The sequence below is a fragment of the Passer montanus genome, unplaced genomic scaffold (genome assembly GCF_014805655.1).
Source record: "Passer montanus isolate IOZ18808 unplaced genomic scaffold, ASM1480565v1 scaffold5, whole genome shotgun sequence".
Classification (NCBI taxonomy): Eukaryota; Metazoa; Chordata; class Aves; order Passeriformes; family Passeridae; genus Passer; species Passer montanus.
Window position 1 is genome coordinate 14,654,460 of NW_024369929.1, and position 144,179 is coordinate 14,798,638.

The following is a 144,179-nucleotide window of genomic DNA, read 5'->3' on the forward strand; positions in this document are numbered from 1 at the left end:
GCAACCAAAAAAGATGCAACTTTGACCTCGGATTCAAGAAGCAACGACGTCATTGAGGTACCAATCAGTATTGAAAGGCCTGCTCCTGACAAAGGGCCTCAGAGAAATAAAGAAATAAGGGTACAAGGTGTTAAAACTTCCATAGGAAGAGACACAGATGAACATGTAACTCAGTCTGCTGAAACTCGCCAAGTGAGGATTTCAGAAGCAGAGTCCAGTCTGGAAGGTCAAGAGCAAATTAGGGATGGGAGTCACAGAATGCCAACTGAAAACATAGCAGAGAATATTGTTGCTGACATTCTTAAAAGTTTCACACAGTCTTCTAGTTCACAGATGTCAACGGACACCAAAGTGACCTATTTTGATAAGAAAGAGCAAGAAGATGAAGGGAAAATAAAGACTGAGTTCACAGTGCAGTCTCAAGTTCAAGGAGACATAGCTATTTCTGATGAAGGTGACTTAGGGCACCTATCAAACCAGGATGTTAGAAAAGTGATTCGAGAGGGCATTGAGGGAACTCCTTCCAAGGAGGAGATAGAAGATATTGTCCATCACGGCCTGAAAGAAAGCGAGAGCGGAAAGAATGTGTCTGTGAATGTGGAGATTGTAGAGGAGCCACTGGATTACACCACCGATGAAAGGACTGATTTTTCAACTCCTTTCCAAGTAGAAGAAGTGGAGGATTCGTTCCCTGAGAGAGAGAGGCGTTATGGTGAAGAGGAACAAAACATCACCTTCACATATGAAGACGTCAAAAAGAAGAAACCGCGCCATGAGAGCTTCACTCACGTGGAAGAAGTAACAGAGGAAGATGACTCACCTATTGAACAGAAATATTTTGTATCTGTTCCTGATGAGCATCCTATTATTAATGAAAAAGATGATGACTCAATATATGGGCAAATTCATATTGAAGAAGAATCAACTATTAAATATTCTTGGCAAGATGAATTTTTGCAGGGCACACAAAGTAAGAGAGAGGAGGGTGCGAGGTCTCCAGAAGAAACCTATAAAGTGGTGGGGGAGGAAGCAAGTGCCCATATTTTAAAAGAGCATCCTGAAGGTGAAAGATCCCATGTTGAATCCATTGTTATTGAAAAAGAAATTAAAATTCCCCATGAATTTCAGACTTCAATAAAAGGGCTTTTATCCAAGGAAACGAAGGACCCTAAACATCAGTTGAAGGAAGCTTTGGAGCAGCTGGGGGGCAGTCTCCCAGAAAGTGTGAAAGAGGAACTCTCTGCAATAACAAAAGACAACAAAGTGGATGCTAGTAACTTGGCATTTGATATCAAAAAAGTTGATCAGAAGGAGGAGGGGGGCTCAGTGACCATTGTTGCTGAAGTCAATCTGTCCCAGACCCTTAACACTGATGAATTTGATGTAGATCAGCTTGGTGAAGTCATCAAAAGCGAGAAGGAGAAGGCAACAATACACTCCCTGAAGAAAGAGAGCTCAGATAGCAGCAGTGTAGAAGTTTCTTCCCACAGTGACAAATACACTCCTTTTGCTGACCAAGAGATCTACAGCTCATCCACGACGAGGCGGAGTGGTGGCACTGGCTATCACGCCACTGAAAGGGTTGTTTATGACGGTTCAGTTTCAGAAACTGCAGATTATGGAGAGGCCTCTCACTCATCACAATCAGCTGATGAGACCAAGTCCCAGAGGCGTGTCAGAGTTGGCCCAGCAGAAGTCCAGAGATTTGAACAGGTCCTGTATGAAGGGCCTGGTTCTGAAACACTGGAGCTCAGTGCTACAGAAGATCTTGTTCAGAGAGAGGGGCTGTCAGAATTCAGCCAATCTGTGAAGCACTTTAAACTGGGCCCCAATGAAATCCAAACCACAGAGCAAGTAATTTTTACAGGCCCTGTTACTACAGTTGTAGAGGAGATGGATTCTGGAAATCTTTCTCAGAAGGTCTCAACAGACTTCAGCAGGACCACAAGACGTGTCACGGTAGGATCAAGGCAAGTGACTGAAGACGTCTCTTTTGAGGGCTCGGGTTCAGACTCCCTGGCACTCAACAGCTCAGATGGCCTTTCCCAGGCTGAAGGGGCTGTGGATGTCAGCAGATCAATGAGGCACTTCAGGCTGGGCCCAAAAGAGGTTCACACTGAGCACGTTATCTTTGAAGGACCCATCTCTGGTAAAGTGGAGGTCAGCAGCACGAGGGACTTCTCACAGGCAGAAAGTTCAGTCAGACAAATCCAGATGGGTCCCCAGGGATTTATGACAGCTGAAGAGATCATCTACCAGGGACCTGTCTCCGAGCACACAGAAATCACTGAACTGGAAGACCAGACCCTTTCAGGAGGCTCAAGAGCTTTCAGGCATGTTAAAATAACTCCTGCAGGAACTCATGCTGAGGAAGTCATCTTCTCAGGCCCCATTGCTGGAGTGGTGGAAGATCTTTCACAAATAGCAGAGTCGTCTGAGAGCAGCAGCTCTGTGAAGCATATTAAAGTGGGCTCCAGGGAAACAGCTTACACTTTCCAAATGGATGTTTCCAATCTGGGTGGAGTATCTGCAGTGAAGAGTGGAGAACAGCAAGGGGCAACGCTGGTGTCCAGGCAGCAAGAGCAGCCACATGTCATCGTTGAAAGCAACCAGCTTGCAGGAAATGAAAGCACAAGAAGTGGCTACGTTCTCTCCAGTTTTTCCCAAGATCAGGGTGGAAAGGTGGTGGAACAGTCATTTTTTGATCAAACTGTGCAGTTGCAAAGAACAGTCGACCAAAGGTCAGATACTTCTGAAGAGAAGAAAGTCGCCTTTCTCTACCTGGACCATGAGGAGGAAGATGATGAGGAGAATGAGAATGATGGACAGTGGTTCTGAAAGGACTCTGGGATGAAGCCTAACTAGCAGCTTGTTTATACTGTGTTTTTTATTATCCTTTTTTTTAAAGAGAAAAAAAGGGATGGGAAAACACTCAAACTATTTCGATTATTAATGGTGGACTGAGAAGTATTGAATTTAAGCCACTATTCAGCACATTTTATTTTATTGGAAATTTTATTTTTGGGAGAGATCATGCTATTAATATTTTTTCCTCAGAGTTCTGTGTCTAATATTTTCAGATTTTTCCACCCATAGAGACAGAAATTTGCTACTGGGGAATTCAAAGGATTCTGTTTTTTTGTTTGTTTTATAGCACATCAGCTATTGAATGTGTGCTTGAATAGGACTTTTCAAATTATTTTTTTTCTTAATACTGTATTGTACTTGGTTACTACAATATTACTATGCAATTCTATTTGAATCTCAAGCTACTAACCACAAATTTAACAGAATATGAGACTAATGAGTGGTAGTAGCTGATTTTCAGATCCATTTCTGTGTACTTATATGCAATACCTAATGAATACTTTATAAGAGACAGTTACTAAAGCTATAAAATTAAATATGATCCTGTAGGATCAAACTAAGCATAGCAAGAATTGACAAAAGTGACATTATTTGTACAGCTTGAATGCAGTGCAAAAAAGAAAGAGGTAACACTGAGGAAAGAATTTCTCACAGTATTCCAGGTGAGAAATTGTGAAGTGTATGGTTAGACAGTAGTACATTTAATATATCTAAAAAGAAAACAAATTTAAAAACTAGACTGGATAGTGTTCACACTGAGGTAAGGAGAACTCCTTTCAGATTCAGTGGCTGTGTACATTAGTAACCTCAACTTACTTTGCAATTTATGGGTTACCTGATACTAGGTATTGCTAAAGGCAAGTGTGAAGTGTCAAACATGATTACATAGTGCCTAATTTCCTAACAGTGAAATTAGCTGATATGTGTCCTGTTAGAAGGAAACTTTTACAAATGACCTTGATGACACTTATGATCATTGTGTGTCAGCTCATTCCCAGATAATCCTTTGTTTACAAATAAGATGTCCTTTTCAATCACTCCCCTTGCAAACCCAACCTGAGATTTGAATTTCTTTTTCTTCCTTTTTTTTTTTCCTCTGAATGTAACATGTGCCTCAGGCCAAAGTTGCCTTCCACTTAAATTGTTTGCGAATAAGCTAATTTCACTTGGATTGCACATTGGTTGAATGAAGGACATCATTTCACTTTATAATTCAGTGACTTTATAAATTGAGCTTGGAAGCCAGCACAGCACCACTGGCTGGCCTGACCTGGGCGGTGCTGGCAGTAACAAAAATAGCAGCCAAAATATTGTCACTGGGGTAAGAAATACCATACCGGGCACGTATGGGAGTAACAGAGGTGAGAAGCTGCTATTTGTGCACACACACACTCACAAACACAAGCACACCCTCACTCACTGTGCCCACCTCTGCAGAGCAGACACACACCTGGCTCGGGGGCTGAGCAGCGCCGGCCCGGCCGCTGCTGACTCCCAGATTTTTCCCTGTGGTTATGTAAGCCCAGTTTTGTGTGTGCTGATCCATCCTAGAATCCAGTTAGACTATCTTAGTCTGGCATGACTCGTCACTTTTCAGATTCCTTACTATTAACAGAAGTAGATTTCTCAAAGCTGACTGCTGCTTTATACTATGAATGTAAATGCAAAGCTGAGAAGCTCCGTGCTGACTGACATATCCTGCTCTGCCAGATATAGGACAGTTTAATCCGTGTGTGCCTTATTTTACTAAGTTTGAAACTGTACAAAGGTATTAATGTTCCAAAGATTAACTCATTAGGTTTGTCTGCACTGCAAAATTTTCTGAATGTTTTCCTCATTTTGTCTGGAATCGTTTGTTGAAATTGGAAGTTCCACCTACAGCTGGAAAATGAATAGGAAACTGAGTTCTGTAGAAGCACTAAAGGAATGTAATCTAAGCTTATTTATACTGTTCACTGTGTAATAGATAATATATTTTCAAAATTATTCTTATATGCTCAGAAAAGATCTTGTGCTTCCATTTATAAATAGGATGTTAATTATTATAATACTTCTAATCTCATCCTATATTTTTGTTTCCTTAGTTGATTGTATGATTTTAAAGGTGGCAACATCTCTGTGTTTAATAATCATGTATAAACCAGAATTTTCCAGCTAGATGCCATGCTGCCAGTAACCAGATTCTGTACTTCAAGTATCAAATAACTGCATGAAGGAAGAAGTCAGGTCTGTACTAAGCAACCGAGGTAAAAATAATGAGTGTAAGTTTTTTTGAAATTTTATTCAAGATTTACCATTCTCTGTAAAGCACATACAAGAATATCTGCAGAAAATATATTTAGCTACCAACAAAAAGCTATTTACAATGCCAAGCCCATTTATTGAAACATTGTGGAATCTTTGACAGATTCAGGTGCTCCTTAGGAACAGTGATGCCAAAACTGTTCTGTTTATCTTCACCTGCTGAGAGGATTATAATGTAGGGTGAGGGAATAAACCAGTAAGGAGCAAGTGACTCATAAAATGTAGGTGCCCTTAGCATTGAAGGGTTAAAAAAAATTAAATATCAGTATTGCTTCCACTGAGGCAACAACAGCTCTTCAGAAATTCCTTTGCACATCACTGTCAGATGCAGTAGGTTATGCCAAGATACGTTTCTGTTTTGATAGTCTGGAGGAAAAATTTGTTCAGTGAACTTTATTTATATTTAAGAGCAGGATTTTAATCAATTATTGGAAGCTGGCTTATTGTAGAGAACTGGAAATGTGCATTAGCATGACATTAAAAAGATTTTAACATTTCAGGCACAGTTCCTTTGCATTAAAAAAGGCTGTGAAAACAAAGTTGCCTCACACATAAAAGTTTAAGTTTTAAAAAGGTTTTAATATAAGCAAACCATTTTCCACTTAGTTCTTATTAACCTCAGACATTTAGACATAGATAATTCTACCTTTAGACAACAGAGTGTATTTAGGTGGACAGTCATATCCAGCACACCTCATGGCTGCATGTGCAGAACTGGGGCTGTAGGTCCATGAATTACTAATGAGCAAACATAACCTACTCCCTGGTGTACTAACTCACCCAAGGTGATCACTTTCTGCATAGGAATGATATCCTGTGGCTGAGCAGATTGGTGACACACCCTCAGTCAGCATGCACTTCTGAAGCTTACTCATATTATGCTTTTTATTTAATAGAAATATAAAAACTTTACCGCTGAGTTTGGATTAAACAAAACGCTTTTCAAATATAATTAGCATTTTGGGGCGGGTGAAAACTATGTATTTCTATGCTGATATAGATCAGAAGTGGGGCACTGTTTTGTCAAATGTGTAAACCACTGGTCTAGGAAGCAAATGGAGCATAGAAGATAAAGAAGGACGTGTGAGATAGCGAGAGCTCTGTGCTGCTGGTGTTTGTGAACAGCAGGTGTTTCAAAAGACGGTCAGAATGTTGAACCTGGGTTTGTTGATGTCAGCTGTGTGAAACTTTGCAGGCAGCTTGTGTTCTGGTCATCTGCAATGAAACTGCGTTTTTTTGTGGTGGTATAAGCTTTGTGATTTTACACTTTTTCACTCTTGAGTATTAAACAATGAAAATCAATGCAGATGTTTCTCTTTCTTCCTGTCTCATGTTTTTAAGGCTGCACTGTCCAAGATAAAGGACTTAATGTCTGTAAATACCTTGCTCTCAGGCTGGGCTAATTCTGGTTCAAAGAATGAACCTCATTTTTAATTCCAGCAAAGATTCACCTCTTTCAGGCTGATAATAGAAATTATGGCAGAGCATGGCATGTTCCTTATTCCAACTGCACACAGCACCTGGGGACCAGCAGTGGTTGTGGAGAGCCACAGGGAGTGGGAGAGGCAGAGTGTAAAGCAGCACAGAAGGTGGAATTCCCTGAGCTGTCAGCATCATAATTGTCCTTGGAGCCTGGCACTTGACCAAGGTACGTCTTAACTTTTATCCTTTTCTGGTAAAGAAAACTGTTTTACACCCATTTAAATCTTTAATGGAAAATAATTTATATATGTATACACACACACACATAGATATATATATTTAAATGGTACCCCTCAGTGTACTGTGAAGTTCCTTTTTCTCTTTAACCACACAATTGATTTATAATGAAAATGTAATGAAACCCTTTAACCCAGTTTTCTCTTAATTAAAGAAATGGGTCAGAATGAGAGTTTATGTGAAGGAGTGAGACTTTCTGGAGAGATCCTCAATTTTTAATACACTGAGAAAAAAGCACACCTTCTCCATATATTGCAGAACAGGGAAGAAAATATCTGAAAGTGCTGTCTAAATCACAGCATAATCTCAAGATGGTTAAGTGATCAGCAAAATAGTTTCCACTGGAAATGGCCTCTGTCAGAAAAAGTGTGTTTGCAGGCTCTATTAAGTGAATCAGTATTGCTGTTAAAACTCTCAGTGGTGAAGATATGATTTCTCAGAAACTTGAAGTGTTTCTCTGAGCAGTGAGGAATGGAACTCAAAACGGGTTGATTTTCAATACATCAAAATTTTAGTTTGCTGGTTTTGACACACTTGTCAGTTGTAATAACTTTTTAAAGGTGCACTGAAAATATGAGGAGAGTTTAAAGGGAAATAAAAGATGCTTATTCATACTCCAAATTTAAATAGTTTAAAAGGTAAAACTCTTTTTTCCTGATGTATCTCTGCAGCCCACAAAATAACAAGCCACCTGCCTAATGAACAAAGTTTTTCTTCAGCTAGGAAAAACTCTGGGTTTTGAAAGATGTTATCTCCAGCTATGAGGTTATCCCAAACCACTGGTATTGGTTTTGATTTCCATTTCCAATTCATAATGTGAGGTTGGTGTGGCAGGAGTTTACTGCTGGAATCAAACCTGCTTGGTAAAGTTTTTCCAGGTGAGAAAGTTAAGAGATGCTGAACCCTAATGCTAGATAGAATTTGCTTCACATTTTATAAACCTGATAGGAAAAGCAATACACTGTAACCAAAACGCTTCTGACCTGCTGAAATTTCTATTTTCCTCTTCCTTGTATTTGTGGTGATGTGATTTGGGTCAGGAGTCAGAGGGGGACTCGTGGTGGGTTGGTGTTTCAGTGTGTTGGTCTGTGTTGTTTGACCTTTGCTTTGTCAGCCTTTGTGGCCCTGCAGAGCAGGCAGGGAGGTAAAGGCTGTTGATTATTTTCAGCTCAAGGTTGTTTGCCACTTTAGTTTAGCTTTGTAGAGTGCTCCTGTAAGAGACCCAGCTACTTCATACAAATTTTTTAAAAGACAACTTCTCTGCACAATTGAAACTGCTGCTTCAGATTGGTTGAGCTTTCTCTTAATTTTGGCTTTACTTTCACTTAATGCCATTGCTTCATCCTGTGAAAACACAGAGATGCACAATGACCACCTCTGCCACAATTTGTTGTTATCACTTAAGTAGAGGAATTAACCAAGAAGATCAGTGATGGCAATGGTGGCACAAATCATATCTCTTCAGGCAGTGGCTGCTAAATCAGTGACACATCTGACATTTAGTGGAGGAAAAAGCCTGAGGAGTGAGTGAGCAATCTGAGCTGCTGCCCAGGGAACTTTCCAACAGTTTGACTCATCTGTCTTCTCCATCAGGCATTTGTGTGACTCCCTGTGCCTAAATATCTCTGAGAAGAGCAAAGGAATAGGGATTCTAACAGGATGCAAGAAGATGCTCAGCCAAGAAGGGATCTAATTAAAACCTCTCTCTGAATATGTCAGTGGTTTCTTGAGTTGCTGTCAGTCCTTTTTTGCTGTGGGTGCCAAATGAGATTTGGCAGTGAAGGTAATGCAATGTACAATTCTATGATACAGATTTCTTAGACTCTCACTGGAGTAAACTGATAGAGAAAATTCAAATATATCTATTTCCCCCAAGTATATACATATGAAAAATAGTGTTACTGTGAATAACACAACCCTGTAATTGTACAGCAATACCTTGACATCAGTCTTTGCTAAACATCTGTTTCTTTGAAGAGGGGATGGGTTAAAGTTTGGAATCCCTATAACCTAAGAACTGCCTATATTATAAAGATGCTTTAGTGCTAGGTAAGCTGCACCTTTGCAGAATTTATTTATTCCATAAGATCCCATCTCACTGCATGGTGAATAATTTGGTGGGTTGGATAGCTGGCAGTCTATTCTGTCCTTGTGTGAGACAGTAATTACATATAATGTACAGTATTAGCAGGTACTTTTTCTGTATTATGGGTATTAAATAATTTTTCTGAAGCCTTAATGAAATCACTCCCTGCAGATTGTTAGATAATTTGTATACTGGGAGGGAGAAAAAGAAAAACTTGAGAAGGAGGGGTAGGAAGACTTTGCCACATTTTGGTGCCACTCTCCAAGCTGAGCCCTGGGCACCATGGCAGAGTTTCAGAGCAGGGTTTTGGAGCTGGGCACTGCCTGAAGCTCTGCTCAGGCCCCGGGGTGAGCTCCCAGTTTGCTTTTTCCATTGGAGAGCCAGAGCGCTTGGCGTGCTCACACCTACATCTGGAAAAGCTTCCATTGAAACGGTTTCCAAAGAGCTCTGCTGGAAGCTACCCCAGCAGCTGCTGGTACAAAGCAGAATGGGCTGTCAGAGCAGCCACAAAAGCAGCCCATGCTGAGAGACCAGCCTCGCTGTTTGAGTCCTGAATTGGGCAGCTTTCGGGGCGTGGACTCGGCTTTGCAAGTTGGGTCTCTTTGTTAGATGCTGCTGCTCAGCATCAGAGGAGTTATTGCACAATTCTCATTGAAAAATCTCTCTAAAAATTGGTTAGACCAGTAAGAGCACATTATTGTGTAGGATAGTAGAATGTTCCTGCAGAAGGAAAAGATCAGCTCCTGAGCAATATAATAGAGAAAAAAATTAAATTATTGCACTGTTCTGTATTTTAAAAAATGTAGTGAGCCATAACATCTCGTAGACTGCTGTATATGCTTTTATTTTGAAGAGAAAGACTGCACATGCATAAAATCCAGCGAGCTACTTTAATATTTGTAACAAGTGATTGCTACTTTGCACACTGAATTTACCAAACAGAGAGGACTAGCAGGATAATTGCTTTGTTTTAAAGAGAGAATATTACCAAAATATAAAACACGATGGTAATTCTTTAAAGGGAAACGTAACACCACCCAGTTTTTCTTTAATAACTACCTATCTTGTGCTGTGGTTCAGCTAAGATGAAATAGCATGACAATAAGTTACTTGTATTATAAAATCTACACTGGACATCTGCTGTTTATTCTTTGTGACCCCAGATATGACTTTGCTTACTTGTGGATGAAAATAGATTCACCTGATCTGAAGCATGGGAATTCACTTAAAGTATATTAATGCTAGAGTGAAAAAAGGCAGTAAAACTGTGCTGGCATTCATGAGTGCATGTAGTTCTCTGCCAGAACAAAGCCATCAGGTTCTGTAGTGAATGTATTATTTTTCTCTTTTTCTGGAAATTTAGGAAGGACGTGCTTGTTGTTACAATCAATCCACTGAGTTGCTAAATTTCAGTACAATGTTAGATGTGAAGTAGTTGCTGGCAGTCCAATCAATATACTGATGACTTACTGATCCCTCCTATCCTGACACAAATACCATTCTGCTTGGGGAAAAAGGCAAAGCATGCTCCTGAGCAGTTGTTTTAATAGGGTGTGACTAGTAAAGAATGCTTCATGCTTGGGCCCTGGTCTCATGTCATTAAAATAAATAAGTGGGACATTAACTTAATACAGGAGATGATTAAACACATCAGCAGGGAACCAGTAACTCCCTTTTAGGACTTGAACAAGATTGCAAAGATTATTTTTGGAAAGCAGGCAGAGACCTCTCCTCTCCTTTTGTCTTGAAACAGAGCAAATATTTTGTGATATCACAAAAAGAGCCCTTGCTGCTGGCAGGAGGGCAGGGGAGGAGCCCCCATTGTCGGTGCTGTGAGCCACCAGGCAAATTCACAGACCCACAGAGCCAGGGAACAGGCTGAGTGGGAAGGGAAATCCCCAGGGGGACAGGAGACTCTGGCAGATGGGCCCTGTCACCTGAGGAGAGCCCCAGTGCTCTGCCAACACTCTCCTGCACCAAGGACACCAGAAGGGGACAAACAAAGGGGACAAACCCAGCTCCTGCAGGTACAGCACAAGGGTCGGTGTGAGCTCAGGGTGACAGGGAATGGCTAAATTCCTGTCTGAGCCATAGCTGGATCCCAGTGGGTGGCACCTTCCCTGCTGTCCCAGTCCTGGCACTGGGGCACTGCTGGTGGCCACCATGCCCTGGCTCACAGCAGTGTCCCTCGGGGAAGGAGCAGCTGCCTCCCACCAGGCACAGCCTTCCCAAGTGGCCATGGAATAGGAAATAAGCTGCACACAGGTTAATATCAGATGGCAGAGCTGGAAAGTGTAACTTTTTCCATGAGTTATGGCTTGCAGATGCCAGCATTGGATCCTCCAGCAGAGTCAGCAGCAGCTACAAATATGGGATTTATCCTCAGTGCCTGCTTTTGCACTTCCCTGCTTCTGTGGCTGCCTGGGATGAGCCAAGTTCCTGTTACTGAGATGAAGGACCCTGCCTCGTTACAGAGGCAGCCAGAGTAAGATGTGCCAGGGTATAAAATGCCTATCTGAAAAGCATCTTCAGAGCACTGCCAGCTCTGCAGCTCATGGCTGTACCTGCTTGGGTTTCATGTGTGCTCTATTTGTGTGCCCTTGCAGCCTCTCCCTCGCTCCCCGGCGCCCCGCTGTCCTGCTCCCTGCCTGGAGCCAGCCTCATTCCCTTCTTTCAGCAGCACAGTTGCTTTTTGTGACAGAAACGGTGACCAAAACACTCAAGGGGTGGTCAGAGAGCAGAGGGGAAAATGCCAACTCTTACTTCAGCTCTTCAGCTTCAATTTTTGTTGTGAAAGAAACTGAAAATAAATATTACAGAATCTGGGTCTTCCCTGCATCTTAAATGAGCTAAGTTAAGGCAGGTCATGAGTACCTAAACGAGATGTGCAGGACAACACCAGGTGTTGGCACCTCAATTTCTTCATTTTACCACAGGAACCATTATAAAAAAGCCACAAAACCAAGAAAACACGCATCCAAACAAAAAAAATAAACCAACAGAACACCGTAGAAGTTTACTTTCTTTGATTTGACTTGGACAGGTAATAATTTCCTACGTTTCTGCCAACTTGCTTTTCAAAACTGCCTGAATACAGTGAAGAGCTTGCCATTGTCTCCTGAGTTCCAGTTTGGGACTGTCATTATTATCCTTAAACGTAATCCAAATGTATTCACCAGAGTTTTTGTCTTAAAATTTTCTGGGCTAATATTTGCAAAATACAGAATGTGGAAAAACACAACTGAAGTCTCTGTTAGGAACAAGAGAAGCAAACTGGGACTGACAAAGCAAATGTCTAATTGTGAAACTTTTCTGCTGTGGAAGGGCTCTCTCAAATTCTGTGTGAGAGAAAAAAAAACAAATTATTGACAAAGTTTTTCATTTTCTTAGTATTTTCTTTCTTGCTGTTCATGGTAAGCTGAGTAGAACATAGTGCTCTATGGAAAAACTATAGCAAAAATAAAGGATAGAGATAGTCAGTTCAATTATTGAATTATACAAAAAAACTCCATGAGGAATTAACTAAATATCAGGAAGTAATCTTTAATGCTAAAAGATGCTTTTTTTCACAGATACATTTTTAACAAGCCTATAGTAAAAAATAAAATCTAATTTCAATAATCTGCTTCCTAATTTTACTTTGGATTTTTTGAATTTTATTTTAATTTAGCTGAATTGTATGTTTATACCTGAATTGCTAATTCAAGTGTTGTTTACAAACAACTTTGCTAGGAGTCTGAGTGAAATATAATGTAGCTCTTCATAAAAATGAAAAATAAAGCAATTTGCTGTTCTTCAGTATAAATGGTATAAATTACCTATTGCAAAGGAAAAAAAGACAGTCCTGAGGCTTAGCTTTTAATAATAAATCTATAAATAAACATGATGAGCAAGTTTAAAAATATTTGAGAACTTCTGAATATTTAATGATTTCTTTAGATCAAGGTGATAATGCTGAATTCTTTATTTCTACTAGAATGTTTTTGTCATGCTGCTTTAAAATGACCTCAGGATGACAAAACACAGAGTAACTGATTTCATTCTGTTAAGTGAAAGAATCAAAGACATTTCCCATATAAATTCTTTGGGATTTTGCTCATCAATTGCCATTAAAGAAAACATTTCAGGATTTTTCCCTTCTGCTGTGTGCTGGCCCTGTGCCCTCAAAATTGTGGCTACATGATTTTTCTCTGGAATGTTAAATGCTTTATTTTCCTTTCAGCACCTTTCAGATCAGCTTTTTCCTTCCTTCCAGGAGTGTTTAAGGGCAGCAGATAATTAACGGCTGATCTTTGAAAGAGGTTTGTAAATTCTGTGCTTCACTTGCTGAAACACAAACAAAATTAAATTATTTGTGCATTTACCTCTGATATCCTGTTCTTCTAACTGAAAATGAAGGTGAGAAACATTTCACTTCATCCTGTCCAAAAGCAAGCCATGGGGTAGTCACTGCTTTCTGTGTTATGTGACTGAGGAGCATTAAATTCTGTCCTGGATAAGTCACCCAGGGTCCTGAGTCCTGTTTAGAGCATTAGCTCACCTTGCAAAGCCTTGGCCCTTGGGCCAGCCTGTCACTGGTACCTCGGGGCAGCTGCTTCAGCCTTTGCTGCAGTCACTGCCCAGCACCTGGTGGAGTCCAGGAGCTCTGTCCCTCACCTCAGGGAGGAGCTGTGCAGGTGGGAGGAACTCCTGCAGCTCCTGCAGCTCCTGAGAGCTCCCTGAGCGCTCCAGGGAGGGGTCAGCCCCTGCTCCAGCCCTCTGTGACATTTGGACATAGAAATACATACATCAGAAGTGCCTTTCTCGTTTGTTCTGCTCAGGCACAAGCTATTTTAGGCTGACATTTTCCAAGCAGGCCTGAGGGAGTTAGATGTCTGAATTAAATCCAGTTTGACTGATTTGGACGTTGAACATCTCTGAGCTGAAATCCTGCTGACAGGCAGAGGGGCTGTGCTCAAACAACATTATTAGCTCTTCAGTTATATAAAAATGTACATCTTGATCTCTTTTTGTTCAACAAAATGGCCAAATAATAGAATGATGAGTGCAAATACAGGATTTGAACGTTGGAATAATATTTTTTAAGTGAACATGCACGATGTACATGCAATGAAAGTGAAGCTGCCATAGAGTTAAAACCCCCCCAGCTGTTTTAATGTGGAGATGATGCAAGCAGTTCCTAGGAAAACACCATACTCTTGTCAATTAGAATATCTGTATTTTATTGAGTGACAAGCAAGTCATTCATTGCAAGCTGCTGTCATGAAAAAGCATCTTTTGAGATCATCATATCAAAACCTGTAATACCCTAATTCATACAACAGTTTTAAAGCAAAGTACTAATGTGTTTAGCATAGCATAAGGGATGATACAAATTGGGAAAGTTTGCAGCAAATAGAAGTGAATCCAAAATGAGTGTGCCCACGGGCCAAATGTCCTGTGGAAATTCAGCCTTGTGCTGACCTGGGACAGGGATAACCTGGGGAAGAACAGCAGAGTTGGAGATCTCTCTCCTTGTGCAGACTGTATGCAGATGCTCTTTAAAGAGCACAGCCTGGAAGTGGCTCAAGCACTGAAAAGCAAAGAGGCAAACAATTCCTAACAAGGCTGCCTGTGTGCAGCCCTGCTGCTGGTATCACCCTCAGAAGGTTTACACTGAAGTGCTCTTTGCCTCACAAGCTCTACTTCAGATTAATATCATTTATGGGAAGAGCTGTAAACAAAAGGGAAATGCCTTGAATGCTTTTCAGTGCTGGGGAGAAGTGTTATTGCAGAACCCTGACAGCAGCTGCCACCCTGGTAAGGCCAGCCTGCCTCAGGTTATCATTTTGCCACCCAGCACAGTAGAAAATAACAGCAAAACTGCAATCCATAGACTTCCCCTCTCCAAACTGATTGTGCAGAGTTGAAATGAAAAAAAAAGCCACCAAAATTTATCTGTTCTAGCTGTTTCTGCAGTAGTCTAAACCAGTATGAGCAGTTACCCAGTACAGCCTGTAAAACATGGAACTGGGAGAAAATGTCCTTATTCTAAAGGCTTTGGGGAGATCATTGTTTGTGGTCTGGAATGACAGGAAGGCTAATAAAAATAGTCATAACATGAGAACCTTGATCTGGGGCCTCAGAATGGACACCTGTGCCCTTCTTTGAAATGAACTGAAATTGAGGATGGGTGAAGTTGCCAACATATTCTACCTTAATGTGCTCTATCAATTTGCCTTCAGTGCAATTCAGTTTCAATTTCTAAAGCCCTGAATGTCCTGAGGGCAGGTTACCTGTGTGATCCCCTCTCATTAGCAATGTTACAAAAGTCAGGACATTTCTTTCATGTCATCCACAACTGACTGTTTTTGGAAGTGACGATAAAAATCTTTGTAAAAGTTCTCACCTCTGGGAACAATATTGCAAAATATTCTTGGTTTTTTTCATGTTCTTCCTTCAATCACCCCAAGAACAGAAGGTTGATCTGTTTGTAAGAACTCTTCTGGCTGCAGAAGAGCAGTGGCTTTTCTTACCCTTTTAAGGGAAGTTCTCCCTGTGTTCTCCAAGATGTGTAAATAGCTCCAGGAAATTAAAGCACTTGAGATTTTTAAGTGGACAATTTACTTGTGCAGTTGCAGTTTGCTGGGAAAAGAGCGGCTTAGTAATCTGTAGCTGGAATTTGTGTGGCATTGCAGTCATCAGTGCTGTTCCCCTTATCAGCTGCTCTGGTGAGTTTGGCTGTGGATTGTTTGCCATTGTCCAGTGTTCATCACTTGCTGAAATGCAACGGAAGTTGAAGGATTATGGTGCTGCCTAATGAAGGGAGAGCCACAATTAAAAAAACAAAAACAAAAAAACCCAAAAAAACCCCCCGAAACAAAACAACCTTGCAGGAAAGCTCTCATCTGTGATGGAATATTAGGTGTGAAAAAGGACGACAAAGATGTTCAATTCATCATGAGCTTGGGGCTGGCAAAATCAAAGCTCTTCTCCCTGCCACAATGCTCAGCAAAAACTGAGAAATTTTTTGTTTGAAAATTGTTGCTGTGTTTCTTCTGAATTTTTTTGAAATAAGAAAGCAAAGCTAATAATCTAACTGCTAAGTCAAAATAAGGAGGCAAACACAGAGAAGCACAAGGGAAATCAAATGGTTTTGGCTTAAATACTGATAGTATTCATGTAAACTTAGATATGAGAGTAGGTTTGTTTTTCTGATTAGTACATATTTCTATTTCTGTAATTTCACTAGACTTTATATCTAAGCCTTTTGAAGATAACTTATCTCTTCATTGAGTGATGGGAAAGAAAAAAAGTCCAAGAGATCTGAAAACAGTGGGGAACATTGCTAAGTGTCAGGAACGAAATGAGAAGTTTGCTTATGTGTGTCACATGGGCTGGGAAAGTCAAATACTGTTGGAAAGGGATTTTATTTCCCTTCCATTTGTTTTCCTTTATAAACTTGCCATCTTCAAGTGTTTCATGGCCTTCCCGTCTCTGATCAATTGAAACAGCCTTTTAAAATATGCATAAAACTACTTTGCTAGCAGAGCTTTTATTCACCAATAAAATACTGAGCATAAATCATTGAGTGGAAATGTTATTTTCTCCCCACACACTGCATTTAACTGATCTGCTTGTCCTGGCTACCTGGTGCAGGCAGGGAGGTTAAAGAATATGGGCCTACCTTCCTCTTTGAGTGACCTTCTGTCTGCAGCAAATATATTAGAAATATTTTTAAATCATTTACTCAGTTCTGCAAGAGCCCTGTTCTACTTTGGTTCTTCCTTGATACCCATTTCTAAAAACGAGCTTGGTTTCTTCCTTGCTCTAACATTCATTTCAGTTTGCTTTCATTGAAATTTCCCAAGATGAGAATCTGTACAACCCCTGGATATTTCATATTATTGCACTTAGAGCTGTTATGTAGAATCCAATATTATGAACAGATTGCAGAGTTCACATTGAGCTGAATTTCAGCTTTACTAAGTAATATCTGGTTTTGCAAAAAAGATCCTCCCCTATTCTAGTTTTATATAAATAAAAGCATAGAGAAATACTATGAGCTTTTGAGATGTGTTGCAATGTTCTTGCAATATTTGCATATTCCTGAGTTCTGTGTCACAGGCAGAATTTGAGTAAGAAAGGTAAAATTGAAAAATCTGAATAAATCAAATAGGACAACATGCTGTAGCTAAATTAACAGAGCACCCTTCAACAAATACTCACTGTCTGAATATCAAGGCATAACTTCTGTCCCTACTGAACAAGGAAAGTCCCCTTTGCTCTGTGGGTTTTGGACTCTTCTCCTATCAGGTATTGAACAAACTCAAAGACTTTTTGACAGCAGAGGTCAGAACACTGGGAGTCTTTTAAGCCCTTATGTTGGTGATACTTTTATCTACTTAATTTTGCTGTTATCTTTCCATGCTGTTGTTGTGCATTGGTTCTTAACTTTGTCTTTCAGCCAGGAAAAGTATCTTCAGTTGTTGTTTTATGTAGTTTCAGTACAGACACCAAAGGAAAAGGACAGTTTTTCAAGCACAAGAAAATTTCCATTCATCCTGAATTGCTCTGGAAGTCAGGCATGTGTGGTGAGGAGGTCAGGGGGGAAACACCTGCAAATGGAAGTAGGAAAAAGTTATTTGCTTCACTGCCATGGTTTTCTCTGCATCAGGGATGGCCAAAGCCACTGAGAGCTGAGCCCTCTCATCAGCAGAATAGAACATACCCTGTCATCAACCTCTACAAACTTGACATATGCTATTAAAGGCTGGCATACTGTACCACATAAATCTTCCAGGGAAGAGGGCTTCTCCATTTCCTAATATCAGTTTTCTCTCTTTCTCCACTTATTTAGGGGAATATTAAGACAATTTAGACTGATATTTTAAAACATAGAGGCCAAATCATGGTGCACTTATCCACAAGGTTTTCCAGATCCAGACTGATCCATTTGTCAGGAGTCACAATACAGATTAGCCACCTCTAAGAACTGGATATACACAGAGAATGCCCATTTTTCCAAAATATAAACTACACCAAAGGGTTCTGGTATAAATATATCCTTTGGTTTTAGATGTTTTTCAAACATCTAAATAAAATTAAATTATTTCCTGAGAGCAGTGTGTCTATCCATAGTCCTACTCAACATGGCAGCAGAGTGCCACTGGAAAGCTGACAGGGATTTATTCCTCAGTAAGCAAATTTTGTGTTTTGTATGTGGCTGGTTGGCTGGCTTCTATTTTATGAAAGAAACACTCATTAATTTAAGGATTGTAATGAAGTTGTAGCTGTATTGGTGGGGCTATCTGTAATTTGTAGCAATGTGTATCCCTGGCTTGGTGCTATGAAGGTGCCATCACTCATAGAGGAGAGCTGTTCCAAGTATATAATGTGTATTTGAAAAGCTTGAACTCGTTGACCATGACTTCAGTGCTAAAAGCACAAAAAGGGTTTAACAGACCTAATTATTTCACTGGCCCAGAATTTTGGGGCATTAATCTCTGGAAGGGTCTATATGGCACATGGCTCTTTTTCCTATGCCTTTGGTGGAAAATGAAAAAAAGATTCAGTGCAATCATTTCAGCAGAAATGACTCTGAGTCTTCATTTTACTTTTGAATGAAGGCTGAATTATCTCCTTTGGTCAGGCAGAAGATGTTACCCTGCTCCAGACATATGGCCTGGGAGCAGAGCTGCTGCCAGACACAAGGACACTTTGTCCCAAACTCCTTAAGCCAAGGAAAAGGGGAGCTGGTAACAAACATTGTGCCATGACTTTATAATGTGGAAAGATCTTTATCAATGTTGTGGTGCAAATGGGACAAAGGCAGGAAGGGGGTGTGGACTTGGAAAAAAGTATCCACAGTCAGCATTCCAAGACCTTGACCACTGCCTAAGGGCTCCCCAGCCCAGTGTGCTGGACTGTGCTTACCTGACTCAGAGCTCTCAGCACAAAGTGCTCAAGAATTCCCATGAAAGATTTCTGAGAGGAAACACAGAGCATTAACAAGAAAAGAAAGATCTTTGGCTTTTTTCGTTTGCTGTTAAAAACTAAAAATTCTGTGTTTGACAGGAAACAACCTATTGAGTGTCTCCCCAACACGTGGAGCATCCTGGTGTATATTTAAGCTATTCCTAAAGTGTCCAATAAAAAGAAAGGTCAGATCCCAGCTGTAACCAGATGGATGGTTGACATGAAAAGGAGAAACCCAGCAAGGTCTCTAGAATCAAATCTCCCACTGGTCTCAGGAACAGAAGATTGCTATATCTGACTTCCCTCAAACAAGTTCCACAATATGCTTGCATAAATCAAAGAGCTGTGTATACACCATGCTGCCCCCCTTCACTATTTATATTCCCTTGGAATGAAAAATAGCTCACCACCTGCCTCATTTCTATCATAATGTAACAGGTCACAGAGTTAACACCCTTCTGAAATGAATGGCAGAATTAAATTACAAAACTGGTCACCTTACACAACCAAGACATTTGGCACCTCACTTGAAACCTTTCCATAGGAAATACAAACATCTCATAAATAGATAAAAATGTTATTTTATGTGTGTGTATTGTCACTAAAATACTTTCATTTCAAGCCTATATGTGCTAAAATTATGGAACTGTGTGGGTGAGAGTATAGGGATTTAATATTTTATCAAAGTTTTAAAGTAAATTTATGGGAACAATGGAGCTTTGCTGATGATATGGAGCCTCTCTACAAGATATGAATTTGTTTCAACACCAGATCATGGGACTTCTCAGAAGAATAAATGGCTAAGATTAAAAAAAATAACATTAGGCAGCAATAGACATAGATAAAAGAATTGGAGTAAGTTTGGTATCTGGAAGAAGGAACAACTTCAGAATAATTAATGCCTAATGTTAAAACTACTGATTCCAGTTGAATTAATAATAACTTTTGGTCAAATTAGATCCAACAAATCAGTAGAAATACTCGGGAATCTTTTGACAATTATTGTGAACTCAGCAGATGTGTCAGCTGGACTGAAGGGAAATGCAGTGAAGATGAAAAGAAAGGAAACCTGGGGCAGGCAGAAGGATGGAGAGAAATCACCACCACAGAGCTTCGATGGCAGCCGAGGGCGGTAGTAAAAAATAATATTATTGAGGACACATAAAAATAGACCAAAGAACATTTCATGCTATTTGTTGCCTGAAAATAATAAGTGTCCATGTGCTGTCTAAATTTGATATTCAAGTTTTACTTCTTTATTGGTTTGAACAAAGCAAAACTGGAGACAATATTTTAAGTGACTTTAACCAAATCAGTAAAGTTTAAAGAGTTTCATAAAGTGAATTCCAAACAATAAACAAAATTTTATTCATTAATGCACTTGTGACATACAGCAATGTCAGCAAGCTGAAAAATAGTATTTGGTTAATTGAAATTAATTTGAAAGCTGTGATTTTCTTGTCAACAAGAGGTAGCACAAAATACCTCCACATCAGCCTCAGCTCCTTTCACAGTCTTTAAAGGACTAAGAGCTGAAAAGCCATGGGGAGCTGCTGGTTTGGTACCTTTGCAGTGATCCCACATTGAGATTTCCCAATGGATCAGAGGCAGAAATGTTGATTCTGCCTATTGTTATATTTGCTTAACACATTAACAGAGGAATTTGGTTTCTGGGGCAGTCAGTGAGGCATTGTTCTTTTTCCAATTGAGATTAATTAGATCAGTGGGAATTTAGAATGAGCAGAAGCTGCATGATCAGGGACAAAATCCACTGCTTGCTTTTTCTGTATTAGGGTTGTTCCATTCCAAATGCAGCCTGTCCAAATCACCAGTGCTTTCCATTACTTCTTCAGGAGTCTATTACACAACATAATCAATGTGATTACCAGGAAATTTCCCTCAAAAATTAGTTCAGCCCAAATTAGCAATAAACTGGTTTAAAAGCTTCCATGTTGAACAATGCTGATTTGAAGCATACCAGGCAGTGCAAATTCCTTTAAAATTAGGTTTTTCACTAGCATTACTGTGCCATTGAAAAAGGAGTCAGTTCGAGTTTAACAAATACAACAAAGAATAAACTGAAAATAAAAAGACTTGAGCCAAAGGTGGATGATGTCTAAACGTTGAATGCTGGCATGCTGACACTCGGTGTGCAGGAGCTCCATCTGCCTTCCCACTCTTGTACTGCTGCAGAAAGGCAGAGTTGAAACATTTATGGAATCAGAGTCAGCAGTACTGTGATGAGTCACTGTAACTTTATTCCACTCCAATAAGAGAGCTTTGTCCCTAAACCAAAATTACTAACTGAAAGTTACAAAAGACTTCCTAAGAAGAACAAGGACCTTTTGGAGAATGGATTCTTTCTCCATTAGTAAAGACTGAACATTTTACAGAGCTTATTTATTTCTGGTACAAGAGACAAATCAACAAATGATGCATGATGCAAAATAAACCTCCAGTGGAAAGAATAGATCCAAAATTCTTGACATTTACACCAACTGAATCTTGTATCATTATGTATATGAAATCTGGATTTACTGAAAACATCTTAGATAAGATAGTGTAAAGTGAAAACAAGGGCAAGAAGAATGAAAATTTGAAAAAAAAATCCTTACAAGAAGGGATGCAAACTGGAAATGTTCTGTTTGCTTCTTCAAGTCTTTGCAGAACCTGATGATGACATGAGGCCCTCGGCTCTTGTTCAAACAATGGAAGAAATTTAAGAAACTGAAGTTATCAGTTCTCAGATGAGGAAGAAAACCACCCCTTGGTGTCTGTAAGAGCGCAAAAATGAAATTGCATACCAAACTGCATAAGGGCTTTCAAAATTCCAGGCAATGTTAATTTTCTAGGGGTAAGCAGAAGACAGTAGGACAGCACAAACCATTCAGCCCCTGTGCTGGAACCCTGCCATGTAAAGGAGAGTTCTGCCATTTTCCTAGACCACTCCAAATGTCCCAAGCATGTGTTAGGCAGATTCTTCTCCAGTCTGAGCATGGGAAAGATGTTCTCTGGCTGTGGGAGCTGGCAGATGCACCGGGCTGGGTCACTGCTGCTTCACACACTTGTGCTAACACTTGTACACACCAGAACCTAAAGGAAGCTGAAACTCCATCAGCTGATCACTGGATTGATCTGTGCCTAGAAAATTCCTCCAGCCCACAGGACCTCTCTGCATGAGCTCAGTGTTTACTGAAGGATTTTTGCCTCTCCATAATTCCCAGAACACAGTGGTGTCCAAGAAAGCCTATTTTGTACTGCTGCTTGACACACTGAAGAGCAGAGAATAAAAATACTTGGTAATTACCTGACCTTAAAGGAGAAACTCTCTTGCTGTCGTGCATCAATCACATTGAATTTTCCTGCTGCTAAAAACTGACCTTTAATTGCGAAGTGGGTATTTTTATCATATTCCAAATTTACAAAGTCTAATTTAATGCACATGATTCAATATAAGTGGTATCCACAGCACTGGGTGGAAAAGACTCATGCAGGATTATTAAGGAGGCACAACCTCACAGTGTTCAGGACTCAAATTCAGAAATTCACTGAGATACTTTGGATCTTGTAAGTCTGTGACATTGAGAGCTAGGAAACTTGTGATAAAAACCTCAATAAAAATATTTTTTTCATGTTTCACTCAGCAAAACAAAAGAAAATGTTGGCATAAAGTTTTACTATGAAAAGGTATTTTCAATTGCATCTCCCCAAAGCTGTCAGTCTCTATTAGTTGCCTTGTGTAATAAATCTGGCAGAGCATCATCTATTTTCATATTTTTTTTTTATTTTATTTTATCTTACTGTCTTCATCTGATTTATGTGATTTTCGCACACACAAGGGATCACCAGAGAAGCTGTGCCTGTTTTCTCCAGCCACTGGATTTGTTCCAGTAAACCCCCAGATGATGGTGGATCTTCAAGCCACTGACAACTGCAAACTACTTGAATAGATCTGCTTTAAACTGACATTTCAAAGCAAGCTTTATTTGTTTCTTTACAAGCACAGATACGATCAGCCATCCTTCTTAGCACGAGGTAAAAGTCAAGCCCCCATCCTCTCAGAAGCACAAAAATAATAATTAAATGAGGGTAAAGAAACAGTAAAATTTATTTAGCAGAGAGATTGCACTAGTCTGAGAAGTTAGATGAGAATGACTTGGCAGCCATGAGGTAAATGGTCTCCTCACAGAAGATCAGATTCCAATATCCCTGCTCCACTCATCATTTTTAGCCTTGTGACTACACAAGCCAGACTGGACACCTGTGCTGGGCAGGATCAGAGCTTTGGGGTCAGCTTTCAGATCTGAGAGCAGCACTTTTCAGAGATCCCCATGGCATTGGCTGAGGGGAAAAAACAGAGAATGAATGAATGTGATGATTCAGGCTACACAAAACAACAAAGAGAGAATCCTGAGTGACCTTTCAGGGGGAAAGACACAAGAAAAAGTGTTGTGTGTTGGTGCCAGCAGAAAAGAACAGACACAATTTCCTCTCAACAATATCAGAGTGCAGTAATCTTATCTCCTACCTGTAACTCTCTCAAAAAATCTCCAACCAAAGAACCTCAAACGATTACAACATGTGTAAATAAACACATTAAGTATCCTGGCTCTGTTAAGAGAAGGTCTCCCAGGAAAAAAGCTTTATCTTTCCTTTTCTATTTCAGTAGAAGACAGAAACAATTTCTGTCCTGATCAATGACTCAATATCCTGGACAAGTACATTTGGTTTGACACATTGAATTCTCTCTGAGGAACATGTTGCTAAAAGTCCTCATATTCAGCTTCTACTTTGGTCTGAAATAAGCTTAACTTTTAATTTCTCAGATATTTATAGAGTGAGATCAAAGTGACATTAAGAAGTGTGATGTATTTGCTGTTTTTAAAACCATGGGGGTCTACAAGCAGGCCACTTTGTACCATCAGCTGCAAAAAACCAGACAAGTGCTATCAACCACAGTAAGAAATCATGTGTACAGAATGATATGATAAATATGGAGGATGGTGAATTTTGAAGGGTAAATTATTTCAACAAAACCCAATCTATTTTTTTCTGAGAAAAAAAAACAAAAAACAACTCCAAAAAGACTGTGATTGCAAAGTAAGATGGAGCAAGAGTAGTTGTCACAATCAATTATTGCCTTTCAAGTGCAGGAAAATGACAAATGAGCCATTAAGAGCTGCTATTCTTTATTTAGAACCGAAAAAGAGAAAAATGAGTCTGCAAGGGGAAAGATCTCAAGCTTTTCTGCATGTTGGTTTATTTCAACTGAAAGTTATGTGGATATATGGAAGAAATACCTTCTGCAAGGTGCTTATCTTGGTAACCCTGCAGACCTACAGGTTATAAGACTCAGACCTGAATCTTGTTAGTTTATGTTGATTAGACTATGGAAACTAGAAAGAGGATTTCTGCAGCTGAGATTCTTTTTTTAGCCAGCTGTAGAGGTGAACTTCAACAAAAAGCAACATTTTAATACCCGGCAATGTTAAACACCCTGAGGAAATTTGCTGTCAGCAGAGGACTGACAAGACCCAAACAAGCCTTTCTGTGTCATCCTAGTGTGTGTGAATACACATAAAACCAAAACATTTCCACAGGGCAGCTATCATGGGTAGAAATGGTCCCGATGGGTGCAGGCAGGACCCTCCGAGCGCCTCCACTCTGCTGTTAACACAGAAAGAAAAGGGCCAGGGCGGCCCCTGAGCACAACTTTTATCAGGAAATTAGGTCCTCCTTTATCAGCGATTAGGCAGGGATCACTTGTTAGCACCGGGGGCTGCGGGGAAGCGAGCAGAGCCCCCGTGTTCGCTCATGGAGCCGCACCGGGAGGGACCGGGACACTGGGAACACCGGGAACACCCGAACACCGGCAGAGGCCGGGACACCGGGAACACCCAAACACCTGAACACAGGCAGGGACCGGGAACACCGGTTACACCGGCGGACACCGGGACATCGAGACACCGGGACCGCCCGCGGCCCCTCAGCCCACAGCGAGGGGCGGGCGTTGCTCTGAGGGGGGACGCGCTCCCATTGGCTGGCGGGGGGAGGCGGGAGAGACGGAGCCTTGTGATTGGTTGCTACCCGCGGCGGGGCGGGGCGGCATCTCGCGAGAGCCGCGCGGCAGCCGCGGTCTCGCGCGGCCCGTGCCGCCCCCGGGTGCCTGGGCCGGCGGCGGCGCCGCTCCCGCCGCGCTCACTCCGCGGTGAGTGGCAGCGACCCGGCCGGGCCGCGGGGGGACGGGGACAGGGACAGGGCCGAGGTCAGGGCCGACGTGATCGCGTCCTGGCGGTGGGAGGTTGTCTCCGGTGCTCTGCCCCTGCTGTCTGCCCGCCGGACCGCGCGGGCGCGGCGCCGCTCCGTGAGGGGGTGCGCGCTGTGGCCGGGCCCCATCGCCGCTGTCTGTCCCGTTCCCTGCTTGTCTCCCCGTTTCTCCTTCTCCTCCCCCTTGCCCCGTGCCGCTCTCTCCACCTTCTTTCCCCCTTTCCCATCTCTGTTTCCCCTCATTCACCGCCGTGCCCCCTTCCCTTCCTCCTCGCCCTTCCCAGAAGGACCCGGCCCCTCATGGGGCCATTGGCACTGGTTGTTAGCAGCCTTCATCTTTCCTTTATACTCTCCTCAAAGAGCATGGTTGTGGCTGTTCCCCTTCTGTAAGGCTGTGCCTCATCCTTGGAAAAAGATAATTGGGAGAGGAAAAGTTTGGCTGGTGGTGGCAGGGAGTGGAGGAGGCTCCTTTGAAGTGAGAGCCAAAGTAGATGGTGGCTGGACTTTGCATCTGTGGCGTTGTGTGTGCATCCGTGTGTGCCATGGCTAAATGTGCGTTTGTTTTGTGGAGTCACAGCTCTGTGAAGAGAAGCCCACAAGTGCAGGATGCCTGAAAACCATCTCTGGACAAATTGGAAGTCTATTGGATATTCATGTGTATGTGTCATAATTTCTCAGCTTCTGATTAAAAAAAAAAAAATCAGAGAAAGATGAGCTTTCCTTTACCTTGTCTTACATTGTAGAGGTTAATGATAAATACTCAGCCTATGCCCATTACAAATTTTAACACTTTTCCAGGAATTATTTTAATGCTGATCACAGAAGTAGAGTTGGGAATTGTAATGGCTTCGTTTCCCTGTTCTTCTGGACTAAGAGCTTTAATGTTAGGAGTGCCACGGGCCAGTGTGTGTGCCCTGTTCCCTAAAACAGCTAATGAAGGCAATGGTTAAAAACCTCTTTAAAACCTCACAAATGTGTATTGCTCCAGAAGGACACAGATCACTGCTAAGAGCTGTTATCTGCAAATCCAGGGAAGTACTCAAACTAATGAAGCAGTTTGATTTACATGTGGGGTTGGGTTGTCACTCTTCAGCTGGAGTTTTGTGTACCATGCCTATCACCAGATGGGATTTATGAGTCAGGACCTTCACTTCCAATATTTGTTATGGTTAGAAACCTCTCCTTCAGTGAAGGATTGAACTAAAATAGAAAATGTTATTGGTGGGAAGCACTTCTGAGTCCTTGCCTTTCATTAATGGGAATTAATTTGTACACACAAGTCTGTAGAAAAATGGTAACTTTAAATTAATGAATAGTCTGGGTCTGTGTTTTATGAGAGAGTTAAAAACATGCAGCATTGCTGTAATCTAGGCAGCATAATAATGACTTGAATTTTGGTTATATCTGAAAAACAAGTTGAATAAAGCCAGGTTTCAGATACGAGTTAATTTTTAATTTGTCTTCCTGCTTTTGTTTTCTTGTTTTGAAATTGTCAGTTAGAGCTTGACACTTTGTTCTTTCTGGTTTTATTTTTAGTAGAGCAAGCTGAAAATCTGCTGTCTTATCTAACCCTTTGTAAATTTTCTCACTGCAAGTTTCAGATTTCTCATGTATCAGTGTGTTATTTTTAAATGGCTTTACTGGCTATCTGTCCATCCCAATTACCTCTTCCAACTGGTAAATTATTCCACCAGTTTTATATGGGAAAGCACTTCAAACTTTCATTGCCTTCTGTCTTATGTCTTAAAAGATAATGGTGTTTTTTAATCATCTGAGTCTAAAATCCTGTATTAATTGTGTATTTTTCTTATCTGTGGGTTCTTCTTTTAGCAAATGGCACAGGATAGATGTGGGACATCTGTAATGGTTAATAGAAGTTGCTTTTTTTCTTCTTCTTCTCGTGGTGGCAATTTTGACAAAACGATCCAAAAGGTCCATCAAACATGTATGAAGCTAAAAGCATTAAATATAAACAAATATAACAAAAATTTTATTATTTCAGGTCCTATAATGCACTAAAGCTTAATCCAGAAAATAGCCAAAGACTTGCTTCTAGCACAGCTTATGGTGTGGATGTTCTGGGCGCTTTGTGGATTAAGTGGAACAAGAGTGTTTAGATAAATCATCAGAGAATCTGTAACCAGGAGCTCTTCCTGCAGAAGGAGCATGGCAGCACCTTGGTAATACTGGGCTTTTTCCTCTTTTTGTCTCCTAGAAATGGGTCTGCTCTCCGAAGAGGCGATGCAGTAGATGTGGTGCTTAGTCATGGCATCAGAACTGTGCAAAACAATCTCTGAGGCAAAGCTGGAAAGGCACAAGAATTTGTTCTTAAATTACCGAAATCTCCATCACTTCCCTCTGGAGTTACTGAAAGATGAGGGGCTGCAGTACTTGGAGAGACTTTACATGAAAAGAAATTCCCTGACCACATTGGTATGACAGTCTCTTTATTGCAATGTTTACTGTCTGTGTGTTTAGCAATTCTGATTTTTGAAACAGAAAAAAAAAAAGAGTATATTATAGATAATCTGCCCCTGAATGATGTAATCAGCTGTAAGATGTGAGTATTTGAACTGGCATAGGCAATGTAGAGAATAATAAATGGATGTTCATGACATTTTATGGTTACCCTTCTCAAGCTCCCAAGACCTTTTGGGGCTTTTCTTGTCAGGTTTGTTGTTCTGTTGGGGTTTTTTTAACCTACAGGTTTTACTCACATAAGTGGTCAGTTTCTCCTGTTAGGTGATGCTGTGCAGTCCATTCTACATTGCTGCATTAGGCTGAATGACTTCTTCCCCTGGTGTGTGCCTAATTTCAAAGGCAGTGTCAGTCCCAGGGTCTAATTCCAGCCCTGCTGTTAAGGTGCCAGTAAAAACTTATATCTGTGGGCTGCTGTTAATAGGAGAACACAGTTATCTGTCAGCTAATGTCACAATTAATGTGGGATTTTGTTTTTTGATTTCTTTTTGTTTTGTTGTTTATCCCTGAACTGGAGAAATTCTCACCCTGAGTCAATGCTGTGACCTCAAAATTCAGTGTGGGGCAGGGCAGTTAAATAACTGTGAGAGATGTTCTGAGCTGGTAAGACTATATGGTAGAGTCAGAACTTGCCACTGTCAATAGGCTCAAGTCTCCAAGTTTTCATTTTTGGTTGCTTGATTGGTTTGGATTTGTTGGTTGGGTTTTTTTGGTGGGCTCTTCCAGGTATGAGGGTAAAATAGTACCAATGGTAGAGGAGCTGTAGGGCATGACTACTTAAAATTCACCAAAATTGTTTTCAGGGTTTCCTAGAACAAGTCCAGTACTCCACTTTAAGGGCCAAAAGCTGAAAGGATTCTGAAGATTTTATGCCTTTTCTTCATCTTGAATGAGTCACTTAAGTTGACGTGTACTGTAGAGAATTATTTTAGCACTCTGGTTTTGGGCAGTAATTTAATAATGTGTAATAATTTAACAGGAGGATAGGATTCATGGTTACAAATCAAAACTGCTGTAAAATTAGCCAGAGGCTGTAAACAGCTCTGCCTTGACACTTTGTGAAATTCAGTGATGATTTGCAGTAAGGTTCACAAACTTTGCACTGCTCAGAAGATGAAACAATAAAGAGGGTTTTGTATGTAAGTGTTAAGACCTAGATAAAGAAACTGAAACAAAAGTTAAAATGTAGGTCATACTTAGTGAAAATTGCTTTCAAACAGCGTGAAGCAGAGCTTGATTAGATTCACAGCAATCAGGATAACTTGCTCATAATGTGCCTTGTTGGGCTCTCATTCAAGTGCTCAGCGCTATTGTTGGAACAAGGCAAACAAATTTGGGTGTCATTCACTGAGCATCTGTTCCACAGAAGAGATGTTGGAAGTTGTAGTGGACCAAAATAGATCAAGTCAGCAGCATGTTACAAAAAAAGGCAGATGTCTTTTTGGAACGTGGAAAGTTTCACAATCTCCATTAAAAGCAGAAGGAAGTAATTATTGATACTGTTAAAGCACAAGCTGGAGCAGAGAGTTTGATACTCGTGAGCAGCCTGGGTGAACTGGAGAGAACCTAGAGAGCAGCAGTGAGGGGTCCTTAGAGAGCATGTCCTGAGAGAAAAGGTTAAAGATTGATGGAGAAAAAAGCCAGGAGGAACTGGGGAAACAGAAATCATGATATTTTTACAGAGAATAATTTCATAATGAGGTTTTTTATGTCCACTACTGGCAGGACAGGTAGTGCCCTCAATTTTAGTGAAGTCTTAAGTCAGGTACACTGGGACAGTGGGGGGAGTGGAAATCTCAGCTGAGAGTACTTGAAAACAAACTATTGAAGGAAGATGTGTCTTCCTTGTAGTTCTCTAATGCAAGGTGATGAGCAGTAGCTCATCAATAAATACTTCAAATTGCATGAGCATTATTGAAAACCATCAAAACGGAACCTGAACCATATTCCTCTAAAATTAGGTGGTACTTTTGTCCCACTGGTTCATTTCAGAATTCTGAAAATAAATTACTAAATCAGCTTTTGTTCTTTACTCTTCTCAAATGACTCTTGTCCTTGACAGATGACTCCTATGAAATGTCTGGGATAGTTACTCTGACAGAATTTACCTTGGCTAAGAATAATTTCATTTTTGTCTCCATTGGCAAGATGGAAGTGATGGAGTGCTGTGACATAATGAATGGATCAAGGAGCCATACAGCACACCTGTATCCCAGCACCAAATCTTCCCACTTCTCAGTTCATCCTTGATCACATGAACCTGCCAGTACCCAATTTCCTCATCTATTAAAAGCAAATAGGTGTTTGCCTTGTTAGCTCTGTCGGAAGCAAGATCAAGAGTAATTAATCTTAATTTCCTACTTCAGAATATGTGATGCTGTCTGTTCTGACAGAGCAGCAGGTGGAGTGGTGACAGCAGTTCGTGGTTCAGGTTAAGATCCTTCTGAAGGCTGCAGGGTGGCAGCGAGGTGGGTTTTTCCCCGTTTTTCAGGGAAGGCGGGATGGTTTTGAGCCCGGGGTCCCGGTGTCGGCGCGGCCGCCAGGGGGCAGCGCCGGCTCGGGCACCGCGCTGCCGCTGTGACGTCACCGCGGCCCGGCCCGAGCCGAGCCGGGCTCGGGGCTCGCAGCTGGCACGGCCGCGTGTGCTGCGTGACAACATCACCCTCTTCAGGTCAGCGTCTTCTCCATCATGGAGCTACGAACGCAAAGTTATGGATTTTAGATAATATAGCTATTTAAGGTATCACACATCATCTTTATTCACATGGATATTTGTCGTTTTAACAGGAATTTAACTGTGTGATCAAGCTGCTTTTGAAATGCAGTCATTTCTGCGTGGATCAGTATTGTAACCCCTTTTTTCAGTAAAACAAATCTATGTTAAAGCAGGTTTCTTGAGCAATAAAACTGTCTTAACTTTGAATAATTTTGAGTATAGTTTCCAACACGACATCTGAAGCTTGTGAAGCCAATTTTGTGATATGTGCTCATGGTTATAAATGCCACCAAGGAAGAGAATTGCAGCTAGGGATCAGTTGGCAGTTAAGAAATGATATGCATGTTAATATGTAAATATGAAAATCTAGTTTGATGGATTCAGCAGTTCTGGCTTGGTGGTAATTGATCGAGCTACACAAAGATTGTAGGTCATTTCCCAGTTTAGCAGCATTATAAAATACATTCTGGTTAGACATCTTGTGTAGTTCTTGTTCTGCTTGAAGTCTGTAAAGGCTGCAACTTCTTAGCAATCTCTTCCCTTCAACTAACTCATTTATTTGAATATATTTTCAAAAGGAGATGAGGTAATCTATCTTTTCAGTCTCAGAAATCTGACTCCCAGTTTGCTGAGGACATGATAATGTCACTTCTAGGCTGTAGTTCTGTTCAGTGGTGCATTGCTCACCCGGGATACATCTGAGTTTGCCCTGATGGATACTTGGGGTATGGAACCAGGGTATTGTACAGACATTCCTTGCTGCCATTTTTCCTGCTGACATGTTGTGGCATGGTGATTAAAATGACTTGGCTACACAATGTTTGTGTGTCTGGTTTTTGTTTCAAAACCTAAAAAATCTCTAACTCTCTTTCAGCCAGAAAACCTTGCACAGAAGCTTCCAAACCTCGTGGAATTGTGAGTTTGTGTAGGAGTTCTAATATATTTTTATTATGCTTATCTGTCTCATCTTAAAATAATCTAGAATCTATTACTTGCATATAATTTCTCTCTTAAGTGTGGAGGGTTTTCTTGGAGGGCAAGAAAGGGTAATTTTTTTGTTGTTGTGTTTTCTTAATTTGTTTCTAGTTGGGCTTTCCTTCTGATGGAGGTGTATTAAGTCCAATTTTAATCTTTTAAAATGTTCTTGTTTATTGTATGAGAAGAACCTTTATAACCAGTGTTTATACTGCTAAGGGAAAAAGCCTTACCCCATGAATTCCGTGTAGACTTGTCACACTGATAAAGCCCTGGAACCTCCCAGTGCAGTGGTCAGAGAGGTGTGACAGAGCCAGAGTAACAGGTTACAGCCTCCAGCCCATCCCTAGCTGCTCCTTCCACCCCGGCTCCCAGGGGTTTTATGATCTCAGTCTTGCTGATTGCAGTAATCAGTTTTTGGAACCAAGTCACAGATTGTCAAATAGGAGCAGGGATGAGCATGCAGGAGAAGTAACCATGGAATGATGATTGCTGTAGGCAGAGCAGTTTATCCAGTCTTGTCCAGAAAATGGATGTCCCATGAACTGGATTATTTTGACAATTAATTTAATTAAGCCCGTGAGACAATGTTTTCTTCTTCTCTTTTTCTTCTTAAAAAGTTGTGATTCCCCTCTGTGGTAGGATTGGCAGGGGGGGTTAAAGGGCTATCCTCTTCTCCCCTTTTAAGCCTTTTGTCTCAGTTTCAGAGCAACTGATGGAGCACTGATTGTTTATTTAATGGCCAGCTCCACACAGGAGGTGTTTATCTGAGGAGCCCATGCCCTCAGCTGTCTGATCTAGTCATCCTCATGTGGCCCTTTAACCCCACCTTGCTGGTGCCTGTGTCCACAGTGGAACTGAACTGGTTTGTAGGTCACTGCAGCCTCTGACTCACTCTAGGCAAATCCTATCTGATCATGCCTCTGTCCTGAGAGCACTAAAATTAATATTTTTATATTTGTTATCATGATTTGCCACTGGGCATCAGGAAACCTCTGTGTTATTTGATACTGCTTTTAGGAAAACCTGTTTAATTTACAGCTTAAAGTAATTTCTCACAAACACTGATTTACAGGAGTCAAGCCTAGTTGTTTGGTGTTCAGCAAGCCCAGTTGTCCCACCATTATCCCACACTTTCTGGTGGTCTGGAGAGAGCTGCAATGGGCCTGTGGTTTGTGTAGCTCTAATAGGACAAGTCAGTTTTTGATGAGACAATAAGGGGTGTTTTGTTGTCAAGGAAGAGACCACAAAACAAGGATTTATTTCAAGAATAATTTCGTACAGTAGCTTTCAGTTTTGAGAGACAAATTATTTTTATTTTCCTAAAAGTTACATCCTTAGTTATTTCACTTGTGTGTTTTTCTTTGTGTATCATGCCCCTGATGCTGGGCTATGAGGTGTAGCTCCTCATAATACAGGGATTTTTTAGCTTAAGTAGTTCACAAATATTTTCAGGAGCTGCAGCTGAAATGAGTAAGAGAATTATTGTCCTATGTTTCTACAAACATGTATGCTGTTCTTATGTTTGTTAAGATTTTGCAAACTACAATTTTTAAAAAGAAGGAGATGGTTCAGGTGCCCCATGCAGTTGAAATGTTTGTATGTCTTTTCCCTTGTTCTGTCTCCCTGAAAAGAGAGGTTCCTACTTTAGGAAATGCTTTTGGAATACAGTAGGAAGAAACATGCCATGAAAATAATTCCATGTGTGCCTAAGCAATTGAACACTGAGTACTCAATATTCCTCTACAGTTGGATATCAGTATGGAAAGTTTTGTTACTGTTATTTTCTACAAGATACAATTGTTCTTTTGCAGCAATGGTGATTGAAATCTGAAATGTGTAAAATCTAAGATCAGTGTTTATGTTACCAGAAGTACTGGAAGTGCTCCATCAGAGGGTGCTGAATATTCTTAGTGAGAGATCTGGCCACCCTCTGTAGCTGCATAAATAACCATGTGCAGGATTGGGTTTTTCTTTTGAAAAATGTACTTTAAGCTTGAAAAACCCACTTTCAGTGAACAGATCATGTGCTTATTTTTTCACTGAAGGTGTGAGAGTTTTTGTGTAGGGGAAAATGTTTATAGTTGTATAACTTGTATGGGTGTGGGCTTTTTTGCTTACCTTGGCCAGCATTTAGTGTCAAATAACCTGGTGATCAAATATGATTTATTCTGGTTATTCTCTCTGCTTATTCTTTTTCCTTTTTGTTTTCCTCCATATGACTTGCAAAATTAAAGCCTATTATTACTGTAACTGTGAATGGTTTGTTTTACATAATTGTATGTAATTTTCTTTTATTTTTATGGTAATCATTTAATAATCCAAGTGTAACTTAAGTACCTGTCCATTGCCAGTTTATACAGTTTCCACAGCTTTTGTGGTCATAGGGAGGAATGGCTTTGAGGGTGCTCTTTCAGTCTGAAACTGGATATTTTGCAAACTGATTCTGTAGCAGAAGTCCTTGAGGGTAACAGGTGGTGTCCTCTGCTTTTTCTCCTCCCCCCAGGTACCTTCATTCAAATAACATAGTTGTTGTACCTGAAGGTAAGTAATCTACCAGCTCACGATAAATGGCAGGAATCATAAAATATTCATTTTTCTTCTTTTGAAGAGGCCCATTTTTCCTTTATTTTCCCATAAAACATTAAAGATTTTCATACAAAATATACCAGTGTGGCTTTTAGTTGATAATGTCCTTGTTTATGCTATGTTAAATTCTTTTAATGAATTCTCAAATGCACCTAAATGCTGTTTGCTCCAGTTCTAATTGCAGAAAGTGAAAAGGCTAAACAGCACTCATCTGCAGAAACTAAAATCCAGAGTGTCTGCTGCTTTCAGGCAGTTACCACACTGAATACTCTGCTGGTTTAGATCATGACAGATTTGAAACCCAAAGGAGCAAGAACTTGTACTAGTTTCTTTTCTTTGTCTTAATTGCAGTTATGCTCCCAACTTGATTAATTTGTGTTCAATTTATGCTCTTTCTGAATATAAATTGGATAGAATCAATGGAAGAGAATGGAGAAAGTGGTTTCAGAGCAGAATTGTGTGAGGAGGATCTGGAGATGGGAGTATCAGTGTGTTTGTTCCCCGTCTCACTGCCAGCAGAGCTTTGTTAGCTAGAGCAGCATTTCCACAATTGATGTCACTGAGCTGTGAGACCGGCTTTAGCACCTCGAGATGTGCTCAGACACAGCTGTCGGCTGCTGTGCCTTGTCCTCCTCTCGCAGTCCCTCTTGGGTCACATTCATGTTTTAATCTGTTCTCTCACAAGCCATTGGCTCCCTGGTTAAGCTGCAGTTTCTGGACCTGAGTGACAATGCCCTGGAGATCGTGTGCCCCGAGATCGGCCGCCTGAGGTCCTTGCGGCACCTCCGCCTGGCAAACAACCAGCTGAAATACTTACCTGCAGGTGAGTGCAGTGTCTGAGGGGTCACAGCCCTGCAGCTTCACTTGCCAAGTCATCTGCTCTTGGTGCTCTGAGTGCTGCACCCTGCACTTGCAGGGATTGCAGTTTGTATTGCTCCCAGTGTGCTCTGTACTTAGAGAAAAGCTGCTCTGTGTGCTTGCAGAGTCCTGAGAAATGCTGCTGAAGTGGGAAAAATGTATTTATTTAACAGCCTTTGCCATCGTATCAAGAAAATATTGAACTTCTTTGAGAAGACACAAAATGCCAATGACAACTGTCATTATGATAAAATGATGTTTCTTCCAATTTTCCACAATAGAAAGGATTCCGGTCTTTCCTTCCTTTATTTTCGCCCAACAGCCCCAATCTCATATTTTCTAAAAAGACACATGTCTAGTAGCTTTGCCTATGGCAGTTCTATCTCATTGTGACAGCAGATAACAAATGTTTGTCTTGCTAGTTTATAATAAAAAAGCAAAACTTATTCAAAGTAAATGTGACACAAAGTCAGAAAAAGTTGGCCATAGGCAGATTTTGAATGATTTTTTTTTTGTCTTCTAAATACTTTGATAAGCAGATATGACATTATTATTCTTCCATCACTCTTATATCTGTTCAGATAAGATGATGGTGATTTTCAAATACTTATTTCATTTTAGTTTTTAATTTTTCCCTGTTGTATTTGCATTTTCTGATCTGCAGAGATAATAAAAATTTAAGGCTATGATTTCAAAACTGGTCTAACTTAATCTAACAGGATTAGCTCTTGGCTCTATTTTAACTAATTTCTCAATGTGACCTTCGTGTCTTTGAAGTTCACATTGTTTATTCTCAAGAAATGTTCTGCAAATGCTCCTTGAAGTTTTGGATGCAGAAATCTCGCTGTCCTTTCCTTGCACTTTTCTAGACTGCTTAAAAAAGTCAAAGGATGGTTATGATTAGAAAGAAAAAAAATTGTATATGACTATGTAAATGCTCTGGAATGAAATTAGATAAACCTGTTAAACATTATGACCCAGGGCCAATAAAATTTCCATCAATTTTCAGATGTCCTACATTCAAAAGAAAGGAATGACTTGAGTGTGCTTTATGTTCCTCAAAGATAATTTACCTTATGGTGCTGTACCATGAAAGAAAGACTTGTTCAAAGAGAAAGTGACACATTTTCTGCAAAACTTCACACATTAACTTAAAAAGGTTCCAAAAAAGACTTTCAAAAGGATAATTTACATTACTGAAGAGTTGATTTGGAGTCTACCACATTTGATTAGCAACTGGTATCAGCTGAGACTTGCTGCGTTAAATTTCTCCTGAAGTTTATAGAAAATTTGCTCCTGAGCATTGTCCCTGAATGTGTGTTTTGTGTGCATGACAAGTGGGCATGCTTAGGAATGCTGCTGGTGTTGTCTGCTTGTGCACTGGGGACTGCAGCAGCGTGTGGTCTTTGTGTTTGTGGTGGTGTCCCTTGTGCCACTGCTGCTGCTGGTACTAATCCTGTCACTGTCAGTGGGACTGGATGTCACACAAGTGTCACCAGCCCAAGCAGGATTAGCCTTTCACTCACACTGCATAATTTGCCCACTGGAGAGTTAATCTATTGCACTGTTTCCTAAACAGAAGTTTAGGAATTCCCAAAGAGGGCTTCCAAGCATGCTTTCTTAGATATTCTCTGTAAAATTGTGAAGACTTCAAAGGCTTCATTAAAAAAAGCTTAGAGTTTCAAAATAACACACTTGTGTTCAACAATTGAAAAAGGAGAGCAAAATAATAAATTTTGATGAATTGTTTCATCCTTAATTATGCTGGTAGCATGAATCTTCATTATAGTGTCAGCTAGCATTCTGTTGGGAGAGCTGGCAAAGTTCAGCTGAGCTAGGATGGGATGTGATTCCACTGCAGTGCATCATTTTACTGCGTGTTCACTGCTCTCTGTGCAGCAGACACTGCACTGCTAGGGAAAGACAGCCCTAAATGGCTCTTCATTTATAATAAGGAGCCATTTAAGATATGACTTAGCTTCTACTTGTGCAGAATTTAAAGATCTGCATTTAAAAAGAGCTTTTGGATTTAGATGACAGTCATTTATGGAAATTACTTCAGAGTCGTTGTCCTGGCATTCCCCTTGGGTCTCCATTCCCCGTGTCTGGTGTTAAAAGTACTGTCAGTTTTTTCAAAATTCCATGGATATCTAGGAAGATACTCTGGGTAATATCCTAAATCAATTGCTAAAAAATATCTTTCTTGCAGCTGCAGAACAGTTGGATGGTAAATGTTTGCTATTATGTGTCTGAACAATCCCACTGTTCTATTGCATTTTAATTCTTAAGAATGTTTCTTTGCTGTGTCTTCCTTAATTGTAATTAAGAGCTGGAAGAAACAATGCAATTAATAGCATATGTTGATTCATTATGCATTTTTAATGGCTTTGTTCCACAGTTGTGCTCTTAATGTTAATTTTTAGTATTTAAGATTTGTCTTATAGAAATCAAATTTTAAAGTAATTGAAGTGGTGTGCATTTAAGATTTAGATTTAAGCCTTTAGTCTGATTGTAGAGATTCTTCAGCCTCTGACAGAGGTTGTGCTGTGGTTTATCTGCACTGGCATGAGCAAGGTTTTAATCTCCTAAGTGCTGGTTTTAATAAAACATGGGAGAATTTAATGACGACTCTACTTTTCTCAGGTATGGTCATGATTGTTCAGTGAGTTTTAAAAAATCATTTTAAGGGAGGAGATGGAGGATAATGATAAAAATGCATGCAGCAGAGTGGAGACATCAGCTTTAGCTTCCTGAAGAAATCAGGCAATGCAGGACTGATGATGGAAAATGGGCATTAGGTGAAGCATGGAAATGGGAAGCACCTTCTGTGCAGTGGCACTCTGGCAGTGTGACTGATGGTCCTTCCTTTGTGCTCAGCAAACGCTCCCAAAGCGCTGCCACCCTTGGGTCAGGTCCTGAGCTTTGGCCTCAAGGCTCTGTGTTTGATTTGTGTTTGAGGCTTCCATCAGCCTCCTTCAGCTCTTGTGAGAACTGCTCAGAGTGACCCAGCTGAACTTGATGAGAGTTAAAGGGAAAAATTTGTCCAGAACAAACGTGTTGAAACTGAAATATAATAGCAGATGGCTGGAAGAAAATGCTTTGTGGAATTCTCTTAATGTCATATTTTGAATATACTTTAGATAAGATTAGTAAGTGGACCAGCTTCTGCCTAATGCAGTCTTCAGTATCTGCATTCTGGGGTAATCAGAATCCCTGAGAAGTTCTGCCTTTCAGAGAGGAGCTGATTAAAGAGTTGCAGATAAGTAAAAAGAGATTTAATGTTCTAAAGTTCTCTTGAGGACTTGTTTTCATTTAAATGCACAACATTTTTTTGTTCTGCAAATTGTAAATCTTGTAGCTGCTGTCTTTAACAGTTTCTTGGTTCATTTATTTGGCTCTGGTAAATGCAGTTCTTGAACATGAAGTAAGTTTTGTCAAGTTTCCTACTATTTAAATGTAGCACTTAATCTAAATTCTTGAGGGCCATTTGGAAATGTGTGACACCAAAGATGTTACTGGAAGAAGTCAGCACAACTGAAAGATGGTTATTTTATTTTATTACATTAGTTCATGTAAGAGCTTGACTTAGACATGACACTGTGTTTTCACAGTAGCTGAACTTTATTTTTTCAGAGATTTCTCCTTTTGTTCAGTGAATTGGTATTTCATTTTAATTTAGAATTGTAGAGTTAGTTCTATATGCATGTACTGTCAGAAGGAAATTTTCTGAATCTTTCTGAATTCTTGCACTCACAAGTTACTAACTAGAAGATTCCCCTTTGTTTCTGATGGTTATAATGCATATGATACTTCAGCTTCTTTCATTCTTGAAAAATAATATTTCTCTGTGTAATAGTTACTGTGTCATTTGAAAAAAAAAACAAAACAGTGAGATGCATTATAAAAATTATTCTTGAAGAGTCCCAAAGCCAAAGTTCTCTGTTTTGCTGTTACCATTTAGATTTGGTTTGACTTTAGCCTTGGAGTCTTTTGATGTGTAGTGGTGGCTCTTCAGGTTTACATTTTGGTATTATAGCTGGAATGCATGTTTGGGGAGCAGATGACTTAAAAGAGGGTGGATTATACACAAATTTGGATTCAAGTTTCTTATTTGACAAGGATTAGATTTTTTTTTCTCATTATTTGAGAGGTACTTCTCTTTAGAAACAGCAAGTTTTGTACCATCTTGTTCTAAGATTTAATTAAAAGTGAGGTTATGTTTACTCAGCACATGCTGGAGTTAATTATAGATTTACTGAAATGAAAAGCTTAATGTTTTGCCAAGTCAAGAGCAAAAGCTAAGTAATTAAAGAAGAGGGTATGGTTTATGATCCCAGCCCATCTTTTGGCAAAATTCCCTTTAAGAAGAGGGGAAAAAAAATCGCAGTTGTCTTTACATGGGCTAGACCATGGTTCCCTTTGTGTTTGTTGTTCAGAAACTTTAGAAACCAAGACCAAGACGAAAAAAATAGTGGCCAAATAATAGCAAATTTCTTGTCAGAAGTGGGATTGCTGTTTGTTGCAGTGTTAGAGGGAAGTGATGGAGCAGCCGGTGCTGAAGGGTGCAGGTCTGTGCCAGAGTCCAGGGCAGGTTCCTCCCCAGCAGGAGGACAGTGTGGCTGCCACTGCCAATCCACACCTCTGGGTTGTCTCTGGAAGCTCCTGCAGCTTGCATCCACTTGTTGCCATTTTGCTTCCTTTAGGCAGACTGAAGGGAAATGAATTCGTGTGCCTTTGGTGTATTTAAAGTGCAAACTGCAGCAGTGTTAGGGGAGGTTAACAGCACAGAGACCCTTCCTTTCAGTTCTCTTCAAATCCTTTTCCTTTTTAAGGCAAATTGTTTTAGAAATATAATCACTTTAAGACTCATTAAAATACATTTGTAGGCTTATAAAACTTTATCTTCAAAGCATTTGAGAAAGATCCTGTGAAGCTGATAAGGGAGTGTTATCCTCATTTTACAGAGTGGAAAAAAAGTGTTTTTAACAGAAGTGATTTGCTCCAGGGCACAGCAGGAGTCAGTGTTAGCCAGAAATAGAACTTGGGTGTTCCCATTCCATTTGTTAAGACCACACCTTTTTGAGGCTGATCATATTTAATGTTAGGGAGGATTGAGTCTTCCACCCATTATTAGGAAATTAATAATTATCTCTCCATAATGAATAATCCTCTAAGTTAATAGGAAATTAATAGCGGTAAGATCAGTGAGTTTTTGTAACTGAACCAGCTTGTGCTTCCAGAAGGCTGGAAGTGTTCAGGAAGATGAATTTTGAAATACATAACTTTTATAGATAAATAGTACATAATTTTCTCTTGCACTGAAGGTAACTTCAGTGCAATAACAAGGAGGGTTCAATCGTTACTAAAATTATAAATCAAACGATAATTGTTGATTGCTGCTTTGTCTATTTATACAGTAACCCTTGGAATGTTGAGTGATTATTGCAAAGTCTGCATTGCTTTGGAATTTGCTTTACTAATTGGGGGCAGGAGAAACTTCCAGATATGAAAACCGCATATTCATTTCTCTCACTTTTTTAATGTTGCTGTAAAGTACAATATCTGTATTTACTATTCATACCAGTATTTAACTGGTAAAGACTTCTTGAATACCCAACTTAGAATTCTGAATAGAGCTCAATATAAGGGATTTCAGTAAATCTCAAGTAAAGGCACATAAACATGACTTCTTCCCTCCCTTCTTTTCACAGTAGATTTCCACTGATGGGTACAGCATGCCAGTAATTCAATTCTTACTCTAGACCCTGGCATGAAAATATGTGATCCTAACTCTTTTTTTTTTGAACTTGTGCTCCACATTTTGATTTAGAGGCTTCAAAATCAGGGGAATAAATTTGGCTTCTTACCTGCTCTCCCCAGATTTCCCTTCTGCTTTTATTACTGTCTCTGGTTAGGGCAGATTGCTTTGATACTTAATAAAGTTCAATTTTTTTTTTGTAATGGTTATGAGTTTAAAAGCAAAGGCACAAACCGATGCAGACCCTGTTCTTTTTTTCCAAGTTGGCATAACCTTAGTCCACTCTGCTTTCCTAATTTAGTAACAGGGATAAAAATATGCACGACGGGCCAGGTTTGGTACGCCAGGCACCCATCCAGGAGCGTGGTGTTTTTAAGTAAATGGACTTGTGGGGATTTGAGGAAAACACAGATTAGGTTACATGAGCTTTGCACTCTGCAAGTATGTGACTATTTAAAGGAGCATGGCCTCCTAAATAAAAATGTTAATTATTATAATAATATGTTGTTTTCTGTGAAGGAGTTGATGCCTAATTATTAAAAACGAGGTTTTCTTTGCACAGATCTGTAAAATATATGCTCTGTTTAATCACTCAATTCTACTTCAGTTTGCTAAACCAAGGGTCAGCATAGTAAACTTTACATTACCTCTTAGGTTCAACAACAACTAATTACAACTCTTTTCCCCTAAATCAATGCAAAACTTACCCACACTTGCCTGTTACTGTGTTGTGTTTTTTACATCAGGATTAGTAAGGCTTTGGTAATTATGCTGTACTAATCCAGAAGCACAATAAAAACACCTGATAGTATCTCCATGTAATTCCTTAGATTTCTAGGAGGAAAAGCTTTTAAATGTTTTGGTTTTGTATAAACTCCAATACAGCTCTATCCAGGCAACCTTTAAGGACTAAATTTTTTTAAGAAAAAAAAGGAAATTACAGCAGGGAGGAGTTGGGAACAAAATGGCAACGTGGATGGGAAATGATTGGGGTTGGACTTTGAGAGTGCCAGAGGTGACCAAAGCACAGGGCACTGTATTGTGCAGCTGGTGTTCCCTATGGATTAACTTCCATGCACGTCCACACACACTGGTACCTATTTAATTAAAGGATGTTGGTTCCTTGAGATTTTATAACAGTCTGCCTTGCTCAAACATTTGGTTTGGGTTAAAATCTCAGGACAGCTACTAGTACTTCAGAGTGCTTGAAATTTATGGGGAGGGAAGCGAAGACAGAGAATAAAAGAATTCCACTAAATTCCTGGAAATTTTCCTTAACTGAAGTTTTTCCTGTATACCCTCACCTGTATAGAATGTCAGAATGAGTCATCTGTGCATAGAGCTGATCACTGTTCTCTCTTTGTCTACTTGCCCCTTCTTAGTGTTATTTTATTTTCCACTTCCCCCCTGTTGAGGGGCTTTTAAAAGCTTCTTTGTTACTATCATACAGCATTTTTCTGTGTACCACGGAAGGTTCATAATGTCACTGGATGCTGGTAACAAAAATAGTATAAACATAGTCAGAAAAATTCCAGACCTATATTTTATGGTTAAAAATGTTGTTCCAATATAGGCTTTTGTTCCAGCACTTCTTCCAGATGGGCTTCTGTTGGGTGCACTGGAACTGAAATATTTCCCGTAACTGTAGCAGAAATGACGTTAAGAAACAAAAAATCCAACAAAAGTATCTCTTTCAACAATGGCCTGCGGTATTCCTGGTATTCCTCATTCTGTGGTGCACAGCAGGTCCTCAGAAATGCATGTGCTGAGTATGTATGTGTTGTAATTCAGTAATGTGAAAACTAATGGGAAGCAGTTGGAAGAAGCCATCAGCGTCTCTCATTGTAACATTTAAATTAGAGATTCAAATATTGCTTTGTGTACCAGGCTTATTGGACTAGAAAATTCCATCTTAAAATTTGCTATTCTAATTTTGAGCAATCACTGGAAAATGTATTTAGAAATTAGGCTCCTTTAATGAGCATGGGCTTAGTTAAAAAAAGAAATTGTGATATGGTTCAGTGCATTATATTTTCAAGTACCTGCAATTTTATGAAACAGATTTTAACTTCTGTGGTCATTTCATATCAAAAAAAGATGAGGCTGAAACTGAAGCCTGGCATTGAGGCTTCATGTCAATAACTGGAAGCCTAAAATCCTATTGTAGCACAAGGTAATGACCAAGTGTTTTGAGCTTTCTAATAATAGTTTTATAATATTTAGAGGTCACTCAAAATTGTAACATAACTTTATTGATTTTTTTTTTCTTATTTCTTGCACATTTTAGCAAGATTTTAATGATTTTGGCTCAATCACGCTTTTATTTTGGCCTCTAGCTTTGGTGATGCTTGAACTTTTAAAAAAATCTGTGTCTGATTGAGTTTTGACTGTATTTAAACATGAGCAGTATGCTGATGTAATTACTGAGTTCATTAATAGACCCAGGAGTGTCTGGGAGCTGGGTGCTGTACATCAGTGTCTCAGACATCCTTGTTTTGTTGGAATTTCCTTGTATGATCTGGGCAGAGACTGACCAAAATATTCCTCTTTTATGTGGCAGTTCTTCCTGGCTGCCAGATTGTAGTGACAGTTGTGGTGGCATCACCTGTCTGGACAAAGACATCTCGGAATGACACCACCTGAGTTCTGATTGCTAATTACTTTATTAATAGATTGTTGAACAAACCTGGTTGTAGAGGGTAGCACTGTGTCTGTGTGAGGCTGCCTGTGACTTGCTGCTACCCGATTTTTTTATTTTCAGTTCTGATTTTATTCTCAGTTCCAAATCCCAGATCCTCATGTTTTTCATTTTGAAGCTGGATTCTGAGAATGGGCCAATGCTGCCATTTGTTCCCTTCTGTTCCATGTGAGATCCTAGTGAAAGTTTTCCATGCATCAAACTCACAGAATTACCCTCTCCAGCCCCTCCCCGTTCCTTCCCTCCTTTGAAGAGGAGCTCCTAAGAAACCTGCTGAGGTGTAGGTGAAACCAGGAGCAGGAAGAGCCAAACTAATTATTGCCAGTGGTGCTCCCAAGCCTGTTGAGCTTCTGGCTTAGCAGTGCTCCTGAAAATCAGAATCCTTGCAGGGACACGTCTGTTGCTGAGCTCTGGGCCATGGGCTTTCCCCGTAGCTGTTCCCCTCGAGGGCTCTCAGATAGGAGATAAAAAGGAGTTGGAGCTGCTTCTGATGGGGATACTTGGATGATCCTCACATTCCTGAGAGGATGGGAGCAGATTTAACTGGATTCTCTATTGTTCAGAGATTTGGTGCTGCCTCTCAAATCCTGGCTGCTCTTCTGCTTGGCAATCCTTGATTTCTCAAGTGACTGTAAGCCTCGTTTCTCCAGGGGTTTTGCTCTTGTTTGTGGGGGTAGGCAGGAATTTTGAAGAGGTTGAGAGTGCTTTAAGTAATCCTGACAACCATTCATCTGAGGCTTAAAACTCTGTGAAGATGTTGGAGGTCTTAATATGACTGTGGAAACGTGGTAGTTGTGTTGCATGTTCTTATGCCTTTTTATTAAATAAGGAGTCTTAAGTACAACTCATTTCAACACAGTTCATTAAACATAAAATTGCATAACATTTTTCTAGTAAACTCAATTTGAGATTTCTCAGTGAATTGTTAAAATACAGATTTTTTTTAAAAGGGAAAGACTTTCATGTCCAAGTAACTTCCAGATTTTGCTTTTAGAAGCTAATTGCATAGTATATGCAACACAATAAATTGAAAGGAATTTAAGATTAAATATTGATTTTAATACTAGAGTGAGAAGTGGTCTTGAGATGACAATAAAATGAGTAATAGGCTGATGTGGAGATGCTGCTAGACAGACAGATAGTTGATACAGTCATGTACCAAGTTGTCATTCAAACATCTGACAGAAGAAATGACAACCTGAAATTTCTGGGGTATATGGGAACAGAGCCCTGATGGAATTCCTCTCCCCACTCCTGCTGTGGATAGAGCTGCCAGTTAGGAACAGAGGGCTTTGGGAAGGAAGTCTCCTGACCTCTGAATGTCCCCCCAATGTCATGCAGAGCCAGGGGCCACGAGACAAAAGTGGGAAGTTTATACAGCAATATATAACTTTAGAGAACATTAAGTTGTCATTGCTGCTTTGATCAGTGATAGAATATACTTTGATAAAACTCAGATAAAGAGCTTCAGGCTGTAGCATCAAAACAATGCGTTGTGTTCCTTTTAGTTTGAAAAATGTATTTCTACAGTCTGTTTTTAAGAAGTGGAATGTGTTTGTGAGAGCTGATTAGACCTGGCACACAGATCTAAATAATGAAGCTCAAATAGAATTATTTGTTTTTTACATTTTGATTGTTTGAAAACCTGGGTTTGAAATTTATGGGGAGGACTTGTTGTGACACTGTTACATACCACAGGAAAATCTCAGTCTGGAAGTGGCTACAGTTATGTTGGAATTCAGTCATTATTCCATTTGAGGTGCTTGTTCTATGTGAATTTATTGTCTGCACAGCAAATGAGAGAAAGAAGTAGAGGGTCTTTGGTTGCTTTTGGTCAATCTTATTCCTGTGGAGTGAATCTAAGATGAAGAAAAACAGACTACCAGAAATTTCATTTTGCAGGGATGTAATTCTGTGTATTCTTGCTTGGAGTGTTTGAAGGTGTCAGTTACATAAATGTATCAAGAAATTCGTAAAGATTATAAAACCTAACATTTCTAGTTGTTTTAATTTTATGGATTATCAGAGTAGGCTATCAAGCTTAATAGATCATTACTCTGTTCATAGCTCTGGCAAATCCCCTCCCATCCCCAAAATTCTTGGTGGCATCTCTGATAATCTTGGTAAATGAGAGTGTGATGGCTCATTGCTTGTCTGGCTGCTTTGCTGTGCAACTGTCATCAGGACTGGTGAAAATTCATGTAATCACTGTTGTGTTTATTATGATAAGTGTGTTAAAGATATTGTGGGGGGCTTAGTTTGCTTTTGTGCTTTAGGAAAAGCCCAGTCTAACAAAAAAAGGAATCTTTAGGATCTTTCGCCTTTATTCTTACATAAGAAAAAATCTACATCAAAAGAAAATTCATACAGGTTATTCTAACTTCTTTAAGGTGTCATTCCCCTCCTTTTGAAACTTCTTCCCTCAACATGCTGAACCCTTTACCGAGAGCACAGCAAAGCCTCTTCTTTGGAATTTGACACCAGGGTTTTTCCGTGCTGGGGCTGGCAGCAGTCGGGCTCTGAGCAGCACCCCGGGGCTGCCAGGAGCAGATTCTCCCTTGTGCAATGCGTGCATCAGCCTGTCTCCATCGGCAGGGCAGCAGCATGATGCCACTTCTAGTAAGTCTTCTCCCTCTGACTGGTCTTACAGAAACCACTTGTTACTGAGGACATACCTGAGAAACTAACCTCAGCTCCAGTAATTGTATAGTGCCTAATCTTAGACCTGCTTCCTAAGTAAAGGAATTGAAGAAAAGTTGGTTTGTAACTCGTCTGTCATCACTGAATTCTTCTGCTGATTATCTGATTGTAAAGATAAGCCTTTACTGATTGCCTGGCTCAAACACATGTGAGATATATGAACCTCTCGCTTCTGCAACTTCAAAACAGATGCTCTTTAAAATACTTGTAAAAGCCTTTGGGTTAGAGCTGTTACCCAAAAGTAAAACTGAACTTCAAGGGAGTTTTAAGGGCGTCTCTCATAAACGTTTGCCAATAGCTGTTCACACGGGTGAAGACAGATGTGTATTGATAAGGCTGAGACCAAACCTCGGAGGTGGGGATGTATTTTGAGAAAGATGTTTCCCATACAGATGGTGTTGAGCTTTCTGTAGTATGAGAACTTCTTTAATATCAACAGTCTGTGCAGTGGTGTTTAGTCAGGCTTTCAGAGAACCTCAGCTTTGAACAGACACTAAACTGCAGGTGTTTTGTCTCTGAAATTTTTCATCAGTTTGTAAATGTGTGAAAAAGAAATGGTGGTAACTGCTTTGCAGTTTCCAGGTTTACCTCAGAAAGGCCTTAGTGATTTCAGTGTGCTGGACTGCCAAGGAGCTCTGCCTTTGTTTTGCTGCAGTGACTTATTTTGGGAGGGTCCTAAGACATGTTCAAGTAATCCATAGAAGCAAAACCAGCTTTTCAGGGGGATTGCTTGCGGCATTTACTGACATTATTTTAAAATAAATTTGTCTGTTAATTCTAACTAAACTAATTTGCTAGTAATTTTTCATATAGAGCCTCTTACTAATTTGAAATCTGCGAGATTTCTTTTTTTGTACTAAATTAACATCTGTGACAGGAAAAAATAACTCTTGGAGCTTATTTTTTATAGTTTCTAGGGTTGGGTGTTAAAAGTTAACTTGCCTCCCTCTTAAACTCTAAAGTCTTTATAAATAAAGTTATCTATGAATGTACTTTTTTTTCTCTTTGGTTTCCTTGTTTTTTTTCCCTTTCTTTCCCTAAGCTTTCCCTAAGCTCTCCCTAACGTATGTACAGTGATTAGCAGTATTAACAGGTAGTTGATTTTACTTGTGCATTAAGCAAATGCAATTTACTAGTAGGGATTGAGTGCTCAGAGAAGCTTGGAGAACAAAGTCATTCAGTCTTTGAAAGGGAACAAATGCTAACTGTTAATGCTGTGCAATAGAAGAATTTTATAATATATTGATTTCCATTTTGACTGTATTGACCAAGTATAATTTAGTTTTCTGCATACCACTGTGAGGGAGTTAAATTACTACTTGTTATTGACGTCCTTGTTTTTATTCAGCTGCTCTATTAAATGAATTGAGGCAAAATAAAATGCATCATTTACTGACACTAAATCTAAATGGAAAAAGCCTGTAAAGAGAATGTGTAGAACTCGAGGTATGATGTGAGATTAACCTTCCCATGGTTCATGTCACACACACAGAGTTTGATACCTGTATTTCAGTTAACTTAATGTTATTGCAGTGGTATTTAAAATAAAGACATGTGTTTACCTTAGCATTGTCCAAATCTGCATTAAATTGTCATTCTAGATGGAAGGCTTTGATGCCAAGCAAGTGCAAGTGTACTCTAGTTGGTAGTTATTTCACATTTGAGAGCTTTAGGAACTAAGAATATTTATTTGTGTTGGTAAAGGAATGTAATTCAGAATTACTTGAGTGGAGGGTTTGGAGTGTAATTGCAAGCCTTACTTGTCTACTTTGTGCTGATTTGAAACACTAAACAGCAGAAACTATCACTGATTAAGACAAAGTTGCTCTCAGCATTTATAAAATCAAGACATTGCTAGTGATGCTTGAAGTCAGATGTCTTCTTTTTTACTGATAATCTTAGTTTAAAACTGTTAGTAGTTGGTCCATAGCATTTTTCATGTAGTAATCATGTCACTATAGCAGCTCCTGCCTCCCCTTCTGGGCTGATGAATTCTCCCGGCTGCTGAGTTCAGCAGAGACAGCTGGGACAGTGAGGAGGAGCAAGATAATCTCCTGGTGCTGCTGCTAGAAAAGGATATCTGGATCTATAGTTTCCATGGCTATTATAGTGGGAAGGTTTCCTGTAAGGTTTAGCCAGTCCCTCCCCAGTAATTACTGTTGCAATTTGTAGTAACTGCCAGTGGCCTGGAAGAACTCTTATTTTCATAGGAGTTAAGACAGTCCCATCCAGTAGCATTCTTTAAAAAAAACAAATATAGTGACTCCACTGCTGTAAACGTGGCTCCAAGCTAAAGATCTCCCTTTGATTCTTTTCTTTATCCCACACAAATTTATAGCTGCATCTTTTTGTTATGAAGGCCAAATTTGACCCTCAGGGAAGGGTGTTCTGTGATGTCTCCCAGTAGTACAATGAGTGAGCCATAAATTGCCTTGCTACAACAGTGCTTTCCACTGAGAGATGAAAATTGAACCTGGACCTATTGCTTTTGTTATGCATTTAGTGGAGAGGAAGGAAAAAAACCCTAACTAACCTCAAGAAGAAGAAAGATGTGTCTGTTGTGAGTTGGCTGGAAACAGTTGATAGCAACAGTCACAACAGATTGGTCTTTGTGTGGATTATTTAGACACCAGTGCTGTAATGAGTTAGAAGCCATAATCTGTGTTTGTCAGAGAGACCACTCTGTTGTGTTGATCTCAAGTTGTTCCTCGGATGAAGAAAGGAAAAAGCTGTCCTAGAATTTACAGCCAGGACTAGACTTGTCTCTGTGGCTTCCTGAGCTGTCCTTAATCTCTCCTTAGGATGCTCCTTTTGTTTGCCTTGGTTTCAGTTCTGGTTTGTTGTATTTAAGGAGCCATCTTCAGCTGTCTGGCATCATGAGTTCAAATCATCAGCTCTGTATTTTATGCACAAAGTTTTTCTGGAAGGCTTTTTCTCCCCCTTTCCATGTATTGATATTAGTACACATTGAATCATGGACGATGTGCAGCAATAAAGATAGTCAGACATAAACAAAACAAGAGAAACATAACAGGTCTCATGCTTTATTCATGTCACTTTTGTTTATGTTTTTACCACCCAGAAAAAGGAAAACAGCTGCTCCTCAATGGAAAGATAACAGCAGAAAAACTCCATAAATAAGAGAGTTTTTCTGTAGAGTGCTAGCAGAATTTTTCATGCAATATATTTGATAAAGTACTATTTTGACTCTTTATACTTAATTTTGGCTTCTGTAGTCAAAATCTGAGGTATCATTTAATAAAACCATAGAATAATATTAATACATTAATTTCACATCTCTTGTTTGTGTAACAACAGTACCTTGCTGTGGGGCAATGAAATAGGCAGAGCACACCAGAGCAGAATGAAAGGATAGGTTGTCTTCTGAAAAAACAAACCAACCAAACAAACAAAAAACCCCAAACCAAGAAAACAGCAAACCTGATAGTTTCATGGCCTTGAGTTACCTTTGTGCATAAACAATTTTTTCCTCTCTCTGTTCCTCTTGCCCTTCCTCCCACCTTTTCCACTTTTCTCGTGTATGATAATTTCTGGTATTTTTATCATCTGGTTTATCCTAACTGTTCTCATTGAAACCATCAAATTGTAGACAAAAATGTAATTCCAGACCTGCAGTGAGAGGAAATATGGGCTAATAACCACTGTGGATCTGTGCTCTGTGTGTGTGCTGAGAGAAGCACAGTGCTGGGCCCATGGCATTCAGACAGCTGCCAGTTCTGTTAACTGAAGTTTAATTGTGGTGTAAGATGGGGAACCACTGACCTTTAGAAGAATTTGACTTAATGAGACCCTCATACCTGATGTCTATTTTCAGCCATTTTTAGCTGACCTAAAATTACTGTTTAGCAAGGTTGGACTTTATGGAGCCACTTTTCTCACCTTTGCTTGTGAATGATGGCACAAAATAAATAAAGATTGGTTCTAAGTTTGCATGTGACATTTAGCAAGGTTGAGGGGAAAAAAAAGATTCTATTTTGGAATGTTCAGCAGAAGTATGTATTTTTCACTTGGTTTTGGGCTTTGTCTGCTTCTTAAGTGTTTTGGAGAAGAGTCAATGTAGTTTAGGGCTGAAGTAGGTGAAACCAAGAATTGGGAACAGCTTTGAGGGGTGTTACGTGACTATGTTCATTCACAAAGACTGTCCTGCCCCAGAAAAATCTTTTCCCCTGTTCTTTGCAGGCAGAATATTTGTGTGAAATGCAGCCATAAGCATTGCTTTGAAATTAATAGATTGAAGTTTGATCAGCTGGGATAGAGGCTTTCTTCTTCCATAGAATTTTTATGGGTTTGAACTCTTTGAGCACCTTATTTAAAAGTGAGTTATTCATAAAACAGTTGCTGCAGTATCACAAGATGTCTTTCAGTACCTCCTTTTCTTTTTCTTCCTTTAAAAAACTAAGCAAATATTAGCCTCTATGGGAGAGATATGAGGAAAATCATCTTCAGGTCTGTTAAACTTTACAGACCACTTTTCAAGCTCTCTCACCAACAATACAGAGAAAGAGCTGCATGCAGCAGTGTCAAAATGTAAATGGGATTCAATTTGCCTGCCCCTTTCATTGTCCTTAAATCTAATGATACCAATTTCAGTTATGGTTAAACTTCCTTGTTTGAAAATGGCACAGGTCTACCTTAAGTGTCAATTTGTGCTAGAAAATTTAATTTTTATAGGCTATGGAATGTGAGCTGCGTGGTAGGACAGTAAATGTAATGTAATATATAATAGGCTATTTAATTTATTTTAACCATCTTAAAGTCTATTTAAGTCCTCCTGAGACATCCCAGAGCAGATCTAAAGGAGATCTTCTCCATCAAGCTCTCAGCAATTTAGACTTACACTTCATGTCTGTTGCAGTTTTCAATTGATAATAGTATCCACTTCAAATTCATGGCATGGATAGACTTGGATTTTTTTTTTCTAGTGGGACAGGTAGTAAGTTCTGTTAAGTATGGAAGACTTCAAACATTTTTCCTCACTGGTGCGTGGTTTTACAGGTCTAATAAGGAAATACATCTTGTGCTCAGGTTTGTGAAAGTTGATGAAAACATTATTTCAGGAGTGAAGTAGAATGAAATTGCCCTACTGCCCTTTGGGAGGGAGCAAGTGTAACCAGTCCCTCTCCTCCTTCACTGTTTCAAGCAGAGCCCTGACTTGTAGGACCTTCTTATCATGATTTTCTGTTCTTTTTTAATTACGATTTTCTGTTCTTTTTATTATGATTTTCTGTTCTTTTTCTTTCAATTTCTACCCCTTAAGTCTAGAAGTTCTTGCTTTTCCTCCTGTGTGACAATTTGGTTCTCTACCACATTACTACTACTTTACATACTTGGGTTGGCAGAAACCTGAAACCTAATATTTTTTACCCAGGTACAAAATGGGAATCTAAACAAGTTAGACCCTTGAGGAGCACCACCACTAGTAATGTTTTCTCCATCCCAGTAATTTACCATGAGGTGTGATCCTCATGTGTTACCATTAACTAAGAAATTGCATCAAAGAAAGAGAAACCATTATGACATGATTTACATTTGAGAAGATCTGGGCTGCATTTCTATTCTGCTTTCTGTTTATGTTGCAGTCACTGGTTACTCTTGGGTGCTCTTTCCCCTCAGAACAGTTGTTATGAGATGCTGAGGAGCACTGAGCTCACATTAACAGGTTCTACATTTCTTCTCCAGCCCTAGGCTGCTGTCGCAGAAAATGTCCTATTCATTGAGAACCCTTGTGCCCAAATCTGCAATTTTGATATATAACCCTTTTTTTCTTTTCAGTATTCTGGGATGGAAATTTTTTTTTAAGCAGCCTCATTTCATTTTAGTAATGGATGTGGTAATTTGCAGTGCTTTGTCCTTGTTCCCATGAGGTATTCTGTCTCTGTCCTCATACACATCATAATTCTTACAGGAAAAAATGATGCAAAAAGCTAATTTAATATTTGGTTTGTCCTCCTAATTTCTACTCCTTGTCAACATCAGTTCTTCATTTCTTGCTCCTAATTTCTTGTTGAGAAACCATTTGTTTGTCTGTGAGTTCCCATTTTCCTGGCCTCCTGGCAGTTTGCATTTAACCTCTGCAGCCTGACCTCTGAAGTGCCAGCTCTCTTTGCTGATCAGTCCCTTTTTCCATTCCTTGTAGGTTCTCTACTTTCCCTTAATATCCTGCTTTGAGGTGCACTCTCATGCAGGTAGGTCTGTAGCCCTTTCCTGTCCCCCTTTTTAACTTTACTGGGATATAAGGACTCAGATTTAAAGTAAACCTTTCCCTCCCATACACTCAAATCCAACTGTGTATGTGTTTCATATATCTTTGGATGAAATTTTGGTTTATGGCCCATCAGGGAGAGGTGGGATTACTCTTGAAATGTAAAGAAAAACTTGGTTATTTTTGGGTCATGCAGCTGGTGAGGTCTGTACCCCCAGAAAAGATTAAGGAAGTTTGAATTGCCTTTGGCAATTACTCTATGTTGTATAGGCTGCTTATTTCCAGATGGTTTTTTTTTTTGTTTCCTTCACGTAAAACCATGGGAATTAATTTGAAAAACTGGCATTTAAACCATCTGAATCAGAAATAGATTTTTTTTTCTTGATGTTAGTTATGTTTATATAAACACAGTCCATTTTGTTAGAAGGTCAATAATTTTGGACATTCCCTGAAATCCTTTCCTGGTTTCACTTTTTTAAAGAAAAATATTAAAGGTATGTTGATGTTTCTTTATTCATTGTGTTGGGGGCCAGATCTATTTGGCACCTTTTGTTGAAAACCCTGAAACACAAGAGGACAGTTCACTTTTCCATTTTTCCAAGTAGTTGGGAGAGCTCATACAACAGATGCAAGGGCTGCTTTTTAGAGCCGAGTGATCCCTTCTGACTCTGCATATTCTCAAGGGAGAAAAGGATAAAATGAATTCCCCAGTTTTGGAGCATGGCCTGTGTGGGCCCTGTGTGAGTCTCTGTGGGTCTGTGGAGGCTGGAGGAGGGCGCTGGGTGCGGAGCCTGCGCTGAATTTCCGTGCTGTCAGGGGGTGTTGGGTTCCCAGTCTGTCAGCCCCTCCTGTGTGCACATTGGGACCAGATGGGATTGCCCAGCTCCATGTGCTGGCAGCACTCCCTGCAGATGGACACGGATGAAACGCCTGAGTCCACGAAGCAGCACGGGAACGTCACGTTTGGGCTCTGTCTGTCTGCACAAATCTGTGTCCTCCTGAGCTGGGGGGTGGCAGAGCTACCGAGGAGTTGGGGTTTTTTCTGGCTTCTGGTATCAGAATGGGGCTCAGTGCTCTGCTGTGTTGATTTTGATAGTGTGAACCCTAGAGCTAATATAAATTTTAAATTACACTTTTATGAATTTCATTTAAATGTAATTGGAACTCCTCAGTGTGGTCTAATGGTGATGTATAATGCTTGTCTCTTTCTTACCCTTGGGGGTGCTGGGGGAATCTCTGAAAGTCCCTTTGTCAGCTCTTTTTGTTTGGGAATAGCCATTTTCTTTTCTGGATCTGCTGTAAATTTCCAAAGTTCACCTCTGGTATATCCTAGTGCTTGATGAGCTGACAGCAAGAGAGAGATTTGCAAGTCTTTCACTGTGTTTGTTAGCCAAGGCTTCCTGCAGTATTTATGCACAAGACTTTAAAAGCAATGATAATAGTATTTAGTAACTAAAAGCTTGAAAAGCTTATTAATGGACTGTTTATATTTGTGTTATTCCTCTTAATTGTTTCCCTTCACTTTAATGAGATGAAAACCAATTTAGTATCATTAGTAAGTGTCTGAGCATGTTCTTCAAACTGAGCTTTGAGCACTATGGTGGGGAGTCTGGGGGTTATATCTTTAAAATGAGGGTTATATCCTTAATAGGATGGCAGTTTGTTGTTTGGCTTAGTCTTAAACTTCACTGTGGGTCAGTGGGTGTTTGTGCAACATGTGGCACTAGATGTTGAAAGTGGATGTTTACATCTGGTATGCATTGGGAGATTAAGGTAGAGAGGATGAAGTTTTGGGTATGTGTTTTTTGGATGAAGGATAAAGTGAGAATACTTTTATTTCCTCTTAGATTTGAAACATATCATTCTAGCAATGCCTTTGAAACTCTGCCAGCTTTGCCAACCGTAACATTTATGGGATTTTGGACCTAAACTGAACTAGAGAACTGTTTTTAGTGGCAGAGAAAAAGGTTAGTGCATGAAAATAGCTGGGCCTATTATTGACTGCATGTGGTCAGTGGTTTGGCTGAATGTAGGTGGCTCTTTTCCTGTCACTGTTTTCAAGCATATGGCTTTGTGATGAATATAAAACTCTTTCGAAATGAGATCTGCTGCAGTTCTTTTTGCACAGTAGTCCTGTGCTATTTAGTAGTGATTATTTTGCTTTTGTCATTTATTTTCAATCCTGTAGTAAAAAAAAAAAAATCTTTTCAAGTAAAGCTTATTCCTGTTGACATCAAAGCTAAGAGGTTTGAAGAATGTGATCATCTGTGTATAGCAGCTGCTTCTGTCAGTAATATTTCTAAAAGGATGCATAAACTGTGTTCTTGAGTCTTTATTGTAGTTGATGCTGGGATTGTTTGCAGTGGGCAGAAACTCCCTCTAAATGTGCACGTGCATTGTGTTTAATGATTACTTGTGTGAAAATCTCTAATACTGAATTACAACTTCCCTTTCTTTGCTTTTCATGTTTCCAGTCTTGAAAGTAACATTTATAGCAGTTTCTCCCAAGGTGAACTTCTTTTTCCCATTGTGTAGAAGACAGCTTGGGTTAACCCAGTGTTTTGTTTCCTTCTTTGTGTGTAGTATACAAGGTGCAACCTCAGAGCTCAGGGAACAGTGAAATTTGCAGCTCCTGCTGCAGAGAGCTTAAGGGCACAACAGGTTCTGTTTAACTTTAACTTAAACAGTGTTACCCTATTTATATCTTTGTAAAAGATCTGGGTGATAGAGCTGTAAATTGTACAGATTGTGGATTGTGTAGATTGTCTGGTGTTTTCAGTGTAGAAGATTCTAGTGAATCTTGTTTTAGCAGCTCTCAGATGCAAGAGCTGGTTTCATTCAGCTGAGAGCAAAGTACATTTGGGCCTGCAAGATGCTGGGAAGTGCAGCAAGTTTCAGGGGTACAGAGCACTCCATGAGTTGGTTCCATTGCTGTGAAGTACTTTTAAAACAAAGCAAAACTGTTCTGTAGGTTTGGGGGAAATGTTATGGTTTCCTCCTGTATGAGGGAAATAATATATAGAATTATCCAGTTTTTAGAGTAACTGTAAAAGAATAACTACATAAACAATGAGGCAACTTGCAGGGCTGCTTAACATATTTTGAATGTATTTGTCAGTCAATCCTGCATCCTGTTTCACAGGCCAGACACAAGGAAAAACACTTTTACACAAGTGAGGCTGCTTGTGTGATCATGGCTTACACATTTTTAAGAATTTAGTTTGTTACTTATCTGAAAAAGTTATACAGTAGTATTTGAAACACAAAATCAACTTTTAAATTATTGAAATAAAAAAAACAACAAATAAAACTTCTAGATGCTGCAATTATTGCAATGGTAGTTTAGAACTTAGTGAAATATCTTCCTACAATCATAACAATATCACTCACAGTTTATTAACAAATTTCTTTTCTAATTTAAACTAGCCCTTCTGAACTGTATCATGAAGACAGAGCTGTTTTTCCCAAGCGTGCTGGGTGAATGACTGTCACTAAGCAAGAAGTGCTATGCATGTGTTTGTAACTCTTCTTGTGAGAGAATCTTAAGTAATCCCTCATTGCATCCTCAATAATTAAAAACAAAAATCATTTTAATTTTCCTGAGTCTGGGGTTGTGCAAAACACTCTCAATATCAGCAGGCTTTGTAATGTGTTTTTGTTTGCATTTTGGTTTGTTGGTTTTTTTTTTTTCCTTGTTCTGATTTAGCACTAGAAAAATGCTTGATATTTTGACAGTGGTAATTGTCCCAGTTCAGGAATGCTGTGTGAAAGATCTCATACTTGAAATACTGATAAAGGTTCCTAACTGGTACTGATAATCTCCATCACCTTCATATTCCATATCTTTTTTGATACATGAAGATGATGGATGATGCCTCAGGTTTTAGCTTTTATATTTTTCACATTCTGTGCTGCTTTAGTGTGTGGGTCTGAGCTCCACAATAGGGGATGGTGAGCTCTGCACAGAGCAGGGAGACAAAACAATTCCTGCTCCAGCTGGGCACCAAGGACAAATGATCCAAATCTCAGGCCCAAGAGCACAAACAACGTGGGCTGGAGAGAGAAAAACAAGCAGGATGGGACTGCAAGGGCTGAAGCTTTAATTGGAAAATTAACTCCAATGTGCTAATGCACTAAAACTCATAAAAATGTGAGACCTCGTGAGTGGTCGTGCACTTTGTGACCATTTTGGTTCATCTTGGGTGCAGCCCTGGCTGGGCTCTTGTGCTGCCCAAGGTGGATCCATGGAGGAGATCCTTTTAATAAATCCCTACTTTATTTTTTAACTCCATCTAGCCTCTCTTCTAGGTCAGCCTTCACAAGGCATCAATCAGTTCTCAATGTGGATTGATAGAACAGTATCTACAAAAAAGTACCCACAGAAAACTGCTGATGAACTTTGATTTTAATTTAATAAGGAGTTTTTGTGGTGATTTTTGTGAAAGTAGTTGTAATCCCCCTTGCCTGCAGTTACAATTCCCCTTGCCTGTCGTGCAGAGGTTGGAGACCTGCGGGAGCTGCAGACTCTGGACATCTCCACCAACCGCCTGATGACGTTACCCGAGAGGCTGCACATGTGCCTTTCCCTGCAGTACCTGACTGCAGACAGGAACCACCTGTGGTCTGTGCCCCGCCACCTGTGCCAGCTGCCCAGCCTCAACGAGCTCTCCATGGCTGGCAACCGCCTGGCATTCCTGCCCCTCGGTGAGTCCCCTCCTGGGGGTGGGAGACGCCCCCAGAAATTAAAAACAAAACAAGTGAGTTTCTTTGGTGGTCCCCGCAGACTCTGTTTATGGAGCTGTCACAGGGATCATATTGTTGGAAAATATGTTAATAAAAAAAATGCAGGTTAAGGTTTCGTGGGTTTTTTTAAAGCTATCAAATTTGCTTTATTTTTAGCTAACTGAGGGAAAAAAAGTTTAAATTATGTGCTTAAATATAGTACTGTGTAATCTGAGTTCCACCACTTTGGGTAATGATCTGTTTCTGTTTGCTGGATATGATGATTTAACTAAGATTCCTCAACTAGGGTTTAAAACTTGTTGTGGAGTCCCAGTAACTCCATATAAATTACTTTTCAGCATTAGGAGTGTCAGTACCACATAATCCAGTGCAGCTTTACTTTGTGCTGTGTACAGGCATCCATCAAAATTTCCACAGTAGTAGCCCAGGGAGGAATTGATGTGCCTTTTGCTCAGCCCTTTTGAAAGTTTGGAAGAGTGGAAGCAGGTCAGGAGTGGGAGGTGCAGTCAGTGTGTGGGGTTTGGGGGCAGTCACTGTGTGTTCCCTTTGGGGAAAGCAAATCCTCTTCTCTGAACTTGTCACTCTTCAGCCCTGCCACGGGGTAATCTCAGCTGAGATACAGACACACATGCAGAGCTGCCCTGCCATCTGAATAACCATTAATACTTTTTCTAGAATAGAGAGTTTGGTGTTAATTAGGTGCAGATTAAGTTATGATAATCACATTGGAAAGAAGCTGGAAATTGAGATGGCTAAAAATGAGATCATAATTTCTAAATTAATTACGTTGTATAGGTTTAACTTAATCTTTTCAGTACTAGCAGTTCAGTTTTTAAAGAACTTACTGATCTTTCTGAATTTTTTATCACCTTAGCTCTTATTACTGGAAAGTAAGTGCAAATAATGTCTCCAGACAAAGTGTTGCAGTTATGTCCCAGCATATGTCATTATATAAATGAGAAAACCAGTTCCAGGATGCATCATCCAGATTCCACAGTACTAAAACAAGCAAATTGCCTTCCCTTATTTTGGCAAATATTTTTAACTCCCATGAGAGAGGAAGTTAAACAATTTTAATTTTGCAAAAATTCAGTAAGATGAGATGTGAAATTTGAAAGGATAAAAGTTTTTGCTACTTTTGCACTGGTAGCTTACCTGTGAGCGAGCCCTGACCTGGATGAGCCATAGATCTGCCAAAGTTTTAAGTTCAAAAGGAGGAAATAAATCTCTAATATAATGACACACCTTCTTTTTTCTTTATTTTTAGACTCAAATTCAAAACATTCAAAAGGAACTTTTAAAATAACGGGAAACATCAAAGACTGTCAATTGACCTTGTTCAGTAGTTCTTAATAGTGACTCACTGGAGAACATTTGGAGATAATTTGCTATCTGTGGATATGAAACTGAATCATAAATCCTAGAGTTCAGAGGAAAAGCAGCACAGTATAAATGTAAATGTTTAATCCTTCCTCTGAAGAATCAGAAGGCTTCAGAGTGGTCAAGATGTGATGAAATAAAGTAGAAGAGAGAGTGCATTGAAAAGCAAAAAGATTAAATCTATCTTCTGTTGCTTGGGAAAATATTTGTATTGGAGTATTGCTGAAGTTAAGGCATAATTGTAGCATTACTTCTGCTTGCTGCACATGTTGGCTGGTGGGGCTTTTGTGTGTATTCTTACATCCAGCTTCACTTTACCAGTTAATGACTGATAAGGATGCTAAATAATGGTGAAAAATACTGCAGAAATACTTTCAAGTGATAGTCAAGCAAATATTGTCAAAACAATTTTTTTGCAGTTAGGGAGCTGTGTTGAAAAGCAGAGAATTTATTCGTCTCCTGACAGAATGGTTGAGTTTTGTTTGTTTTTTTTAGATGTGTCCATGTTAAAATAAATGCAGTTGAAACAAATTGCTTAATGCTTTTTAAAGCATTATTTACTGCATTTGTTTCACGTGGTGGGTGACATCTACTCTGTCAACCAGGAATCCATTCTGCCTTATCCAAGTTTGTCCCTCGTAGCTGCCAGCAGAGCCTCTTGTTGAGTGTAGTGGAAATCTGCATTTTCCTGTTCCTGGATTGATGGGTGCAAGGTTTATTCCAGCAGCAGCACAGCCCTGCTGGACAGGGATCTGGAGGTTCCTTACTCTGTACATTCTTTTAAGTTTGCAGGCACATGTGTCTTGGGAAAAACAGTGTAACACTGTTAATCAGTTTTAAAATACAGCAAAAATACCTGATCCCACTCCCTGACTTTCAGAACAGGACCATAAACAAGCAGATGGGTAAACAACAGTGAATTAGTAATTTGTTTTGCAGAATATACCTAAATCTTGAATATGCCAGTGTTTTGTAAAAATAATTTTTCAGCTGTGAGTACTTCAGTTTATACTGAAAGAAATGAGACACCATGGATCTCAGCCTTTGGGTCTTCCTAATAAACTAATTTTTAAGAACCACTCCAGCAATTCTATGTATAAGTTGAACTGGAAGCTGCATCCTGAACAGTTGTGTTATTGTCATGGTAACTTCATGCTCCCTTACTAAATGGTCTTAGAAATCTGCTGATCATTGTATATCAATCTACTTACAACATAAATTATCTTTTGACAGAAAATTAACTTTAAATTTTTAGCATTACTGAGTGCTCAAGTGCCTGAAAACAAATTCCACTGCAAGCAGAAATGTGAATCTGATGACACTGCAAAAATAAAAATCATTTGTGTAATAAAATACAAATATAATTAAAATACGCCATAAATTCTCAAGTGTACTGGCAGTACAGGAGATGTTATGACAGCAAATATTCAGTATTATATCACTTTATTTGAGGGTTTATGTGCACTTTTTCTTCAGAAAATGAGTCTAGTAATTATCAGTGCACAGTAAACAAAGGTCTTATTCTACCTCAGTATATGCTGCTTTGTGTCCATGCCCTCACAGTATGGTTAAAAGAGCATCAGTGCAGCCACACAAGAGCTTTTGTTCCATCTTCAGCCATGTGGAATGCATATGCCAGGGCCCTGAGGTTAAAAAAAAAAAAGGAAAAAAAAAAGAGGGAGAAAAAGAAAAAAAATAGAATTGGGGTTTGTTCAGGACTCATGGCATTTGGTCATTTCTGGGAGAGAGGTCTTTGATCTGGGAGGCTGGAAGGAGGAAAGTGGAAATGTTTTAGACACAGCACAGTGCTTGCAAAAGCCACATGAAAACCTTCTTTGTAGCTTTAGCCTTTTCAGAGATGGGCAGCTTCCTTATTGCACCGAGTTCTTCAGAAGCAACTTTTAACAATATTTGTTGGCCGATATAAGACATAAAAATTAATGTGGATGGGATACAAAGAGCCTTTCAAAGTGATGATTTATTAAAATTTAAACTTTATGGATAATGTTTGAAACTGGGAAAAAAATCTTTTGGAGTCTAGAAGATGCTTGGTTATTTAATGCAAAGAAACTCTATCAAAGGAACATTTATAGTTACAGGCTATTTGGCTTTGGGAATTGAATTTTTCCTACTGAGATATTTTGTCTAACATCCAAAAATTTGCTTTAATTACCTAGGAAATGCAGTCAACTCAGAACTTAGAATCTAAACATAGCATAAGATAAAGACAGAGGGAAGAGATGAGATGCAGCCTCACTCCCCCCTCTCAGTGCATATGAAAAGAACAGCTTTAGGGCTTTTTTTGACTTGCCTGATTTTCAGCCCATTTGCATACATCTGTGTAGAAACCAGCAAGATGAGCCTCTTTTAAAAATTTTCTGCCATTCTCCAAATTAATAAGTTAAACAGTAGCACATTCAAGCTACCCCAGCAACCCATAGTTTCCTGCTGGTTTTAGTCTTACTGGCTTCTGCAACACAAGGGAACATTCTCTGAATATTACATGTCCCCATCCACCTGCTACCTGCTTTAAATTGTGTTGGCTGATTCCTCACCAGCCTTACAATATTTTATGGTGTTATATTGCCTCTGTGTTGCAGTATTTTTATTCATTGTAGGATAACAATGGGGTTTTGTTTCATCTAAAAATATCCCAGAACTTCACTAAACTATTTTCAGCCCTGCAGTAGTGAACCCAAATAAATCATCTCGTTGAGGTGATGCTCAGCAGCATCTCCAGCAGTGCCCATCAGTCAGCAGAGGGATTTGTGCTCCCATCCTGAGGGAGGACACTTGATGGATGCAGCAGATACTTCTGGGAGCTGGAATGTCTCTGGGACAGGGTCAAAGCAGCATGTGATGGTTGAATGTGTCCCTTGATGTCCAGTGACTCTGCTTTGAACAAAGCCCAGATTATGGTCCCTGAAACCCCCACAGACTGTTGCAAAGCAAGGGTCTGTGTTAAGAAGTGGAAAAAAACCCAAAACTCATTTTTTCTCTGTTAACACTTTTATTTTAGAAAAGGAGTCTCTTCATTTTCTGTTGGTATCATCACTTGTCCTTTATATCAAAGATTTGATATTGTGCCACTCCTCAGTGTGAACTTTTAAGGGTTTCTGGTGCTCACAGCTGCCATTCAAGTGGGTGACAGCTGAAGAGATTCAGTGTATTATCAGATGGACACACATCTGGGGAGGGATCACTCAAAATATCTGCACTAAACTGGTATTAAGAGCTCTTGTGTATAATAAAACTATTCAGTAATAAAGAAGGGTTTGTATTACCTATTGTTGTAGTAGGGAATGAGAAGAGATCAGTATTCCAAATAGAATTTCTGAATAGAAATATTATGGGAATTGTTTTAATTTTTATTTTGTTCTTGGTCATGATTACAAAGGGGACAGAAGCTGTGCCCATTTCTCCAGTTACCCTTTTATTCCTGCCAGCCAAGGTAACTGATAAAGATGGAAGTCAGAATTAGTCAATATTAGTATTGTCTTGCTGTGGCTGATGCAGCCAAATGCTTGTTTATCTTCATCTCTCCAAGGTCCTCATGAAAGTTTAACAAGTTGGGAGGCACACAGATTATTTGTGTTTTTCATGATGCAGTTTGTCTGGGTCACAGCTCTCCCATCTCGGGCAGAGGCTTTCAGACTTTGTTCTCCTGGTTTGTGCTTTGCACTAAACATAGAAACCTTTTCCTACCCCAGTGTCTCAAAGGGCATGGGGGTGACAGATGAGTTGGGCTGCCCACCTGATCCTGCACATCAGATTTCTTACTAGTCCAGAACTCTTTCAGACTTTTCTGTTTAGTTCAGTTTGATATCTTTTGAAATGTCTCTCATTTGGTTTTCACTTCTTTTAATAGCAGACAGTTTTACCACTTACTAGACCTTGCTAATAAGCAAAATTCTCATTTCTGAGAATTCTTCCAAGAAACCTAATTTTTCCCATTTAATTTTAATTTTTTAAGCAAAATAAAATAGATCCATACTGATATGCTTCTATCCAGACATATCTTAATAGATTTCTAGTCCACGAATGCATTACTTAATCATGCTGTACTTGCTTCTTTTGACTACCAGCCATGAATATTTTAAGAGCAGTAATGCAATCAGCATACCTGCAGAAGTATTGATCATTTATTGCAGCCACAACTTTTGATGTCTAACATTCTGCAGTTTAATGCTTTGTCTTTTCTGGGGCTCTGGAATTCACTGCATCTCACAGACTCGTTTCTGAATGACTGCACTTGTATTTGGTTAAGGCTAATGAATCCCAGCAAGGATCTCTTCTTGGAGAAGAGAGGGAGGGGGACAGAGCACATTCTTGTGTCTGTCTTGCCCACTTTCCCAAAGATAGAGAAGCTGTGATTTCACTGACATGAGGCCAGTTAATGAAAGCAGGTTTGACCTTATGAACTTGAAGTATGCACGGAGGATTTGAAATCAATTGTCCCTTTGCTTCTTCAAACTGACTTCAGAGTTTGTCAATGTTAAAATTTAATTATTTATAATGGGATTTTCAGGGCTTCTGAAAGGGGGCTTTGTTTTGTTTTAGTAATTTGAAATGCTTGCTTCTAAACAGCTTTTCAGCTCATCCATAATAAAACCATTGGCTGAAATTTTGCAACTGAGAAGTACTAATTTATGTTTGCTTACATTGAGTCTGATTAGCTTATTTATAATTAAAGAGAATTGTTTTGCTTATAATTGTCACTATGTCATCCTTTCTCCCCTTGACTTTCCTTGTTTTCTAAACCCAGATTTAGGTCGTTCTCGAGAGCTCCAATATGTTTATGTGGACAACAACATTCACCTGAAAGGCCTCCCATCTTATCTGTACAATAAAGTCATTGGTTGCAGTGGGTAGGTATGAATTAATTCACATGTCTTGTGTACCTGTCCTTGTAAAACTTCTCCTGTATGATACAGCTAGTTATTTTTTGTGTGTCTGTGATTGATTCAGAGTTGATGTTACTTGGAGGCGATTACTGCAGCTCCCTGCTCTGTTTTATTTTTGTAATAAATCTTCTGTGTTAATTGCTGACTTTTGACTATTTTAGTATTAAGGCATAACAGTGAAGTTACTCTGAAAGAATTTGTAATAATAATGTAAGGTCTAGAGCTGGCTTTAAAAGTTGGCCAAAAGTGTAGACTTCACAGAGTTTCCAGAACTAAAGAAAGAACAAAATAATTTTCATATATTGCAGCATCTCTTTGTTTCTAAGTGCTCGCATTTCTGTAAGTTGTTGGTCATATCTTGAAAATTTATGTACAGCTCCTTCACTCATTTTACATCCCAGTATCAGCTCCTTGTAGGTCTTGGTACCTTCTAACTAAAGTGACTTTTTTTAGGAGTTATGGATTGACAGGTTTATTTTTACATGTGGATTTTAAAAATATCCTGGGCTGTCTCATGTTTGTGGTTAGAATGCAAGAAAAAAGTGGTCTGTGTAGGACACTGGCTTAATTCTTTCTGCCCTGACACTGGCATAAATTAGGATCAGCACCCCTGATGAATGGAGCCTTACTGGTGTAAAACTGATCAGAAGAGGATTGTCCCCATTACCATCTAATTATAAATTTCTGGTATGCTCACTCTCAGCAGATCTCGCATTAAATATAAATTCCCTCTCTACAGCCTGCACTCTGCTGCAATATGGGAGATGCTGAGTCTTGGCATTTTAAGGTTTTTCTAATATTCCCATGTCAGCTGCTTGGTGATATTTAAATACTTGCAGTTGGATTACAGTTCTGCTGAACTGTGTGACTCGCAAGCTTTTACTAATTTTGTTTTTCAGGAAGGATAAATTCTAGCCTTTTTTCTTTCAGAACTGATTGTAAATTGTTAGACAGACATTAAATTGACCTTAAATTTAACAGAATTGTATCGACTGTGACCAAAAATAGTAATGATAATGCTGGAGATGGTCCAACTGTCCTGCCTGTTTCAGTTGGTTTTATACAACAACCATGTATTTTTTTTCTTTTTTTTTTTTAAGTTTTCATTTTATACTCAGTGAAAAGAATTTTATCTTTGCACTGACCTTTGTGAAGATCCTACCAGTTCTTTTTGCTGTTCTTACATGTACAGTGCTGGTGAGACCACCTGCTACTGTCTCTGATATTATAAATCTAGTACAGAATTATAGAATCTAGTCTTTAAAATCTGGTTTAGAAGAGACTAAAGGAATTGCAAGTGTTGCAATGAAATTGATTCTAGCAATGCCTCTGTGTAATAATTTTCTTCCTTAATAATGAATAGTAAAAAGAGATAATTACTAGTAAGAAAAATGTTTCTATTTGTGCACCAGACAGATTCTTGTCTTTGTTGTGAAACTGTCTTGAAACATTACAGATTATTTTTAAGAAAAAATTTCAGTATTATAAGAGCACATATATATTGTTAAGAAACGAAAGGTCTTATTTGATAATGTGCTGAGAGTCTTTAAAATTGTGTAATAATGGTCATGTGAAGAATTTCTGTGTTCTTTCCAAGAAAGCATTAGTAACCAGGCTAAGGTTTTCATGGGTCAGGCAAGAGTTGAAGATCCAGGCTTTAGTGCTCTGTCTGGCCCTCCACTGGAGAATAAAATCTGACAAGCTGCTGTTACTGACATAAAGCTTGATTTCTGAAAATAGAATATAAATTGCCTTGTGTAAGTATTGAATCTCTGTCTGGGCATCCTGCAGTCAGACTGACTGAAAAAAGTCCTTTATATGAGAGGTGATGATCTCAGCACTCAAAATAAATTTTGATCTTATTTTTTGCAGATTGGATTTCATAGTCCCCAGTTAGGGATTTGTCAGTCTTGTTGAAGGCAGCCAATAGGTGGTCTCAGCTTTTTTTTCCCCTCACTTATTTATCCACCAGGCTTCTTCTGCAGCTCCTATTTTTCCCCAGCTGTTTAGACCATCCTCTATTCCAATTTTTTAACCTCCATGGATTTTGTGTGTGGCATTAATAGCCTCACCCATTACATGAAGCAGACCAAATGTCCCAGCTCTGAACTGCAGAGGCTGTAGTGAGTTCAGGGTTTGTTCCTTAGTGAGGTTGGTAAGGGGTTATTCAGCTTGAAAATACAACATTATAGATTTATTTATTGTGATAACTAACTCATTGGGAATGGATCATTGGAATACTGGATCTCTGAATTCCCACTTATGTTTTAACCTCACTAATGGGAAAGTATTAAATATTTAACAAGAGGCTTATTGACTTGCTTGCTGTTTGATGCTGCTCTTTTTTGGTTGTTTCTCTGGGCTGTTTCTCCTTTAATCAGAGGAGATGGGATTCTTTGTTGTCAGAGAAGTACTATGAGACTTCTTTCACATCTGATAAGGTTGAGAGTGGTTACCTCCGTTTTAGGTCTAATATCTGGGAAGGCTGACAAATTTGTGTTTCTGTTCCATTTGTTAGGACTGGCCCTAACAAGTTGCTCTTGGCTTCAAATTTCAGTTGTCATAAACAATTCCAATTCCCCTGTTGACTTCCCCAACCTCTTAGTAGAATTTTCCTATGCGTGTCTCTCTGGTATGATCGCTTGCAACAGGGATCACGTAAAGAGTTATTATTTTTACTACAAGCTAAGTTTCTCTCTTTGGATCCAAGTAACCTTCCCTTTCCATATATGATTTGGGAAGGGCAAGGCTAATAGACTTATTAGGATATCTTCCCACTACAGCATGGCTGTTGTTTTTATTTTTCCTTCCTCTGCCCACCCCATGCCCTCCAAGGGAACTCTGCGGATGGGGAAAGGTGCAATACAGAATCACCCGGTAGCACTTAAAATACATTTTTTTTGGGGGGCTGAAGTTTGCCTCATGTGTTATGGTTGAGAGATCCATGATTGTTTTCAGCTGGTTGATCCAAGACACGGGAAGCAAACTGTTGGGTAGGAAACTGCTCCCCTCAGTAGAGGATTTACTAAGGAGAGGCTAAAAGAGATTGTCAGGTGGGCAGAGTAATGGGCACGTAGCATACGTGGCTCACCCCCTTGGGGTTGTGTTCTCATTTCTTTATGTTATTTGATGAGTAATTCCTCCAAATGTCCCATGTCTAGCACATCACAGAAGGTGGGAATCTGTAGAAACATAGAATCATAGAATAGTTTGGGAAAGGACCTTTAAAGGTCAACCCCACCATGTACTGCTCTCTACAAGGAATGCTTGAGGGGTGCTGCACTGGAGAACAGTATCAGGCTTACTTTGGGTTGGTCATCTGAGTTTCCCTGTAAAGTTACTTTTATTATTTTTTTTCTAACCACTTTCTAAATGTCTTGTGTCCTTCTAGTTGTGGTTCTCCAATTCAAGTTTCAGAGGTGAAACTGCTCTCTTTTTCATCAGGCCAGTTAACTGTGTTCCTGCCAGCAGAGGTGAAATCTATAGGGACAGAAATAGATCATGTCCTGCCTTTGCAAGAACTGGCCATGAGGACCCTCTATAACACCTACTACAGGTTTTTGAAAGGTATGAAATTTTCTCCTTTCTTCAGATTACAGAAAGAGTGAAAGTGTTTTCTGGCAGTGATAGGAACATTTTTAGCAGTTCTTCAAAGGCTTGGGCAAGGATTTATATTTTAAAAGATTTATTTAATCAAATTATGTTTGAAATGCTACATTAGAACAAAAATGTCCAATATCAAAAACCAGAGTTCCAAAACTATTTCTGAGGTCAAGTGGTGCTTATAAATGGTCTCTTACTTGAAGCCTGTATGAAGAAGGACACTTTTTTTTTGCAGGAGAAACTCTTTAATGGAAATAGGAGATGAGAAATACAGTTCCTGAGGCAAGATCAGATGCATCAGCCAACAATGCAGCTCCTTGCCAGGCAGCACACTCCTAAACTGGCAGACTTGTTATACATAAGGCAGAAGAAATGCGAGCAGCCCTCGGCCATTTCAGCACAGCGTGACAGCTGAGCTGCTTTAGTTCTGCCCCAATTCAGGCTCTCTGCTCTAAAGTGGCCCTTGGCTCATCTGGTTCTGCATCATGCAATCACATGAGTTAGCAATATCTGATGATAACCTGCAGATCCTCTCAGATCTGGATGTGTTGTGACTCCCCACTGTTGATGCTATCTTGGGAATTCTCAGCTTTAAAGGTCAAAGGAGAAAGCGGAAGAGTGGAGAGTTCCAGTGGGAAGATTAGAGGGGTTATGGAAAGGGTCTCTTTGTACCTTGGCCACTGGAGTAAATCCTCACTGCTTTGCCAGGAGAAGTGTACAAGGAGGTCTGCCTTTTCTCACCCACTTGTGACTTGCACAATCATTTCTGGAATCCAGCTGTGTGGATATAGTTCCTGAAGATGCCAGTGAACCTTGGTGTGGGAATGGGAAGGTGATACTGCAAAATCAGTTTAAGGACTGGTTTGTAAATAGTTTTATACAAGGCTGTGAGGATTACACCTATTTTCAGCCAAGATGCAGAACCTGAAAAAGATGGATTTATATATCCATATACACACACCCATAGCTATGTCCTATTCTGAGTGACCTTATTAAAGACTGTGGGCATTAGCACTGCAAGAGCCCAGTTTTGGTGGGCAGGAGCAGTGCCTGTGTCAGACAGGTGTACGATAATGCTGTGCTGGGGAAGCAGGTGGCACATATGATTAAAGTAGCAGATTTCATCTGTCACTGCCTAAATTTGCAGTTTCAAGAGTGCTGTTAAATACTTGGCGGCTGCTGGGGAAGTGACAGAAGTGACTGGACAACTTTTCCTCAGTCTTTGCTAGGCTGCAGTGTGACCTTTTCTTTGTGACACAAATGTCCTGCTCGTCCCCTCCTTGGGGCTCTTGTGGTACATTGTGTCTGGGGTTCAACCTTGCAGTGGTGGAGAGCTGAAACCAGTGTGATGCCATAAAACTGATTTATCAGGTACTGCATCTTGTCTTGATTACTCAGCACCTAAACTCACTCACCTGTCTTGGCTGTCTCTCAGTTTCTAGATGGAGATTAGCATGTGGGGTTTAATTTATAAAACACTCTGTGGTTTGGGCCAGGCCTGGGAAAGTGATGGCTCTTTCCCAGGAAATGACCCTGGAGTCTCTTTTGGTGAAAATGATGGCATCTTGTAGGCTGTGGGGGAACACTTAACAGATGAGGAATGTATCGATCTTTTTAGAGTGGTCTCTTTGGTTGGGCCACTGAGAATTATGCTGGGCTGGATTGAATTTCAAGTCATTCCAAATACTGCAAATCTCTTTTTGCTGATGGTGGAGGTTGGGCTTTGTAGTGAGGTTAGCTATCCTGCTGGATTGGTTGCTGAAGTATTTTAATAAAATACTACTGATGTCCTTTTCATAATGTTGTATTGTTATTAGTTACTAAACCTTTGTCTAGATCATCTCTGTGTCTAAAAATCCTTCATGATCTTTTAATCCTTTCTAATATTTGCTCAAGTTATAATATTTTCACCTGAGTGTTTTAGCCCAGTTAAACTTATGCCCACAGATGCTAAACTGGTACATTTAACTCCAACTTTTTGAATTTAGACATGGAAAGCACTATGTGCCTCACTTTGATTGTGGTAATTTGTATTACCTCATTGTTTTGACAAAACCTTAAGAATGTGAGGCAGCTGTTTCCTGAATTGTTCATGGATCATGCTTGTGTTTGCCTTTATCATGCAATCATTGTATTATAAATATTTTTTGTTTCTTTTCTTCTCTAGATTTAAACTTTCTGACTCCAATCTCACTACCCAAAAGCCTCTTGGAATTGCTGCACTGTCCCTTGGGACACTGCCACCGCTGCAGCCAGCCTATGTTTACCATTGTCTACCCAAAGCTCTTTCCCTTGAGGGAAACTCCAATGGCAGGATTGCATCAAGGGTAATTATACAGGAAATTACTCTGGGGTTTCGTTTAGGAAGAAAAACACCTTATGGAACAAAGCATATTCTTAAGGATTTTTTTTTTTAAACTTAGCATTTCAGATCCAAAGTCCCTAGCCTGTGATTGCATGTCTATGTTGACAAATATTTTATTCATGAGTCAACCAAAATATTTCTGCTAGTCTGTTAAAAGGGTCTTCAGATATGCTTGTCTCAGCCTGGTGTAAGACAGGAAGGGGTTTGGATAGGATGGGATTGAGCTGTTTGTGGTAGTGCAGCACATGCCTGGCAGCTCTGTGCCCTGGGAAGGAAGTGGTGCTAACACCAGTAATTGCCCTCATGGTCTCAACCCTGACTTCAGATTGCCGCCACCAAACAAAAAGTGCTGCAGGATCAAGATGGAAAAAAGCTCTAAAGCTGGAGCTTAATTAAAATGTTCTGCAGTAAAATACTCTTGTTTTAATTTCCACACTAATTAACTTGAGATATGCTGTGGAAGCATTCTGCATAGGAACATACAGTTTGTAGCAATACATGTTTTTAATAATACTTCAGTTTTATGGTTGTAGCAGTTGTGAAAGTGTCTGCAGGATTCACAAGTCAAGTGCACACACCCACACAGACTTGCTGTCCTGCTGGACAGTACAGTCATAGAAAGGACTCAAAATGGGAATATGGTGCAGGGAATGTTGCTTTCATGTGGATAAAGATATAAAATATCTTTAAGGTGAGCCCTGATTGCTTTGCAGTGATTCTTTCCCTAATCCTTATTAGTCTGAGTGGATACTGTAGCCTTCCATGAGCCATAATATCAATGAATCCACTTTCTGCAATGGAAAAGCATCATCTAAGGAATATCAGCTTTGAAAAGTACTGTTTGAAAAGTAATAAAGGGGGTTTAAAGCTAAGTCACTTGGAGTTAAAAAAGCAAAGGTGATGTTAGATTCTTGTTAGAGAATTCAAGTCAAGCCATTAATTACAAAGCATATACCTAAAGGTGGTGGGCAGAAAAGAAAGGTGCTCTAAAAAGGAATGTTTTTGAGATTACTTGTTGGTGTCTGTATAATGCAGGAACACCACTTAGTTCCTGGCCTGAGGAAGTCCATTGATTTGATAGTTGATTTGATCTTCCATAAAAACAAGAAACTGCTTTTCCATAGGAAGATCTTCAGTAAAAGAGAAGAGACTAATGGGTGGTTCAGGTCGATGATACCTGTTTTGCACAGCTGTATCACAGCCTGTTTTGCTGTGAGTTTGTAACATGAGAAGCATCTGATTTGTAAGCAGTTCAGCTTTATGAAATGAAACAACTTAGGTATGCCAAATCTGGGCAGCAGCCAGAGGGCTGCATAAATGCTATTTTGGAAAAGCCATCTTTCTTAGAAAGATCTGATTGCAGAGATTGTACATTTCAATTTTCCACTCTTCACTTCAGTCACATGTCGAAATTCAGTAGATTTCATGTTGAGTGAAATAATTAACTTCCATATTACAGTCATAATACTCTTAGTCATGTTATAATCATGCTATAAAGAATCTCTTTCAAACATTCAACAGTATCATTTTCTAAGAAAATGATTGAAAACTACTGGCTAGTCACTAAATCCATCTATTACCCTGAATAATTCAACAGTGTGAGAGTTTGGACTACTTTGTAATTAATTGCTAAGCATTGCTCATTGTAGAAGTTACAGTTACAAGATGATAGACATTATCAGTAGGCACCTTTAGGAATTATTAAAATTAAGACTCCACAAAAACATACTTTAGAGCTGTTTTGGATGAACATTCTAAAATTAACATCCTAAAATATAATAATTAAAAATAGTATTTCTGCATGGTTTTCACTTGTTTCAAAAATAGTTATCATTCCTTCCCTTAGACAAGAATGTACTGTGTTCTGCAAAATGCCTTTAATGAATCCAATCTTAAGTAGCTGACATTTGATGCAAATCCACAGAAAATGAGATCTAAACAGGGCAGCCTGTCATCCTTATCTCTGTAGCTTGTGCACTTGACGTGGTAAGATTATGTGGAATTGTGGAGGTGTGATAGCTGGTTTAGAAAGATGTGAAGGACAGGGTTTCTGTTCTAAAGAGCTTAAAGTGACCATGAAAACACACAGGGTAGGGATCCTGGGTGTTTGAACAGCTCTGATTAGCACATGCCACATCCATGCCAGTAACTCCTGCCTGGATTCCGTACCACATTCTGTATCCTCTTAGAGGGAGGGAGAGTTACATGTTGGAGTGGATTTCTGTATCTGAAGAAGCACAGATGCCATGAGCACTGGGTAAAGTGTGATTTCTGGGTTAGTGAAAAACAGATCTGAACATTTTGAAGGCAGATATCTCAGTCCCTGCCAGGCTGGAGCAGGAGCAGGGTCACTGTGAGGCTCGGATCACACTTGCACAGTGCCATTCCTGCTGCACTGCGTGGCACGGTGTGACAGCACTGCCTGTCACTCATCCTTTCTGAAGATCTGCTTGTTCACTCTGCTAACCAGGGAGGACACTGGCCTTCAGTCATGTCATGCCTACAAGCAGTAATTTAAGAAACACACGAGCAGGGCCGAGGCTGCCCAGCTATTTTCCTGTCAGCTGCTAAACCTGCTGGCTGTGACACTCAGGCACACCCTGCTCAGAGAGAAAAACCACACACTGCTGCTCTAAAGCCAGTGCATAAGAAACCAGGAAGGTTTTGAGAAGCCCTGCAGTGTTTCCCTACCTTGGTGTCAGGCACTCAGAGACAGCAAATGAACCTGTGCTTTTTCTGGGCTGTGGAGATGGGCTAATCCCGTATTTTACAAACCAGCACGTTGTCTGTGTGGAATGGAGCCAGGAGCTTTAATCTTTACTGACAACTGTTCCCCCCCTTCCCTTTTGTTGTTTTTTTTTTTCTCCTAGGAGGACAACTGTTAGTTTTGTGGCATACTGCTGCTCCACCCAGTGTCTGCAGACTTTTGACCTACTGAGTTGATAAACATTTCAACCTCCTCAGGAGTGCTGCCAGTGTAAAGCTGCGTTCGATGCCGTGTCCCCGTGGTACTGGAATACCTTGTGTGCTTGTGCCAAAGCAGCAGAAGTGCCCAGTCAGGAACACTCTGAGGCACTTAAATCCTGCCCTATCAAATCTGGATGAACTGCAGGAACTTTTCAGAAGTGTAAATACTGAGCTTTTAAAAGTATTAATTTCTTTCTCCTCCAAGGCAGCACACAAACCAAACACATTCACAAGCTCTGACTTCAGGATTTCCAGTATTTTTCAAATGTGCCTGATTTCAGGTTGACCCATTGCATCATTTGAGGCAGTTGCATTCCTCTAACTGGAAAAAGAAAAGTTCAGTTATGGCAAACAAATTTTTCACTTATTCATCCCTGTCCTCTTCCCCTGTACAGCTGCAATCAGGTGTGCTGCTGTAAGCCTGCAGAAACCTTTGATGGATCCCAGTGACTTTTCCATAGAATTCAGCCTTACTTTCTCCCTCTCATCTTAATGTTTACTGCAGCAGAGTTATCCCAGTTGTATACCAAGTCTTTGACAGTTCTGTGTGGTATTTAAATCCACATGCTAAAAGCAGATCTTTCTTTCTAGTATCATTAAATACCACAGTTATTTAATGGGAGTAGCTAGGATATGTCTGGAGACTGAAGATCCTGTTTCAGTGAAGGCTGGTACTGATGCCTACACTAAGGGCTCTTGCTCCAGCATGTTTGAGGGTGTGTTGTCTTTATTTTCATTGCTTTATTTTTATAAATAGTTCTCCTTTTGTTCCACAGAATTCTTCAGGAAGAAGACAACTTTAAGTATCAATTTCCCTTGGAAAAAATCCAACTAGTAATATGATAGTAAACTTTATATTTATTGTATTTTTACAGTTGCAGGCTGTAGCTCTGCAAAGAGCTGGTCTTGATCTTTTTCTAGATTCAGCATTTGGCTGATTTGTCCAAGTGTGTCAGTGCATTGTGTGCCTTGGAGAAGGCTGGAAGTCCAGGAGCAGGTGTGTTTCTCCATGCACAGGTATATTTGCACACATGGCTACCTACATTGAAGGGCTGGGACTTTTGTTTTTATACATTAATGGCAGATTTGGTGCAAATTGCCACTCACTGTCATGTTTGTGGGAATCTTTTTTGTGACATCTTGTTTATTTTAAATAAAGAACAAAGGATGGAAAAAAGGCCCAAAATGCCTATGTGACTAAACATTTTGATTTTATACTAAAACAGTTTATGGATGATTAGCACCTTTTGATTTGTTTTTGAATATGTAATATTTTTTAATATAATTTGTTCTTTTTTTTTTTTTACTTTCTATTTCTTAGGTATAAACCACTTGTTGATTTAGCACAGTGTGCTGCTCTGTGCAGTAGGTAGTTACAAGCTGAAATAGATATGAATGAAACAGTTTGTTATAAAAATGGCAAGATAAAGAGACTTATTTGGTAGTGTATTAGCATATGTTGTGGTGAGGTGTGCGTACTTTGAAGGCAGGAGGCATTAAAATGTTTTCCTGTTGCCAAAGAAGCATTTGTTCCCTCTGCAGGCTTCCTGGCATCTCTTCAATAAATAGAGTATCTTAAGAGCTTAAAAGAGTACCAAAAAGGCAGTTTTGAGGGTGGAATTTTTAGGTTGTGCATGTAACTTGTAAAAATCTTTCCTGGTTTTATTGGGTTGGTTTTAGAGAGTTGAATTAGCATTAAGAAATGTAGAACTTAATCATTCAGGAATGCAAGTATCATCTACTGCTTAAGAATTGTGAAACTTTCTAAAATAAATCCCATTTATTAAATCTGCTTTGCAGTAGGGGAAAGAGCCATGTCCAAGCAGCCTTGGTGCTTTTGCATTTCTGTCTGTGTCATTTCCCAGGTTTGTTTCCATGTTGGAATCCCAGCAGTCCCAGCCACCCCACAGGGTTCACTGCTGAGGCAGCAAAATCCACCTTCAGCTTTATCCTTTTCCTTCAGTACCTCAGAACTGAGATGAAAATTGCCCATGTACAGTTATATCTGTATCAGAAATGTGCAAGTGTAGGACAGAATCCACTTTTTTAAAAAGAGATGATAAAAGCTATGGTAGTGTTACAGATGTTAATTTTTATACAATACTCTGATCAGGATTTTTCAGTATTAATTTTTACTGTGGCTTCCTCTGTCTCTGAAGGAGATGTTTTCTTGGAAGTTTTTGTCCTCTTTTTATAGCAAGTTGTAGACTTGAAATCACAGTTTATATCTGAATTCAGCCTGTAAATTACTATTTTGGAGTTAAATCTGGCTGTGATCACCTAAAAGACATCAGCATTTGTTTTATTAGGAGTCAAGACGAGTGAAGCTTGATTTTATTACTATACCTATTTATTTTTTTTCTTCTTCCTATAATTTAATTATTTCTTATTGAGTCTGCAGCAGTCTCTTTATTATTGTCTCCAAGTGCAGTTCAGAAGAAATTTAGCCTGTTCTATAAGCAGGATGAATCTTAACTAACACTTTAATAGATGATATTTCAAGAATGGAATGTTCAATAAATAAATGACTTAAACATGCAATTGAAGCTGAAATGTCATACCCTATTTTTATAAAACAAAGAAGGGGAAAGACAATATATAGACTGAGAATGCAGCTTAAATTCATGTTTGATGTTTTGGGGCTTTTTTTTTTTATATGAACAGTGTTTTTATTCATCTGTATCTTTGGGTGATATTCTTCTAGATTAAAATAACTCCATTCTCACTTGTCCAAATTTTTCTAAAGTTGTTCTGCTGTAAGAGTATTTCATAACCAGCAAGCATGAGAGCCAGCTATGCAAATTGCAGAGAGGGATTTTGTTGCTGATTGAACTGTGCATCACTGGTTTTTCAAGGTGCCACAGTGCTTGGACTTCTCTTTAGTTCGTTTGTTTCTGGGTAATTTTTGATTTCTTGCTCTGGTTTGTCAGGTTAGTTCCCACCTAGATAATTTCTTCTGTGTACTACAAAACCTCAGGTGCCAGATGTTGAAAAAAAGGACCATTTAAAAAGTTTTTTTGTTGTTAACAGTAGATCTTAATTCTTTGCTTAGAGTGGAAGCAGGAAAAGTTTTTGGATTTTTTTTCCTCAAGGCATTACAACAACAAAGGTGCAGGAGAGGAATGAGATAAATCTTTAAGCCATTGATACTGCTATAAAATTTTTCTAAGTAAAGATTAACTCCAATTATTATTAGAGATCACAGGCATAACTTTTGTCTAAGTTGTGATAATAGGCACCATATTAATAAAATTGGAACCCTATATAGAGGTAGCTTTTTGTTCTGCCATGAAGGAAATGGAGGAATCTCTGGCTTTGTTTAAAAATCCTTTTGAGTGCTTGTGCCATGAACAGCGTTGCATTCAGAGCACTGTTCCTGGGAACCTTCCTCATCATCTCTCAGAGGATCAGAAATGCCCTTTCCTGCACAAAGAGCAAGGTCTAATACAAAGAATTGTGTATTTTTCTGTTTTGATGCTTCTGCTGGGCTCTTACCACGGTTCATTACAAACCTTCTATTTACTTGGTTGTGGTGAGGTTGAGATGTTGCTCTGAGCAGAGCGCTGCTGTTTATTGCCAAGTTGGCTTCAATTCCTGCAGATTGAATTCTGCTGAATCCCTTCTTCTGGCATTGAAGGGAGCACAGGACTGTTCTAACACCCGTGTGGGAGCAGCGTGTCAGGTTCTACTGACATCACAGCCCAGCTGAAGACTGGAGAGTGACAAACCTGTCACTACAGAGGACAACTGGCTTTTGAAGGCCACTTTGGCCCACCACAGTACCACTGATAACAGAAGAACTTCTGCCCTGATGTCAGTGGACAATGGGTCAAGTTCTAATTGATGAGAGGGAGGAATGTGTGTTGCCATCTTTGTATTTCTTGCAAAAACTGGGATGACACCAGAATCCATGGCTGCTGCTCTGTCTGCAGCTGCACTTCCATAATTCCAAGATGTAACTATCTTTGCCTCTTGCCTCCCTCTTAATACTACTCGTGTTGTTGCAAAATGTTATAGTTAACTTGTGATGGAAGAGGCTGAATAAATTGAATCCAGAGTTTTTATTACTTTTTTGTATTACAGACCTATTTTGTAGGAGACTGAAGGTCTGGTGGAAAGAAATGGCAATGTTCATGTGAAGCCTTCATTGCTTTTGCTTTTATGTGCCCTTTTTTGGATTATAACTTGAACTCTGTTTGCAACTGAGTTCATTCTGTGTCTGTGGAAAGCACATGTGCATTGCTTTCTTGCTCTGTACTAACCAAATGTCACTTAGTGTGAAGGTGAGCTTGCTAGATGGTTTATTTAAAGTTAGTGGTGCAAATTATTGTATGTGCTTGTTAATAAACTATATTTTTGGATAGAATTACCATTCATTAAAATTAACTAAATTCTTGCTCCTGGGACTATTAAGCTATGTTAGAATGTAGCATTTAATTTACATTTCAGTTCATTTGCATGGTAATTAGCTAATAAGTCTCTTGTCCCAAGGCTGAAGAGGTGGGGTGAAGACACTAAAAGCACTCCCAAGCCCAAAACACCACTTCAATTCATTTGATCCCTTTGTCTCAGACAATGTAGTTCATCAGATCTTGCATAATAGGAACAAAACCCATATGGAAACGTTACTTCAGACCCTTCCACGGATTGATCAAAAGGAAAATAAGTTTCTGTAGGGCTGTACTGCCACCCTGATAGTCCAGAGATGAGGCTGTGGTTCATGGATTCCTTACTAAGCAACATTCAGCAGCTTTTTTTCCTCATTTAACAGATATCATGGGAACAAGGCTGCCAAAAATAAGTAGAAATTAAGCATCTGTTTTTCCAGTTGTTTCACTCCTTGCTATGCAGCATTTTGCTTCAGTCAAAGCTGCTGCTCTCCATGTTGTGCTGAGTTCTTTGAGCTGGATGCTGTCTGGATTTCTGTGAGTGTGTTGGGTGAATTACTCAGTATCCAGTGAGACCTGTGGTGGCCAAGTGACTCAGATCAGTTGTAAACCTTGCAGGTTTAGGTGCTGTCCAGACTTCCCTGAAGCCTGTTTGGTAGTTAGTTTACAATTATTTGCCTTTTTTGTATTTTACAAGTGACAAGGTAACTTTTCCTGCCCTTGCAGTGGAGGTAACCTCTGTTTGCCTGGCAGCAGGAGGAGGATGTCAGTCCCTTAATAAATGGGAGAACAACCCTTAACCTATAACTTTTACCAGCCACTGATGTGTCCCTTATGAATTAGAAAAAAAGAAATGGGAGAGCTTAACATCCTTTTCCTTTGCAATTAAAAGTACTTGGCATAAATGCAAGCTAAGTGGAAACTTCAGTGACTGAATAATGCTATTGTATGCAGGAAATGAGAGGAGCTGAGATCTCACTTGGAAAGGCACTGGATGTTTTGTGACTTCTAAGCCAAGATTTAGGGCTGTTCTGTGTGGTGACATTTTGAAAACTTGAATGCCAGGTTGAACCCACTGCATCTGGGTCCCCCAACTTCAGCAACAATTTAATGTTACAGCAGAACCCTCTCTATCCTGCACTGAAGAACCCCACCAGTATTCCCTCTGGCTGGCTCAGGACTATCAGATTCCTGTCTGCTGCTTCAGCACGAAAGAAAGCAGGAGTTGACCATATGCTTTTTTTACTTTTCACGTTTTAAATAATAAACCCCTCATGTCAGGCTCTTTCAGCACCCATTGTGATCTTCAGACACCTCCTGCTCCCAGGCAAAGACCTTGACACATCTGTGAGAGATCTCCAGTCTCAAGAAAGCAGTTCTGTTGCTGGAGGTGCTGAAGTGATCTGACTTTCTGATGATGCCTTCCAAGTGGCAATCAAAGGCTAATTTCTCAAGTACCCTGATGCTCTTTTGTATGTTCATGAGGAATGTAAATATTGACTGGCTCTTTCTGCCAGAGAAAGCTGCCACTCGTGGAGCCCTGTCCTGGTGCTAAATATGACTACGGCCACGTGATGAGGACTGGCCATGAAATCACAGAGTATGCTGAGCTGGGAGGGACCCATCAGGATCATCCACATCCTGGCACTGCCACAGGACACCCCAGGGTGTTCTGCTGTCATTTGCTGTGCACCTCACAGTTATTAGGAGGGTTATTTTTTTTCTCAACATCAGTTAAGAAAGCTTTCTTGTAATGAAAAATGCAGTACTGTGTTTGTTTATTGATCAGCACTATGAATGTTCTCTTAAGTGCACTATTATAACAGCAAATCAAGCTATTTGATTAAGAAAGCAAAAAAAAAAGCATTGTTAAATCCCATTTTGGTGCACATAGGGTCCACTGGGAATACTAACATTTTGTTTAGGAATGAGAAAGAGAGCTCATAATTCATCATAAGATACAAGTATGGTCTAAAGGTGCTGACGACATTGCCCAGATCTCATAAAGAAATAAATTTAAGAAGATAACCAGTGTTTCTTCTGGGGGTAAATATTAACTAATTGTATCAAATATGCCCTGTTTTGGTTTTGTTGTGGTTTGATCTCCTAAAATTCTGCACTTGTAGCTATTATTTCAATCTTACTAGGTTTCCTTTATACTACAGAGTTCTAACCATTGATTTTTATTGTTAAAGCCATTAGGAGAATCAAGCTGAATGTTGTTGGGTCAGTTTGTGATAACTGTGATTGCTTTGCTGGCACTGAAGTTCCAGAGCAGTCTGAGCATGGACTTGAATTTGGCCGCCTTTGATTTTGCTGTGTCTCTGTTGGCTCTCCAGTTTCATTTTGCAAAAAGCTGAATCAATGGAGATGATACATGAAGAGAAGAATTACCAAGAAAAACAGCTTTAACTTTCTTCAGAAAGCCTGGCTTGGAATAGGGCTGGCAAGGTCTCCTATATGAATTCCAGGTAAATGCTCCTTTTAAAGTAGGATGAAAAACAGTGGGTTGCAGGCAGTAGAGAACCCCATATCTAAAAGTACCAAGATTAATTATTCTCTATATTCACACCTGACTGTTCTATATCTTTGTTTCTATGAAAACGGAGTAACTGCCCAACAGGGAGTTTAGTTGTGTCTTACATCTTTGTAGAATTAAGATTGATTTTATACTTCTGACATGCTCATTACTCTTCACAGTGTAATGCCTCTTCTGTTTCTCTGCCTGTATAGTTGTAAATAATAGCCCTTGTTTCCTCCCTCTGTCCTCACTCCTGACCAGAAAATGTTGTTCTGCTTTCTGGTTGGAAAACAGACCCTGTTATGACCAATATTAAAGCAGTTTGTTACCTGCACAGTGACACAGGTTTGTGCTCCACCAGAGACACCACCTAATCACATTTCTGCACAATTACCTGCATCACAAATACATGTTCTGTTCTGGCCGCAGTTGAACTGAGGGATATCTACCTTAAATTAATTAATTAATGTATATTAAATCAGTGCTTTGTATCAGGTTTTTAGATCTGGCAGTATCTAATCCTGGCTCTTAAAACTTCCATTATGAAATGTGGGGGCTCGAATTTCTCCAGTAGCTCGGTCTAGACTGTAGCCAAACTTCTGTCTGATCCCTATAAAGACACTTTGGAGAAGGTTCGAATTGAAAACCTCTATTTAATTATCTCCTTTTTCCCTCCTCCCTCCAGGAGGCTCAGATGGTGCAGGAACTGATACCTGCTAGCTAGAAATGTCTTTCCAGGTCAGTGTTGTGCCAGCTGTCCTCCCCGCCGCGCCGGTGTCACGCTGGCTGCCGGCCCTGCCCAGCTCCTGCTCGCTGGCCCCGAGCTGCCAAGATGAAAAATATTGATTCCAGTCCATCTCATTGAAGTATTATCATGAGGTGTTCACAGACATGCTGGGACTGGTCTTTTACTTACAGGAACATTTATCCAGGGGGATCTGGTGTGTTATGTAGCAAGAAACTGCAAGAGGCAGAATGAATTTACTGTTTTCACTTACAGTCAGTAGCCTGAGACCTTACTGTGGCTTTAGCTATTCTTGATTAATTTCATATGTGGATGCTCCTATTCCAGAATAAAAGTGCCTTGTTATGAAAGAATTTAATTCCTTTAATTTCATTTGGGAATAAATATATCCACACACCTGGTATTTAAATCTGAGAGAACTATTTCTTTATAAATTTACACCCTGTTCTGTTTTGGATCAGATCTTGTGTGTAGCTAAATCCTTGTATTTATTTAACAAGATCTGATTTATTGCTCAAAATTCTTTCTTTTGGGAAGTACCTGGTTGGAAAATAAAAATTCTGCTTGCAAGGGTAAGACTGGGTGGAGAGGGGGCAAATGAAAAATTGTGAAAACAACTGGTTTGGAAGCACTGCATTGGAAAACATTGTTACATGTCAGGTCTTATTCTGCTGTTTTATTCTGAAACATCTGGCTTTTGACACTTAAAAAAACCCTATTTTGATGTTTTTCAAATTGAGAAATACAGCTTTGAAACATGGCATGGAATATTTATGTTTCCTGCCATGAAAATGTCTTTTATGTCTCCATCATCCTATTTTCTGGTGCAAACACAGCTGGCAGGAATGGTTTGGACTGATTTTGCTCTGCCTGGGTGTTAAGGTAAGAAGCTGCCCTCAGAAGTCACTGGCTGTCACAGCCCTCCTTGCTGGATGTGGTTTGAGTTCCATGGGCACATCCCAAGGTCTTGGCAGCCACAGTTTGCTCCATGTCCTGTGTGAAGCTGGTGAGGGAGGAACTGGTGAGGAGATGTTTTTCTCTCTGACAGTGTCCTCGGGCCTTTTGAGTGGCACAGTGGCGATGGGGACACATTCCCCTTGTTGTGTCCCAGTGTGACATTCTGCTCTGGTGCAGGGCTTTACTTTAAAGCTTTCTGTGTGTTAGCTGCTTGGATCTGGCTCAGCTGCCAGAAGGGTCCTGCTGTCACGGGAAGGATGTGCCTGTGCACAGTGCAGCATGTGCACTCTGGATGCATAAGCACAGGGGAGAGCTTTCCTAAAGATGTATTACTAAGCTCTTTAAGATTTAATGCTTTCTCAAAGTTCAAACTGGTGTAAAGGAAGGCTTAAGCAGCTTAATGGGTTAAAATGATCCCTGACTGTGTCCTTCAGACAGTTTAGAGACCCTGCAGCAAGCCAAGCAGGCCACCTGTTCCTCTCCCAGACAAACAGGTTCCCCCCTTGACCTTTATTCTGCCACCCTTCAGTTCTGCCTGGCCTGGCTCCATGTGCGGAGTGATTGTTCTGAAGTTTGTCATTGTTTAAAATGCCACTTGCCAGAGTTTAATGTGCACAGCTGCAACCTGAGCCATCGCCGTGTGTTAATAAGGCTAAAACCATTGGACTGACACCAAAAGATCTGCTTGCACTTGGCATGTCATAAATTAATATCATTCTTACCTGCCAGGGATGATTCACTGCTGGCTCAAAGCGTATTTAAACTTTGGAGGATGCCAACAAACTGGGCGGTGGTTTGACCTGCCACGTGGCCCGGGACTGCTGCTCTCCCTGCCTCCGCCTTGCCGCTGCTGCAGTGTGTCGGGAAACAGAAGCTCTTTATGGCCTTATGAGAGCTTGTGTTTGTGTGCCGCCCCGGCCCTCCTGCCCCCGTCTGCCAAAGGGCTGGCCTGTTTGTGGGAACATCTCACTGCCTTTCCAATTCCTGCCTGGACTGCCGCTGCCGCCTTTGGGAGCGGTCCTGGGGGTTAATGCTTGACTGGACTGTGGCCTGTTTTTGCAGCAGCTCCAGAGGGCTCTCATCCCACTGACCCTGCCTATCCTCGGCAGGCAGGTTGTGCCAGCATCCCAGAAACTGCAGATAAATTCCATGTTAGAGGAGCACACTTGACCAGCTAACAGCTCAGAGCAGGTGGGTTTAAGCTGGTGCCCAGGGCAGGGAGCCTTGGAGGCGGGAAGGGATGGCCCACATGGGAGTGGGGAGATCGGATTGCAGGGTTATATGCCAGAGGTTGAACGTGCTCCCCGGAGCCCAGACTCTGGGGCTCCAGTGTCACAGCAAGTGTCCAGCACGGAGGTGCTGCTCTGTCCCCAGGGATGTGCTGAGAGCCAGCAGTGCTGCTCTGTTTGTCCAAGTGCTTCCCGGCTGCACCCAGGGAACTGCAGCATTGGAGACTGCAGTGCTGCCCTGGGCTGTTGCAGGGCAGGGACACACAGGAGATGGGAAGGAATGGGAGACAGTTAAAGATATTTTGCCCTTTGTCCTTACAGTCCAAGGATGGCGAGAAGGTGTGTGTCTCTGGTGATCTGAGGAGCTGTTCATATATCTTTTATATAATGACTTGAGGTTTATATCCTCACACTTTTTCCTCAGGGCTAAAGTGTTCCTCGTAAAATGCTGTGAAGGCATAACGTGGTCATTCAGCTAGAACTGCTCCTTTGTTTCCCATGGTGTCCCCATTGCCTATTTACTTTGGCTCATCCAAATAATTTGTTAAATACAGGTTTGCATAAGCAGTCCTGTGTGGACTTGGGACCCCATAAGCCTTGCTGTGGACATTAGGAGGGATAGAAACAGCCCCCATATCTGCCTGTGATGTGTTTCAGTCTGGAAATCCCAAGTGCTGCAGGGAACAGGGTGTAACCATGATCTGGTTAGGGGTAATTATGGTCGGCAATGCCAGGAGCAGCCTGCAGCCCTCCTCATGTTCCCCACCACAACTGCACACAGCCTGGCAGCCTAACCCTGATGGAACTATTGCATTATCCTCCCCACTGAATCCACTGGCTTTTGTTTTCCTTTCCAGCAGGGAAAAAAATAAATTACAAATGGTCTACTATGTGTAGGTGAATAATGAGGAATCCTGGAAAGGGGTCATCCTATCCAGCAGGACAGACAGGAGACCCAGTTTACCTAATGACACGGTTGTGGTCGCCTCCTGAAGCACATTCAGAGCCAGAGCAGAGGTTAGACAGTGTCTAGGACAAGGATTGCAGCTCTCCTCTGCTCAGCTTGCAGACACGTGGTGACTGAGCTGCATAAAGGCTCATGCTGTCTATATTTTATTTTGTGGGTAGTGCGGGCTGTTGGTTTTATTATTTTCTCTTTATGCAAGGCTGACAGGGAGCGTAGAGCTGGTTGCTGGGCAGTGGGAATTGCAGTTGGTAATAAAGGTCTGTTTTCTCACTTCCTCTATTTTTGTCTCTGGGCAGGATGAGGCACATCAGGGGAAAATCTGACTTGAAACAGAAGCTCAGTTTTTAAGTTGGAGTTAGACAGTCCTGCTGAGAGAGGTTTGCTCACACCACAGCTGTCCGTCATCCCGGGCACAGCGCTGAGGCCGCTCGCGCACGGCAGCCCCGGGGTGCCACGTCTCTCCTGGACACATCTGGAGGGGACACTCTCACTCCAAACCCCTCATTAGTTTGCTGAGTGACATTCTGGTGCCTGGGGCAGGACGTCTGCTTGGTTGTCCCCCAGGTCTTGTGAGCATACTGAAAAGGTGACATACATCCTCCTGTAAGGAGGGAATGGTCTTTAGCAGGCATGGAGTCAGGACTCCTGAGTCTTACACCTTTTCTTCCTCTTTCTGGCTCCTATGAAAATTCTCTGTTTCCTGTGAGCACAGAGATGTCTCTGTGTGTGAGACCCTGCTGGTGGTCTGTTATTTGCAGGAGGATATTTTGCTTGCAAGGAGAATTTTGCAATCACTAAGTGCAAACTTTTCTCTGGAAGAGTTCTGGTTTCAGTACAAACCTCTGAATCTCTCCAGGTGAGTCTGTTTTCAACAAGGTCACCGGATATCCTCACATCTGCTCTGATGAGGAGATGAATGAATCCAGCTGAGCTGCATTTTGTGTGTGCCCTCTCTAAAATGAACTGCAGAGCTGATAAATTCTTCACCCCTTGCCCCTGCCAGCTCTGCGAATTGCAGCTTCTTTCAAAGCTGAAATGAAAAGTGCCGAGTGCCACGGCACCACTGCAAGTGTCACTTGAGGGACAGGCTGCAACAAGCCTGAACATGTACTAGAGCCTCCATCCGGCCTGGAAGGGGGAGTGCCAGTCCCTCTACTCCAGGGACAGTGCTGGGATGTGATTTTTTTTCTTGTAACTTCATTTAGAAGCCATGGAGAATCAGTGTTCAGCACTGCTGTAGGCAGGAGGGGAGGACTTGTCCCCCTTGGTATTGCTGGTCAGTGGATGTTGCAGCAAAAGCCCGTAGCTGATATTTGTGGATTTTGGGTTTTGCTGTATAAAGAAGATCAGAATCTGGCCTGGGGTGAGGGTGTTTGTGCTTTGGCAGTGGGTGTGAAAGGAGAAACTCCAGAGGGTTGGGCGGCAACACGCTGGTTCTGTTCTCTTCCGTAGATGGCCTTCCGGAGACACGCTGGGCGAGTGGAAAATGTAATGAAATTCCCAGAGCCTCCTGGTGCACTACCAAGGTATTCCTGCCAGCTTTCCAGCCCAAGATGTTGGTGCAGCTGTAGGGGCCTGGGCCACAGATAGAGGTGATTGCAGATTAACACCCACCAGAACAGGATTACTGAGGGAGAGGTTTTCTTTACCTGGACAATAGCCCACATGAGAGCCACACTTCCCTTTGGGGTGAAGTGAACTGAACCAAGAGCTCACAGTAGATCAAGCTCTTTTCAAACTAGCTTTATTTTTTAAAAGCTTATTTGTTTGTTCTGCTTCACAAACTGAGCAGTACAAGCAACAGTAAAAATGTGGCGCATCCCAAATTCTCGCTGTGAGGATGGGTTTCGTGACCACTGCAGTCTGCACAAGGTCTTTAGATCCAAACCATCTGTGGGGCTCAGAGTATGCAAACTATTCATGTTGTCTTAAAGATTTACCAGGGAGCAGGGCCTCAATGTGCTCGAATCTGTAGGAAAACAGAGACCTGCACCACTGATGGTTCAGGGGGTCTTGTTTGAAGCTTCTATTGAATAGATTGATCATTGTCCTGCAGCATTTAGTGGTGGAAAAAGAAGCAGGGAGGGGGTTTAACAAGTGTCTCATATGGTTTGTGTTGTCTCTGCTGTGCTGAACCTTTCTTTCTGCTCACACAGCAGGGTTTTGCTTTGCCTCTGTTTCCTTTGTGCAGATGGCAGCAATAGGTTTCGTTTCCCCCCCAGCCGTCAAATTAACAGCCTTGGCGAGCTTTCCTTTGCTGGCTAGTTTTGGGTGGTGCTGGAGAATTGCTCCACTCAGTACATTTCCAAGTCTGGCTTTTTAAGCCAAGCTCTATAAAAATAAACTTTTTTTTTGTTGTTTATTTGTTTGAGAGAAAGGACCTTGGGAAAGCAGATATGAAATTTGCTCTGACTGTATTTTGTCCGCTGAAGGAGTTGGCTTTGAGTTGCATTAGAATAGCAGATTGGCTTCTTGCACAAATCTCCCACAAGCAACGGGCTGAATTGGGAAAAGCTGGTGGGCAGAGGTACTGGAAACAATCTTCTGAGTTACAGCATCTGCAGGAGGGACTAATGAAAACTCTGGCCTCGTATCTCCAAACTCCACAGTGAAGCTGTTCGACCCACCCAGTTGCACTGACCAGCTTCAGAATACCATGATATCCTGAGCTGGTGAATTTGCACTGTGATTTTCTTCTTCTTTACTCCAGTCACAGTAACCCAAATGAATCTCAAGGAGCAGTAGCAGAATGGCAGCCCCTCACCATGCACAAATACCAACGTTTAGCTTACAAAGAAATCAGTGATCTGAATAGCTCTGTCAATACCAATGCTGATGCAAGTGGATCTGAACCAGAAATAGGTGAAGGTTTGACTTTATTTTACAAATGTAACAACTCAACCCAGAGGAAGATAGGAGCAGAAGGTTTCCTAAACCTGTGCAGAAACTTGTGGGAGGGACATAAACTCAAACTGAGCCAAGTGCTCCTGAGCCCTTGTGCCTTTACTACATATAAATAAATCGTGTGTATATTTATAGTAGATATAGTTTATATGCTAAGGGAACTTAGCACAAATCAGAAGTTCTTTCAATGCCTGCCTGTGTGCCTTTCTAACTCAAAAATCTCTGCTCTTGGCACCTCTCTGTAGTACAGCAGCATGTGTGGGCACATCTAGGTTGGAAGCTTTTTGCTTGCTTGGTGCATCTTCACCTTCTGGGTTTTACTTCATCACAGAGACCTGTGCTGTTCCAGGACCCAGGCTTTTGGCTATCTCCTGTATCTTGAGGATGTAGTTTGAAGTAGTCACTCATCAGGTGTTTCATTTAAACTTGGTCCTGCTTGAAAAAGACCCTGTGTATCCAACACACTGCCATGCCAGGAACAACAAAAGCTCCAGAGCCCCTGCTCAGCCTCGCATTTGTTTCTCACATGTGTTCCAGGACTGCTCTCCTCAAACCTCCTCACTGGTTGTTTTCCTCTGTTGCTAGAGCCGTATGTCTCCGAAGGAAGGCCCAGCTCTGCCATTTGAGCAGTCCTCCTCCATCTGCTGCTCCTGCTCCTGGAGCTGTGTGGAGTGGCAGCGCGGTGACGCCAGGCCTGCAGACACTGCCTCGTCCCTCTGTCACTCCTGTGTTTGCAGGGAGCCAGCCTGGGTGAGCTATGACCAACTTGCATTTTAGTGCTGGGCTTCAGTGGTTTCAGTTTGTCAGGAATAAAACCACTGCCATCAGCAATGAGGATAAAAATTTACTGGGCATTTGGACCTGCTGTTCCTGGGGAAACACCAGATTGCTGCTGCTGCTGGGAGTTAGTTCCCAAATGTGGTCTTTATAAACACGAGGAATAAGGCCATGGACAAAATCTAGTCAGATCTACTCCACAGTTTTAGTTGTCTGCAGGTTAAACCTGTGATCTAGGTTTAATTCCTCTCTCCTGCTCAGCTGGACTTTTATTTCAATGGAAACTGTAGTCTGCACAGCAGGCCTCAGATTTCAGAGGGTTATGCAAAAAGGACTCAGAGATGCATCAGAAGTTTTCCAGCCTTATCAATGTGCAATATTAAGGGTAAAACCAGGCACTTCTCAGAGCACTGGAGAGGCCAGAAGGTCTTCTTTGCTCTGTGTGGGGTTTTATGGACATAGATGTGGACTGCACTGCCTAGAACACAAGTTGTTTGTTTTAATTTACAAATTAAAAATAAAACTATGTTTATTTGCATCACTTGAGGGGTCTTTTGCTCACAGCTGCTTAAAAAGTGAGCTCTGGCTGCCAAGTAAAATAAAGTTTAATGTTACAACGTGCACTGGGAAGGGCAGAACTGAAAATTACCATGCCAGCAGCAGGACACTGGAGGTACAATATTTAGAAATCCATGCAAAGTGCAGAACTTGGCTGTGGCTTTGACAGATGTGGGATTGAGGTGCAGGAAGGTGTTGCAAAATGTCAGGCACTTACAGTAAGAACCCCCATGGCTGTGAAGGTGAGGGAGCCATGTCTTCAGGGAGGCCCTAAGGAGCAGCTCTCTCTTGCCACACACCAGCTGCCAACCATGTCTGGCATTCCCATTATGGAAAACTGGTCAGGAGGTGGCTCGAGTCCCTGGTTTCCTTTTAGTCCTCTCTTGTCAAGCTTTGTGCTCTGGTGAACACTGGAAAACATGCTTGTTATGTTGGGCAGTGGTTTGCTCCTAAAAATTGATGAGGAGAAAGCTCATCTCCCTGGGGCTGCTTTGTCCTCTGGCCATGTGGATGTGTCCAGAGCCTGTGAGGTCTGCGTGGGCTGGAGCTGGGCACAGCTCTCAGCCTGCAGACACCCCCAGGGCTGCAGGCAGGACACTTGTCAGGCAGGGATCTGGGGTTTTCATCTCTCTTCGAGGCCAGTGAAGTGGTTTGTGGGGCAGTGATGGCTGGTGTGGTCTCAGCTGTGTTTCATCTGACTCATCTGGTGCAGTGGAATAAATGAGCAGGGTCTAAATGTTGCTTTGCTGTGGCTGAATCTGAAAGCTCAGCTATCAGTAGAGTGGGGCGAGGTACCGTATTTATTTACAGACTTCCCCTGCCTTTAGGGGACAAATGCAAGAAAAAAGAGAGGAGTCAAGGCAGAGGAGGCTGGGGGAGGCTGCTCTGTTTGACAGCTGCATGCAGAAGTCCAAGTCAAATCTTTTGACACCCAACAGAAAGACTCTTTCCTCTTGTTGGTGACAAGGAAACCTGGAGGAGTGTGGCTGAGGCAGCCCAGATCAGATGGAGACAGTGTCCTCCCGAGCCCTGGGGGGCTCAGGCTGGCTGTGTTGCCTGCAGGGTGAGGAAGGTTTCCTGCAGAGCAGGTGCTGCCATTACCTGCCTCCTGTAGCATGTGCCTGTTTTGTGTTGTGCAGCCTTTTGTTGCCGGCCCTCCTCAGTTCTGGATTGCTTTGTGACCATAATTTAACAAGGCAGTTTACAATGGCTCTGACACCATTTGGGTAGATGAAGTTGGCTCAAAAAGCATCCACCCACTTGCTAAACAATGCCTCAGGCTCCGAACACATTAAACTTGCTCTGCTCTGCTGCCTACATGCAGCTTTCCAGGTGGAGTTTGTTTTTGATGTTATCCATCCTCCTTGATGGCTCATGAGCTGGCCAACTCTCACTCCACCTCCCATCTCTCCTGTCCATTATTTGTTGTCTAATTTTTGGGAGCCTGCTCATTGCAAAGTCTTGCACAAGCAGGGAATGGTCTTTGCTTCAGGAAATGTCGCTGCCCATTCAGCTGGGTGGAAAGTGCAAAACCAGGATTAAGACTTTAATAAAAAACCAAAGGACACTGTACGTATATTTGTTGGAAAACTCTGCTCAGTTATCTGGATTTACCTCCCAGGGGTGTTAAGATGCCCTGGGTTCATGTAAATTCTATCCCTGTTTTTTTAAGAATTGGTGATTTGTTGCTGGATCAGACTTCCTGGAATAGCAGAGACATGAAATTGTTGAGAAACCTTGATTTAAGTTCAGTTTGATGTGATAGAGACTTCAATTCTGAGTCGAGCTTTAAAAAAACCCAGCAATCATCCCACCAACAACTACTTTCTTTTTTTAACCAGAAGCATATAATCTTCCTTGGAACTTTTCTTAAGCACCAGAAGGGCGAAGAGGTGGATGTTGTGAGCTAGAACACTTTTGGTGGCAAGGATTCTGCTTTTTTGGACTTTGCTAGTGCAGATCAACGTGTGTATATGTTGAAACTCACAGTGAGTAAAGAACAAACAGCTGTCTGCCATCCTGACAGAGTTGGCTGGGAAATGGCCCAAACACAGAGAAGTCTTTAAAAAAAAGGAAAAAAAAAAAGAGGAAAAAAAGGGAGAGAGGAAAGTGTCTGTCTTCAAGTATGTTTGAAATAATGAAAAGAACCGATGTGCAAAGCGATTAAGAGATCTTTGAGGATCAAAAGCCTTGATTCAGTTTTGCCAATGGAACAAAACTTTTCATCTGTTCTTATGTGGACCTTAAAGTAGGGCAGAAGGGTGTAGTTTTTAAATTATTTCATTTCAGGATTTACTTTGGGCAGGGGAAAGGGTTCTTTCTGTTTGTTCTTGCTCTTGTTATTCAGTGTCCTTAACACAAAAGGCCAGCCTGGCTCTGAAATGAAGAGCAGGGTCGTTCTATGAACTGGTGGTTCATTAGTCTCCTTTTGATATGTCAGAACAGTAAGGGACCCTTTTATTTTTTTTTCTCCCTTTCTAGTAATGTCTGTGTTCTTAAATCAAGACATCTTCCCTCATCATGCTGCAGTGGCTGAATCCTTTTCAGAGGTTTCCTAAGTGGGTTGTACCAATAGCGTTCATCTCGTGCACACAGAGCAGAGAGTCAAGAGTTTGATGCATGAGGAAGCCAACCCAAAGATTTTCAGTGCTCTGAGCAGTAAATCCTACTCCCAGCTTTGTGTTCAATTGGAGCTGGATGCCCCCCACCAGGTTATCTCTGAGCCTGTTTTCCCTGGTAGCCTCATGTCAGCAGGAGCACAGAGCAAGCCTTGGGAAGGTGGATCAGGGAGGCTCAGAAGTGCAAATGGCTGGATCCCAGCACTGCCAGCTGGGCAGCAATGTGCCCTTTTTGGGAAAGGGGTGGTGGAAGTAGCAGCAAAAGAAGATGAAGGGATCTGGGGCTGTGAGAGCGAAGACAAAAGGTTGGGAAGGAGAGGACAAAACTCAGGAATGTCCTTGTGTTTGGGTTTCTGCAGGGGACAGTGGAAGAGCTCCCTCTTCCTGTCCCAGCCAGCTGTAACCATTGTGGGAAAAGCTTTCCTTGCAGTGTCTCTGTGGTCCCAACATCCATGAAGGAAGGGTTTTTCTTTCAGCATGGATTTGCCACCTGTAGGATCCACAGGAAGGCATGGATTTGCTCTGTAGGCTCACCAAGGGCAGCTCTGTGGCACCAAACACCACCAGCAATGGGGTGAGTTTCAGAGCCAAGATGCAGGTTGGGTGGGTTTAATGACACCACCTCAGTGGTGGAAGTTGTGCTGGCCCTGTCTCGTTGCAAAAGAACTGGTGAGAGCAGAGAAGTTCTGTGTTCCTGTTGCCACTTGCAGATATTCAGGAGCAGCATCTGGTGCCACAGGTGCTTCCTGTGACCTGGAGCTGCTGTACTTCTGGTGTGTGGTTTCCTGCCCTGTCCTGACCGGGGTCAGGTGGTAGGTGTGCTCTAACCTCTTCAGTGGGACAGCTGTGATAGAAGCCTGTTCTCTGCTCCAAAACCTAATTAATACGAGTCATATTTTGTCACCACATGTGCAGCAGAGATGGCAACTCCCATTTCTGCTGCTGTGGGAACCACATCCGTGTGCTACACAGACCCTGTCACGCTCTGGTGACAGACCAGTAGCACTACTGGAAACCTGAAAACAACAGCAGCAGAAGCTGAAAACTGCATATGGCAGAGCAATATTGTGGGTTGCAGGCTGGAAAATTTCTGCTGGTAAAAATTTCTGGCAAGGTGTGGACTGCAGAATGAATTAATCTGCTTTCTTCTTTGAGCTGTTTCTAGATTAGCTCTTTCTGCCTGATCCAGCACTCCTGTACCCATATCCATGGCAGGGATGAAATGTCACCATTGATACAAGCCTGGTGTGTAAAAGTCTGTAATTACAAGCCATTTTGTGAGCAATATGATGGGTGAAAAAAATTACCTCCTATGGACTGGTGATCTCCACCCTCTTCGCCTTGAAAGCAGGCATACATTAATTTACTGCATACATTAATCTGCTGCATACATTAATTTACTGCATAATTTTTATGCTGCTCTAACATCATCATAAGCATGTGCCATTTCGACATATTATCAATTCTAATACAGCTGTGAGCAGCAAAATAGAGTGAAGAGAGTCTTCGTGCCTGCCTTGGGGGTTGAGGGTGGAGATGGGATTGTCCATGTATTCTGTTTTGACAGTAGCTTCTCTCTTGGTGTTCACATAAATAGTTATTTTTAGGAAGATCATATATTCCCCAGTAATTGTTTTAAATGCATCAAAGAGCTCGCTGATATAAAGCCTGTGATTTATGGGTTCCCGCTACTTTTTAATAGCTGAACTTAAATCCTGGATTCACTGAAGCCATTTGGAAAATTGGGATTAGTCCAAGCTGGAGCAAAGGGAGGGAGACTGGTATTTTGCCAAGATCAGCAGTGATTCATTCCTACATTCGTGCTCAGCATCCAGTGAAGGGCAGGAGCTGGGAATGCTGTAAGGAGAGCTAGCAGGAGATTATCATGTTGAAGGTGAATCTGCCCTCCTCGCTCCCTCTGCTGCTAGATAAGGTCTTTTGAATGAGAAGGACCAAATTCTGTCACGTTTTTCTTTCATCCCCTCTAAAAGCTGATTTATTCATACAAGCTCCAAGCCAACTAACTTACCTCCTGACTCTGAGGCATAGGGAGAACTGAATTTTGGTTGTTCCAAGAATGTCCCCATAGGGGTGAAGGACTGGAGAACACCTCGTGATAAATGTACTTTGGAAATCCCTTACAAAGAGATGTTTTAGTGACTGCCTGGAATGAAGCAATGTCTGTATCAGGTTAGGCCAGCAGGCTCTGGCAGCGTGAGCAGGGGCCCTCAGGGCCCTGTAAGGGGACAGGATGGACCCAGGACTCATTGCTGGCACATTCTGTCACGCTCAGGTGGTATTTGGCCCCTGGACCAAGTGAGAGGTGATCACAGAATAAGTCAGATTGGTGGTGGTATTATTTAGATTAGGTGATAAATGTTGCAGTCATAGAAAAACTGGAACCTTGCTGTGGTCTAAGGGGTTTGTTTAGCCTGAGGACATTTGTGCTTTTGGTGCCTGCACCAGGGTTCAGACTCCATCTCTAGGAGGTACAGCCAGACAAATGGTCACTAATCCTGGCGTGTGAGGAATGTAAGGGGCCGTCTGTCCATCCCTGTCTGTGCAGCTCACAGGGGCTGGGCTCCAGCTGCACGTCCAGTAGCCATGGCTGTGGTGACGGGGAGAGCAAAGCTTTTACAGCTGAAATACTTCTTAGTTGTGAGCCCCTGGGGAGCTGCCTTCCCTCTGAGGGTTCTGTCCTCCTTGTCCTCAGGCCAGCTGACGTTGGAGTACAATTTCTCATATTTTTGCTCTCCCAGCCCTGGGAGAGAAGCTCAGGGAGTTGGTAAAGTAAATGGACCAAATATCCCAGCATAGCTCAGTCCTCACAGAAAGGAAAGGACTTTGTCTTTCCTCTCTTGCAGAGCAGAGGCACAGCCAAAACTGTGTTTTCTTCTTTTCCTGACATATAATTCCTGTTGCGTATTTTTGAAATATATTAGTACTGAGAGCACTGCTGTTGTGATCAGGAGGCAAAAATAGCCAAATTTATATTTGTGGATAAAAGGCAGTAATAAACCCCCGAATTTCCAAACACATAGAGGAGCATTGACATCTAAATACCAGAAATTCTAAGCCCTTACCTTGCTAATTCATGTGGCATTTGGAGGGGCTGTGGATTTTTATTTCATCCTGGTATTTGTGGTATTTCCTGCCATTAGTATAGGAAAACCCTTGTGTGGTAAATGCTGGCTTTTTCCTCCGTTGGTGGCAGCCACTGAGACTTGAGTTCATGAAAGGCAAACCATCCTTTTCAATACTGAAGGATCTCTGAGGTACCTGGGAAGGAAAAATCTCATCGGGGTTGAATGAGGCTGTTGGCACCGTGACCGCTGCCAGCTGAACCGCTCGGAGCAGAGTCACATCTTGTCTCCAGATCCAGGAGTCTGGGGCTCAGAATCCATTGGGTGGCTTCAAAAGCTGTAGCTTGGAAATAGCACTGATAGTAATTTTATCACAACCTCTCAAAAGTGATCTGCGGATAAAGGTTTCAGGTACGAGTGCTGGCCTCGAGTCACTGACCCAGCTTTCAGAAATTGCTGGTTTTATTGCAGATTAAACTGTAGATTGGGTCGTTTAGATTTGTAATGGAAAAATATTAGCCAATGTACTTTCCTCCCCTCCACCCTCTATCATCAGGGCATATATCAAGTTGCACTATCTGGCAGGGAGTTCCAAATGTTATTTGAGAAGAGGGAGGAATGCAAGCGATGTCAGCAGAAAACAGCTGAGTAGCGGTTAAATTTCTTTGGCCTTAACCTGCTCCACAGGGAAAAAGAAACGCAACAACTGGACTTGTTTCATTTCACCCCAGCACAAGCCATCCTTTGGAAACAGATGATGTTTGTGAGCAGATTCTCCTCAGAAGCTGGGATTTTGGGATGCTGCTGGGCGGGCAAATCCTGCCGCGGACGTGGCAGGGCCAGCTCTGGCTGGGATCCCTCGGTGAAAGCACCGAGGCACCAGCTATTGCTGCTCCCTTGCTCAGCTGGAGCCTGCCACTTTAGAGGGGCAGCTTTAGGTTGCATCTCCGTGGCCTCCTGAACTTTTTATCTACGTTGGCTTTAAAGATAAAAGCCTTAAGAGCTGGCTCAAGTGAACTTGCGCGGAGCTGCCAAAGAGCCCTGGAGGTGCGTGCAAGGATACTGTTAGCTGAGAAGCTGGGCTGAGTTAAATGGTACCCTTAATCCCCTTGATACGGGCAGAGTCAAGTTAAAAGGTCTTCCCCACTTGGAGAGAAGGCTTTGCACGTGTAGATGTTGGTTCACTTAAGGGCAGTGCTGCCTCTGCAGTGGGAGCCCCTTCTCAGCTGGTTTTTGCTTTGTTACTGAGAGAAGAAGTTACTTCTGGTGTGGAATTTCTGGTCCCTGGGGGCTTTTAAAATAAACAACAATGGAGGCAGCAAACAGATAGAAGCAGAGTGATTGAACGGGAGAAGAACACAGAAGTAAATATAGCCCTTTGTTTAATTCTGCCAGTCAGTCTGCAGTGGCTTCTTTGCCTTGCACTCCCTGTTTTAGCAGGATCTTGCCTGGGGTATTCACACAGCAGAGATCCACATTTTGCTTCTCATCCTTACAGTGTGTTCAAGCAAAGAGAGGCTGCAGTCTCCTGCCATGGTCCTGCTTGGGTTCTTTCATGTCTGACTGGGGTTTAGGGCCCCTTCCCTCGCTGTACTCTTTAGTTTGTTCCATTTCCTGCCTCTGGACTGCTCTGATGGGACAGATTGGTCTTCTCTAAGATGAAAATCCAAGCAAGAAAGGGAACATCTGGAGATGGCTTTTCTTGGATCCCTCCCCAGCTTTGTTACAGCTTCCAGAGAGAGACTTCTAGCAAGAGCTACACAAGAGTCCTACACAGATCCTTGAGTCAGATTCTTTCCTAGCCCCTGATCCCCAGGGCTGTCTGTAGCCCAAGCCAGTGTCTGTGCTTCACAAATGTTTCATATGGAAACATTTTCCAGATGTAGTGCCCAAAATGTATTGGGTACTTGTGCCTAATTCCCACTGACTACAGTACAAGTTCTGCCACTCTCACTGCAGAAAGTGTGGACAAGTGTCAAGGCCACTTTTGGGAGCTTTTGTAATGGAATGCTAGAGGAGCAAAACAGACCTAAGGGAGACAGGGTTTTTACAATCCAACTTCTGTTGCAGTCAAAGGAAGCTCCCCCATTAATTTCAGTAAAAGAAGAAATAAAGTATAAGCCAGGAAATCAGATGAAACTCAGAGAACTTGCCTATGAGTTTATTTTTCTTAGCAGTATAGAATAATTTCTTAAACTGAGGAAATGTTCCTGATAGCTGAGATCTTCGTTCTGGGAACAGTGTGGCTAAGTATTTTTGTATGTGGATTTAAATTCTTTAAAAAAATAAATTGTATGAATACTTTTCATTAGGGACTGCAGGAATGACACTGATGTATTGAAACAGTATATTCAAGATCTTAAACCAAATCCTGCTCTGAAGCTTTAGTCTTTGAATGTACTTCTCTCTTCCTCACCCCAGTTGTTGGAGCCTGGTTATATTGCCTAGAACGGCCTGTTAAAACAGATATATTTTTATTTGCATGCAAATTGGTAGGAGGCAGCTTGGCTGTAAATACTGTGCTAATCATTCCAGGTTCATCAGAACCCTAATTGGCTGTGGGATTGCCTGTAACTCTCAGTACCCTGATTCAGAGCAATAGGAATTGTTGAATCTACATAATAAAGTGAGTGTGATGGAAGGAGAGCTCACACCTACTTGAGATGTGTGTTATCATTCTCATCAAGGTCAAAGACATTTTTTTTTCCTTCCAGATATACATATTCATCGAGCCTATGCACAACTAATGAGTCGGAAGATTAAATGGTTGTGGATTAAGAACAAACCCTACTGTTCTCCTAATTTGATTGAAAGTTACTTGGTTCATCTGATTAGAATTTTGAATTCAAACCATCTAACACGGGCCCCTCAGCTGCCTGGAAAACCTGAGCCTGGCAGCCAAGAGCAGATTAAGGTTTCATCCAGTCCCCCCAAAGCTCAGGGAGGCCGATGGATCTGAAGAACCACTGGAATCCCCCCCTGAACTTCCACAGGGAGAGACTGACCCAGGGCAGAAGAGCTGTGCTGCCAGGGTCAGCTACCACCCAGGATCTCCAGCAGGATTGATTTCATGTCAGATTTTTTTTTTAATATTATAGGAGAGATATTATTTCTAGTCCCTGGTAAAGGATATATTACCTAAGATACCAAGATGAGCCTTTGCTTTTGAACTGCTATGCATTAAAATATCTGTCTTTTCCACACATACTGAGTTACATAATTAGCAGCCATGATTCACAGGAGTCCTTGCCCTAAGCCCTGAGTGTCACTGCTTTTCCCTGAGGCTGGAAGCAGTTGGGCTGGTCCCGGGGCTTGGAAAGGGCTGCAGCATCACCAGGCTAGGAAAACCTTGGGAGACAAATGGCCAGGTCTCACAATAGGTGTGAGTCAGTCCCTCTGCACTTAGGTGATTTGACTTCCTGTTGCTCTGCTGTCTGGGCTGCTTGTTTTGGGGAACAAATCCTTATTAGTGCTGTATCTGTAACATCCTCACTTCCACCAAAGGCTCCCTGTGTGCATTATTTTCCTGCCTTGTGCCGTGCAGCACTTCCTCTGCTCCGCAGCTGCTCCTGCTCCAGCTGCCTGCGCCAGGACTTTTGGCACAGCTCCTTAATGAATGCTGCTCCAAGATGCTTGGCTTAGCTTCATGGCACCCAGGAACATTTGTCCTTTCCCTCTAATCTCCTGAATTGCAGGAGTGTTCAGTATTTGGGCTTTAGATCCTGCCTGGCTTTATTCAGGTGTAGAAAAGGGGAGAGGAGAAGGCGCTGGAGGGTCTGTTTAACTATAAAGAAAAAAGATAATGGTTTGGGGCTGTGCTGTCCTAGTTCCTTTTTTTTTTTTTCTTTTTTTTTTGTCTGTGTGCATGCATTTATTTTAACTTTTCTGTTTGAAGGGGGAGAAGGGACCACAGGGTTTGACCTGTGTATTTAACAAAAAGAGAGCACTGAATGAGAGGATTTCAAGAAGTTTTCACAGGTGTATTAAAACAGCATAAGATTCCTGTTTCCTTAATGAAAATGGAAGCAATGTGTATCCACAACAGATATGAAACAAAGAGAACTAAGAAATGTGTTGGCATTCAAAAGAACAGGAAAGTAACACTGTTCCTGTCACTGTTAGAAGGTTAAAATCCTGCCTGGCAGCCTATAAACTATTTAAATGATCCTACAGAAATTCCACTGACTGAATCATTTTTGGGATTTATAGCTAAATCCTTCACCCCAATTGAAGACCCAATGTACTCACAGCCCTGCCGGAAAATACACCTTAATGAGGGGAAATTGTAAAATAGGACTGAAAAAAAAAAAAAAAACCTCTTCAGCAGAGGTCCTTGCTGCAGTCCTCACTCACTTCACATGGCCATTGAGATGATGGCAGCTGTGCTGCTGTGATCATATGTGACCTAGATTTTCCTCACAGTAGTCCTGTGCTCTCCCTGATCTTGTGCAGGCCTGAATGAATTGAATAGGAACATTTCTGGATGCTTTCAGAGAGCAGTGGTATCTTTTTCTCTCTCTCTCTTGTTCTTCAAACTGCAGCATCTGTTCCCCTTGTGGTTTTCTCCCTTTGCTCTCACTCGGTGCTCGTGAAAGAGGACAGGGCTGGTGTAGCTTTAATTTGGGGAATGGTGGATGGGGAAATCAGGGCAGGTGTGATCCCTCCTTGGTGTCCTGTCACACAGCAGAGGGTAAAACTTGAGTTCATGGGTTCAGCACTGAGTGTGCACAAAGGAGGGGGGAGGGCTCTAAGGAAGGTCGAGGGGTGAGACTTGCAGCATCAGGGAGCCTGAGATTCTGCACATGGCATCAAGAAGGCTTTTAGGTACTATTCACACAAAGCTCTTCTGCCTGGGCTCAGAAATTACCCTATGCAAGCTCCTAATCCGCTGTGAGGAAACTTGGAGAGGCTCAGCTCCTCAGTGCATATCCAAGCTCTTGTTAATGCAGTTTGGCTGGATTAGTTGTGGGCAAGAATTAGCTCATGGCATTGCAGTGCCCAGCAGCATGTCTGAGACCATCCCCAGCCCTGGTGTGGAGGTCCTGAGACTGACTGACTTCCTTCCTTCCTTCCTTCCTTCCTTCCTTCCTTCCTTCCTTCCCTCCTTCCCTCCTTCCCTCCTTCCTTCCCTCCTTCCTTCCCTCCTTCCTTCCCTCCCTCCCTCAAGATGCAAAACTTTTAAACTAAAATCAAGCAAGTAGCACTTGGAGTCCAGTGGAAACTTTCAGATACTGTTCTGGTGGGAATAAAAATAAACACTTATTCTCTTTCTCAGTTCATATGCAGAATAAATTGTAATGATCCCATCATCTGCTGTGCAGAAAGCCTCAAGGACAACTTCTCTTTGGTGCTGTCTTCAGTTACAGAACTGTTCTGACAGTGGCGAGTGAGTGTTACAGGTGGTGGGTGGGGGTTCCTTCCGAAATTTTATATAACTCCAATATTATCTGTTCCTGTGATTGACTTGACACATGAATTCAAAACAGTTGGAGCTTCTCTCCCACTCTGGTGTAGCAAACTGGATGTGAAAATGACACTTCCCCCTGGGAGCTGATAGTTTGCTGTTCCATGCATGGTGTTGGGTTCCTTTGTTCGCTCAATGTGGCACTTCGCAAGTGGTTTTTGCCACTTCGGGGTTGTCAGTTCTGTCTGCTAGAGGCCAAGATAAAGCTTCACAAAAAGCCTTTCACTCCAAACAAATCTTCTCTGTAATGCACTGACTCGATGACAAAGGAACCAGGAGCTTAGGGATGGCTTGGATTTCTTTCCACCCCAACGTGTGCTCTTTCCTTGTCATGCTTTTATTTTAATGTGGTATTTCCTACCCTGCCGTAAACACCGGGGTGGTTTTTGTCTTGTGACTCGGCAGCGCTTTGCCGACATTCCTTTCATAACGCGCTGCTGATAGCGCTGGATGTGCAGCTTATCAGAGGGGCTGTGCCGGGAGCACTCAGATAACCCCGGCAGGGGATGCATTGGCGGCAGGAGACCTGTGTGAAGCACTGTTGTGATGCATTTGTGACCGAGAGGATGAAATACACGGGAACGAACCCGTGGAACTCTGGAGAGTTGGGGTTTCAACGTGTGAGCAGTGTCCTGGTCCGCAATGGGATTGTTCCATCTGTGAAGTGACCCCGGTGGCCAGGACAGTGCCAAGGGGCCAGGGCTGGGCAGCAGCGTCTGGCCTGAGCCCACTGAGCTGTGGACATTGGTCATTACAGATAGAAGCAGCAGAAATGTGAGAAGGGTTCATGCCAGTGAAGCTTGCTTGGCTTTGATTTTACTTGGAGAAAATAGATCAAATTTGTCATAGGGTTCACAAAGGTGCCTGAATGCTGAAATCCTCAGCAGCCATGACTTGATCCATCTTTGTGGAATTAGCTTTGCCTGTTGATGTGAAGCTTCATTTTTCTTTGGATTTTATCTTGTTGTATTATTCCTTATACATCAGCAACATAAGGATTCGGACATTGATTCAGAATTATTGTGCTTTCAAACTCTATGCAAATGGTCTGACTGAAGTAATAAGTTGATATTTTGGCTTGGTTTCACTGGCTTCTGTAACAAAGAATGCAAATTACAAACCACTGAGAGCTACTGGATCCTCTTCTGTGTACCAGGATTTTTCCATGCAGTTTGGCAGTTGACTGAGTGCTCAGCTCCTAATGGGGGAGAGGGGGTGATACATACATAGGGGCAAGGCAAAAGCCATAATTCCTGGTCAGACAGGACTGAAAGGTAACTTTTCTACTGAAAGAACCTCTCCCATGTATTGTGTCAGGACTGTCACAACCTCCAGCTGCCAGAACAACCTCTAGGGCAGTGGGATAACTATCTAAATGTAGGGAGACAGCAGTAGTAGGCAATGAATCTGCAAAATTGGAGATAAAGTACATGCAGTCCAACTGCAGAGCCAATTATAATCAATGTAGGTTGTTTTAGGGACTTTGCAGAAACCAGGATTTGACTTCACAAGATGAAATGAGAAATTTAACAGGGATGAAGAAAGGCGTTACCACGCTATTCATAACACTCCTTGTTAGAGGCTGCCAGCTTCTTCCTGCATAAACCGAAGGGAGCTACAGGTGATGGAAAAATAAATTGGTCCCTGTGGGCACAGTGATTTGACTGTACATGTGTTTTAGAGATGAGGTCGATGTGCTGTGAACTGCAGGTGAAATGGCAACAGTGGTACCTGGTGTTTGTCAGAGATGCTGGAGAGATGCTCAGAGATGGTCAGGGAATAATTTTATTCAGGCTGAGTTTAAAATAAACCTTTCCAAGAACAGAGAAACTGCTTGTTGGAAGAGTAAATGGCAGATTGTGTGAATCTTTATGAATTTCCTGTCCTCTTCTCACAGTTGTACCATGCAATGGGGGGTGTGTCACAGCTGCAGAAGAACTTTTTGGTACAATGAAAAATTGGATGTAGTTTCCTAGAGGTCAAGCCAGCTCCTCATTGCTGGCTCATCTCCTTGTGTGCACTTTTGAAGTACTGAGTTGTATATGTCCTGAAAAACGTCTGCAGCTTTTATCCCCCCCTCCCCATACAGCTTTGGCTTCAGTCTGAAGCACAGTTATGTGACCAGGGAGAAAATGTTCTCTAAATGAATCCATCATAAACATAGTGTCTGTCCTGTAATGGTTGGGATTGGAGAGTAACAAACTAATAAACCAAAGTCTTTTATTCCTTTCCTTTTTATAGATCACATGCTGAAGGCTCCTGAGGAATGCCTCTGTCTCCCAGCCCTGAGCTCAAGGCAGAGATCACCTCACAGCTTGCTTTGTTCAGGGCTGATGAAGGACAAATGCTGCTGGACACTCAGAGCCAGGGTAGGTTTTGGTTCTTAATTGGGCAGGTCCAAAGTTTCCCATAGCTTTTCTGGTCTAGAACAGGAATATCTAGACCAGGATGCTTCTGATCACCCTTCCAAGGCTCTCTGGTTTCATTAATTGGGCTCCACACCCCCAAATTAATGACTGTGCAATATGTTGCTGTTCCATTCATGAGATCCATGTTGTGGTGGATTTTGGCAGTACCAGACTCTCTTTCCACTGCCTTTGAACTCCTGCCTGGCTTTTCCCAGTCTTTACAGAACCATCCACTTGTCCTGCTGGCCAACAGCTTCTCTGATCCCTAGGGAGCTGATCCGTTCCCTTCAAGCTGCACAGCTCTCCCATCTCTCTTAATTCTTCTTCTCTTTTCCTCCTCTCCATCTTTGGTCTGAACAAATTGCTCCCAGAATGGAGCAGTGGATTTTGCACAGAGGAGAGATCACATAGGAGAAATCTACCAAGCTGTTGCTTTTTTCACTATCACTTTTCTCCCCAGGCTCTGTAGGCCAAATTTTCCCTGACCCCCATAGATTGAGGACAGAGAGAGCAGGAAAATGTTGCCTCAGATTAATTATTGTCTCCAGCCCCTTTCTCATCTCTTCACATTTTCTCTGTCTGGATTATTGCCTTTGGGGTCAAAGGGGTTTTTTAATACTGTGCAGATAATATGATGGTGGAATGCAACATTTGGTAAGTAGATCACCTTAATCTTGTCTTCACAGCTCTTTTTCTTCTGCTTCTCTGCATTTTGAATGTGAGGTTTGGATTTGCACATTTTCCTTCCTCTGCAGCACAACCACCCTGGTACAAAGCCTTGGCTTTATTGTGTCTAACAGGTCCTAGAAAGTTGCTTAGATCTTTATTTCTTGGCACAAATAATGGGGCAGGAGCATTTTCAATGCTGCCCTCATAATGAAGAGAGAACTTTTCGCTGGAACTCTACAATCATTTTTAGAAAAGAATTTGGAGCAATAAGAGTGAGTGACAGTTCTCCCCTCAAACCTTTTCTATTAACTGACAGAAAGGATGCCATTTGCTTCCTTTGCAAATAAAATGAACAAAATAGTGCAAGTGATACCTGAAAATACCACATAAAAAGTGCTAGGAAAAGGCAGCCCTGGCATCTGTTGAGAATGGACATCATTGTTCTTATTCAGTCTCAACCATGATGAGAATCTCACCTTCCAGACCTGACTACACAACAGGCTATTTTGAGGAGAGAGTCTCTTTACATTGGCTGACTGTACAAGGCTTTCAAATATATATATATATAAAATGTAGGCAAAAGGAGTACCTTCCAAAAAATCAGGCATGTAAATGAAAACTCCTCAAATCTTTGAAAAATCTTCCTTAATATTATATAATAAGAAATACATAACTGTGCCTATTTTTACAGTAATTTTCTTTCATTTGATGACATTCAATAGTAAGATTTATTATTACCCGCATGGAAAATATCCTGCCTGGGGGTGGTTGAAATAGATCTTGCAGACAAGTCATCAATCAGCTGGTGTTTATCTCTTCAGAGATCAGCGATATCAGTGGCAGGAACAATTCCAACCAATTCAAGAGTATTTACCGATAATAAAAGGAAATGTTCGTGTGGCTTTGTACAGCTTCTCTCGCCAGAGGTCACACAGCATTTTTGCAGGAGGGCTGATTTATTGAGGCTCCTTTGAAGCTGAGGCAGGGAGGGCTCTGAGGTGTCCAGAGCCCTTGCCCTGACACCTCTGTGGCCATTGCTCCCTCTCTCAGAGAAGGTCTAACTTCCCTGGCAGAGGGCTTTAAGATAACACCAGTCCTCCCTGTCCCCACTGCTAATGAGTTCAGCTAAAAGGATTTAAGACTGATGAAGACAAAAAGATCTTTTACATCAGCTGAATTGCATGCAAAATGATTCTTACACTTCTGAGGAGTGAATTGTAGCTTCTAACTGAACTCTGCTATAATTCTAAAGCAGAAGGTCTTATATTTGTGTCCCTGATAGAGAGGTTTTTCAAAATTTTATGACAACACTCAGAATATTTATAGGTATTGACTGCAGGGTTCAGGACAAAGATCTGTTGTCCTTGAGGCAAAATAACAACCCTGACTTTACCTAGCATTTGCCTCTTGGTGTAATCAGTCTGGAACTAACACTGCAATTGTTACCTAACCCGTGTATGACACAAGGGTTTTGTTCCTCTCACTTTTGCTTTTTTTTTCTTTGTAAAATTCGGTATTTATACTTACTGAAACAAAGAGCACTTTGAATCACAACATGAAGTGTATGGTTTTTAAAAAGTTATAAAGGGGTCTTTTTTTTTTGTTTAATTTCTATGGTTTTGTCTAAGGAAATTTACTGGAACATTCATTTCTGTTTGAGAGGAAACTTGCTCTGTGTGGACAATAAAGATGTTAAGATCAGGATGAATGTCTATGGGAGATAATAATAATGAATGAAAAAATGCATCAGTCCAGCACTCATATTTTCCAGGAACTGCAAGAACTCAGTTCTGGGTTGTGTTTTAAATCTGAGCCCCATTGTTCCTGACTGGGTTCCCAGTCTGTTGGAAAGGCTTCTCTTTGTTCCTCTGAGCTGCTCCAATCTGAAGCATTTGGACCAGTTCCATATTTTAAGCGAGATTTTTAAGCTGAACATGTATTTTCATTCTTCCAGCTTTAGAACGCAGAGCAAAGCATCTTTCCCCTGTTTCCTGCTGGCCATAACAGAGCACACTGACCCTGGCAGAAGTAATTTGACCTGGGATGAGCCGGCAGGGGACAGGCAGCAGTTATCAGCGGTACGTGAGAGGTGCCAGGAGCACGCTGCTGCCCCGGGCAGGAACATGCCTTGTGAGGCAGCACTCCGGCTTCACCCGGGCACGTGTGAGCTCTGTGCTCCGGCCTGACGTGATTTGTCCTCCCCACAGATACAAGGTGGGTGAGAACATGTTTTTCCCACTGATGCTGTGGCATTTGGTGGCATTAATCAAATGCTTGTGGTGCCAGCGCCAGGATTTAGTTGTGTCCTTTTGCAGGTGAATTCCCCAGCCTGGCAGCACTGAGGTGGTTTTGTTCCTCTCTTTTCTTTCTCGGTTTTTATGGAATTTTTACACAAATGGCACTTCAGCTGTGAAGCACTGGTGGTGACCTGCCCTCGGACACTCTGGCATTTGCCCTGGTTGTGTGTAGCAGCAGCCTGGGAAGCTCTTCCCGCTCGCAGGCAGGATTTGTTCCTGGCTAAAGTTACTCTCCTTGTAAGAGAAGTTATTTGGAAACGCGGCCTCTCACCCTTTTAACGCCCACCAGTTAAACTTCTTCCCTTTCAGAATGCCCACATAAGGTTTCCTGGCCCAGCCCAGCACCCACCTTGTGGCCCTGTGGCTGTGCTTGCTCTCCAGTGTCACATCATGTGTGAAACACTCCTTCATACCAACAACTCCGAGAGAGAGCTCTGCACTCCTGTGTCACACAGCATTTGTAAGCCCGACCCTGCTACTGACAGATTGCCGGGCTGTGACACGGCCCTGACAGTACAACCTGGCCAAAATGAGCCTGGAAAACACTCAGGGGCTCGTTGCCATGGGCAAACCTGGGGTCCCCAAGAGGTCGATGTCAGCGTGCGGGTGAAGCCATCCAGCAGGATCGTGTTAGAGCTCGCACAGAGCATGAACTCCTGAGAGGGGACTTGGCACTGGCTCGTGCTCAAGGGCAGTTGTTGGAGCAGCTTGTGAGCAGGCAGCTCGCCAGGGAGACAGGGCATGGCTGTGGACAGCTCACAGAGCGTGTGTGTGCACAGGGCAGGCAGGATGCACAGCTGGGAAACGGGAAAGGGATTTCTGTAAACTTCTGCTCCGAGGGGGAAGAGCACATTCAGGCGATGCCAATCCGTGGAGGAGTAAAGAAATGATTTCTGGCAGCTAAGACAGGTTTTGGGTCTGGCTAAATCTGACAGAATGCTGTGGGGGAGAACTGGAGATGTCATGGTTAATGAGTATGGAAATTATATCAGTAGCTTGGCCATCTAGGTTTTAAATGTTGTCAATCTATAACATGCAATACTTCAGTGTAACATTTTCTGGCTGCCTAGTTTAAGGCATAAAGACAGGCAGCCTCTCAGTAATGAGTCAGTATCTATAGAGAGCAAGCTGTTGATAGCAAAGCAGAAATCTTGGCTTCTCATCTCAGCAAGTTTAAATTAATCAAAAAAGATGGTGGGCAGGAGAAGAAGAGGGGTTGTTTTCTTTTGTTTTCACATTTTTGACACACCTGACAAACTGAATTCCCCATGATTTTTCTGCCTCCCTGCTCAGCCCACGGGAGCATTAATTCCTCTCTCCTCTCCGTGCACTCCAGCCCATGAGCTGTGCAGTGACCCTCCTGCCCAGTTCACCCTGGCATCCTGGAGTGCACTTAGACTCTGCACCACGAGTGCTGGGAGAAGGCAAAACCTGTTTACTGTAAACACATTCTCCCCAGCACTTCAGTCCAGCAAGGGATAATTACCGAAACTCCGGGACAAAGGTGCTGTGGATCTTTTTACTGGTGGATGGAAAGGATCCTCGTCAAGTCTAATGAGTCTGTGGCTCTTGCAGACATCCAAGTGGGCCTTGCTGTCTCCAGAAGAGACAGAAAGTAACTCTGGGAAGGCAGAGTGTGGAATCTGACACTACTGCGTAATTGAGGAAAAAGAGCTATATGCATTATTTATGAGCAGAAGGCTGGGCTCAATGTTAACAAGTGAGAAGAATGTGGCTTCAAAACACTGGCTTTCTGCTCTTCCCTGTAAGAAAGGCTTCTGATTTAAATTGCTTGTATTTGAGAGCAGGAGGGGAGACAGAGCTGTTTTTAATACGGAGCCTCATTCCGTGTGTGTGGAGCTGCACAAGATTGAGGGAGAGGCAGGGATTGCCCCGAGGAGAGCAGCCTCTGCTCACTCAGGCTGTGGCCAGAATGTGTCATACATGCTGCCCTGTAACGAGCTAATCCTGATCTGCTCCGGGCAAAAGATTTCACTGCAAGACAGAAGCAAGCAGAATTGCTACTCTTTTGGCATTTCCATTGGGCAGGGACGATTTTAAAAAGCTGAGGAATTTTCTCTGAATCACTCTATCCACCCCATGCCCTCCCTTTGCAACCACTGCCCAGTTTTGGGGTTGGATGAGTTGATTTTGTGGCTTTTGTCCTCTTATGGGTCCTCCACCAGCAGGGTCTGCCCTGTCGGGTGTTGTGGTCGGAGCTGGAATTGGCATGAGCCATCCAGCTCAGGCTGTCACAAAATCTCAGTGTAAAGTTACACAAATGTGCTGGGGCTTTTGGGTTTTTGCTGTTTTCTGATTATTTTCTAAAGAAACCAGGCCCGGCTGGCTAATGGAGTTTTGCCCTTCATGATGACAACGTGTGATTATTATCAGCAAAAGATATTATGTTCCAAAGAGCACAGGATGCTGAGCTGCCTTTTTTCCTAAGAAAACACAGCGTGGGCTGAGGCAGGGCAAGTCCCTCCCTGTGGAGAGATCACCTTCATAGCTGAGCAAATTATCACCTTCATCACTGTCTGCATGGCAGTCACACCTGGAGGCAGGAGCAGGAGCTTGAACTCTCCCTGGACCTTTTTGCAGCTCAGCACATCCATTAAGGACCCCACCACAAAGGGGTAAAGGCTCTTCCCACTCCACCCAGCAGTACATGACATTTGCTGCAAAAGATTTCCCTGCTGCTCCTGCAGCCCTGCTGGGGTTGGGAGTCCATGCTTGGCATGTTTGTTCTGCAAATCTGGTACCCAGCACTGCTCCATGAGCTTGTTTTTGCAGAAGTTCCATGCTTTTATTTTCTGCAGGTCCCAAAAGGTAAGAGAACCTTCCATTTTCTTCCCTTTTTAAAGGTCAGCAGCTTCTCTTATCCCCATTTCTGCATTATAGCCAATGTCCTTTCCATGGTATAAAATCCTGACTCCTTCCTGCTGTGATCCCGAGCAGCCAGGACTTTATTTCTGGGAGGAAAATTAGCTCAGTGGGATAAGATGAGAATAACTAGGCCTCTGTAAAAGTCAGGAAGCAAGAAGTGAACAGCATTGCACTGGAACTGATGGGGGAAAAGCACTCTGTTCCTTGATTTCTAACACTGGCTCATTGATTCTCCTCTTGGTTCAATCAGCAGTTACTGCTTCTCCTTAATCCAGGTTCATAATTTCTTAGTGGAGCGGGTTCTTAACAGAACCCCTGAGAAATCATAACGGGCTGGAGGGGAAGCTGAAGAACACTGGGATCTTGCCTGCATCCCAGAAGGATGTATTGGAGCAGGGAATTGCTGCTTCTAATGGAGTTCCCAGTTGCAGCCAGGTTTGTGGCTGCACAGCTTTGTTGGTGTCCAGAGGGGCCAGCAGACCTCGACCTGAGTGCTGAAAACGAGTAGCACCTTTTCCTAACGAGTACTGCTGAGTTTTCCCCGTCCCCAGGCTCCTCATAGCAAAGAAGGTAACGGGCAGGAAGGACTAATGAATAAAGATGATTTTTGTAAAGGTGGGATTGGAACAGGAGAGGCTGGAGGTGAGGCACAGCGCTGGGGGAGGAGGGAGGCAGCCCGTGTGGGGACTGGTGACTCATGCATCCTCCAGCAACACTGACTCACTGGGAAGATGATCGCTCTGCTGTTCCCTTTCTGCTAAGGCTGAGGAACAGTCGGTCGGCACAACTTCATTCTGCAAGCTCCCGGGCTGGAGAGTGAGGTGTGGAAGGGAGGGAGCTGGAGACATGGAGCACTGAAGTGGGAGGCAGGGGTGAGCCCTGGGGCTCAGCCTGCAGCCGGTGTGGCTGCTGAGGCTCCCTGCAGCAGCTGAGGGCAGAATTCCCCGAGCATGGGCTGGCTGTGGGACAGGGGCTCAGCTGCCACAGCCAGGCTGGGCTCTGCAGGCTGCAGCACCCGTTTGTGTTCTCTGCTGCAGGGTCAAGGCTCAGGTGCTGCCAGCACTGCTGCTCCCAACGAGGCACACCAACTCCTTGCAGTGTGCCAGCTGGGACAGGTGTCACCTGGCAGAGATGTCACATGGGAGAGGTGTCACCTGGCAGAAATGTCACTTGGGAGAGTTGTCACCCTGCTCCCCTGTGGCCAGTTAGGCACAATCAGTGGGGATGCAGTTCTATATTTGTTATCTCCTGCCCAGCTCATTATATTTGACAGATGAGGAGAGCCACCACTGAATCTGTATTATCTGCACATTTCTAGAAGGAAATACATCTTTTTACCCGTTGTGAACACAGGAGAGTGATTCTGCAGGACTGAGGAAAAGGACCAGAGGCTCATGTGGTTTCTTCCTCTCTGAGAAAAAGAGGAAAAAAAATATGTAAGAAGAATCCAAAATTACCCCAAAAGCTGATTCTCACTCAGATTGTTGCAGCTTTCGTATGAGTGAAGTGCAGAGAGCCCTGATCCACAAAGTGGTTCTGTCAGGATTGTTGGAGCAGTGAAAGGCTCCAAGTGTGTCTGTGCAGCCAGCATTGAGGGCAGGGTCTGGAGCTGCCCAGCACAGCCTCTGCCCAGAGCTGGGATCAGAAACTGGGAGAGCAGTTGCAAATCAGAGCTGCAATTTTCTTTTGCTTTACAAGTTTCATGTTGGTAATGTGAAGTAATTAATGAAGCAGAGCAGTGCTGCAGAGGGGGAATAATTTTTATGCTCCTTTTAAAGAGGCTACTAAATCAATGGGGCAGTTTAAAAAGGAATGATAGCCTGGAGATTAGGAGACTTAATGGGAGAAATTAGACAGGGTTTTGAGAGTGATCGAATCTCAAGCAGGCAGGTACTTCATGAACTGCAGTGTGGGCATTTTAATGTTCAGCACACACTGGCAAAGGCAGGACTCACTGAGTTTTAGGCCTGGCTGGTCAGACTGGGCAACCGTGCTCAGACGTGAAGGTCCCCAGCACTTGGAAAAGACAGAGAGACTGTAAAGCACAAGCTACACTCCTGCTTCCTACTGTGCAGGAGCAGTATTTTTCCACTCCTGTCACAGGTCTTCTGACTACCAGGCTCATAAGCAATGTCTACATGGGCTTTTGCAGGCAGATACGAGCTTACTCTGGCTGCTGGCCAAGAGAACCAGAAGCCATGGAGCTGCAGCTAATGTGCTATATGCCCAAATTACTGTGGCCTGCTGAGAGGCAGGATATTAGCTTGAGCTCAAGGCTCTGGCCAGCTCAGACCATGAGTGAAATAAGTTTTCCTCTGTGTGCAGAAAGGCTTGGAGACAAGGATAGACAACTTGTATAGGATTCAGAGAGCCATTTTTATACGGGCTGGGGCAGGTTAGCTGAGCCCAGGAAGATCAGGCAGACACAGCTCCCTGTGCACCCTGCCCCAAGCACAAAGAGCAGCACCACATGGTTGGCCTCGGAGCCAGCCAGATCCTCCTGGCCAAGGAAAACTGCTTTGGGAGCTGCATCCAAATTCTGTGGGCCTCCAGTTGGCTCTCCCTGTCGTAGGCATACCCAGCGTTTCTCTCCTGTTTTGGATGGCAGGGACTCGCTGTGGACAGGGAGGGTTTGAATTCCGTCCCACTGGCTCTCTGAGTTTCTGCAGGAAAATGTTTGTACAATGTGACACCTGATGGGCCATGCTGAATTCTGAGCTCTGAAGGTGGACAGGCACCTACATGTGTCCAATTTGGACTAAGATGAAAGGCTGTCTCCATTTTAAATGTATAAATTAGCTAGCTGGATTAGCAGATTTTTTTTTTATTCCTAAAATTTTTTACTTTCTCAATTTTGGAGACTGCTTTGCATGAGAAATTTTACCATGTATTACTGTTTAATGTTAATGGAGGAGGAACTGTGTGTGTGTGTATGTGTATGTGCATATGTACACACACAGTGTACAAGAAAACAGGGATCTTTATATGTAAGTACACACCCAAAATTCAGTCTTGGTTATCTTAGAATGACACATATAGATATTAAGGATTTACAGCAAAAAATTGTGTGCTAGTGCAGTGAAGCATTTTAAAAGTGGGAATTCGAGTAACTGTCTCAGTTACTGAGGATAGAGCCATAATTTGAGCAGGAAGAAGCTTTAATTAAAACAGACCCATCAGGTGAAATCCTGGCCCTTTCATGGTCAACAGCACAACTCTGACTGATCCTTCATGGAATCAGGATTTTGCTCGGATCTTGTGACATTTGCCTTTTCTGAATCTGAGGCATTAGTCCTCGAACAGAATACATAAGCTAAAAATGGAAAACTGCCTGACCTAAAATAGTTTGACATCCATATCATAGTGCTTATTGTCTGAGAGTACATCTAAATGACATGTTGATTAATCCTGAAGTGAGGAAAATGCGATTCGTTGGAAAGAACTGGGATTGTACCAATAATTCAGTACCAGAAGCTACACAGCCATCAACTCAGTGTGCAACGTTTCCAGGAAAACTTTATTTGCAAGCTGTCAGATTCATCTGCCATTTTCCCAGCGACTTTGGCTCCCTTCTGAGTGGCCCGGACGAAATGCTCCAATCCAGTTCATGTGGGCTATCAGCTACTTTGCTAAAGCAACTTTCCCCTGCCTTTTACTGAAAACAAAACAGTCACATCCAGTCAGGTTGCTGTGAGTGGCTCTTAAGAGAGATGTCGGCTGCACTTAGTGCACAGCTGGGGCCAAAGTGAAGCTGTGTAAGTGCCTGAGCTGTTCAGCTGGAAATTACATCTTGTGCAGGAGCCTAAATGTCAAGTTCCCCAGTCCCCCTCACAGCCAGAACTCCAGCAACTCCCCTTTTCCCATGACTTTCTTCCCTTTCCTACAGATGTAGCTGTGTTTTCCTTCAGACACAATAAATCTTATATGGGAACCCACAATGTAAAGCAAAGCAAGCTGTCACCCAGGACTTCAGATGACACTTAGCCACATTAACGAGTAAACAGAGCCCACAGGAAAGATGCCTTTTGAAATGCACTGTTTGTGTCAGCAGTGCTAAAACTAACGAACCAAAACAATGAGGGGGAAAAGGGGAATCATCAGATGCACCTAAAGCTATAGGCTATAAAGTCAGATCGGCTGAGAGCAGCTCAGATACAAGAAAATCATTGGGACAGTGCATAAATTATGATTTCCATAAGCAGCAAGACAGCGAATACTCCCAGCCTTGTGATGGGAGGGAAGCACTAAAAGAAAGGCTAAATGTAACCATGTGAAAAGAAGGGAGCAGGAATGAATGTGCTTCTTATTTTGGAACCTTCTCATGGCAAACAAGCAAGGCTGGAGCCAAAATCTCCAGGACACAGAAGGAAGTTGGAACTGTTACCCCAGCGCATGGCTCACGAGAGAGCTGGCACGGAGAGAGGGATCAGCTCTGCATTGTTCAGGAGGAGCCTCACAGAGCATGCAGCATAACATGCATCCCCAGGGCCTTTGGAGGCAACCACTATCAACAGCCAGTGGAATCAGTCCAAAGTCAGAGAAATGTTACCAAACGATAATTTCACTCTTGATGATGGGGAAGCAACAATGTGCACCAGAAGAAAAGAAATAAACTGCTGTTAGGGCACAGAAATGGTGCTGTGGAAATGGCTTTGCTTTGCTTGCTGGAGGTATTTACTCTTCCATTGAACCAGTTCTTAAACAATAATCCTCTGAAGGAACCTTTCAGATCACTGACATGGTGAGAGGAAACCAGTATTAGCTACAGTGCTTACATTCGTGGTTGCTTCATGTTGATACAAACAAAAGTGCTGGGTCTGGAATTGACAATAGCTGTGGTTTAGGTTTTCTTCTTTCAGTGATCCCAAATTATGCCTGCCTGAATAATTTGGTACTAGAGGCAGAATAAACATCAGCTCTTAATAGCTGAATTTTTAAGGTTAAAACTGAGGCTAAGTACATAACATTTATCTTCTTCCGAAGAAAGCATGTGTACCCTGGTTAAAGGGGAAGATGAAAACCATGTCTGTGAGAGCAATGGCTGATGGCTTAGTTCTGCATGATAAAATAAATAACTTCGATTAACTTCAAGCTCCAGTACCTCAGATGTTTGTTGTCACAGAGGAGCAGCTTGGCTGATTGGCAGCTCTGATTTAGTCGACATGTGTTAACAGAAATTGCTCAATTTACATGGAGTACTTCAATCTGCTGTTTTAGGAGTTTTTGTCTTACATAGACTGGCATTTCAGCTTTTGAATAGATGGAGGACTTGTAAGGGTCATTAAAGAAATTGCTAAAGCTTCTGCAAATGCTCGGGCCAGATTGCTGACTGAGATGCAGAGCATGCACGTGTCACTGCAGATACTTCCCAGATAATGGTGCTGATTGAGATTTTAATCTGGACAGAGTGCTGGAGGCAACTTTCTTTCCAACACTCAATTATCCTGATAATAATATGCTTATTTTTTCCCTGTGTTCAAAATGTGTGGTCTGCTGCAACTGTGCAGTGTGAGTACAGTTCTGTGCGGAGGGGGAAAAACCAGGGAGCAAAAGTGACTCCACGGGAAAGGGCAGGGACAGCACAGTCCCACAGTGTGCAGGGCGATGTATTTTTACCTTGAATGAGCTGAGTAACCACCATGAGAAAGAGCTGTGTTCCTTCCCACAGGCTGCAGGACAACTCCTTGGTTCTCAACAGCCACAGAGGAATAAATCTGGAGCACAGCCTGCAGCCAGGACTGCGTCGCCTGTTGTAGGGGCAAGACTATCATTTTACTGTGCATTTGCATCTTGTATCCTCCCTGGTGGGATGCTGATCCATAACAGTCTTCTAAAATCTCACACAACACAAAGAATCCAGACTAGTTTCCCACGGACACTCTCCATGAAAGAATTTCTTAGAAGAGATAACTCAGCCAGGAAATGGGAACTAGGGGGCCACATTCCTTCATTCAAATCCATCTCCCTTTGGTAAAGGATTAAAAAAATTGTCCCTATATGACTAATCCCAGCTATATTTCCCTAATTTCTAGGGAAGCAACAATTTCTAGAGATGAAGAGTAAAGCCATTTGAGGAAAGGAAGCTTTATTTGCTTTTTAGTAATTAGAGAATTTTCTGCTAGATCAAATTACTAATAACATTTTGGATTTTAAAATGTATGAAACCTAGATTTACTTTTCAGCCTCTGTGTCATCTTCTGATCCTTAATACTTTTCATCACACTCAAGGAATGAAAACAAACTCAGCTGTTTTGTGTTTGTTCACAGTTGACTTTTACCAGGGCTGTGCTAGGGTTGTTACATGCTTGTTATAAGTGAAGGCAGAGCACACACTTCTGAGACAACACAGAATATTCACCCTCACTTTCAGCAGGTTAGAGCCCAAAACGAGCGTAGCAAAGCTGCCAGGAGAGCCAGAGAAGGTTCTGCTGCTTCCACAGCTCCCTCTGCCCCTCTCTGATTGTCGTCTGCAGGGATAGCTGTGAATTTGGCTCACTTGCTTTATGTGTCCAGTTGTATTTGTTGTTGGAAATGAATGCACATGCCCTAAAGCAAGGAACATAAGATTTCTGGCTTTTTATGATCAGTTGAAAGTTTTTCCATACATATTAGATTCAGCTGTATTGAATTTAGTTCAGCTAGTGCTGGGTACCCATTCTGATTCTGGCCTAGGAGTGATTCGGGTCAGTTTGCTTTGAATCCATCCCTGGCTGACTTGCACTGACCTGAGCTCACACCTGATTTTCGCTCTCAGTTGCCTCACTTTGACCGAGACCTGGGGATGCTTTTGGCTGCCAGCACCTTCAGGAGCCACCGCACCCCAGGGGAATCGCAGCATTCCCGCAGCAAACGTGAGCTCCACGTGTCAGCGTGACCTCAGGCCACGAAGAAGAGGAGTCTGAGCGGGTTTCTTCCATCGCCCGTGGCCACGGGCTGGGAGCAAACACACTCGGTCAATTAGCGCGGCTCGGCTGATGCGCGGTGAGCTGTCAGGCGCGTCAGGGCCTGAATGAGATCGCTCATTCATGGATTCAGCCCCTGAAAGTGTCCTTTTAAGCTGCTGTTGTATAAACAAGTGTAACTATGGCTGTGGACGCGCGGACAAATTAGTGCGGGGATAAGGAGCCTCTGTGTGCCAGCTGCTCCCTCCTGCAGACCTGCCGGGTGAGCTGAGGTAGCCTCTCCTCCCCTGCCCAGGGGAAGGTGGAGCTCGGGCATGGCAAATCCAGAGCCTGCCTTCCTCGGCTCTGGTGGGTTTAACCTAGTTTGGAACACTTCAGCTTGGTTGGAGTGGAGTAAAACTGATTTAAGCCGCTTTTACACCAGTTAAACGGTATTTATTGTGTGTTTTGCTCGTTTGCTCAAATGGTGCAGCTGTGCAGGTCAGATCTTTGAATCAATAAGAGGCTTTCCATTGACTTTCTGGAGCAGTGTTTTATGGAGAAGTTTGAAGGCCTTTCATTTTGGAATCTAAAGATGGGCTTGCATCTTAACAAACAAACCACAAGACAACAAAGAGAAACCCCACAATCCCAAACTTTCAGCTTTCCTCCCAAATAACACTCTGTTTCTGACTCTGCCCTGTGGGAGGGTCATGCTTTCTAAGAAGAAATTTGCTTCTTTGCAGCAAGGAACACAAAGGATTTGCTAAATTGAAATTAAAGTTTCAAAAGCTCCAAACACAGTGTGTGCTTGGACCCTTTGAAACTGTGCCTGAGACCAATGAAACGCAGGATCAAACACTGAAATTTTGGGTTACTTTTTAACTCAAAAACATGAATTCAATCTCAGCTCGTCTTTACTTTCACATAACGGAAGGGAAGACATTTGATTAGGTTATGTGAGACCACGTGGATGGATTCAACACATGGCTGCAGGACCAGGCATTATTATCTTGGACACATTTTGAACACTGCTTCTCACTCTGCTATCAGCCACCGCCACCTCTGCAGTAATGTGACAGCAAGAGAAAAAGGATGGGAAGGCGATAAAGTTTGCCCACGCAAGGAGAAAAGAACTTTCTGTCCAAAGCCAGCTGGCTTGGCTTGGGAAAGAAATGGCATTTGAGGGAGAGGTGACCTGTTTACGTGAGCTTTGTCTCAGAACACTTGTCCTCGGTGCCACAGTGGGGTCTGAGACGCAGTTTGTCACCGAGTACACACAGAAAACAGGTGAGCTGTCTCCGTGCCAGTTTGTCTTCTAAACTGTTTGACAGATAAGAAACCATCCTCGGAGATTGCAACAAATGTGCTGCCGCATTTCATGGTAAGAACCGAGCATATTTTTAGTAAAGGGTTGAGAAAGTATGCAATAATCCTAAATCACAGCCAAGAAAACCACAAACCCCGTAACAAACGCCTGTTGGGATTCAGAGCTCGGAAACGTGCACCAGTTGATCCACGTTAACGCTCCAGGGAAAATTTTAAGCTGATTTTTCCAAACTCCAAGAGAGAATCCGTGAGATTTTTGACTTTACCTGGAAGAGCCAGGGGGAGCAGGGAAGCTGCTGGGTGCTCTTTATCCTGTGGGACACAGAGCATCCATCCTACATGTGCTCCCAAAGAAATCAGTGGGATGTGCACCAATGAAATATTTGTACTGAGGAGTCTCTTCACCATTAGAAAACCCCAAAATGTACCTTGTAAACTGCCCAAGTTTAATTTTTAAACTTTATGCCATAAGTTAACTGCTTTAGAAGTTTCTTTGTTGTGCCTTGCACACTCTAACAGATCCTGCAGAGCCATGGTGGGCTCTGGATATGAAGGCTACCAGGTCAGGATAAAAAATGTATTTTATCCTTTTTGTATTGCAGTTTGGTCAGTGAGTTTAAAGTGAAGCAGACAAAATGCAGGAAAAAATAACACTTAAATTTGCATTTTAAGAGCAGCTTTAGCTGATTGCAGAGGGAGCTGAGGGTGCTCTGCACAAGTCAGGAGAAACTTATCTGGCTTATCTAACTTTTAAGAGTTCCACAAGTCCTTTGTCACTTGAAGAGGCCCCATCAGCTTCAAATCTACTTTAAAAAAGTAGTTCAAAAACGTTTCAGGTATTATGGTCTCCTATATCTATTTCTGTCCCTTTTGTTTCCTAACAGCATGAGATACTGACCACACATACTGCAGTCAAATATAGAAATTAAACTTACAGAAAAAAGGAGCCATTTTCTCTTTAATCTCTTGGAAATTTTTCCAGACTAAAGCATAGTTCTTAAATTGATAATATCCCTTTAAGAATTTATTTGCCAGGTAATGTTAGAAGAAAAAAGACTTTAAGGTCAGTTTGAACATTAAAAAGATCCCCTTTAAAATAAATTTCAAATCTATATTGGAGATAATGGCAAGCAGTATTTGAACAGCTCTCCAAATTATAAAATATATTCTACACCTTAAAAATGCAAATAGCTTTAAAATCCTTTTAAGTGATATCCAGCTCCTTGGAAAAAGGTCAAGATTTATCCTAAGAAATACTTTGTTGCATAAAAATAATACAAATAGTTTAGTGTTGCAATATATACCAGTCACAATATGTATAAAGCTACAAAATTATTAACAGATGAGGGCCTGTAAGTTTTGAATAATGCAGTAAATATGATTATTTTTGAGGGGTGAAATAACACAATGCTGTCAGAGGAGAAAATTACATTTTAATAATGAAAATATTGAACATAACTATTTTTCTTTAGATCTGCTAAGCAATCTGTGTGTTCCCTATGAGATGTCAAACTATAGAGTGCATATGAAGGCTCTGCTCCCTCTATAAATATACATGTGCACGACACATTGCTAACAGCAGCAAGCGAGTGCTGGGGAAATACAGCAACAATGAAGTTCCTGAGAGAGGCTTATTTTTTCAAGTTATTAAAAGAAGGTGGCAAGCGTTCATGAGGATATGAAAATTTAAAGCCGTCTGCAGGAAACTCTGAAAACCTCTGGTTAAGGCTGCTGCCAAAAAATCTCAGCTATGTTATGTCAGAATGTTTAATTGCAAGCTGCAACTTTAATGAATGGAAAGATATGGCAAAAGCAGGAAGTTTCTGAAGCAACATGGAGCAAGCATGAAAATAAAATACCAAAGGTTGTAATCTTGAGTGCTGTTGGAAGCAGGAATTTCCATCCTCCTTTCCCTGCTGCGCAGGGGCTGCCAGCTGAGGGGAGAGGTAAAAGGCTCTGGATATCATCTCCTGGGCTCAAGGCAGCACTTGTTGTGTCCATGTGAACAAGTCAACTTCTTTGCATTTGTCATTAGGGGTGTTTACAGGAGTGCAGCTTAGGAATGAGGGGAGGAAAGGCAAATGTCAGAGTGCATTAAATAACGTATTTTCTTTACTTTCCAAGAAGCTTGCTCGCAGCATGATGTTGCTATTTATATCCCATCTCCTAAACCCAGCTGTTGGTTCATGTTAACATGCAGAATGGTGAGAAAATCCCAGCAGAAGAGCGTGAATCCCAGAGAGACTTGTGGGGACCTATAAAATATCACCAGTTTTGCTGAGGTCCGGGCCGGGTGTGCCCTCGGTGAGGCAACACCAGCATTCAGCATTTCCCTGTTGATCCTCCAGAACAGCAAGAGCAAAGCAAAATGTGAAGTTCCAAGTGCTGCAGCAGAAAACTTCAGGGAACTGAGCTCACACCCCTGGCTGGAAGAATTTGAAAGAGTACCTTTACCTGTAACTCAAAACTAGCAAATACACTGTACACCCACATAACAGCATTCTTAGACAAGCTGTGTCTGATCTAATCTTATGTACCTTGGCCACAAGTTTTGGAAAAACAAATATTCCCAAGGCAATCAGATTAGTGAGTATAGCATATAATGATGTGGAAATATAGTGGTTTATAGAGAGCAGTTTATGGGATGGATTGAGTGAATTTAATTCATGCATTGTCAGGTAACTTGGACTTCAGTAAAATAAGGAAATCTTGATTTTATCTGTGTGTAGTGGAACATCGGAGCCAAAGAGGGTAACAGCAGCACTGCTGAGCACAGGCAGGGAGCTCAGGGGACTTTGTTCCCAGCCAGCTCCCCGAGAGGACAGGCAGTGCTTGTGCTGAGGTGACCACGGGGTTAACAGGGTTACCCAAAGCCTTAATGGCCAGGAACCATTATCTGCTCCTCTCTGATTTCCTGCTCCCTAGGTGGGAGTCCCCCCTGCCCCTCTCCTTTGTTTCTAATGCGAGTTCCCATCCTGAAATGCTGTGAGTACAATTCGGTTTTGTTGCAATCAGTAGTCCCTTACAAAATCTTCATTCACAGAGTGTTTCCCCCATTGTAAGTGGAACAATGTTAGGAATTAATCTGGCCTGCGATTTGTAGGAACCTTGTTCTGAAAACCTTGTTCTTAGACCCACCCCCCCTTCCCTTTGAAGGGTAACTTAATTGTTTGGCAAACACGCAAAACCTACACAACATCCCCTACTCCTCTTAGCTATGATTTTAAAAGTCCTGCACTTTGGTTTTATGTAACGTTCACCTCTAGAAGCATGGGGCTCAGATTCTCTTCTCCAGGACACAAGATTAAAAAGCTGATTTCTGGAATATAAGGAGCATTTGAAAGCAGGAAAAGCCATGGTACATCTCTGGAGTGGATTGTAAGAAGGTCCTAAAATGTGAGTCGAAAGTTAGTAGAGACCTGATTTTGGTGGTAGTGCCTCCAAAATACCTTGAATGGGTGGGTGGAAATGCACTGGAATAGAGATGCAAGGGAAAGCTTTATTGCCATAACAACTGCTGGATGATGACTCCATACAACTCTGAGGCTATTCAGTTAAAATTAAGAACACTGCTATCTTTTTTCCTTATCTTTCTTTATATTTGCTATTGCTCTGAGTTTATTTCTCTTTGGATGTCATGGAAATTGCAGTGCCAGCTATTTGGCCAAGGGAAGAGATTTCAGGGGGCTCTTTTCAGTCTCTGGGCTGTACAGAAGATGGGCAGAAATGCAGTCAGTGGTTGTTCCCTTTTCTCTCAGAAGTGATCCTGGCAGATGCTTGTGGTGATTTTTCCCTTGTCATATTGACACTCCAGTGTGATGTTCTCTGGGGCTTTCTTATGTTGCTGCTTCCACAGTCTTACAAAGATTGCCATTTTTTCTCTGCAGTGTACATTTTTATTATCTACAGTTTTGCACCCTCTGTGTTATCCAGGAGAATTTGGCCTTTGCAGTTGTCCTGGAAATGAAACCCAGTGCAGCCCCATCAGGTCAGGGAGTGATTTCAGTGATTCTGATGCACCAACTCTTCTGTCACTTCATTCGTGTCAGCCTGAGGGGTGACATTTTTCACTGCCCGTGACACGTCAGGACATCTGTGCCCTCCCCACCACCCATCCTGGCTCCCCAGGAGGGTTCTGCAGGAGCAGATGTGGCAGCACATCACCACACATGGAAAAAACATCTGGAATTTCAACTGCAACCTGAATTTTGCACTTCCTTTTCTCAATTGTTACACAGGGCAGGAAAGCATTTCAGTGGGAAGGAGGCTGCTCTGTGCCCCTGAGGCATTGTTTGCAAGGCTCATAGAGAAATCCCTTGAGCAACACATGCTCTGCTTATTCTTGTGGTGCCACTGAAAAGGACAGATTAGAACCAATTATTTATCTCTTTGGCTTCCTGCTCTATTTTTTGCCAGCTTGGAATAATATGTACTGAAAATAATTCATGAGTCTATCCAGAAGTCCTTGCTCAGGCCTTGCTTCAGTGTCTTACTCAAATTCCCGCTGACTTTTATAACTTAAATATTCACTATTTTATCTTAACATCTTCTCAGCATATTGCTGTCAGGAGAGGATTTCGTGGTATTAATCATTAGATTCTAGTAATAGACCTTACAGGTATTATGGATGATAGGTATAGTGAGGAAGGAGAGAATAAATCATATTCATATGAAAATCAATGACATTTAGACTGTTCATGTTGAAATTGAAACAAAACTGTGTGTATTTAAATATCTGCCTGATTATTACAGATCAGCAACAAGCAGTTTGGAAATGTGATTGTAGATGGCAAATATTTATATTTTGTTGTCTTTCTCACTTCTTGCAATCTTTTTCTTTGATCCACAAGAATAGGTGTCTATCCTTGCACTTCTGCTTTGAACAAAAGGTGGATGTTTCAGAAGTTTACTGGTTGCACTTTCAAATCCAAACTGATCTGTACATTGCAAACCCTGAACTCCAGCATTTCTGAGAGCTGTGAATTCCTGTTTCCATTTGTGCTAAACTCCTGGAAACACACAAATTCACATTCACTTTTTGGGGGCGATCATGGAGGACCCACCTTTTCCCATCCCTTGGTGTGGTCACCACCTGCCAGGTGGGCGTTCCTGTCACCATTCCTGCGTCCCATTCCCTCACCTTCTGCGGAGCTCCCTGTTTGTGTCCAGTTCCTGACAGCACTCTGAGACACAAAGAACCCCTGTGGTCGGTGTTTTGGGGACAGCACCCTCGCTTCTGGTGTCCTGATCAGAGATGTGCCCTGTGCAGGGATCTGGAGCTGTGAAATGGCTCCTGCCGCTCCTCTCTGAGCCGTGGGTACCTCACAGGATAAATCTGGAAGAGCTATAGAGCGCAGATGATTTTTGGCAAGTATCATTTTATCATCAAAATTTTATTTTTGGGTCGCTCTTCAGCTGCCGCCTTCTGTGAAGGAGAAAGACGCCCATTTGATGGCTTTTATTCTGTATTCCCCAGCAGTCTCCTCTGCTCGGAGCAGAATTAATGGGAGCTCTGGCAGGGATAACGCGAGGTGGGGATGGATGCATGGAGCTGGAACTGGGGTGGACACGAATGTGGAGACAGCTCCTGTCCTCAGAGCCAGGAGATGCACAGCAAGCCAGGCAGAAAAATATGAATTTTTAAACCTCTATCTGTACAGTAGATAGTCACTATACATACAACTAGAGATAGTGTATATAATTGAGTGTATAATAATTCTATTTGGAGTATAAGTGTATAATAATTCTATTTAGAGTAGAATTAATATAGTGTACATGTACTGTATACCATCCATATATTTATAGTGCATATTATATATAGTATACTATATAAAATATATTTCTATATTTTATAGTGTAATGACTTTCTATTAATTATTTTGCTTTTACAACCTTGTCCTTGTTCAGTTTTCCCAATGGCTATTTATCACAATTATAATATATATAATATATAATATATATAATATATTATATATAATATTATATATAATATATAATACATAATATATAATATATATTAGATATATAGATAGATATGTATACAGATATATAGATAGATTATACAGTAGATATATAATATCTACTAGTGTATATATACATAATACATATATTTTATATATTGTATATATATATTCCATACACTAGACACACTGTGTTTATAGATACACCATATATAAAAATGTATCTACAGAGTATAGAGCGTGTATTTACATATATACACACACTATATATATGTATGTGTGTGTGTGGAGGCGGTGGCGGTTTCAGAGGGTGACACACACGGGCAGCCGAGCTGGTTTGCTGTGGGGCAGTGCCCTGCTGCAGGCTCAGCACGGGGGTACCGGCCCCGCTCGCTGGATTTTAATTAAACCGTGTTTTAATTGCCCCAGAGCCGCGCTCCCCTCAGGCCCCGCGCAGGCGCCGCTCGGGGCGGGCCGGGCCCGCTGCGTCACCGCCGGCGCACCCGGCCCCGCGCTCTGCGCATGCGCGCCCGCCGAGCTCGGAAAGGCGGGGCGTTCCCTTCCCAACGGCCCTGCCCCCGCTGGGCTCTGATTGGTCGTCGCTTCCCTCCCCCCCTTTCTGATTGAGCGCTTCGATGTCAATCAAGGAGTCCACGTTTCGCTACGCCCCGCCCACCAACTGCGTCCTGATTGGTGGGCTGTCCCGTGCGGGCGCTGCGATTGGCTGTGCACGCCGTCACTCCGGGGCGGGTCGGCGGGCAGGAATGTAGGCCCGGCCGCTCCCCGGACCGACAAAGTAATCCGGCGATGCCTCGGGTGCGGAGCGCGGCCGTGCCCGTCCCACCGCCCGCCGCGGGAGCACCGCGCCTCTCCCCGCCATCCCCGTTCCGTTCCGTCCCTGCCCGGCGCCGTTGAGCGCCCTTGGCCCTGCCGGAGCTACGCGGAGAAACGTGCGGAAGGACACTGAAGACGAGCTGTAGTTCCGGCCGCGGTCGGGCCTTGTTTCCCAAAAATAGCGCGGCGCGGTATCCGTGCGCCGGTGTCAGTGTCTCCTGAGGAGCCGCGGCGGGAGCGGAGCGAGCGGGGGAGCGGCGGTGAGCGAGGGGTCCCGGGGTCCCGGCTCCGCGCGGCCCGCGGGGCGTGTTCCCTCCGCCCGAGGCTCGGCCGGGCTCGGGGGCAGCGGCCGAGGGGGTGGCGGGATGGGAAGGGGGAGAGGAAGGAGGGTCCCCCCCCGCCGGCCCCATCCCGCTCTGAGGGAGCGCAGCGGGGGGAGCCGGCGGGGTCCCGCGGTGGGCGAGCTCCCGGGGCCTGCCCAGAACTTCCTGCGGGAGGGGATGGACATTTATGGGCCAGGCCGGCGGGTCTGCCCGGGGACCGGGCGGGAGGGAGCGAAGCAGGGTGGGGTACGCGGCCCTGGAGCTGCCGGGGTGCGGGGAAGGACCCTTTGTGCCGGGTGTCGCTGGGGAAGGCGACAGCGCAGCGAGCGGGGAAGCGACAGGAAAAGCCTCCCCGGGAGCCCGGCCCTGGAATGCGGCGGCGGGAGCGGCCGGGGGTCGGCCGGGGGGAGCTGGGAACGGCTCGGGGAGTTGTGTGCGCGCCGCAGGAAGGTGTGCTGGGAATGGCAGGGGGAGAAGCGCTCCCGGCGTGTGAGCCCCGGGCTGCTCTGTCCGGAGGGAGAAGGCTGAAGGCACAGCGGGGTTGTGCTGCCGGCAGGATTTTGTGTTCAGCGGCAGAAGTCGTGAGGAAAAAGGACCGGTCCGCTTCCGACTGGGAAGACTTAATTTTTTTAAGTTTATGGAGCTATCTTTTGCAATAAATTTTTACCTGCTTTTGAGATGCTAAGCGGTGAGGAGAGTGGAATTGCTCAGAAAAACTGACCGTAGTGCCTTGTTTGACAGGTGATTAATTTCAGAGTTGAGAAATTGGAGTTGTGTAGGGGAAGAAAAAGATAATTTAAGAAGAGGGGTTTTAAAAATTGTTTGGTGTAAAAACATTGTGTCCCAGAGCCGTACAACGACTAAAATTGTTATGAGCAGTGGGGGAAAGGGCTTTTGGGAAGTACAAAGGAGGAAGGAAAAGGAATAATTTGTAAACAGTAGTAAGGAAAATAAAGTGGTTTGGTATGGAATTGGTAATGTAGATGTATTTATTTGAAACCTTTTGGACACTCTGGGAAATTTTTATCTAGCATGAGGAGGGCTATGAGTTTTCAACCTTTATTATGTGAACTGTCTGCACACAATTGTTCCTTGTGCCATAAGTTCATTTTTTTTTTATTTTTAGGAACTAGCCAGCTATATTTTGTTAGATAATTCTGGTGTCTTCTTATTGGGATCTGGTATTTAAATACCCATGCAAAAGATGTCAGGGCAACATTCCTGTCATCTATTCTGTCTGTATTTAAAATGCCTTTTACGTGTGAGGATGTAATATTTAGGTTTTTTTCCTCCTATCTCACAGGTGATTTGCATTTGGGGGAGAAGTGTGAAGTTCCTCATTTAAGCTATTTTTTTTTCCATTGAGGTGTTAGAATATGTGCAAAATGACATGTTATTCAATTACATAATTTAGAAGGATTATAATAAAGGATGTAATGTCGGTGCTTTTGTTCACTAAAGGGTATCATTATTAAATGATATTTTAAAATTCTATACTTGTTAAGCCAGCAAATCAAAAATAAGAGAATGGAACAAATTGTCAAGATATCAGGGGATTATGATGGTGCTGTACAGCTGGAGATGAGCCTTTTTTGACTGAGGGCACTCAGTCTGGAATTTCATAAAGAAAATAACCCAGTGCCCTGGTCAGTTCTTTTCCCCTCCATGATTCTTTCCCACATCTGTAGTTGGCGTGCTCCACGTGCAGTGGCAGAGCAGGATCGTCGGTAAAGGGGAAGAATCCCTCGGTGTCAGGGGCAGGCTCTGCCTCGGACAGCTTTGGTGTGCATGGAACTCCTTCCCTGTGCCCCTGGAGCCGATCTGAGCCAGCCTGAGCATTGCAGCGTTTCTGTGATTTGTTTGTGAGCAGACATTTGGAGATGTTGGTGGAAATGCATCAGCTTTTTTGGCTGTTTGCTTGTGCTGCTCTGTTTTTTCAGTGTGTGTTTAAACCGATGTGGTCACTGCTCACCTCCGAGTGAGTGGTGCCATGGAATGCTTTGCATGTGTGCAGATCCCTGGATTTAGATCCCTATAATATGAGTTTCTTTCTCTGTGAAACCACAGATGGAGAAGAAAGTGAACCTTGAATTTTATGAACTTAGAGAAATTGAGTCATGTTGGACTAGCACAATGAGGAGGACATGGCTGCGTTCAAACTGGAAATAATTCTGGAGAATAAAACGGCTCATTATGGCAGGAGACTCATCTTATTTAGAAACCTTTGAGCTGAAGTGTGTGTGGTTCACCTTAAACTGGTTAATGCGGGCAGCAGAGATTTTATGGGTTTATTTTAGAATGTTGGCCACGTTTCTCAGATAACTTGTTGATGTCATTCTGTATATTCTGGGCCCAAGTGCTGCTTCAGAGAGCCTGGAGGCACCACTCTGCTCTGTGAACAATGCCGAGCTACCTTGCCTGCTCTCAGCCATGCCCTCCCAACAAAACACAGCTGATTAATTCTCCTGAGTACTGAAAGAAGTGTAGTCTAATGCTGTGTAATGAGCAAATCGCTATTAGGTTTTTTTTTCTAAATAACTTATAATTAGTTATAACTGTGGTTTGTTATTCCTTGCTTGAGAGAGGTCTGTGGGGTTTAGTTAAATTTTAAAAGTATAAATTTTCTAAAAATTACCATTAGCACATTTTACTCACCTCATCAAAGTCTCAATTTTTTATTTTCAAAGGATTAAATATTCTGTGTAAACCTTGGGCTTAAGGCCTACTCAGTCCTGACAGCAGCCTGGTGATGTGTGCAAAGCACTGGGATCTGCTTTTCCTTCTCATTGCAGCAAATCTTCCTTTCAATTAATTGGAACATCATGTGGCAATGTATGTGCTTCTTAATGCACAGATCCCTTTAAGTTTTCACATTTATTGTGTTGGAAAGATTATTTCACATGTGTAATAAATAATGTGTTCTTCAATGGATCAAATGGAACAAAAGTCATAATCTCAGTGATAATATGGGTGAATTTGGTGCTTTGTGTTCAGGTTTGGTTCCTTCAGCCCTGGTGAATAACCAGGGGATATAAACACAGCACTCCCTTTTTCCTTGGGTGCCTTCCTGTGCAGCCAGGCCAGCAGTGATTACCTGAGTGGATTTGTCACTGTTACTGAGGTGCTGCTGCTGGGGGAAGAGTTTAACTCCTGCTCCTGCCACTGAAGTGAATAAAGACTTTGAAGGTGTGTAATATTATGAGGTTTTAATTTAGGTGTCTTAAATTTATACTCAGAATCCCCTTGGTTTGAGGTGCAGACAGATGTGAAATAACTAAAGGTAGCTGGTTTTTCCCCTGGATGTTTGCAAGGTGATTTGGGTGTCTTAGGAAGTTTGGGAGATGACACAAGACATTCTTTCACTTGTCCCCCGAGTCAGCTTTGTTTGCCCTTCAGTAAAAAACTTGAGGATTTTTTTTTTGACAGATGATCAAAATACATTTTAGGTCATTGGTGCAGTATCCAGTGTAACAGAACAAAATAGCATTACTGGGAGTTCAACCCAGCCTTCAGCTGTGTGATGTGACAGTTTCCCTCCCCCCAGCATGTGTTCTGTGGTACAGCACCAGCTAATAAATAATGAGCTTGGAGTCTGCAGTAATAGATTTTGCTTCATTTATTTGAAAGTAAGCATCTGATCTAGATTTCTACCTCTGACCACTCCCCTCATCTGGTGCTTTCTTATTTTAACACTTGATCTTTCAAGTTACTGCTTAGGGAGTTGAAAAAAATTTTTTCCTCCATATTAAGGCATTAATTTTTTTAAAAAATCAACTGTATTGTTTTGGCTTCTGCTTAATCATTCTGCAGGAGTGTTTCTAGATTTCTTTATATTTAATATATAACTGTCTTTAGAAATATAAACCCTGTACTGTGTACTCTCATTTTCATTTGATACTAGAGAGGAATTAATATCTTGCAAGACTCCTGTGTCCTGAGATTTCATCCCTGCCTGTCTAAGATAATAATCTAGTTAGAATATTTTTTATTATATATAGAATATATTTATTTTTATATGTATCGATATATATGTTCTTTTCTCATTTTATTCTTAATGTGAGTCTACAGTGAAGAATTAGGAAGGAATTTTATTAGAATAAGGCAAGCTAAATTTTGTGACCACTTTTTCAAAATTGTAGTGCAGGGGAATACTGAACCTTTTCTGTGGGAGCACTTTGCTTTTCATTCCATGTGTTATAGCAGTACAAGTGTGCCTCTATGATCAGAAGAAAATATGTCTCTCTTAATAAGAGTGTGATTAATTGAATTATTTTTCAGGGAATTAACTACTTTGTATTCAAAATGTTAGTGATGCTTAATTAGGTAGGTCTCCCAGTTATACTTGCCTCTGTCCCTGGAGAGCTTTTGAATTCTGGCAAAGTCCTTATGGGCCAACCTGGAAACTTGAAAATGTGTTCTGCTTTGCTTTGTGATCTCACGAGGAGCTGCTGAGAATTGTTGCCTGCCTATTTGAAGCAGAGTAAGATAAAAAGTAGGCGCTAGGAATTACCAGGCAAGCAGAGCCGTGGAAAGGTGCTGCTGTAGGTGTCTGTACCAGGCACTGATGACAAAGCATCTTTTCCTTTCTTTCTAATCAGGAGCTAATTGACTCAGAGAAAAATGTGTCATGGTCAGAGATCACCTAAGAGTGGGTGTGTAGAATGGATGGGTTTGTGCTCGTGATTCTTTTATGATGATAATACAGGTGAAGAAGGATTTTTTTCCCATTTATTTCAAATCTCTTTGAGTGTTTGTGTAACTCAGTTTCATTTGAAAACCACATTGCTTCTGACACCATAATTTAGGATTTCATGGACTGGACTGGTGTTATTTTTATTATTTGAAAGCTCACCATCGACCTGTGAGAATATGTAAAGCAGATGTGTCATCTGTACCTGCAGTGACACTTGCAGGCTGTGGTCAGGCCCAGAGCTGAGCTTTTGTACCAATATACACAGGCCTGATCTTTTCCTTTTCTGTGATCACTTTGTGATTGGAAGGTCAAGGGGATTAAGTTATTAAACTTGTAGCTGTATAATTGTGGAAGCATGTCTGTAAATGAGCTATGCTGGGGCTGTGCTGTTACACATTCTTTCTTGAATACTGGGGCATACAAAATCGAGAAACAGAATTCAGAGGAGATTGTGTTAGTGTCCCTTATGGTATGGAAGAATTACAAACAGTTGTAAGCAAGAGGCTGAACCTTCAGGGACTCGGATATGCACAAGGTCCTAAAGGTGAGGGGTCATAAAGGGCACAACAGACTTGGCTTGGCAATGTCCATTAGAGAAACTCTTGGAAGGTGTCAGGAGAATGTGACTTTACACCCTGTATCACACAAAATCTGCAATAATTGAGTCCAAGAGCTGAGAAAAAAAGTTGTAATGTTTTTCCCCCTCAGATATATAAAAGTGACTGTTTCTAAGAGGTTATCTTTCTCCAGATGTTTTGAATTGTATTTAATAGACCATCATGTGGAAAACTTGTATGGTATAGTTCAGATGCATTGTATGAGGTTATCAGCATGAGGGACATCTTGTTTTTGGTATCATTCTTTCACAAGCAACTGCCTCTTCCTGATATGACTGCATGCATCCTGTTTTAAAAGCTGTGAGCTGACAAGAATGACTGCTAATAATTTGGTGTATAGAGCAGTTTAAAAATGTTGCTTCTTCCAGTGTGAGCTTTCAAAGCAATGAGTCTTCTGAGAGTGTTTGAGAAAAGGGGATGTTCCATCATCATTGTTCTTTTATTATCTTGTCAGGCACTGAGGGTAATAAACTGAAATTTTCAGAATCTTTATTTTTCCTTGAAGCTGTTGAAATTATTGTGTAATGGCATGAGATTTTAATTAAGTCAGGTGTCTTAAATTTATATTCAGAATCCCCTTGGTTTCAGGGAAAAAGAGGGGAAGTCAGAGGTCCAGCACAAGATAATTTGTTTCACTTGATGCTTACAAAAAAGGAAAAGCACTTTCTTCTAAAATTTCTGAGCCTATAGGCTGTCAAATTATGTTTGTTAGTCTGAGTTTAATAATACACATATTTACTTGAACAGTTGGCTTCAGGGATTTGAAGCTTTTGAGTGCAGAAGAAGGATTTCCTCTGAGAGACCTTGTTAATATCCTCCTGTGTTTCTTTTGAGTGTTGGGGGTTTTTAATATTTTGTCTTCTTGTTGTCCTCTTTATCTTTGTTCATAACATTCCAAATGGTGTTGTCTTAAATTTTTGTCATTGAAATGTATGTGAAGATCTTTGCTTTGAGAGATGTTGGGCTATGAAAAAAGTGCCAGCAGTAAAAGTATTGATGGTTTCCATTAGGAAGCACTAAATTAGAACAACTCCTTCAGGGGAAGGAGACAAAATTGTGGATGGCTGAAGAAAGATGTGGTCAGTTGATGGAAGCAAGAACTGGCTGAAAATTTGAGATATGGAATATGGGTGATTTGCAGAAGTTGTAATTATGAACACAAATGCCCTGAAAATTCCAGAGGAACATGTAATAGCTTTGGATGTCATAGTATAATAATGAGTTTTAAATAGGTGCTTGTTGTTTCCTTTGTCACAAATATGAAAACTGCTAACCTGAACGGCTGTTTTTAAAAAATGGAAAGTTATCAATTGGAACAACTGAAATTTAAAACTATTTTATCAAATCTGTATTACAAAATCATGTAGAAGGCACTTGTTCTTAGTGAAGCACAGAGAAATTTAACAAGACTCCCCAGGCTTTGTAGTGGGTTTAATATGAGATGAAATTTGAGGAGGGCAGAGACAACAAGAATTATTGTAAGTGATAAATGATTTTTTTTTTCACTAAAAAAAGGAAAAAGCTAATGGTCAATGTTTCTGTTCATCACTGCTAATTCAGTATCTTCAAGAAACTAATAAAATGTGGTATTGAAACAGTTGGAAATTCTGGATTTTAAAATGGAATGTTCCTGAATATTGAAGTCATTTAGATGCTGTATGCAAAATAGGTGGAAAGTACCTTAAAAGACCAATGGTTTGTTCAGGACGTGAAACAGGGTAAAGGAAGAGTTGCAAATTTCAACTACAGCTCCTGTCGTGGCATTCTGATGCTCCTGGTGACTCCTGGCTGAATTTTTTCCTAGACCTATCTCCAAAGGAGCCTTGGCTTCCCGGTGGGATGAGGTGTAGCCTGATGTCCCCAGTTATCCCCAGGCTGCTCCAGTAAATCTTCCCCAGATCCCCTCGGCTGCCCGCGCTGGGGGCGGCTCGGCTTCAGTGGCTGCAGACCCTTGTGCCTCTCTTTGTAGTTTTCCCCTTGTGTTTTTGCTGAGCAGTTGGGCTCCTCTCCTGTCGAGTTAAGCCTAGTGGTGACATCCTTGTTTTTACACTTCTCTCCTGAGGATGCTCCGTGCACCCCGTTGTTGTCACACACGTATTTACGAGCTGTGTGTTAGCACAGGGTGCTTATGTAAAACTTGCACCAGATTCCGGCAGGAAGTGACAGAGCCATTCCCTTGAGAAGCTGCCATGGGAGCGGGGATCGGAAGGTTCCTACAAAGAGGTTCAAGCAGAAATTGCTTTTTCTTCAAAGCTGAGGGAAGGGCTTGCGATCCGAGCCCGGATCCCCCGTGCGGCCCGTTCGGAGCCCCCGCAGCTCCCTCTGGTGATCCCGGCGTGCCCGTGCAGCCCCGGGGGCTCGGCCGAGCCTCCCATGAGCGGGACCATCAGCTCCTGCCACGGCACTGAAGGAACATTGCAGAGCAAGCCGGGGCTGCAGCCAGCCTGCTGTTGCTCTTGGGTGCCATTGGGTTTTGCTGCCTTTTTGTTTTATTCTTTTCACCATCTAATTTTTGTCTCGGGGGAGATGGAAGTCATTAAAGGATCTGTAGACTGTCCTGTTAACACTGGCTCTAGGCAAGCATAACCAGTGTGATTGCATGAGATAAAAAGATTCCAGCTCTATGGCTGGGTTGCTGAGGAGCAAGTGAAGCATGGTATGGGGAAGAAGGAAGAACAAAGAGTGTGTATATGAAAATTTTTCTTCTGTATTCTGTAGCCCATTTCATTTATGTTATTAAAATATGGAGAAATAGTGGAAGTAAATTTAAAAATAGTCTGAACTGTAATAGTAAAAAAGTGATTTTGCAAATAATAAAATGCGTAGAATTTCCATTTCCCTTGTTTTTCAACTCTTCTGTTATTCCCTGATCTTTTAGAGTATCCCCTCTTTTCAGTGTGTTTCTCTTCAGTTCTCCATGTAATCTTAAACGAGTGCCAGCTGTGGCCGGGCTGAGCACAGCTGCCTGCTGACTGCCCAGACAGCCCCCAGGACCTGCTGCCTCTGGTCACTGCAGGGCACTGCTCTGCCCAGGGCCTCTCTGCAAGTGCCAGGTCAAAAATTCTGCTGCACTTTTGGGAAATCTCAAAAATAATCGATGCAGTTGCTGTAGCACTTGGTTGAAACTGACCAATGTAATCAGAAACTGTTAATGAGGGAGAATGGACTGTGGTGAAGTAAACCTCATTTTGTTAAAAAAGTAAGTTATAAAGCTGTGGAAATAGGTCTGTCTTCAGGGTTTTAATGCCATCATTAATGATGCTCTAGTCTAATATCAGCAAACTCTTATTTTAAGTTTGTATTTAATTTTATTAAAATAAAACTTAAAGTTAGGGTGATTTAAAACTGCATTCAGTTTCTTAATTTGCTTTGTTTTTAATGTATTTGCTTTGTTCTAAATATCATGTTAGGCTGAAATTCATTAGTTCAGCAAAATAAATACATCTTCATTTTGATGAGGCCTGCTTTTAAGTGTATGGGAAGATAGGAAGACACAAGGAAGAAATTCCAACTGTCTTCTTAAGATATATTAATAAATTTGTCTAAAGCCCCCACTTCACCTCCTCCTCCATGTGATGCTCATATCTGTGCTTTATGTAGGATTTTCTGGATCCAATTTTTTTAACAGGTTTTTTTTTTTTAAGGGCTGAATTTTTCTATAATAAAACCTATCACAATATTGCTGGGTACTGCCTGAGTAGTTCTCAAAAGAAGTTTTTACCTGCTTTTCAGTCATTCAGTCCTCGAATGAAATGTTAATGAGATGATCTGATAAACTTCTTGAAATTTTTCTGTGCAATGAACTCCTAATTGAGGATTTTCCTTCAGATCTGTTTGTTTTAAGGCACCTAAGTTGGTTTTTGTAGCTGTCTTGCATGCGTGTAGATAATGCCTACAAGCAAGCCACAAAGGTCTTGGTGTGTTGTTTTTCTAAGGCTTGAATGACTAATTTTCTGAATGTGTAAGTAGCAACAGCCTTTCGTGTGAAGTTCCTTTTGTGCTTGTTACGACTGTAGAAGCAGGAGAAAGTAAGCACAGCCTAAAATTCAGAGCTGCAATCTGACAAGGAATCCATCCTCCAGGCTTATCTGCAAGAGCTGAGATCACAGTTCTTGCTTCTGTCTTACCTGTGCTTCTCTGCTTTTAATTCTTCGTGGTCTCCTCTGCTTAGTCTTAGTGGCTTATAAGATTTTTCAGTGGCATAATTAGCTTATCTTAAAATAGTCTGATCTGGTGGCAGTATTGGGAAGGTGACAGGACAGCCAGCCCAGCCCAGTCACACACAGCCACAGAGATGTGTCAGGGTTTGGGCCACTCAGCAGGAAGGGAGGAGTAGGTGAAAATCTTTTGAAGATATAAATGGACCTTGAACATGAATGATTCGGCTCACCTGTGCTAGGGTTTACACACGTTTTCCTTCAGGAATTTGGCAACAGCCTGATAAAATAACTAGAAAGCATCTTCTCCTTGGTTTCAACCAAGATACAAGTGGAGTGCAAACAAAAAAATGAAGTTCCATGTCAGTTCCTTTCCTTGGGTTCTTTTTTATATTTGTAGCATTAGTGTCTGGTTCTGTTTATCAGCCCTCACACTTCAGAGAGCGAGCCTCATCTTACCTCAGATGCCTTGGTTCAAACGTACCAGTGTTTCAGGTCTGAGACCTTTAAAGTTTGAAGTGTCCGACCATTAACGTTTATACTTCCTTGAGACTGTATCTCTGGGCTTCATACTTTCTATAATTGTCTTCTGTCTTCATTTCCATCTCTCTAGGCAAATACAAATTTAGACAAGGGCACAACTGCATGTGTTAATGAAGATTGTTGTAGGTACACCAGTTCTGAGGGGTAAACTCTACATTTAAAATGCCTTTCTTGGAAGAGCTGCTGCTGCAGTTGCTATCGTGGTTGCTACAATCTTGAACAAGGGATTAGAATACTTTTTATTTCTTGTTACTATGCAGGGAAAGGAACTTGATCTGCAGTACATTCAGGATGTCTCTTGTGAGTGATTTATTCTGTATTTTCTGAAAGCTGTCCCTTTCTTTAGATTTCAGTAGAAGAGTACTTTTTCTGAAATTCACAAACTCCCCAAACTTATGTGCCACTATCGTGATTTTTTTGTTGATTAAAAATGGATTTCAGCATTTCCCTTACAACTCACTAATTGTTGAAATAGTGGCTCATGCTAGGGCACTCCAATAGTGGCTACTCTTGACTGCAAGGAGAAAATTTAGTTCTGTAATTTTAATGTGTTAAGTGCTTTTTAGGGAAGGTTTATTCTCTTTGCCTGATACCTGTTCATTCTGGGGTCTAATGAAACTTCTATGTTTACGGTTTCAGGTACTGCATTTTCATCTCTTAAACCCTGCAAAAAAAATCTAGTAAGAGATGCTTTTGTTACATTTGAGTTTGCAGACCTTCATTGAAAAACCAATTTGGACTCTGCAAGACATAGTTGAAAACAAATTTTTCTCTCAATGTTTGGGTTTGCTTCCAGGTGCATTTGATGTACTACCTCCATGCAGGAAGTGACAAAAGAAGTTCTAACTATACTTTAATGTCTTGCATATGCTGCAGTGTTCTTTGAGCTTTTCTTGTAAATGGCTGTAGCCAGGCAAGCCCTCTGTGCAGTTTAATGTTTAACTCTGGTTTTATTTTGTTGCTATTGCTGGTGCCCTTACACATGCAGATGGAGTTGCACTATAACTGGGGCTGGGAGGGGGAACTGGCCTCTCTTCCTGTTTAAGCTGTGGATCCCAAAGGCTTGGCATAGGCATGATTTTAGTAACATTAAATTAAATTTAGTAACAAGCTACTTTACAAGGTCCACTTATTCCAGTGAAGCTTCCTAGACTACTTTAGATAAAGTCACCTTCCAGTGGGGTTTGGGACATTTCTTGTAATGCTTGCTTCTTTGTGTTGTGTGTATGGAGTTGGGTCTTTTTCCTTTCTTTTCTTTTTTCCTGGTTTCTCCCACATTCATTAACTGTGCTTACAATGAGTTTTCAGTGAATTAGTGTCGATGTTCCAGTGAAACCCTTGGCTGTACTGATGATGTAAGTGGTGGAGATCTTACTCTGGAATTCTTTCTACTGTCTCCTTGTGTCTGTTAGACCTATTGAGATGAAAATGCTGTAGGCCAATGGCATTGCCTGTGTGCGTGTTTCTGCTATAATATTAATGTTTATGTGTTAGAGGTATTAGCAGAGAGATTATTAGGAGGGGAAGTGTAGCACAGAAAAGCTTCCTGTGGATGACAGGATGCAGTAGTGGTGAATTCTGTCAGGGTTCCCATGGTAGTGAATGTGTTTTCTTTAATACACATTACTCAGATCTTGCTATTGTCTTTATAATACAGCGTGGTGGCTGTATTATTGTCAATACACAAGTTGCCTTAGCAAAACCTTTTGAAGCGCTGTAAAAAATTCGTGAAACCATGTTTGGCAAAAAATGCTGAAGGGTTTTAATGGTTCCTGAGTGTGTAGGGAACAGCCTTTTCCCCTTTTGGCAATCACATGAACTTTTGAATCCAAGTCTTTGTCTCCTTCTTCTCTGCTGTATTCACATACAAAATTAAATTATTTAACTTTAATTTTAGCAATAGGAGACAATTTGAGCATAATTAAAGCAGTGTATCTGTCTAAATGAGTGATACCTAATTGGATTGGCATTGTTTAGAGAGCGTGTGCAGTCATTCTTTGTGAATCTGTACATTTCTCTTTTAGATCTACAATAAATATTGAAGTATCACTGTTCAATCTAATGAATGTAGCTTTAGATCTGGACTTTGATTGCCACTCTCAACTTCCAGTGGGTTGAGATGCTGTTCTGCAGTTTCTGGTTTCAGCCTTCTTACTGCCTGGGGTTCATACTCTGCCTGTGGGGAGATGCACTCGATCTGGAGATGCTCAGAGTCATTTGGATAATGAGAATGAGAATATCCCTACCATTTTAAGAAAATATAAAAAAAAGTGTTTCTGAGTTCTAGTGCTCTTTTGCTAGTCTCAAGCAGTTTATTTATGAAATCTCCTAAACTAGAAGATCCTTCACCCACATCTGAGGTCTGTGTATCCCGTAAACAGGCCTTGGCTATTTTTCCCGTACAGTACCTTCCTGGACTTAATAACACTGTCATCTGAAAGATTTGGCAGGCACTATACTGAAGAGGAATACAATAGGAAAAATATTACTCATTAGATCTGTCTTCTGGATTAGTCCAAATTTGGGGAAGTAGTCTGTCTGATTCCCTCAGACCTCAGATCCCCTCCCAGATCAACAGTAAAGCTCTGTTTTGATGCATGTAGATAGGTAGATGTATACAGGACACCTTTAAACTCATTTAATGTACCTGTGCCAGTTAGGATAGCACACAGAAAGCATTTAGTTCATTATCCCTACTGCTTGAAAATCCATCATTTCACAAAATGCTTGTTACTGTAGCACTAAATGGGGCAAACCTGTTTCTTAATGAAGAACATGTTTTCAGTGTCATATTTGTCATCATTAAGGCTTTGGGAAACTGGGTTAATATGTTCAGTTGTGATTATGCACTAGCAAGATGTGGATGGCAGTGCACCTGCTTTTTGAGGTGGATACATTTTCTCACGTGGTCTGGTGTGGTTTGTAGCTGTGAATTCCTGTCTCAGCTCTTCTTCACATCTTTAGCGGAACAGTACTGAAATTATTTGATGTGTTCCAGTAAAGCAAATTACAGCACCCACCAACTTTTACTCTTTTTCCATTTGTTTCTTTGTTAGATGTGTTTTGGTAATTTTTTGTGTGTTGTGAGAACATACTAATGTTTTTGATATAGCAAGTGTTGCTGCATGAAATGCCTTCAAAAGTAGACTAATGTGGCAAATTTAAATCAGCCATCCTTTTAAAAACTGAAATCTTGTTTATGTATTTAATTTAGGTGATTAAACTACAATGAAGCTTGTGGCTTTCAATAAGGCTTGCAGTTCCAGAACTTGTCTGTGGTCTAGATTGATGTCTCTGTTCTAAGAAAGATTTGTCTCAGATGGCCTTTAAAAATTGGGAAAAACAGGGCATGTAATAATTTAATTTAATTTTGGTATTTATGTGTGACAGAGGCTTCTCAAGTGCCCAGCACACAGGTCTTGGGGTGTGGCAATGGTTGGATGATGATGGTGGCACTTTCTGCCTGTTGTAATTTGACTTGACCAAATGGATGCCTGACTCTGAGAGCTTTAACTGAGGACTGTATTCTGCTAAGTATTATTTCCATCAGCTTTTGCTATTTATAAATATGCAAGATAAAAAATTAGAAGTAATTCTCTAGTGCAAGTGCTGTGTTTTTGCATTTGTTTTCAGTTCTCTAGTTGATACCTGTAGGTTAAATTAAAAGTGCAAATTGTGACCTGGGAGATCTCAGTGCCTCAAATTTGCCTGCTCATCCATTAGATTAGCAGCACATTACTTCATTGGCAGACCTTGCCTTGTTTTGAGTATTTTTTTGCCATTGAGAACATCTGAGATTGGTGCCTTGCCTTTGAAATCGTGGATTCCTTGCTGACCATGTGCAGCTGCCTCAATCTGCACCTCCGTGCCTGGGTGCAGTTGGACAACCTCGAGCTCTGTCCTGTGTCAGTGTGACAGGGCAGCAGAGGAGGAGGTGTGGGGTGATGTGTGACTTGGCTAAAAGCAACTGCTGCAAGCAGCTGAAGCTGTGTTGCCTGGGATTTTTGGAGTGATGATCTGGATGAGTGAGTGTGTCAGATTTCAACTGTTTATTCTCTAAATTTTTTTTTTTTTAGATAGTTGCAAGTAAACAAGAAGTATTTCCACCACACCCCCTTCTGTTTTCTGTGCTGTTTTTTTGAGCTTTCTTTCATTTCACTTCCTGGTGGGTAGATGGCAAGTTCTCTGGCAGATTTACCTATTAAAGTGCTGATGTATTTTCTCCTGAGAAAGCAAGTGTTGTGGATTCTACTCTTGGCAAGTATATATTCTTTTACTTTTCTTAATATCCTCCATTTCTGGTGTATCTTCTAGTGTTTCCATGAATGCAGTGCTACATCTGTCAGCTGGGTATGTTGCATTAACAGATTTTTGTTTCTTCTTTTCACCTGGGGTCTTGAAAAGCAGATGCTCCAAAACTGACTGATTAGGTACCAACACTTTTGGAGAAATAAAGCAATTATTATCTGATCTGAAAGAGCATCTGCATAGTTTTATGTTATGCAAGCTCTACTTTGGTTGATAATCATGTTGGATAGGTTTTGATTTCTGCCTGTTGCTGATGGTTTTTGTTTGCTTCTGAAGTAAGAGAAACCTGTAGCACTTCACAGCTGCAGATAATTTAATTCCAAGTCCTTCACCAAGGTCAGTGGGATTTTTTTTGTGCTTTGTATAATATTGAGCATTTATTTTTCTTTGTCAAAACTCGTTGCATGTGATATGTAAGATTGTAAGGCCCCTTAATATTATTTGCTTACAGAAGAAACACTGTTTATTTAGTTTTTACTGTATTGATAAGACTTGGAAGCTGCTTTTTAACTGTGCAGTCAGAAACATGTTCTTTAAAAAGATGAAAAATATGTTTTCTGTAGACAAGTTGTATTTGTCGATTCCAATTCCTAGTTTTGTCTTTGTATGGAAGTTTACCAGTTCAGTTATTTCATGACTTCTCAGTGTTTTTTTTTTATCAGTGCAGCTCTTGGTTTTAGTTCTGTGTGTTCTTTTTGTGAAGGGAATCCAGTGTGTGTGTGAGTTATTGAATACTCCTGGTGTGCTGGGGCATGTGTTGGGCTGTTCTTCAATGCTGGGACTTTGCTAATAGCAGGTCAGAATGGTTTGCACCTCTTAAGTCATCAATGTTGAAAAAATACCAAATAAAATGTAACGAAAAAATGGGTTCAGCTCTGGTGCAGGTAGGAAAGGGATGGCTTAAATATTCGAGCAGTAACAAGTCAAATGCCAAGTTTGGAACGTGATAATTCAGCCAGGCTCACGTTTGTGACAGCTCTGCAGAGGTGAAGAATGCTTCTTGAGGAGGAATTTTTTTCTTTCCTCTTCTCAGCGACAGCTTCAGTGCTCCCCTGGGTCGGGGGGCGGGGAGCTCTTGCCAGCAGCTGCACAGAAACCTGTAAGTGCAAGGATGGCCCAGATTCGATGCTGGAGCTCCAGGCAGAGCTCTGCTCTGTGTTAGCACTTGGTCCATGTGACGCTGTTTGACCGGATAAAGGCTCTCAGTCATGTGCTGATGTGTGACACTAAATGAATATTCTCTGTGTAGCTAATAGAAGTGTTTCTCCTGCTAAAAAAAAAATAAGTCACTCCTATATTAGAAATTATTTTGTGCCTCCAGCATGGTCCCTTAGAGCAGAAATTCTCGTGTCAAAATGAAACCTGGTCAATATATCAGGACCATACTTCAGACATTTTACAGTTTGGTGCTTAACCTTTGGGTGACTAAAATTAAAAGTGTTATAATAATTTCCTTCTGTAAAAATGGGGTATTCTGTATCTTTCTGTCAGTGTATTATTTGATAAATGCTGGTGTGCTCTGCAGAGTAATTAAGGGAGGACTCTGAATAATGAGCTAGTTTAAAGTATCATCTGCTCAAAATCCAGGCATACCTCTACCTTTGCCTCTCCTTGTTCTCTTGGAATGCTCATAGCAGATCTTTGTTGTGGGTAAGCTGGTACCTGCTGGTAGTTCTGTCTGGTTTCCAGCTGTTCCCACCAGTGGAAAGGGAAGCTCAATGAAGCATGAACCATTTCACAAAATTTCTGTTTAAGAAAAGCAGTGTCAGGATCTGCTTCTACATTGCAGCAAACATGCAATTGCAGCAAAAGGAGGTCTGTGAGAACTTTCACCTACCCCCTGTGGATATGGTTGCACTAGAGAAGCAACAGTCCAGGATTTTTATGTGGGCTGGCTGCCTAAATACTTACCAAAGGTCTGTATGGTTCCCTCTGCCTCCAACCTCAGCTGAAGCTTGTTGTGATTACACCCTTACTGATAAGTGTTTGAGTTAAGCTTTCTCTGTGCTTAGGAAAAGAAAAGGATTAATGCATATTCCTCCAGCAGAACACAGATAACCTCTCTTGGCCCTGGTGATCAAGTCTATTCCCCTTTTATCTTTGCATTCTCCAAGGCACCAATCTGAAGCCATGGAATACAGGATCCTGTGTTGGTCTAGAGGCTGCTTTTAGAAGAGTTTGCCTTCCTTACCCCATTCTGCTGGCATTCTCTGCAGTGGTGTCCTCTTGTAGTATGACAATTAAAGCATTGTAACAGAGGATGATGAAATATTTTTAGGGTGTGCTCCATTAATTTTGACAACTCAGATTTGTTTGTGCTTTTTATATGCCAGTGTGTGTATTTCTAGACATGTCAATATATATGTAGAGACAATATGTGGGATTTTTTAATATGTCACTGTCTTTTATGGAGAACATCTGCTCTGAAATTGTTACAACAATATGCAATGATGCTTATTTAAAATGTGTTCTACTAGTTACTGTGTATCCAGGCAGTTTAATAAACCAGTAAAAGATTTCAAATGTAGTTGAATAGCCTACCCAGTTAATGATACTTAGTGCTTGGAGTTTCATCAGTCTTAACATTTCACATATTATCAACTGTAGTTGTGTGACCTTTTCCTTAAATTTTCATAGCAAAAGACTATGACAAAGCCATTAGCTTTAGAGTCTTGAATCTGAAAAATTCATAATATAGATAACATAAATGCAAGGCTTGCGTGTGTGTGTTAAAATAGTAAATGGGTTAAAGTAGCACAGGCATACTTTGTACTGTGTTGGCATAGTTTTCCCCTTCAGATGGTAGTTTGGAATGTGAAGCCTCTTCCTATATGTGCTGGAGCAGAGCTAAACTCTAATGTCACTTACAGGAGAAATTTAATACAAGCAGCTTGTGCAGAACTGACCTGCTGCCATGGTAGCATGTAATATATTTAGCATGCATGTGTCTAGTAACCATGTGATCTTATACAAGTGAATAAAACAGAGAAGCTCTCAAAAGTTAACATTTCTCTGAATGTTTTCCGAGTTCTGTTCATTAAAGAGACTCAGTTTATAACTGGGATGTAACCAACTCAGAATTTGGAATGCTGCAGCAATGTCTCTGCATATCAGTGAGAGAGAGATAGAATTCCAAAGTAATTACATTTTTCTAATCCACATAATTTTTGGAGTGTTTTATTTGGGTTTTTTTTGGCTGTTACAGTTCAGTTTTCCGCTGCCATGATGACCAAAGATTAAATTTTAAATGAAATCTGAAAATAGCAATCTGATCCTCAGGTACTTAATCTTTAAGAAAACCCACAATTGTGAATTTTGGCAGTGCTGTGATATTGTCAGACTGTCTTGGTATCATCTATGCTTAAAAGCTAAAGTGTCACTTATGTGCCTTCTGCAGATTTACCAGGACACCATTTGGGAGATGATAAGCAGGGAAGAGTGGCACACATAAGTCCTCTAGCAAGACAACATTAAAAAGTGGATAATCTCTTTAATGGAATATAATCTCGCTTATGCAAAATCCTAATAAAATTTAGTATTTTCCCTGATGATTTGTTGCAGAAAGTGTGATGTTGATGTTGGTTTACAGTTTCGGGGTTTTTGATGTCTTGTGCTGAGCAGAGATGTGATTTGCTCATCATCCCTTGTTTTGTTGCACAATCCCATTTTCCCTGTGGTAGCAGCGAGGCTCTTGCACAGCAGCTGTGGGACCAGGTGAGCAGAAACGTCCTGGGCTGGATCCAAGCAGCAGAGTGGAGCTTTAATACTGAATGTGGGACATGATTTCTACTGACACATGGCTCAAGGATTTCCTTAGTCTCAGGCTTGCATGATTGTGTTCCTTAAGCTGGAGGATTCAAGTGGGTTCTGAATGCTTTGGGAGCTCCTTTCCTTCCCAGCTTGGGTGGCCCCACGTCCTGCCAGTGAGGCTTCCCTGAAAGCAGAGGAGTGAAGGGTTCCGCCTTCCCCAGCTGTGATTTTAACACACCTCTTCCAACTATCAGCTTTTTCCATCTCTTCTGTTGAGAAGTCCATGTAGGCACTTTCTTCAGAGTAACTGGTTGTTGGATTTTAGGTTTTTATTGTATTCTAGGTGCACCGTCATTATGGACCAGTGAACTCCTTCAAAGGTTGAAGATAATTTCTGTTGATTTCTGTAGCTTTGGTAGATACTGCGTTTGCAGAAGAATTGCAGGGAAGCACAGTAGGTTTTCCTTAGCAAATGTCCTGTTTCTAGCCCTGGAGGGTGTAGTTGTGTTGGAAGCTATGGTGGGTCATTCTAAGTGGTTAAAAATATCAATAATGTTCCTGCACAAGCTCTTGAGTTAATGCCATGTGAAAACAACAAGGTCCCTTTAGAGTTCCCTTTTTTTTTTTTCTTCCATAGCAACCTGGAACTGAGACACTGCAGAACCACCAGTGCAAACTCAGACCTCTAGCAAAAGCTGCAGCATCTTTCTAGTGGGTTAGTCAGTGTTATTGACAAATATTTCTTTGGTTTCATGATATACTTTTCCTTTCCCCATGGCTGTTCTAAATAATTTTTTTACAAGAATTGAGTCTTGTGCTTAATTGATTTAATTTTCAGAAGGCCAAAGAATATCATGTGCATCCTTGAAAGACCTTCCCTTAAGGGTCCTCAAAAGTGAATGAAAATCAATCAGTTTCTTTTTAATGCCTGCTAGAATCTACTAAATTGAAAACTCCAGGTTTAGTGTCTTTGTTCTGTGCTATGTGGCATCAAATTAGATGAAATGTCACAGACAAACTTATTGTTAATTCTTTCTGCTGCTGTCCTCTGTCACGCTTCTGCTTTTGAGGACCTGCTCTTCCCTTTGCTGCCTTTCTTCCAGCTGTGCATGGTGAGCATTTTCCCTGAAGGAACTGGACTCGTTCAAAAAAGAACATGAGTATCACTCCTCTGTATGGGAATTTGAAGGGGATACTACCATCCTCTTCAGGAATATTGTGGCTTCTGTTCCACCTGGGCAAGGACACCTGTTTGACTGAGAGGAGATTTTTGAATCAGAGAATTCACTAAATGCACTAAATAATTCTTCCTTTCCATGCCCAAGCTGACATCTTGCAGCTAATGCAGATGGAGCGATTTGGCAGCAGTAGGGTGTGAGAGCAGAAGTCTTGGTTTACTCTGTTTAAACCAAAGCTCAGTGCTGCTTTAAGTGCTGTTATTGCTGTGCAATGGATCTGGTTCATGCATGCCCATCTCCTCCCAAACTGTACAGTGATGGTGGCCTTAAGATTTTATGTAGTGCTGTTTCTGTTGTGGAACACTAAAGGGTTTGTGTTATTTTCGGTAAGTGAAGCTTACAAAGGGGAGTGCCTGCCACCTCTAAAGGCTTGCTGAGGTTGTTAATCAGATATTACCATCAAAATGAAGTACATTCAGTGGTAGACAAAGAGGAAGGAAACCTACCAGAAGCTAGAAGGAAGAATCTCCACAAGTGTTGGTTGATGTAACATGTTAAGAGTGGTGTCTGCTTGAAGTACAGGGTAAGCTTGTTTTGATTCCTATCTTCCTTTGAAAGTAGGCAAATGTTTATAGTGTGGAGGATGTCTCCACCCCTCCCTCCGTGAAGCTGCGTGCTGGAGAAAATGATGACACTGGATGTTGGTGAATTCTTACAAATCTAAACATAGCCCATAATCATAGGTGTGTCTGTGCAGGGGTAAAAGTGTATGAGTTCCAGATGAAATCATAAGATCAAGTTTTGAGAACTAGGTCCAACTCAGTGCTCAGCCTTCTGGGTTATACTAAGAAGTCTTTGTTTCAAATCTCAGTTTAAAAATCTGTTAACTTGGCAGCAGGATGGAGTCTGCTAAAAAACCAACCAGCAATCTGTAGTTCGTCTGAATGCAGGGAGTGAATTGCTGGAAAGATCCCTTTCTCCCAGTGGGAAGACAGAATTTTGTAGTCACAGTGTTTTGTTTTCAATTTTCTTTAAGCAAGTCTGAATGCATTTCCTTGCAGCTTCTGTAATCCTGCCTCAAAGTAGAGGATATGAGGTGAGAATTGAGGGAAAAGCAGAACTTAGTCATCAATACAGTTTCCTAATTAAAATCCACTTCACTAATTCCAATTCTCATGAGCTGTCAGGAGTATCTTGTATTTTGGCATATGGCCGTTCCAGTGTTTGCTCTGAGTTGGCTGTTCAGTTTTTATTAAACAATGTGTGGCCTCATGTGCAAGACTTGCAAAGCATCACCAAAGAGCAGGACAGGGTGGAACTGGCTGCTGGGAGTTTCTTGCAGTATGATTTGTAGCCAGTTAAAACTTTGTTGCTTTGTATCTCTTTGGTAGTGAGGAGATTCAGGTTCTCAGGGTGGTGTAGAAAAGCAGGTGTGTTCAAAGCTACACCAGCACTGGAGGGGAAAACACATTTTCAGTACAGGCCAGAGCAGTAATAAGGGAGCTGAAGAGGCCCTGGGTGTGCTGTCCCTTGCAGGCTGGGTCTTTGCTGAGGCAGGTGAAATTGGAGAGCAGAGCACTGCTATCTGCTGTTTGCCAGCTTGCTGTCAATATTTATTGCTTCAGCTGCTGCAAGGCCTCCAGTCAGCATGTGAGAGAGAAATGCTTTAATGTCCTGAAGGCCCAGAGTACTCAACAATGAAGGTTTTTTTAAGAGGAGTTAGGGTTTCTTGCAGGTGCAGGAATGCTTCTCAGCAGGTTCTTGAAAGCTGTGTATAAACAGTGTCAGTTTGCTGTGGTTTACTTTTTGTTCATATAACTCCATTTAATCATGTTTGCAGGTTAGGTATGTAGAATGAGTAAAATGAGATAATGCAAAATAATTAAGTTAGCATCTGATTCTAGTGTACAGAATCCACTTTAATAAGTGTATTTAATATCTAATACCTGAGTGTGTTTTTCCCCCAGATAAAGAAGTACATAGGGGTTTTCAGAAAGACACAATTCCTTATCTTATGAGAAAGGAACAGAAAAGATTGCAGATGCTTTCATGTGTGCGCTGACGATTCTGGCAGATAATGAAAATTAATTCTGTGTGTAAATAAGTTTGTCACTTCACATGAGGAGTTCAACACCAGCTCACTTGTCCCAGCTCATGAGTTGACTGAGGTGAGTGAACTTGCACATTGCACACTGTGAGCTACCAGGGCTACAGGCAGCATCCAGGTTTTATGGTGGAATGCAACTGCTCTTAACCACAATACACCTTCAAGAAGTCATTCACAGCTAACTGCTTTGTATTTGCTTTGCAATTCAAATAAGGCTCCTAAGGGCTCTTAGCTGGGGTTCTGTCAGGGATGAAGAAGACAGCATGGATGAAAGGGACCCAGCAGTATGTGGAAATGTGCACTGTTCTGTGTATGTTCCAAGCAGGTTTAAATCAGTGATTCCATAATTAAGTGCTGAGATGTCCACTCTGTCTAATTGTGCAAGAGATCATGCACTCTTCTCTTCTGACACGGTTCAGAGCTGCTTCTTGGTTTTGAATTAGATATTTGAATGCATGTTGCTATCTAGCACTTGAACCACATAGCTTTGCTGTGAAGCAGTAATGTTACTTAGGGTCAAACATCTTAATTTTTCCATTTGCAGCAATTGGCAAGAAAGAGCAGATGGCAAAATCTAATTATTTCACCTGTCTTGCAGGTAGTAACAAGTAACAGAGTTACTGTAGCAGCCTGAATTTCAGTTTCTCAACTAAACCATATTAACAAACTGTGTGTGCTAGTTTCTTGTTAAGGACACAATAGTTTTGAAGTATCTGAAGAGTCAATGTTCTAGTTAAATTGTAGTTAAATTGACATTTTGGCAAGAGAATCCAAGCGGCTGGGTTAATCCTAATGGCGTAAGAGTGCCCAGACTACCAGACATCTCCTGCCAAACAAGAAAAATGTTTATAAGCAGAATATCATTTGAAT

The 144,179-nt window shown here is 41.6% G+C and overlaps 3 protein-coding genes across 12 annotated transcripts in view; all 3 read left to right on the forward strand.

Moving 5' to 3' along the window:
- SYNM (synemin) overlaps nucleotides 1-6,478 on the forward strand; it is a 20,813-nt gene extending 14,335 nt beyond the window's left edge. Inside the window, exon 4 of the mRNA XM_039723554.1 lies at nucleotides 1-6,478. This exon is cut by the window's left edge and continues 782 nt beyond it. Coding sequence (XP_039579488.1) covers nucleotides 1-2,838 — 2,838 coding nt within the window. The 3' untranslated portion in view covers nucleotides 2,839-6,478.
- Nucleotides 6,479-25,042: 18,564 nt separating this feature from the next.
- Nucleotides 25,043-75,226, forward strand: LRRC28 (leucine rich repeat containing 28). 6 transcript variants are annotated; one of them, XM_039723106.1, is made up of 11 exons: nucleotides 25,079-25,142; nucleotides 25,779-25,858; nucleotides 27,417-27,634; nucleotides 31,270-31,310; nucleotides 33,877-33,914; nucleotides 34,645-34,782; nucleotides 56,694-56,900; nucleotides 63,085-63,187; nucleotides 66,615-66,790; nucleotides 68,994-69,153; nucleotides 72,062-75,226. In XM_039723106.1, exons 3-11 carry the CDS (start codon nucleotides 27,452-27,454, stop codon nucleotides 72,132-72,134), a joined length of 1,119 nt encoding a protein of 372 aa, XP_039579040.1. In that variant the 5' UTR covers nucleotides 25,079-25,142; nucleotides 25,779-25,858; nucleotides 27,417-27,451; the 3' UTR covers nucleotides 72,135-75,226. The 6 variants fall into 6 exon arrangements, with proteins under 6 accessions (XP_039579038.1, XP_039579042.1, XP_039579040.1 ...); XM_039723104.1 differs by lacking the exon at nucleotides 25,779-25,858 and having other exon boundaries at nucleotides 25,043-25,142; XM_039723107.1 differs by lacking the exons at nucleotides 25,079-25,142; nucleotides 25,779-25,858 and adding an exon at nucleotides 25,204-25,306.
- Nucleotides 75,227-121,562: 46,336 nt separating this feature from the next.
- MEF2A (myocyte enhancer factor 2A) overlaps nucleotides 121,563-144,179 on the forward strand; it is an 80,530-nt gene continuing 57,913 nt past the window's right edge. For 2 of the 5 annotated variants that reach the window (XM_039723421.1, XM_039723417.1), the window contains exon 1: nucleotides 121,564-121,893. The gene's annotated coding sequence lies outside the window, so the exon portion shown is untranslated. Of the gene's footprint in view, nucleotides 121,894-144,179 lie in introns of all 5 variants that reach the window. The other 3 variants (XM_039723420.1, XM_039723419.1, XM_039723416.1) reach the window with 3 other exon arrangements.

Excerpts from the sequence above, each read along its gene's own strand:
- LRRC28 (XM_039723104.1), top strand. The coding sequence starts at position 27,452 with ATGTGGTGCTTAGTCATGGCATCAGAACTGTGCAAAACAATCTCTGAG. Across the intron at positions 63,188-66,614 it reads AAAGTCATTGGTTGCAGTGG|TTGTGGTTCTCCAATTCAAG; the intron begins GTAGGTATGAAT and ends GTGTCCTTCTAG. Across the intron at positions 69,154-72,061 it reads ATGGCAGGATTGCATCAAGG|GAGGACAACTGTTAGTTTTG; the intron begins GTAATTATACAG and ends TTTTTCTCCTAG.